We start from the raw sequence: 144,179 nt of genomic DNA, 5'->3' as shown, positions 1-144,179 counted from the left end.
GGGGAGCTACCGGAATCCCACATCTGTAGTCCCAAAATAAATACACAGCAGCAGCGGGAAGATATACAGAAATGGCAAAAATTCATATTAAGGCAATAAGTGATTCTAGCCTAGCATGCTGCACAAAATTCAAGTAAGGCAGGTTAAATCAAATAAATCAATTAAGTCACTTAGACATGCTTTCCTAAGCTAACAACAGACTTAATAGTGCAAGTAATAGAAATAGGAAAGGAAACATACTAGTAAATACTTAAAGAAAATCGGATTTCCAACAATTAGCACAAGTACGCACTCGTCACCTTACGTACAAGGTATTTCAATTACCAAACATACCAATCCTAAGGGGAAGGTCCCCCACACAAGGTTAGACAAGTCACTTACCTCGAACCGGCTCAAAAATCAATCCGAAACCACGTTCTTGCCACAAGTACTCGACTCCAAATATCCCAAATCTATTCAATTCAATTTCATAATGTAAATAACACTTTAAGTAACTGATTCTACAATTAAAGTCTAAGCTAATACGTGAAATTATGAAAAATGACCAAAACGCCCCTCGGACCCACTTCTCGGAATCGGGTAAAATTTATATTTTCAGAAACCTTGTATTCTCATGAGTCTATACATAACAAGAACACTGAAATCGTAGTCCAAATGACCCCTCAAATCCTCATTTAAAAGTCTTTTAAACTCAAGCCCTAATTACCCCTTTTCCAAAAAGTTGTTACAGCTAATTAGGTCTTTAATCACATAAAAATGAGTTATGAAGTCAAAAAAGTTACCTCCAAGTGATTCCCCTTGAATCCCTCTTCAACCCTCTTCAAAAAGCTTCAAAATCGCCTAACAATGGAGGAACCTAGGCTAAAATTCGCGAAATAAACCTTTTAAAATATTTTGCCCAGGCATTTAATTCCTTCTTCGCGAACGCGGCCAAACCCTTGCGTTCGCGAAGCACGAAAATGACGTTGACCAAAAGTCCTCTTATGCGAACGCGACAATCCCTCGCGATCGCGATGCTTTACCCGGCTAACCTCCGCGAACGCGTTCCTCTCATCGCAAACGCGATGAGTAAATTCTACTGGGCCAAATTTCCTCCTTCGCAAATGCGGAGCTCCCATCGCGAACGCGAAGGATTAACATTTGCTTTCCTTAACTGACTCTTCGCGAACGTGAGGGTCCACTCGCGAACGCGAAGGGTAAAATTCCTCTGCAACAGCTGAACAAAATCTGCAACTTTTTAACAACTAAAAATGATCCGTTGAGCATCCGAAACACAACCCGAGGCCCCCGGGACCTCAACCAAAGGCACCAACATATCCTAAAACCTTATTCAAACTTATACAAATCTTCAAAACACCTCAAACGACATCAAATCAACCAAAACACATCGGATTCAAGCCTAAGCTTTCCAAAATCTTCTGAGTTACGTTTTTGATAAAAAACCCAACCAAACCACCTCCGAATGACCTGAAATTTTGCACACACATCCCAAATGACATAACGGAACTACTGCAACTCTCGAAATTCCATTCCGACCCTCGGATCAAAATCTCACTATCGAACCGAAAACTTCCAAAATTCAACTTTCGGCATTTCAAGCCTAAACAAGCTACAGACCTCCAAAACACAATCCGAACATGCTCCTAACCCCGAAATCACCCAACGGAGCTAACGAAACAATTAAATTTCCATTCCGAGGACATCTTCACACTTTTCTGACTACGGTCAACTTTTCAAAACTTAAGCTCTCATTTAGGGACTAAGTGTCCCAAAACTCTCCGAAACTTAAAACCGAACATCCCAGCAAATCAAAATAGCAGAAATAAACTCGAGGGAAGCAGTTAATAGGGGATGAGGGCGTTAATTCTTAAGACGACCGGCCGAGTCATCACATCCTCCTACACTTAAACATTCGTTCGTCCTCGAACGAGCATAAAGACATACCTGAATAGTGAAAAGATGATGGTAACGGTTGTACATATCCTGCTCGGTCTCCCAGGTCGCCTCCTCGACCGGCTGACCCACCCATTGAACCTTCAGTGATGCAATGTTCTTTAACCTCAGCTTTCTAACCTGCCTGTCCAATATTGCCACTGGCTCCTCAATATAGGATAGATCCTTGCCCAACTGGACTGAACTGAAATCCAACACGTGTGACAGGTCGCCGTGATACCTTCGGAGCATCGAAACATGAAATACCGGATGAACTCTGACCAAGCTGGGAGGTAAGGCAAGCTCATAAGCAACCTCCCCAACAAGCCTCAATATCTCAAAAGGGCCAATAAATCTCGGACTCAACTTTTCTTTCTTCCAAAACCTCATAATGCCCTTCATAGGCGAAACCCGAAGCAGAACCCGCTCTCCAACCATATAGGAAATATCACGAACCTTCCGGCCTGCGTAACTCTTTTGTCTGGACTGGGCTGTACAGAGTCTATCCTGAATTACCTTAACCTTCTCCAAAGTATCTTGAACCAAGTCCGTGCCCAATAATTTGGCCTCACCCGGCTCAAACCAACCCACCGGAGATCTACACTGCCTACCATTTAAAGCCTCATACGGTGTCATCTGAATGCTAGACTGATAACTGTTGTTGTAAGCAAACTCTGCCAATGGCAAGAACTGATCCCAAGACCCTCCAAACTCAATCACACATGCACGGAGCATATCCTTAAGAATCTGAATAGTGCGCTCGGACTGTCCGTCCATCTGAGGGTGAAATGCTGTACTCAACTCCACCCAAGTACCCAACTCATGTTGAACGACCCTCTAGAACCGTGATGTAAACTGAGTACCCCTATCTGAGATGATGGACACTGGAATACCATGCAAACGGACAATCTTCCGGATATAAATCCCCGCCAACCGCTCCGAAGAACAAGTAGTACACACAAGAATAAAATGAGCGGACTTGGTCAGCCGATCCACAATCATCCAAATATCATCAAACTTTCTCAAAGTCTGTGGGAGCCCAACTACAAAGTCCATGGTAATCCGCTCCCACTTCCATTCCGAAATCTCTATCTGCTGAAGCAACCCACCTGGTCTCTGGTGCTCATACTTCACCTGCTGACAGTTGAGACACCGAGCTATGAATCCAACTATATCTTTCTTCATCCGCCTCCACCAATAGTGATGTCTCAAATCCTGGTAAATCTTCGCAGCATTCGGATGGATGGAATACCGCGAACTATGGGCCTCCTCTAGAATCAACTCTCGAAGCCTATCAACATTGGGTACACAAATCCGACCCTGCATCCTCAATACCCCATCATCCACCAATAGTCACATCTCTGGCATCACCGTGCTGAACCTTGTCCTTGAGGACAAGCAAATGAGGGTCATCATACTGCCGCTCCCTGATACAATCAAATAAGGAAGACCGAGAAACCATGAAAGCTAGAACCTGACTGGGCTCCGAAAGATCCAATCTCACAAACTGGCTGGCTAAGGCCTGAATATCCATCGCCATAGGCCTCTCTGATGCTGGTAAATAAGCGAAACTCCCCAAACTCTCTGCCTAGTGACTCAAAGCATCGTCCACCACATTGGCCTTGCCCGGGTGATACAAAATAGTGATATCATAGTCCTTCAGCAACTCTAACCACCTCCTCTGGCGCAAATTTAGATCTTTTTGCTTGAACAAGTGCTGCAAGCTCCGATGGTCAGTATAAATCTCACAAGGCACACCGTCTAAGTAATGGCGCCAAATTTTTAGGGCGTGAACAATGGCAGCTAACTCAAGGTCGTGAACATGGTAGTTTTTCTCATGTATCTTCAATTGTCTGGACGCGTAGGCAATCACCCTACCGTCCTGCATCAACACCGCTCCGAGGCCAATCCTTGAGGAATCACAATAGACAGTATAAGAGCCCGAACCTGTAGGCAATATCAAAATCGGGGTTGTGGTCAAAGCTGTCTTGAGCTTCTGAAAGCTCGCCTCACACTCCTCCGTCCATTGGAACAGAGCACCCTTCTGGGCCAACCTGGTCATAGGGGCTGCAATCAATGAGAACCCCTCCACAAAATGATGGTAGTAGCCCGCCAAACCAAGGAAACTGCGGATCTCGGTAGCTGAGGATGGTCTGAGCCAACTCTGCACGGCCTCTATCTTCTTCGGATCCACTTGAATACCCTCACTCGATACCATGTGGCCTAAGAATGCCATTGAATCCAACCAAAACTCACATTTCGAGAATTTAGCATATAACTTCTTCTCTCTCAGAGTTTGAAGCACAACCCTCAGATGCTGCTCATGATCTTCCCGACTCCGGGAATACACCAGAATGTCATCAATAAAGACAATGATGAATGAGTCAAGATATGGCCGGGACACACTGTGCATCAAATGCATAAAGGCTGCCGGGGCATTGGTTAGCCCAAATGACATGACAAGGAACTCGTAATGACCATACCGAGTCCTGAAAGCAGTCTTCGGGATATCTGGCTCTTGAATCTTCAACTGATGGTAACCTGAGCGCAAATCAATCTTAGAAAACACATGTTCGCCCTGAAGTTGGTCAAACAGATCATCAATATGAGGCAAAGGATAACAGTTCTTCACTATCACTTTGTTCAACTGGCGATAATCAATACACCTACGCATAGAACCATCCTTTTTCTTCACAAACAAGACAGGAACACCCCAAGGTGATACACTGGGCCGAATATAACACTTATCAAGCAATTCCTGCAACTGATCCTTCAACTCCTTCAACTCAGGAAGAGCCATACGATACGGAGGAATAGAAATGGGCTGAGTGCCCGACAATATATCAATGCCAAAATCAATATCTCTATCAAGCGGCATGCCCGGAAGATCAGCTGGAAACATATCGGGAAAGTCCCGTACTACTGGGACTGAGTCAACTGAAGGGGTATCAATACTGACGTCTCTCACATAAGCTAAATACGCGTCACACCCCTTCCCAATCATACGCTGAGCTTTCAGAAAAGAAATAACTCTACTGGGAGTGTAATCTAAAGTACCCCTCCACTCAACACGCGGTACACCTGGCATAGCCAGCGTCACGGTTTTGGCGTGACAATCAAGAATAGCATAATGGGACGACAACCAGTCCATGCCCAAGATAATGTCAAAATCTACCATGCTGAGTAACAACAAATAGGTTTTGGTCTCAAAACCACTAAGAGCAACCAAACATTACTGATAAATGCGGTCCACAATAAGAGAATCTCCCACAGGAGTAGAAACATAAACAGGGGAACTCAAAGAATCCCGAGATACACCCAAATGCAGAGCAAAATAAGAAGACACATAAGAGTAAGTAGATCTTGGATCTAAGAGTGAACATACAAGGTCTGAAGAAATACAATACACTAATTCTGAACAAATGGAAATGAAACAGGAAATGGAGATAGAGGGAGACGCCAGGGCCTGCGGATGCCTGCAGGTCTACCTTGGGTCTCCGAGTGGACTGAAGGAAGCCCTCCAACTGCTGTCCAAAAGCTGCTCCTGGATCTGCACACAGTGCAGAGTGTAGTATCAGCACAACCGACCCCATGTGCTGGTAAGTGCCTAGCCTAACCTCGACGAATTAGTGACGAGGCTAGGACCAAACTACCAAATAAACCTGTGCAGTTCATATATATATATATATACAACAGAAAGAAATACATAAATAACTAGTCAATGTGGGAGGGGGAAACATGCCGTAGGGGAGATAATAGATCCAAATAGAAAGGCATCAAGTAAGGAAAGAAAACAACATAACTAGAATATCAACAAGGAAGCAGAATTCAACAATTACACGGCATCATCCTTTGTGCTTTTACTCTCAGCCACACCAAAGCAGTTATATAATAAAAATGTGCACGACATCACCCTTCGTGCTTTTACTCTCATCCTCACCAAAACAATCATATAATCAAAATGTGCACGACATCACCCTTCGTGCTTTTACTCTCTTTCCTCACCATATAATCAATAGAATCGGCACGGAATGGTACGCCGTGCGGCACGACATCACCCTTCGTGCTTTATACTCTTTCCTCACAATAACAAACAATGCACGACATCACCCTTCGTGCTTTAACACTCTTTCTCACCCAAACAACAATCATAAGCAAATGGGTAAGGGAATAAACAAAAAAGTAATAGAGATCCTGGCAAGGGAACAATAGTTAAACAATTAAATCCCAGCAAGGGAACAACAATTAAACAATTAAATCCCGGCAAGTCACTTATACTTTCACAATTTCACTATACAACTTGAGCCAACGCTCCTCAATGTTCATAGATCACAATTCTTTCCACAAACTTTATACAACAAATAGAAATCTTCACCAAGGCATAAATAATACAACGAAATCATGAAAATCACAATATAAGGCCCACAGTCATGCTTGACACTAATGTATAGATACTCGTCACCATGCATATATGTCGTACTCGACAAGAAGCAAATAGCAAATAGGACATAACTCCTAATCCCTCAAGCTAAGGTTAGATCAAACACTTACCTCGATGCAACGAACACAATTCAAGCCTCAACTACTGCTTTACCTCTTGTTTCCACCACCAACTCGCTTGTATCTAATCACAATTTACTTAATTACATCAATAAATGTTAATTGAATCAATTTGAATGCATGAAAATGAGTTTTCCAAAGTTTTACCCAAATATATAATTTGTTTTGAAATCGGACCTCAAATCGAGGTCCAAATCCCCAATTTTTGAAAAACCTAGGTTCTACCAAAAACACCCAATTTCCCCCATGAAATTTTTTGATTTTAAGTTGAAATCATGTTAAAAGATGTTAATGATTGAAGAAAACTAGTGAAAAATGACTTACAATTGATTTGGAGAAGAAAGGTTGTTTAAAAAATCGCCTCTTATATTTTTGGGGTTTTTGAAAAGTGGAAAATAACTTAAAATCTCGTCTATTTATACCCCTCTCAGACCCCCTGTGCGGACCGCACAAAATGGACCGCGGCCGCATAGGCCTTTCTGAAGTGCTGCGGTCCAGTGCCCTGTGCGGACCGCATGAAATGGTCCACGGCCGCACAGGTCTCCACCGCGCTTCGCACAAAACCGACCGCGACCGCACTGGTCCGCTTCCACGGTCGCACACGATTTTGTGCGGACCGCACGGGCGGGTTCAGAGACCTGCAAACTTCTAGTTTTAAGTCTAAAACATCCCGAAACTCACCCGAGCCCTCGAGACTCCAACCCAAGTGTGCATACTAACTCAAAAATATCATATGGACCTGCTCGTGCGATCACATCATCAAAATAACATGTAAAATCATGAATTAAACCTCAAAACTCAACATTTTCATCAAGAACTCTCAAAGTTCATAACTCTTCCACCGGAAGTCCAACTCACGTCAAATAAATTCCGTTTTCCCCCAAATTTCACAGTTACCTTTCAAATACTATAACAAGTTTGTACCAGGCTCCGGAACCAAAATACGGGCCCGATAACAATATTTTCAAACATTAGTTCTTTTCTTTATTCCTTAGATAATTCAGCAAAACAATTTCTTTCAAAAATTGATTTTTAAGGCTTGGGACCTCGGAATTCATTTCCGGGCATACGCCCAAGTCACATATTTTACTGTGGACCTTCCGGGATTGTCGGAACACGAATCCGGGTCCGTTTGCTAAGAATGTTGACCAAAGTCAAACATAATCAAAGTTTTAACTCTAAAATTTCTATTTCTCATATTTTCACATAGAAGGCTTTCCGAATATAGGTCCGGACCATGCACGTAAATCAAGGTGGGGTAAAAGGGAGGTTTTTAGGCCTCAGAACACTGAATGCACTTGCAACATAAGTGATGACCTTTTGGGTCATCACATTCTCCACCTCTAAAACAACCGTTCGTCCTCAAACAGACATAAGAAGGAAGTACCTGAGTCGGGAAAAAGATGGGGATAACGGCTCCACATATCGGACTCAGACTCCCAGGTTGATGCCTTACTAGGTTGACCTCTCCACTAAACACGAACAAAAGGAAAACTCTTCGATCTCAATTGATGAACCTGCCGGTCTAGAATAGCTATGGGCTCCTCCTCGTAAGACAAGTCTTTGTCCAACTGGACAGTGCTGAAATCTAACACGTGGGATGGATCGCCGTGATATTTTCGAAGCATGGACACATGGAACACGGGATGCACGGCTGATAAGCTCGGCGGCAACGCAAGTTTGTAAGCCACCTCTCCCACTCGATCAAGAATCTCAAATGGGCCAATGAACCTAGGGCTAAGCTTTCCCTTCTTCCCAAATCTCATCACGCCCTTCATAGGTGACACTCGAAGCAATACCCACTCACCTACCATGAATGCCAAATCTCGAACCTTGCGGTCGGCATAACTCTTTTTCCTGGACTGAGCTGTACGAAGCCTATCCTGAATAATCTTGACCTTGTCCAAGGCATCCTGAACCAGATCCGTACCCAACAATCTAGCCTTTCCCGGCTCAAACCATCCAACCGGAGATCGACACCGCCTACCATATAAAGCCTCATAAGGAGCCATCTGGATACTCGACTGGTAATTGTTGTTGTAGGCAAACTCTGATAAAGGAAAAACTGATCCCACGAGCCTCCAAAGTCAATAACACAAGCTCGGAGCATATCCTCAAGAATCAGAATAGTCCGCTCAGACTGCTCGTCCGTCTGAGGATGAAATGATGTACTCAACTCAACCTGGGTGCCCAACTCTCGCTAAATTGCTCTCCAAAAATGCAAGGTAAACTGCGTACCTCGGTCCGAATGATAGATACAGGCACACCATGAAGGCGAATAATCTCCCGAATATAGATCACAGCTAACCTCTTGGATGAATAGGAGACTGCCACAGGAATGAAATGCGCTGACTTGGTCAGCCTATCAACAATGACCCATACTGCGTCAAACTTCCTCCGAGTCTGCAGGAGTCCAACATCGAAATCCATAGTGATCCACTCCCACTTCTACTCGGAAAGCTCAATCCTCTGAAATAAACCATCAGGCCTCTGATGCTCGTACTTAACTTGCTGACAATTCAAATACCGAGCTACATATACAACGATATCCTTCTTCATTCTCCGCCCCCAATAATACTGCCGCAAATCCTGATACATCTTCGCGGTGCCCGGATGAATAGAGTACCAGGAGGTATGTGCCTCTTCTAAAATCAACTCTCGGAGCCCATCCACATTAGGCACACAAACTCGACCCTGCAATCTCAAAACTCCATCATCACCTAAGGTAACCTGCTTGGAACCTCCGTGTTGCACCGTGTCTCTAAGGACACACAAATGGGGATCATCATACTGCCAATCACGGATACGCTCCAATAAAGAAGAACGAGCGACCGTGCAGGCCAATACACGACTAGGCTCAGAAATATCCAACCTCACAACATGATTGGACAAAGCCTGGACATTCAAAGCAAGCGGTCTCTCACCGACCAGAATATAAGCAAGACTGCCCATACTGACTGACTTCCTACTCAAAGCATCGTCCACCGCATTAGCCATTCTCGGATGATACAAGATAGTGACATCATAATCTTTCAACAACTCCAACCACCTCCTCTGTCTCAAATTCAACTCCTTTTGCTTGAACAAGTACTGAAGACTCTTGTGATCCATGAACACATCACATGCCACACCATACAGATAATTCCTCCAAATCTTCAATGCATGAATAATGGCTGCCAACTCCGAATCATGAATCAGATAGTTCTTCTCATGAATCTTCAACTGCCGTGAAGCATATGCAATGACTTTGCCATCCTGCATCAACACTGTACCAAGCCCAATACGAGATGCATCACAATAAACTGTATAAGGCCCTGAACCTGTGGGCAAAACCAACACCAGTACCGTAGTCAGAGCTGTCTTGAGCTTCTGAAAGCTCGCCTCACACTCGTTTGACCATCTGAACTAGGCACCCTTCTAGGTCAACCTGGTCATCGGGGCTGCGATAGATGAGAACCCCTCCACGAACCGACAGTAATAGCCTGCCAATCCCAAGAAACTCCGAATCTCTGTAGCTGATGCTGGTCTAGGCCAGTTCTTGACTGCCTCAATTTTCTTCGGATCAACCTGAATACCCTCTGCTGATACAACATGACCCAGAAATGCAACTGAACTCAACCAGAACTCACACTTCGAGAACTTAGCATATAACTGACTATCCCTTAAGGTCTGAAGAACCATTCTAAGATGCTGCTCGTGCTCCTCCCGGCTGCGGGAATATATCAAAATATCATCAATGAAGACTATCACGAACGAGTCCAAATAAGGCCTGAACACTCGGTTCATCAAATCTATAAAAGCTGCTGGGGCATTTGTCAACCCGTATGATATCACCAAGAACTCATAATGCACGTACCGAGTGCAGAAAGCTGCCTTAGAGATATCAGATGCCCTAATCCTCAACTGATGGTAGCCAGATATCAAGTCAATCTTCGAAAATACCTTGGCACCCTGAAGCTGATCAAACAAATTATCAATCCTCAGCAATGGATACTTATTGTTGATTGTAACCTTGTTCAACTGCCGGTAATCAATACACATTCTCATCGATCCGTCCTTCTTCTTAACAAACAACACCGACGCACCCCAAGGCAAAACACTAGGTCTATTGAAACCCTTCTCAAGCAAGTCTTGCAACTGTTCCTTCAACTCTTTCAACTCCAGCGAGGACCATACAATACGACGGAATAGAAATGGGCTGAGTACCCGGAGCCAAATCAATGCGAAAGTCAATATCCCTATCGGGTGGCATACCCTGCAGGTCCGAATGGAAAACATCAGGAAACGCTCAAACAACGGGCATATAATTAATAGAAGGGACCTCAACGCTAGAATCACGAACATATGCCAAATAGGCCAAACACCCCTTCTCGACCATACGCCGAGCCTTCATATACGAGATAACAATGCGGGTAGAATGACCAGGAGTCCCTCTCCACTCTAAACGGGGAAAATCCGGTAAGGCTAAGGTCACAGTCTTGGCATGACAGTCCAAGATAGCGTGGTAAGGTGATAACCAGTCCATCCCCAATATAACATCGAAATCGACCATGTTTAGAAGCAACGAATCCACACGAGTCTCAAAACCCCTAATCACCACAATACAAGATCGATAGACTCAATCTACCATAATAGAATCACCCACCGGTGTAGACACATAGATAGGACTACTCAATGAATCACTAGGCATGACCAGATACAGTGCAAAATAAGATGACACATACGAGTAGGTAGACCCTGGATCAAATAACACTGAAGCATCTCTATCACAAACCAAAATAGTACCTATAATGACTGCATCTGAAGCCTCAGCCTCGGGCCTAGCTGGAAATGCGTAATATCGGGGCTGGGCCCCACCACCCTGAACTACATCTCTAGGACGACCTGCAGCTGGTTGGCCTCCACCTCTAAAGGCCTGAGCTCGACCTCTAGTACCTTTACCTCCACCTCTAGCACCTCTACCCCTACCTCTAGCTGGCTGGGCGAGCTGTGGAACACTTGGTGCCTGTACTATAGCACGAGAACCCTGATGCTGAGAGCTACTCAGTGCTCGAGGGCAAAACCTGGCAATGTGACCCGTATCACCACAAGTGTAACAATCCCTCGGCTGCTGAGACTGCTGGCCTTGGTGACCTGAATGACCACCTCGAAAACTCTGAAGCGGTGGTGCACGGATAGGAGCAGGTGGTGCACTGTAGGATTGCTGATCAAGATACTGCATCTGGGGACCACGACCACTTGGAGTACCGTAAGAAACCTGGAGCACTGACTGAAAGGGCCTAGGAGGATGGCCTCTACCATACGAATCTCGACCTCCGGATGAGGTACCACTGAATCGGCCTGAATGATGGGGCCTCTTGTCTGACCCATGACCGCCTCCCTGTGACAGAACCATCTCAACTGTACAGGCCACATTGGCCACCTCCTGAAAAGTAATCTCACTCCCAGCCTCTCTAGCCATCTGAAGACGAATCAGATGAATAAGACCGTCAATAAACCTCCTCACCCTCTCTTTCTCGGTGGGGAGTATGAGAGAGAATGGCGAGCCAAATCGATGAACCTAGTCTCATACTGGGTAACAGTCATGGAACCTTACTGGAGGCACTCAAACTGCCTCCGTAGGCCTCTCTCTGAGTAACGGGGAGAAACTTCTCCAGAAATAGCTGTGTGAACTGCTCCCAAGTCAAGGCTGGCGATCCGACTGGTCTCGCTAAGCAATAATCCCTCCACCAAGTCTTGGCGGATCCAGACAAGCGAAATGTAGCCAAATCGACTCCATTGGTCTCAACAATGCCCATGTTCCTGAGAACCTTGTAGCAGCTGTCTAGATAATCCTAGGGATCCTCAGTAGATGCACCGCTGAAAGTAGAAGTGAAGAGATTGGTGAACCTATCCAGTCTTCACAAAGCATCGGCGGACATAGCCGCTCCATCACCGGTCTAAGCTACCACACCTGAATGTATTGCTCCAACTGGCTGAACCGCTGGAGTCTAAATCTGAGGAGCTACCTGCTCCGGAGTGCGAGTAGCAGGAGTCTGGGCCCCTTCTCTAGCCTGAGAGACGGCTGGTGCTACAGGAAGCAAGCCTGCCCGGGTGACACTCTCCATGAGGCCCACTAATCGGACCAGAGCATCCTGAAAAACTGGGGTAGAAATAAACCCCTCTGGGACCTGAGCTGGGCCCACCGGAACTGCTGGAGCCGGAACCTCCTCATCAAAATCAACCTAAGGCTCTGTCACTGGGGCTGCTACTCGGGGCTGAGATCTTCCCCTACATCGGCCTCTAACACGGCCTCGGCCTCGCCCTCTGCCCCTCGTGGGAGAGGCTGCTAGGGGCTCGGGCTGCTGAGTGGAAGATGAGGAAGCACGTGTTCTCGCAATCTGAGAAAGAACGGAGTAGAAGTTCAATTAGCATTGAGAAACAAAACCGCACGATAGGAAAGAATAAATGTGAAGTTTTTCCTAACTATGTAGCCTCTGGGGGATAAATACAGACGTCTCCGTACCGATCCCTCAGACTCTACTAAGCTTGTCTGTGAACTGTGAGACCTATGTAACCTAGAGCTTTGATACCAACTTGTCACGACCCGGATTTCCCATCCTCGAGAGTCGTGATGGCGCCTACTAATAGGAGCTAGGCAAGCCAAACCTTAACTACTTGCTACACTTTCATATTGCTTAATTTTAACAAACACAAGGCGATAACATGATAACAGCGGAATTTTAAGTAAATAGGCGAAAGTCAACAATTAAATATCTTAAGTCTACGTCTATTACAACTTTTAAAACCTCAAATACCCAAAACCTGGTGTCATAGTGTCATAGACTATCTAAGAGTTACTATATACAAGGTCTGAAGAAATACAATACACTATTTCTGAACAAATAGAAATGAAATAGGAAATAGAGATAGAGGGAGACGCCAGGGCCTGCGGACGCTTGCAGGTCTACCTTGGGTCTCTGAGTGGACTGAAGGAAGCCCTCCAACTACTGTCCAAAATCTGTTCCTAGATCTGCACACAGTGCAGAGTGTAGTATCAACACAACCGACCCCATGTGTTGGTAAGTGCCTAGCCTAACCTCGGCGAAGTAGTGACGAGGCTAGGACTAGACTACCAAATAAACCTGTGCAGTTCATATATATATACAACGGAAAGAAATATAGAAATAACCAGTCAATGTAGGAGGGGGAAACATGCTGTGGGGGAGATAATAGTTCTGAATAGAAAGACATCAAGTAAGGAAAGAAAACAACATATCTAAAATATCAACAAGGAAGCAGAATTCAACAATTGCACGGCATCACCCTTCGTGCTTTTACTCTCAGCCTTACCAAAGCAGTTATATAATAAAAATGTGCACGACATCACCCTTCGTGCTTTTACTCTCGTCCTCACCAAAACAATCATATAATGAAAATGTGTACGGCATCACCTTTAGTGCTTTTACTCTCTTTCTTCACCATATAATCAATAGAATCGGCACGGAATGGTACGTCGTGCGGCACGACATCACCCTTCGTGCGTTATACTCTTTCCTCACAATAACAAATAATGCATGGCATTACCCTTCGTGCTTTAACACTTTTCCTCACCCAAACAACAATCACAAGCAAAGGGGCAAGGGAATAAACAAAATAGTAATAGAGATCCCGGCAAGGGAACAATAGTTAAACAATTAAATCCTGGCAAGGGAACAACAATTAAACAATTAAATCCCGGCAAGAGAACAACAAATAAATCAACAATAGCCCGGCAAGGGTGACAACATAATGATCTCTTCTCATTCTCAATTTTACTTCACAATCCACTTCACAACTCGAGCCAATGCTCTAGAGGTTCGATTATCACTTATACTCTCACAACTCATTTCACAACTCGAGCCAATGCTCTAAAAGTTCAATTGTCACTTATACTTTCTCAATTTTGCTATACAACTTGAGCCAATGCTCCTCGATGTTCATAGATCACAATTCTTTCCACAAACTTTATACAACAATTAGAAATCTTCACCAAGGCATGAATAATACAATGAAATCATGAAAATCATAATATAAGACCCACAGTCATGCTTGACACCAACGTATAGATACTCGTCACCATGCCTATACGTCGTACTCGACAAGAAGCAAATAGTAAATAGGATACAACTCCTAATCCCTCAAGCTAAGGTTAGACCAAACACTTACCTCGGTGCAACGAACACAATTCAAGCCTCAACTACCGCTTTACCTCTTGTTTCCACCACCAACTCGCTTGTATCTAGCCACAATTTACTTAATTACATCAATAAATGTTAAATGAATCAATTTGAATGCATGAAAATGAGTTTTCCAAAGTTTTACCCAAAAAAAGTCAAAATCACCCCCGGCCCCACGTGGTCAAAACCCGAGGTTCGAACCAAAACCCGATTACTCATTCCTCCATGAACCCAAATATATAATTTGTTTTGAAATCGGACCTCAAATCGAGGTCCAAATCTCCAATTTTTGAAAAACCTAGGTTCTACCCAAAACACCCAATTTTCCCCATGAAAATCTTTGATTTTAAGTTGAAATCATGTTAAAAGATGTTAATGATTGAAGAAAACTAGTGAAAAATGACTTACAATTGATTTGGAGAAGAAAGGTTGTTTGAAAAATCGCCTCTTATGTTTTTGGGGTTTTTGAAAAGTGGAAAATAACTTAAAATCTCGTCTAGTTATACCCCTCTCAGACCCCCTGTGCGGACCGCACGAAATGGATCGCGACCGCATAGACCTTCCTGAAGTGCTGCGGTCCAGTGCCCTGTGCGTACCGCACGAAATGGACCGCGGCCACACAGGTCTCCACCGTGCTCCGCACGAAACTGACCGCGACCGCACTGGTCTGCTTCCACGGTCGCATATGATTTTGTGCGGACCGCACGGGCGGGTTCAGAGACCTGCAAACTTTTGGTTTTAAGTCTAAAACATCCCGAACCTACCCGAAACTCACCCGAGCCCTCGGGACTCCAACCAAAGTGTGCATACTAACTCAAAAATATTTATATGGACCTGCTCGTGCGATCACAACATCAAAATAACATGTAAAATCATGAATTAAACCTCAAAACTCAACATTTTCATCAAGAACTCTCAAAGTTCATAACTCTTCCACCGGAAGTCCAACTCATGCCAAAAAAACTCCGTTTTTTTTACCAAATTTCACAGTTATCTTTCAAATACTATAACAAGTTTGTACCGAGCTCCGGAACCAAAATACGGGCCCGATAACAATGGTTTCAAACATTAGTTCTTTCTTTATTCCTTAGATAATTCAGTAAAACAATTTCTTTCAAAAATTGATTTTTAAGGCTTGGTACCTCGGAATTCATTTCCGGGCATACGCCCAAGTCCCATATTTTACTGCGGACTTCCCGGGATCGTCGGAACACGGATCCGGATCCGTTTGATAAGAATGTTGACCAAAGTCAACCATAATCAAAGTTTTAACTCTAAAATTTCTATTTCTCATATTTTCACATAGAAGGCTTTCCGAATATATATCTGAACCATGCACATAAATCAAGATAGGGTAAAAAGGGAGATTTTTAGGTCTCAGAACACTGAATACACTTGCAACACAAGTGATGACCTTTTGGGTCATTACACAACTAAAATGAGTTTGAATTAAGAATAATATTTTCAATTACAATATTATAAAAAATAATTATTATTGAAAAATAATGTTTAAGAAACTGAAATTTTAAGAAAGACATATTTTTTAAGAGATATCAACACACCAAATAAGAGTTCAAATAGTAGTAAAGAGTTAAGTCTTATCCAAAGAGTCATTCATTGTCTCAACATTTGATTGTTTAACCATAAATATGAGTTATTATTTTGCTTCTTGACTATTTTAGGATCCAATGACACCGGCAAGAATGATATCAAAAAAAATAAATAGAAGAAATGGTTAATTTTTTTCATGTAGTTAATATCCAATGATTATCTATATTTACTGAAAAAGTGTAAATTTTAAGATTATTTACATATAATCCAAATAAGTTAAATATTTAACATGATTAGTGTCCACGCATCCGCACGGGTACTAATACTAGTTTTTATATGAAAGGCAAATGTCTTGTTCTTTATTAATATTGGTGTAAACATCGTTGCGAATAAATTTTTACCATTCTAAGCGTGTGGATGATAGGAATCACGTGGAGGAGGGGAAAATGTACACAAAATAAATGTTTAAAAGCCTCGCGGGAAATACACATAATAGCTACATAAAAGTTCTTGATGAATCAACTAATTAAAAGTCAATTTTGCAAGCTGTTCCTCTTAGACCATTCTCAGCTTTTAGGCTGAGTAATGAAGGAAATGTTTATGTATTAAATTAGAGAAAAACAAATATGTAAAAGCACAATTCGCGACTAATAAAACTAGTACACTATTCTTGAATTTTACTTGAGAGACTCATTTTCAATATGATGATTAATTGAGTGGCTACGGTTAGCACCGACAATTTAGATAAATTTTTTTTTTTTATGCCTTCTCGTTGGGAAATTTATTCTTATTTTCAGATAAACGAATTTAATTTGTTTCGCCTATCTATTACTAATAAGTTCTTCAAGCACGTTGGGAAAACAAAAACCCTTTCTCGATTTTTCAGTATTCTCTTTCATATTGCAAGTGAAATTACAAAGCTCCAAATTAGTACTACTTTTTTGTAGTTTTCTGATACATGCAGAGTAAAGTACTGTAAACCTACTGAAAATTCCAAAGCCTTTTTTCGTAATAAAAGCATCTCTTTCATAATTTACAGAAATTAAGGCCCGTTTGGCCATAAAAAGAATTTCACTTTTTAAAGATTTCTTTTTTTTTTTATTTACTTTTTTCCGGAACTAGTGTTAGGTCATGAAATATTTTAAATTCAATTAACTTCAGAATTTTCCAAAAATTTAAAAGAATTCCAAAAACTATTTCAAAATTCTCACTTCATATCATATTCACAAAAATTCAAAAATATCTCCCAATTGTATTCATACACAACTTTAATTTTCAAATATCATTTTAGCTCGAAGAAGAATTTCACTTTTTCCGGAATTTCAGAATTCTTATGTCCAAACACCCACTAAGTTTGCATGTCAAACAGTACTTGCCAAATAAATTTCTTACATTTAACACATCTTCAAGAGCTATTTTAATCAACTAACGAAGGATTCGTGATTCATAAATACACCTGGAACCCCTTATTAATATGCTAATCCAGCTTCATATTATGGAAAAGATAGTGATAAAAATCATTAACTGATTAAATTTCTATTAATTAGACATAAACCTTATGGTAATAATACCCTATCAATTTAAAATATATTTTACACAAATACATTGGAAGATTAATTTTTGGCGTAATGACTTCCTGGCCACTTAAACTTGTAGGGCTTTTAAAAGCCGATACATGAACTTGCACTTTTTCTATTTGAACACTCCAACTTGATGCAATAGATACTAATAAACACATTTGACCGCTGACTATGTCTATATGGAAGCGATGCAGCTGACATGGCTAAATTGTGTGCAAATCACGCTACAAAGGCGCGCGGATTGTATTATTTTTATTAAAAAAATATGAGAATCAAAATAAAATATAAATGAGACCAAAAAAGAAAAGAAAAAAAGAGACCTTTCCCTTTTCCCTTCTCTTTTCCCCTCCTTCCCAGTGTCTGACGTCTTCCCCACCAAAAAGAAATCGTCCATGCATTTTGTTGCATCCATTTTTGCTCTCTCGTTCTCTACAATACTTCCTTTTTCTCTCTATATATATGTAAATCTGCACCTGTATAATTGTATCTATAAATCTCTGTTCTATTTATCTTTATCGGAACTATAACCCGCCACCGACCACCGCCGTTATTTTTTTTCACAGTGTTACTTTGACCCACTTTTTTTTTTTGGCTTAAGATTCAGTTCAAGATTCTATAATTTTATGCTCATTTGCATGTCTAGTGCTGGAGTTATTTCTTTTTTTTTTTAGTTTCTTGGGGTTTATTTGATCTGGGTCAGTTGATTTGTTAACTGGTTTTTTCTTAGGGTTTTGGTTGATTTAAGAGTTGATTAATAAGATTTGACTGCTAAAAAGTAAAGCAGAGAAAAGAGTTTACAGGAGAGATAGCCGACAGTGATAGAGATGCCGGAGATGGTGGTGAGACGGAGGTAATCGAGGGTGTTGAAATTGGCAACAGTCTTAGTAAAAGGTGGGTTTCGATCTATAACTAGGTATTCCGGCTTTGCCAATGCTGTTATGTTTGTGTTCATCTTCCCTATTAGCAGCTACTCTTTTGGACGGTCGCCGACGACGGGACGCTAGGATGGTTTTTAATCGGAAAATGCAAGTGTCAGTAGTTGTATATGTTATCTTTGCTATAATTGTGGGTGACTGATTAATACAGGTGTCAAAAAAAAGTGAATGAATGGATGATGTGGCTATGCAAAATATTGAATTAAATCCATGTCAGCAGCAACTGAACAACACACATTATTACAAGTATTTATTAGTAGCCATTTTTTCAAGTAAAGGTGTTCAAATGGGAAAGCCAAGAGTTTATATATCGGCTTTACAAACTGATACAAGTTTAAATGGCCAGGAAGCCATTTCGCCTTAATTTTTTGTTTTTGTTGTTGAGAAAAAGGTGTTCACATGCTATAGTACTGGATGATAAAAGACCATGAAAAGATTAAAAGGATTCACGTGCTATAGTTGGTAATCAGAAGACCATGCACATGCACGCATGCAATTTGTTCCTGTACCTTGAGCCTAGGAGGGCCCTCATGATCAATTAAAAAAAATCTTTAATTTAATTCCCCAAGGTTATACTTGTAGGTTCAAATCTTAATATTTTTTTGAATCACCTTATTAAAATTTCTCGCTCGGCCGTGCATGCAACGCCTCAAGTATCAAGAAAAGAAGAGGGTAGAGGTCACTTTCATTTTCAGTAACCTGCTGAATTTACTACTGGCATACTGTAAACAAGGGACGCTTTAAACTTGGTGATGATTTGAGGCTAGTGTATTTCTCGCAAGCAGGTTAATTAAAGTAACAGATAAACAGTATTATAACTATTTGTACTGATGGTTGTGCAGTAAACACTCAATTTATGTCATAAAAAGTGAAATGTGAATCCCAAAGAGTAAAACGAATTAGCTCTTTTCCTTGTTGGAACACTGGATAATCAATGCTTGATTTCATGGTGGTGAGAGGGTTGGGGATGGCAGGTATAGTTGTATTTCATTATTTGGATAATGCAACCATTGTGGAAGTAGGAGGAGATTCAATGTTAACCTTAAACTGACAACAGAAAATACTAAAATTTACAAGGATTCCTTCAATTCTTCTTAATCCCAAGATATAGAAAAACAAATTTTCAAGATATTACTCCCTCCGGTTCATAATAAGTGACCAATTTATTTTTTTATTTTGGTCCAAAATAAGTGTCCATTTATATAATAAAAAAAAAATTATTTTTACAAAATTGCCCTTATGTATACATATCCCTAAAAAGTTTTCTTACTCCTCACATTAAATATTTAATTAAGGGTAGTTTAGTCATATTAGGTATTTTGTATAGAATTTAGTATTTTCTTAATGGGCATGCCTAAAGCAAATTGGTCACTTATCGTGGACCGGAAGGAATAGAGAATAGTACACTTTACTCCCCCCCGGTCCACAATAAGTGACCAATTTATTTTTTTATTTTGGTCCAAAATAAGTGTCCATTTATATAATCAAGAAAAAATTCAATTTGTTTTTCCAAAATTACCCTTATGTACGTATCCCTAAAAAGTCATTTACTCCTCAGATTTGAGAAGAGAAGTAAGTGCTACTATAACTATGGTACAACATTTAATAAAGGGTAGTTTAATCACACTAACTATTTTTGTCTAAAATTTAGTATTACCTTAATGGGTATGCCCAAAGCAAATTGATTAGTTATTGCGGACCGGAAGGAATAATTAGTCTTTTTTTTACGGTTGTAGATTTCAAAATTTAGATAATCCGATTTGTAAGCTGAGACTCGAGAGTATGAGTTTTGAATACATGCTTATACTACAGGAAATAAAGTTTTCAGTATTCTGTGGTGACCTCTAGCTAGTCGCCAACAAAAGTAAGTTTCAACGGCGAACTATATATCGCTACTTCGAGCAGGTACCTACCTAAAATCTATTGTGGCGACTTGGCATTTACATTTGGTGGCGACTAAAAAGGTTGGCACGGAATATTATCATTGAAAACAAGTGTTAACTCTATTTATACTTGGTTTTTTCACCCATATAAAGGTTCTAAACATAAATTGTGAGTTATGTTGAACTTGTTGCACCCATCTGGTTCGCCGATGCTTTTTTCTCTCCCCCATTGCATAGACTCCTCGTTCCTTAGGCAAGCTACTGTGTCTTCGGGGGCGGATTTATAGCCTAATATATGAGGCACGTGAACTCATGGTCTTTTCGCCAAATTGGATATTTTATGTACATATTTTCTAAAATTGATCTAATATATATTATTTGTTAGCATCCATGCTCCAAAGGCCCTAAATTAATGGTGATGTTGAGTTATTTATTAGAGGAGCAGGAATCAATTCCCACTAAATATTTTTTTTCTCCTTTCTTTAGTGGTGCACCCAGGCTATAAAAATTCTAGATCTGTGTCTTAGCAGACTAAGAGGCACGTTAGACCAATAATCATTATCGAAAAATGAACATGTAAGTGATGGTATTTCACGCAATATAGATAAGGAATGTTGTAAATGTTGCGGAAGCCAAATGTATATAGTGTGAATAAGTCACAACTACTATACCAAAAATTATGACAGCCACCAAATAATAAATAAGACAATAAAACAACAATAAAGGGAACACCAGAATTTACGAGGTTCGGCTAATTTTGCCTACTCCTCGGACACAACCAAATATTTTATTCCACTCCAAAAATACAAGTGAAATAATACTAAAGAGAGAAGATACAAATGCCTTAAACAGATGAGAAGGCAAATGAGAGGTGTGTTTCAATCCTAAACATTAGGCCTTCTTTTATAGGGGAAAAATCCCCTCCAAACTTAACTCCCAACCAATGTGGGACTTTGGCATTTTGCCAAACTTCAACAAATCTCCACCTTGGCAAAATTCCACATTTTCAATTCTCTCTCAATAACAAATTTTGGTTGTGTCTTCATCTTCAATCTTCAGTGTTCAACAATGTTGATCAAATCCAAACAATGTTGAAATTTGACCGCAGTCACCACCTTTGTCAGCATATCAGCAGGATTCTCTGTAGTATGAATTTTCTTCACCGTGACTCCACCTTCTTCTATGATTTCTCGTACGAAATGATACCGAACATCAATGTGCTTCGTCCTTGCATGATAAACTTGGTTCTTCGCTAATTGAATAGCACTTTGACTATCACAAAAAATTGTGATACCTTTTTGTTCAACACCAAGCTCCTTTAGCAATCCTTGAAGCCAAATTGCCTCTTTCACAGCATCTGTAATAGCCATGTACTCTGCCTCTGTTGTAGACAAAGCAACTGTTGACTGCAAAGTAGACTTCCAACTAACTGGTGCCTTTGCAAAAGTAAACACATAACCAGTAGTTGATCTTCGTTTGTCCATATCACCCGCAAAATCTGAGTCACAATATCCAACTACAGACTGATTGTCTTCCTGCTCAAAAACTAACCCGACATCTACAGTATTATGAATATACCGTAGAATCCACTTCACAGCTTGCCAATGCTCCTTCCCTGGATTGTGCATATATCTGCTAATAACTCCAACAGCTTGTGAAATGTCAGGCCTTGTGCAAACCATTGCATACATCAAGCTACCAACAACATTTGCGTATGGTACCTTTGACATATACTCTCGTTCAGCTTCATCCATTGGCGACATAGTAGTACTTAGCTTAAAATGGGAAGCAAGTGGAGTACTAACTGGCTTAGTCTTGTCATCTATGCCAAAACGTTGAAGTACTCTCTTCAAATATTCCTTTTGAGATAAACAGAGTTTCTTTGAACGTCTATCTCTAATTATCTCCATGCCAAGAATTTTCTTTGCCTCACCCAAATCCTTCATCTCGAACTCCTTCTTCAGTTGAATCTTCAACTTATCAATTTCTTCCAAATTCTTGGAAGCTATCAACATATCATCAACATATAGGAGAAGATATACAAAGGAACCATCTTTAAGCTTGTGCAAATACACACAATGATCGTATTTGCTTCTCTTGTACCCTTGCCGCAACATAAACTCGTCAAATCGCTTGTACCATTGTCTAGAAGATTGTTTCAATCCGTACAACGATTTTTCAAGTTTGCACACCATATTTTCTTTTCCAGCAACTTTGAATCCTTCTGGCTGAGTCATGTAGATTTCCTCCTCCAAGTTTCCATGTAAAAACGCAGTTTTTACATCCATCTGAACTAGTTCCAAATCCAATTGTGCTACCAAAGCCAACATAATTCTAATGGAGGAATGTTTTACAACTGGAGAAAATACTTCATTGTAATCAATTCCCTCCTTTTGAGCATATCCTTTGGCCACCAATCTTGCTTTGTAGCGAACATCTAATTGGTTAGGAAATCCTTCTTTCTTTGCAAATACCCATTTGCACCCAATTGCTTTCTTTCCCTTCGGGAGATTGGCCAATCTCCATGTATGATTCTGATGAAGGGACTGTATTTCATCATTCATGGAAATCCTCCACTTATCTTCTTCTGAACTTTGGACAGCGTCTTTATAAGTAGTAGGAACATCATCAGCTACAATTGAGGTTGCACAAGCAACCGTCTCTATGAGACGAACAAGTTTCGTTATTGTTCTTTTTGGCCTGCTGGTTGCTATTGATTCAAGTTGTTGTTGAGATTCCTGAGTTGGAATCTCCTCTACTGGCTCTCCTTCCAGAGGGTAATCTTCATTTGTTTCCTCCTCTGCTTCTTGTGTAGGAAAAATAAATTTTCCCTCAAACTCCACCTGCTTAGAAGCACCTTCATTTTGTTTGGTATCTTCTGTTACCTTATTTACCATAGCAAATTCATCAAAGGTAACATCTCTGCTGAATATTACTTTCTTTGTCATAGGACACCATAAGCGATATCCTTTGACTCCAGAAGTAATTCCCATAAAAATAGCCTTCTTTGCCCTTGGATCCAATTTTGACTCCGTCACATGATAATATGCAGTTGAGCCAAACACGTGCAAAGAGTTATAATCTACAGCAGGTTTTCCGTACCATTTTTCAAATGGTGTTTTGCCATCAATAGCAGCAGATGGTAGACGATTAATGAGGTGGCATGCATATGTAATTGCCTCAGCCCAAAATTCTTTGCCCAAGCCAGCATTGGACAACATACACCGTACCTTCTCCAGCAAGGTCCGGTTCATACGTTCTGCCACTCCATTCTGTTGTGGTGTATGTCTAACAGTGAAGTGTCGGATGATGCCATCATTTTCACAGACCTTATTGAAATGATCATTTTTGTATTCACCTCCATTGTCTGTGCGAATACACTTGATTCTCCTGCCTGTCTGATTTTCCACCATCGTCTTCCATTTGAGAAAAATTCCCAACACTTCATCTTTGCTCTTCATTGTATACACTCATACTCTTCGGGAAAAATCATCAACAAAGGTTACAAAATAGTGCTTCCCACCCAATGAAGGTGTTTTGGAAGGACCCCAAACATCAGAGTGTACATAATCCAAAATGCCTTTAGTATTATGGATCGCTGTACCAAATTTAACCCTTGTCTGTTTCCCTTTAACACAATGCTCACAAAACTCCAAGTTGCAAGCCTTTACTCCTTTTAACAATCCTTGATCTGATAGAGTTTTCAAGGATTTTCCTCCAGCATGTCCCAAGCGCATGTGCCATAGCTTGGTTGCTTCTGCCTCTTTGTCGTCACTGGATGTTACTGTCGCTGTCCCAATAACTGTACTGCCACGATAGCGGTACATATTATTATTCTCCCGATTAGCCTTCATTACCACTAGTGCACCGGAGCATACTCTCATCACTCCATTTTCTGCAATGATTTTGAACCCTTTTGATTCTAGGGCTCCCACAGAGATGAGATTCTTCTTCAAATCCGGTACATATCGAACATCTATCAATGTTCTGATCATTCCATCATGGTTCCTTAATCGTATTGAACCAATGCCATATGAGGTAAGAGGGCTGTTATCCGCTGTGTGGATGACTCCATATTCTCCTTCTTGAAATTCCATGAACCAGTCCCTGTTGGGACACATATGATAGCTACAAGCCGAGTCCATCAACCATATGTCTGATGATGTTGATGACTCTGTTGTAACTAATGAGAAGTCTGAATCATCACAATCAGCTACATTTGAATCCATAATGGCCTTTCCATTGTTATGTTTGGCCTTATTCTTCAACTTCGGACAGTCTTTCTTCCAGTGCCCTTTTCTCGACAAAAGGCACATTCATCTTTGCTGGGTCTGGATCTTGACTTGGATCTTCCCTTCTTTGTCCTCGTTTGATTTTGAGGACGACCCCTCACAAATAGTGCTTCTCCTTCTCCGCCCTTCTGTTTTTCTCGCTTTCTTTGTTCATAGCTGTACAAAGCCGAACAAACTTCTCTGAGAGAAACTTCGTCATTTCCATGGAGTAGAGTAGTTTCAAGGTGCTCGTACTCATCAGGAAGTGACGCCAACAACATCAAGGCCAAGTCACCATCATCATAAGTTGTATCCATATTTTGCAAATCTGTAACCAACTTATTGAAACTGGTGATATGTTCATTCATCGTGGTACCAGGAACATAGGTGAAGTGAAACAGTCTCTTCTTCATGTACAATTTATTTTGACTATTTTTCTTCAAAAATTTATCCTCCAGTGCTTTCCATAATTTACTTGCAGAAGTTTCCTTTGTGTATGGATATTTCTGCTCTCTAGCAAGGTAGGATCGAATGGTACCGCAAGCAACACGGTTGATAATTCTCCAATCTTCTTCTCCAATAACATCTGGTTTCTTTTCTTCAATGGCCAGATCTAGCCCTTGTTGAAAAAGGACATCTAGAACCTCGCCTTGCCACATCCCAAAATGTCCGGACCCGTCAAATATTTCGACCGCAAATTTCGCATTTGACACAATTCTTGTCATAAGCGAAGATGCCAATGATGACGTATTGTTGACACTTGATGTAGATTCTTCTTGTTTATTGTCTCCCATCTTTGACACAAATATTATTTAATAGCTGACGACACAAATCAAGATTATTTCCTTTCTGGTGTGGAAGATCAGACTAAGCTGCAACCACAGAGCATACTCAGACAGAACCTTGACTCAGTTACCAAGATAAATCTTTTCTGATGTGGAAGATCAGACTATGCTGCAACCACAGAGCATACTTAGACAGTACCTTGGCTCTGATACCAATTGTTGCGGAAGCCAAATGTATATAGTGTGAATAAGTCACAACTACTATACCAAAAATTATGACAGCCACCAAATAATAAATAAGACAATAAAACAACAATAAAGGGAACACCAGAATTTACGAGGTTCGGCTAATTTTGCCTACTCCTCGGACACAACCAAATATTTTATTCCACTCCAAAAATACAAGTGAAATAATACTAAAGAGAGAAGATACAAATGCCTTAAACAGATGAGAAGGCAAATGAGAGGTGTGTTTCAATCCTAAACATTAGGCCTTCTTTTATAGGGGAAAATCCCCCCCAAACTTAACTCCCAACCAATGTGGGACTTTGGCATTTTGCCAAACTTCAACAAATCTCCACCTTGGCAAAATTGAGTGTTTTTACCAAAAGTGCAACCTTATATTAAAAAAAGTAACGCATCTGTGCTTCAGAATTTACTGAGAACTAACCCTTTCTTTTGCAATGCTATGGGTGCCAAGAAGGAGACAAAGACTTGGGATACTAGTTGAGGGTGTGAAGGAGTAGTAACTGTTCATACTTAGAAATTATTTACGCTCTAATATAATTGGCCAAATACATATACAAGTCATTAAACTTGGCCCAAATTTTTATTTTGCCACTTTTAACGTAGCCTTGTTCCATTTTGACCCTCTAACCCCATTTTTTTTGTTCCACTTTGACACAACTTTCGACGTAATAAATACAGGTTCAACTGAACTCATAACTTTCGACGTAGAGTGAAAATTTGTATGTAAAAATTCATTAAAATTGTAAAAAAAAATAGATATAAACCCGTAACTTTAAAAATATAATGGGTTCAATGTTAAAAACATTAAAATTGAATCCATAGGATTTAAATTCTGGATCCGCCTCTACGTTGGGAGTATGAAATTTGGCTTAAAAAATGGCTCTCACGCGCCTACAAGGGTGAGACAAATCACACATAGAATCTAGTCAACTTTTGTGTCAAAATAGAACAAAAGAAATGGGGTTGGAGGGCCAAAATGGAACAAGGCTGAGTTAAAGTGCCAAAATGAAAAATTGGGCCAAGTTTAATTGGCTGTCTATGTATTTGGCCAATATAATAACAACAACAAACCCAGTAGTTTCTCAAAAGTAAGGTCTGGGAATGGTAAGATATACATAGCCTTACGGTCTAATACAATACATTTCCAAAATCTTGGATCATTTATCCCATACAGAAGATGAAATTATAATCTTATAATCTCGGAATAACCTGTCTTTAACCAAACAAACCCCCTTAACCTTTAGTCTCATGTTTCTGTGAGGAAATTAAAGTTACCAAATTTACTATTGGTATCTTTTCCCTCTTGGGTCTACAAGCATGAATGTAAAATGGTCTCTGTTCACACATACTGAAAAATTTGTTGTTATGTATACTTTATCTAGCATGCATATATGGTAGGGTCATATTTAAGCAAACTGGGGGACGCACCTGAAAGTCCCATGCTCTTCTATACTTGTGTATTTGTGCTTGCTTTTGCTCATTCTATTAAAACATACAAACTGATTTCGCACAATTTTTTAACCTTACAGTTTGCTTATGCAAAGCTATACTCCGTTAGCTAAACCTATTTCCATTTTGGTCCGTTCTAAAAATAGTGAATCCTTTCTAAATTTGGAAACAATTTATCTTAAACTTCCAATTCTACCATTAATGAGAAGCATTTATAACCACACAAATACTTTTGACCCGTTTTTGACTTGTTTAGGATCACAAATTCTAAAAGTCTTCATTTTTTCTTCAACTCCGTAACAAGGGGTTCATATAAATTGGAACGGAGAAGGAGTACTATTTAAGGTCCCAAAGTCACAGTGAGTTTATTATTAAAGCAGTTGGCAAGTGCCTAAAAAAAACTAAAGAATCCAAAAGCTAGAAGAGAGGAAGGAGGAGAATACTTGGAATCTGGATCCTCCAATGAATCACCCGCTTCAAATATCAGAGGAAGAAGATGGATCATCAGAAGAAGAGGAGGAGGAAGAGGAAGTTTTTGAAGAAAATGGCATTGAGAACTTTCATAGTCATTGCCAAAACCAGCACTTACAGCAGCTGCCAATGCCACTCTGCCCAAAACCAACAAAATGGACTAATTTCACAACATATAAAGAAGAACTGAACAAAGTAACAAAATGTATGAAGCCAAAGAGAGCCAAACAAGATGTGATAGAAGTTCACAGAGGCCGAATTATTCGAGCCACGGGAAGAAAAGACAGGCACAGCAAAGTTTCAACTGCAATGGGTCCGAGGGACAGACGGGTTAGGCTTTCACCAAACACTGCAATTCAGTTCTATGATGTGCAAGATAGGCTTGGCTATGACCGTCCAAGTGAGGCCATTGATTGGCTGATTAAAGAAGCTAAAGCTGCAATTGATGCTCTTGGTAAGTTTCCTAAACTTAATGCCAAAATCCAGTATTCATTTGATCAACTTTTAGATGAAGGCTGTATAGAACAGCGTCCAAGATTTGGTCAACAAAATTATGGAATACCAAGTTCTGAATATGGAGTTCAGAACCACCAGCAGGAGGTGAATTATGGCATCCCAATTCAGAATGTGAGCTTGCTTTCATCAGCTGATGGTGCCATTTTCAGTGAGTTCCAGAGCTACCCACATGGCCATTTTCTCAATTTCCAGTCTTTTCAAGAAGACACAATCCTTTCCTCTGGTGGTCATCATGACAGCTTCTTAACCAGTTCATTTCCAATATATACCAATTCCAATTTGGAAATGACTAGATATAAAAGAAGTCTGAATGGGAATGTTGCCAGTTCAAATTCAGGAAATGGAGAGGATTATTCTTCATTCAGTTTATTAGCACATCATTTCCCATCAGTTTTAAGTGAAGACAAGGTCATTTCTCACAGGGAACCCCTTCAGTCCAGCTTTTTTCCTCTAATCAGTGGTGATCCATTGAGCACACAACTTCAGACCCTTTCTTATGATGGTTTGTCAGGGCAGATTTCAAGTGCACCAAGAATTCAAGGGGAAGAGGAGCAGGGCACATTTTCTGCTCTTTGACCCACGGCAACTGCATTACTCATTAAGACTTACTACTTTCCTTTCCAGATTCTTTTTTGACTTTTTTCAGGAGCTGAAATTTCTGCTGAGTGGACCGACGTAATGCAGAATTTCCTATATTATTGTCTTTCCTATATTGGGTACGAGATGTTTATCCAAATTATATAACCCTCTTGTCTCTAATTAAGCTTCTTTTTTATTTTTGTAATTTTACCTCAATTGGATGAGCAGCACCTCATCAAAAGATCCATAATCTCAATTTGGAGGGGGCACAAGAGGCGAAGAGGAAATAATAAAAAATGACAAGGCTTAAATTAAAAGCATGAATAGTTTAGACCTAAGGTAAGAGAAAGAAGAATCCTTGAATTAATGAAAGGAAGACAAAGATGCGAAAAGGGGGTTATGTATTTGGTCTTGTAGTTGTCAAGCAATCAAATCAAAGTGAGCAGTTCATATTGCTACTTAGTTGAGTCCCGAACCTAATTGTGGTTCTTTTGGACTCAAAATACATTAATAGATGAAAAAAAAGTGATATTTTTATATATAGCGCCACAATATCTGGCGCTATACATTAACAATAACGGCACCGTTAATGTATAGCGCCAGATATTGTGGCGCTATACTCCTTTTCCTAGCCCCACCAATAATTCCTGACTTCAATAATTCAAAAGCATATAGTGCCAACTTTTTGGGCGCTATATATATATATATAAAAAAATTCCCGGCTAGCCATTTCCTATATAAAGAGGTTAGGATTATATAGAAATTCATTCAAAAAAAATTTTAACTCTTGTTGAAACGTTTATTGTTGTTAAATTCTCCAATATTTTTTCATTATGTCTAAAAAGCGTAGAATAAGAGTTTCATTATATTGGGGGAGAGTGAGGTTGTGATGGAGAATAACTCCGTGGGCTACAGTTTACATGCTCAGTGTCATGTTAAATTGCCACTTACAATAGAGTACAATAAATTGATATCGTTGTTATGCAAAAAAATGAGTGTGAGGAAACGTTCAGTGATACTTAAAGTAACTGGAAGATATCCGTATTCCGTCACTCCGCAAGGAGTTGCTTTTTACTCGAAGTTTAACATCGACGATGATGAAACTTTGAGTGATTTTCTGAGGACTCCGGACGAATGCCGGGAATTTCTTGTAATCACAATGCTGGAGATGTACGTGAAGGTTGAAGCCGTTCTAAAAAACGAGGTTGTGCGTAGTAGAGATAACCTCCAGTCATTGGGTGGTTATTCTGGAACAGTTTTTGCCGGACAAGTTCCGGATGAAAGAGTTTTCCTTGATTTAAACTTATCACCGCCGGCGAATGAGCAGCGAGAAAATAATTTATACCCTGCTTTCCAATTCACAAGACGAGTGGTAAATTTCAATTTTCATTTGTGTTAATTATGTATATTTTTGGCGTATTGAATTTGTATTAACGCTCATATATTTAATAGGGGGTACCATCCGGATATGAATTTTACAAGTGGCCCATCCGGTAGTCATCACCTAATTGAAAACGTCCATCATGAAATTTCATCACATTACGACTTGTAAGTGAAGTGATATAGCCATATGGAAAGCATTTATTAATTCAGTAGCTTATATTTTTGTTGGTTTTGCAGTGAAAACGAGCAAGTTGAACCACCCGTACTCACTCAATTGACCGAAAACGACGTATTACATCGGGATCTGGCAGATACACAGAGTGAGGAACAGAACAATGTCGATGAATCCGGAGACGAGACACCCTTTTTATCGTGAGGATGGTGATGAGAAGAATGAGGAGGAAGGACCTGATTTGAAGAGAGACCCCCCTAGACGAAGATTTTATGAGTCCGAAGTGTCGTTTCATTCAAGGGAAATTCCTTACATTGATAACTTGCCAACCGTGCCGGATGTGGAAGCTCTCACAAGGGATTTTGATGAAATCCAAACAGCAATGTGGGATGAGTCTAGACCAACGGTACTTGCAAAGGGGATGCTTTTTCCCGATAAAGCACGCTTAAGCAGGGCTTGTAAAATGAACAACGTAAAAGAGTGTCGTGAGATGCAGGTATAGGAGTCAAGTTCGATGGTATACAAGGTTGTTTGCTGCAGGTGGTTTTTGCCATGTAATTGGATGTTGCGTGCGACCAAGAAGAAGACAGGTATGTGGAAAGTGGGTAAATACATTCCCACCCACACATGCGAAATGGACACATTCAACGGGAATCACTTCAACTTGGATATTGACTTGATTTCTCTTGTACTTATTCCGCACCTCGAAGCGTCCATAAGGTATACAATCAAAGAGTGCACTACATCAGCCCACCAGGAATATGGCCATACCATTACAAAAATAAAGTCGGGCGCAAAGGAGTGTTTGAAATTGTGCACGGTAATTGGGATAAGTCATTTGCATCTCTGCCAAAGTACATGGCCGCACTGCAGAACTTTAACCCCGGGACAATTGTTGAATGGAAGCTTGAGCAGAGTTTGGGAACACCAGAATACATATTCAATTACATGTTCTGGGCTTTTAAGCCAGCAATTGATGGTTTTTTGCATTGCCGGCCTGTAATATCCATAGACGGAACTCAAGTCTATGGAAAGTACGATATCAAGCTATTGATAGTCGTGGCAGTGGATGCTAATGGACTGATATTTCCTCTAGCTTTTGCTGTTTGTGCCAATGAAAGCACGAAGACGTGGACGCTATTTTTGAACCACCTGAAAGAGCACGTTGTCAAATAACGTTCAGGTATTTGTCTAATATCTGATCAACACGGTGGTATATTAAGTTCTGTGGAGAACTTGTCTGCATGGCAAGAACCTTATGCATACCACCGTTACTATATGAGGCATTTTAAGGCCAATTTCTAGAAGGCACATCCCAATAAGGATCTACATGATTTGATGTGGATGGAAGCAACAGACCACCAACAGCATAAATTTCGGAGGCATATGGATTCTATCAGGCAAGAAGACGAGGCAGCCTATCGTTGGTTAATGCGACATGACCCTGAAAAGTGGACGTTGCATATGGATGGTGGCAAACGATGGGGAATTTTACTACAAACGTGTCAGAGTCCTTCAACGGGTTATTGAAGTCGGCAAGAGGATTTCCCGTCACAGCCATGGTGCGGATGTCGTTCAAGCAGATGGCGGAGAGGTTTGTTGAATGGTCTGCAGCTACAACGGAATTGATGGAGAGGGGTGTTGAATTTATGCCAGTGCCGATGCAGAGATTTGAGAAATACAGACGGCGAGCACATTGGCATTCATTTTTTGCAGTATGACAACGAAATAGGTATTTTTGAAGTTCGCACCGCTATCCATAATAATCGGGGTAATAATGTACATACCCTAAATGAATCAGCAAGGTTATGCTCCTATGGGAAATGGTCCATCTACCACATGCCTTGCTCACATGCCATCAAGTGTTTTCAACGTGTTGGTTATACGGAGACCAACTATGTTGATCAACAATATATTGTTTCCAAGTACCTAAACACATATAGTGGTCAGTTGCAGCCAGTGGGTGTTGAGTATTATTGGCCTCCGGAACCATTTAAAATGGTGTGTAACAAGTCCTATTTGCGTAAAAGATAGGTGCAAAAGAGAACACGTATACGGAACCAAATGGATGTTAGTGACACTGTTTATGCGCACAAATGTGGTATATGCTCGCAAACATGACACGACCGTCGTAAATGTCCTTCAGCTGGTTTGGGTGGCAAAACTAATCAAGCTCGTGGTGGGTGTTGTTCTAGTGTACCTAACTACCCATGAGTTGATGTTGTAATAATTAGTTGTTATGTCTATGTTGCAAGATTTATGAAATAAAATTATTCTTGTTAACTATGATTTGTACTTTCCCATTTTACCTATTTAAATAATAATTTAATAAAATTATATGTATATTTATTATGTGTGTGTTGTCTTGTCGAACTGAAAAAGCTGACCAGCTGACATAAAGTTGTCTTGTCAACATCATGATATTTAACATGCAAAGTATAGCGCCATTAGATAGTACGTTATGTGTGTGTTGTCTCGCCTATAAATTACGGGCTCATTGTAGCTATTTTGTGTGCTCAAAATTTACTAAAAGCAAATATTTTATTAAAAGTAAGGTGTTTTTTACTAAAAGCAAATATTACACAAATGGCTCAACCGCTTCGTCCACCAAAGTGCAATTGTGGAAAAGCATGCTTGATGCAAAATTGTTGGGACGGTGGTGAAGTTGGACGCCGCTACTAGCACTGTATGAACCAGTTTTATAAGGTTCCCAGCGAACCTATTTGTGATTTTCAGGAATGGGTTGATGAACCATGTTATCAGGAATGTTACAGAGAACAACTGTAGTTTCTTCATAATATGTGTTTAAGACAACGGGAACATGAAAAAGAAAGCAATAGAATTATTGCAGACTTGAGGGCGAACCTGAAGGAGGTGGGAGAAGAAAAATGGAAAACACAATGGAATTGTGAAGCACAAAAGGTTCGTAAAAAAAAAAAATATAAACTGGAATTTGCGGAGGTGAAGGCAAAACTGAAAAAGGTAGAAGAAGAAAAAGAACAACTGGAAGAACGATTTAAGTGGTTGGAGCGGAGAATAAATAGCAACCGGGGCTAAACATTGGCATGTATGTATTTAGTGTATTTTTAATATTTCATGTATTTTTATTATGTTGGCCTGCTATGTTTGTGTTTGTGATTGTGTTTGTGTTGTAGTAATACTTTCCTTGTTTGTTGTACTAAATTTTATTTTAATTGAAGTAGAAGTTAAGTTTAAGTGCTTGTGTTGTACTAAATTTTATTGTAATTGAAGTGAAAGTTAAGTTTAAGTGCTTGTGTTGTACTAAATTTTATTTTATGAAACTATCAAACGAATGGAGAACTAAAAAAAGTAATACGCATATTCGATTAAATATTGTTGTTAATGTATACGAAAATATTATTTACACCATGTTAATGTGTCCCGCATCCGGTGTGTCTCAATGCAGCCGCTGGCCTGAGGCGCATCCCCTCCCGCACGGGTACGCTATCAGGATCATCATCATCAAGTCGTCTCTTTATAGCGGGATGTGGTGCTTGATGACATGTATCGGTGGTGCTGTCAGCTCCAATAGAAGGCTCACTAGGTTCCCCTAAGTGTTCGAGAACCCCCAAATAGAAGGAGCAACAGCAGCCTCGTATATCGCTGTACATCCACCTCCGCTGACTCATCGGTGATAGTATGGTGGATATGCACCAGGTGTTCTCTAATGGGGACCAACTGTATACGACTGGACCCAGACGCTACCGCCTCGTCCTCCGGCATGAAACCCGTGAGCATGTGCAACATATCCCAATATGCCTGTCGCGAATAATATCTCATGGTCGCAAGCAGTAAAACTGGCAAGCCATCAGCGGACAGGCCATATAAAATCTCAGCGTCCTGGAGTGTGATGGTGGCCTCGCCGATAGGCAAATGGAAAGTGTGCGTCTCCGGTCGCCACCGCTCAATCAAGGCCATGAGCAAAGCATAGTCGAGCTATATCCGGCCAATCCTAATAATCCTATATAATTCCATCTCCTCCAGGTAATGGACCACGTGGGGATGTAGAACGCGGGGAGGACTCAAAAACTCCCACAATAGATCCACTCTCCTAGCCTGAAAAGTCTGCGTAAGCAACTGTCCGTCCCATATATACTCGGATCTATGCTGGGGCTGTAGGGCTAATAGATCCAACATCCGAGGGCCGGGATGTATAGTCGCATCCATGTCGTCAACTGTAAATTCAAATTTTTTAAAAACTTAATTGTACAAATTATATATATATATATATATATGGGTTCAGGGATCGATATTTTGAGAACCAATGACACCAAACTATCATTAATAATTATGTATTTTTATTATAATTCCGTAATATCCATAGACGGAACTCATGTCTATGGAAAGTACGATATCAAGCTATTGATAGTCGTGGCAGTGGATGCTAATGGACAGATATTTCCTCTAGCTTTTGTTGTTTGTGCCAATGAAAGCACGGAGACGTGGACGCTGTTTTTGAACCACCTGAAAGAGCACGTTGTCAAACAGCGTTCAGGTATTTGTCTAATATTTGATCGGCACGGTGGTATATTAAGTTTGTAGAGAACTTGCCTGCATGGAAAGAACCTTATGCATACCACCGTTAGTGTGTGAGGTACTTAAAGGCCAATTTCCAGAAGGCACATCCCAACAAGGATCTACATGATTCGATGTGGATGGTAGCAACAGACAACCAACAGCATAAATTCCGGAGGCATATGGATTCTATCAGGCAAGAAGACGAGGCAGCCTATCGTTGGTTAATGCGACATGACCCTGAAAAGTGGACGTTGCATGCGGATGGTGGCAGACGATGGGGAATTCTTACTACAAATGTGTCAGAGTCCTTCAACGGGTTATTGAAGTCGGCAAGAGGATTGCCCGTCACAGCCATGGTGCGGATGTCATTCAAGCAGATGGCGGAGAGGTTTGTTGAACGGTCTGCAGCTGCAACGGAATTGATTGAGAGGGGTGTTGAATTTATGCCAGTGTCGATGCAGAGATTTGAGAAATATAGACGGCGAGCACATTGGCATTCATTTTTGCTGTATGATAACGAAATAGGTGTTTTTGAAGTTCGCACCGCTATCTATAATAATCGGGGTAATAATGTACATACCCTAAATGAATCAGCAAGGTTATGCTCCTGTGGGAAATGGTCCATCTACCACATTCCTTGCTCACATGCCATCAAGTGTTTTCAACGTGTTGGTTATACGGAGACCAACTATGTTGATCAACAATATAGTGTTTCCAAGTACCTAAACACATATAGTGGTCAGTTGCAACCAGTGGGTGCTGAGCATTATTGGCCTTCAGAACCATTTAAAATGGTGTGTAACAAGTCCTATTTGCATAAAAGACAGGTGAAAAAGAGAACATGTATACAGAACCGAATGGATGTTAGTGACACCGTTTATGCGCGCAAATGTGGTATATGCTCGCAAACAGGACACAACCGTCGTAAATGTCCTTCAGCTGGTTTGGGTGGAAAAACTAATCAAGCTCGTTGTGGGTGTTCTTCTAGTGTACCTAACTACCCATGAGTTGATGTTGTAATAATTAATTGTTATGTCTATGTTGCAAGATTTATGAAATAAAATTATGCTTGTTAACTATGATTTGTACTTTCCCATTTTACATTTAAATAATAATTTAATAAAATTATATGTATATTTATTATGTGTGTGTTGTCTTGTCGAACTGAAAAAGCTGACCAGCTGACATAAAGTTGTCTTGTCAACATCATGATATTTAACATGCAAAATATAGCGCCATTAGATAGTACGTTATGTGTTTGTTATCTCGCCTATAAATAACGGGCTCATTGTAGCTATTTTGTGTGCTCAAAATTTACTAAAAGCAAATATTTTATTAAAAGTAAGGTGTTTTTTACTAAAAGCAAATATTACACAAATGGCTCAACCGCTTCGCCCACCAAAGTGCAATTGTGGAAAAGCATGCTTGATGCAAAATTGTTGGGACAGTGGTGAAGTTGGATGCCGCTACTGGCACTGTATGAACCAGTTTTACAAGGTTCCTGGCGAACCTATTTGTGATTTTCAGGAATGGGTTGATGAACCATGTTATCAGGAATGTTACAGAGAACAATTGTAGTTTCTTCATAATATGTGTTTAAGACAACGGGAACATAAAAAACAAAGCAATAGAATTATTGCAGACTTGAGGGCGAACCTGAAGGAGGTGGGAGAAGAAAAATGGAAAACACAATGGAATTGTGAAGCACAAAAGGATCGTAAAAAAAATATAAACTGGAACTTGCGGAGGTGAAGACGAAACTGAAAGAGGTAGAAGAAGAAAAAGAACAACTGGAAGAACGATTTAAGTGGTTGGAGCGGAGAATAAAAATCAACCGGGGCTAAACATTGGCATGTATGTGTTTAGTGTATTTTTCATATTTCATGTATTTTTATTATGTTGCCCTGCTATGTTTGTGTTTGTGCTGTAGTAATGTTTTCCTTGTTTGTTGTACAAATTTTTATTTTAATTGAAGCAGAAGTTAAGTTTAAGTGCTTGTATTGTACTAAATTTTATTGTAATTGAAGTGGAAGTTAAGTTTAAGTGCTTGTGTTGTACTAAATTTTATTTTATGAAACTATCAAACGAATGGAGAACTAAAAAAACGTAATGCGCATATTCGATTAAATATTGTTGTTAATGTATACAAAAATATTATTTATACCATGTCAATGTGTCCCGTATCCGGTGTGTCTCAATGCAGTCGCTGGCCTGAGGTGCATCCCCTCCCGCCCGGGTATGCTATCAGGATCATCATCATCAAGTCGTCTCCTTATAGCCGGATGCGGCGCATGATGACATGTATCAGTGGTGCTGTCAGCTCCAATAGAAGGCTCACTAGGTTCCCCGAAGTGTTCGAGAGCAAGACCCCTCAAATAGAAGGAGCAACAGCAGCCTCGTATATTGCTGTACATCCACCTCCGCTGACTCGTCGGTGATAGTATGGTGGATCTGCACCAGGTCTTCTCTAATGGGAACCAACTGTATACGACTGGACCCAGACGCTACCGCCTCTTCCTCCGGCATGAAACCCGTTAGCATGTGCAGCATATCCTAATATGCCTGCCGCGAATAATATCTCATGGTCGCAGGCAGTAAAACTGGCAAGCCATCAGCGGACAGGCCATATAAAATCTCAGCGTCCTGGAGTGTGATGGTGGCCTCGCCGATGGGCAAATGGAAAGTGTGCGTCTCCGGTCGCCACCGCTCAATCAAGGCCGTGATCAAAGCATAGTCGAGCTGTATCCGACCAATCCTAATAATCCTATATAATCCCATCTCCTCCAGGTAATGGACCACACGGGGATGTAGAACGCGGGGAGGACTCAAAAACTCCCACAATAGATCCACTCTCCTAGCCCGGAAAGTCTACGTAAGCAACTGTCCGTCCCATATATACTCGGATCTATGCTAGGGCTGCAGGGCTAATAGATCCAACGTCTGAGGGCCGGGATGTATAGTCGCGTCCATGTCGTCAACTGTAAATTCAAATTTTTTAATAACTTAATTGTACAAATTATATATATGGGTTCAGGGCTCGATATTTTGAGGACCAGTGACACCAAACTATCATTAATAATTATGTGTTTTTATTATAATTTAAATTCATATTTTTTAATAACTTAATTGTACAAATTATATATATATGGGTTCAGGGCTCGATATTTTGAGGACCAGTGACACCAAACTATCATTAATAATTATGTGTTTTTATTATAATTTAAATTCATATTTTTTAATAACTTAATTGTACAAATTATATATATATATATATATATATATATATATATATATATATATATATATATATATATATATGGATTCAGGGCTCGATATTTTGAGGACTAGTGACACCAAACTATCATTAATAATTATGTGTTTTTATTATAATTTAAATTCATATTTTTTAATAACTTAGTTGTACAAATTATATATATATATATATATATATGTGTGTGTGTGTGTGTGTGTGTGTGTGTTTTTATATATATATATATATGGGTTTTTATACAATTATTAACTTAATTGTACAAAGTTTGCATTTTCAACAACCAGTATAAGATACTTAAACAAAAAGAATTCTAAGCTTAAATACTACACATTACTACGCTACAAGGCTCTAAATTTTACTACGCTAAAAGGGTCTACATTTTACTACGCTAAAAAGGTCTAGATTTTACTACGCTAAAAAATAATCTAAACTAACCATAAACAACAAATAAATTTAATTGCAAATAAAACACAAAACGACATGAAAACACACATATATATAAATCAGGATATTAATAGACAAATTTATTTTACAAATTTATATTTTTTTAGAAAACACTAATATTAAATCCGGATAAATTTAACATGCTAGTTTTGAAAAAAAAACACAAACCGAAATAGAACAGATACAAATCAAATAATATGCATTATTATAAATGTTTCAACTTAAAATAAATCGAAATACCTCGATTTAGAATTTTCGAAAAGCAAAAAGATTGAAATTTTGACTCCGGAAGTGTGAATCAACAATAACACGAAGCTCTACTCGAATGTGGGACCTACGTTCTTCAAGTTTTATGTATCAGGGAGACCCATTTTTTTTTTAAATTGAGGGCAGAAGCGGGTATGGGGTGGGGGACCAAGAAGAGAGGGGAATGTTAAAATAATGGAGGATGAATCGACGAAGAAGACGGAGAGTTTAAAAAATGTATGTATAGCGCCAAAATACCTGGCGCTATACATTAATGATGTATGATGTATGTATAGCGCCAGGTATTGTGGCGCTATACCTGGGCTTGTCAAATTTTACAGTATAGCGCCACAATACCTTGCGCTATACATTAACGGTGCCGTTACTGTTAATGTATAGCGCCAGGTATTGTGGCGCTATACATAAAAATGTAACTTTTTTTTACCACCTATTTATGTACTTTGAGTTCAAAAGAACCACATTTTAGTTCCGGACTCCTACTTAATTACCTTCAATAAACCAACTTTCTGGGGCCTTACTTCTTAGTAACACGGTCATGCTATGTGACTTCTTTTTCTCATCCTTGACTGTCGTTGAAGAAAAGGAAAAGATGGGTTAGAGAGAGATGCTCTACCTTCTCTCTAAAAGATCCCTCATCAAACTCCCCAAACCTACATAGTTTTTTTTCCTCATCTTTTCCCCATCTTTCCCTAATGAACACAAAATAAGTAAACAACAACTTGAACCAAAAAGAATCGACCCTTAATGCCTTAATAGGAGAGAAGACCACCCAAGCATTAACAAATGAGCAAGAAAACCTCATGGTAACGCCAGGCTCTTCCCTCTCCATCTCCCCACCAATAGACATGGAAATCAGTAGAGATCAATCCCCCGGTGAACTAGCAACAGGAGCAAATGACACAACAAACCCTATAAAGAGGATATCCTTCTTGGATACCTTAATTTCAAACAATATCGCTAACATTGAACCAGAGGGTAGCCAAGTTACAGTACAACAAAACATGGACTCCTATGAACCGGAAGATGAAACTGATAACTATCGTTTTTAAAACTGCGTAAAAGTTTTTAAAACTTGTTTACCTTAAAAATGGTATTTACAATTATATTTGATTTGTGGTTTTAAAAATACGTAATTTATCTTAATACTAGTTGTTAGGAGGATAATGCTTGGTGTATATGAGCAAGAAATGGTAAGTAAACCAATATAGTTATAAAGCTGAGGGCCTCGAGCTCTGCTAGGTGGGACCTCAAGGGCAGCCTTTGATAGGTTGATGATGAGCAACAAATGAAGAACAATATATGAAAAAATGATGAACAATAAAATGAACACAATGAATGAGGAGCAATAAAATTATAGAGTAATTGTTGAGCAAGTTTTAGCAATATATGGCTCACTAGGGAATGCTATTGGTACATCTGTATAATGGCTCAGTACTAATTTGTCCTATTCTTCCACCCTGTCAGTTCTGATCACGTGCCCTTGAGAATTTTTCGCTTTTCCATGATGGTTGTCGATTCTCGTGCTGCCTCGAGGTATGCTATGATGAGTATTTGGTATACCTTCTCGAGGCGGGTGCTTCGGGGACGAGCCTTGGATTGTGCTCCGAGCCTATCGAGTTCGGGCTCGAAGTACCATAGAAGCCTCAAAATTGGCCTTCCTTGATTTTGACAGTATACAGATAGTCCCCGCGTTCCTTGGAATGAAATAACAAGGAACGATTTGAATTATTCAACTCTCCAATACCTTTATCATTATGTCAATTATGTCATGTGAGTAGTTAATGTGACAAAAAGGGGACGTTCAAAAGTCATGTTCGTACGGCTCTTGAAAAGCCTCGAATTGATTCTGACGGTCGGCCGTCCTTTGGCTTTCTCCAACGTGCGTTACTAGCTCCTATAAATACTCCAATCATTTTCTCCTTATTCTTCGTCATACCTCCAAACTTTCAACAGATCTTCTCACTTCTTTTTTGTGTTCGTCTCTCATCCAGTTCTTTTCTTTTCCTCGGGGATCTTTCAGTAAAAATAGAGAAGTCATCTAGAACTGTTTCCAAGATGACAAAGCTTCTTCATCTTCACATTCGTCTAAGGATAAGACCATAGTACCTCCTTGCCTTGAAGAGTGCATCCCCAAACCCTGTGAAACATCCTCCGATTTCACGATTGACAAGCCTTCTTCGAAACCGGGGTGATGTGAACCCATGTCCCGGTATATTGGCCCGATAACTGACATTGGGAAGGTGAAAACGGATTGTCGTTGGGGAGAGGCGGTGCAAGTGGAGATTCCTTCTCGGTAGGAAGATGTAACGAAACACAAACCCGGTTTCCTTAGCGTATATACATATCCTTTCACCCTAGGTCCGGTAGAACCATCCTCGCCATCGATAGACCACGTAATCCTTGATTTTTGTGGACAATACCAGGTGACGCTCAGTCAAATTCATCCATCATTCTGGAACGTTGTCTACATGTTTAGGCATTTTGCAAACATGGTCGAGGCGGTACCTTTTACCCTTGACCATCTGATCAGGATGTACAACCCCCAACTTTATCGAGGCGGCCTGATTAAGCTCCAGCATCGGGCTCCGAAGGTTTTATTTGCCTGTACCGACGAAGGCAAGGAAAATGTGTGGATGAGTTTCTTTGTCCGAGTTAGGACTTCGGATCAAATTCCTGTTGAAAAGATGTCATTCCCCGAGGAATGGAACATGAATCGTAAGTGAATATGTCGATTAGATAATTTTTTCTTTCCTTCGGACTATTTTCCCTCTTGAACTAACTTCCTTCGTTGGTGCAGCTGTTGAGTGGTACTCCGGCACGGTTAAGGATCTTTCAGGCTTGGTTCACCAGCTCGATTCGACTTACCCGTATGCTAAGCGTGTATGGCGCGATCTCGACAAGGCCTGATGGGAAGCTAAAAACCATGGTGAGGTTTCCAGTATAAGATACTTAAACAAAAAGAATTCTAAGCTTAAATACTACACATTACTACGCTACAAGGCTCTAAATTTTACTACGCTAAAAGGGTCTACATTTTACTACGCTAAAAAGGTCTAGATTTTACTACGCTAAAAAATAATCTAAACTAACCATAAACAACAAATAAATTTAATTGCAAATAAAACACAAAACGACATGAAAACACACATATATATAAATCAGGATATTAATAGACAAATTTATTTTACAAATTTATATTTTTTTAGAAAACACTAATATTAAATCCGGATAAATTTAACATGCTAGTTTTGAAAAAAAAACACAAACCGAAATAGAACAGATACAAATCAAATAATATGCATTATTATAAATGTTTCAACTTAAAATAAATCGAAATACCTCGATTTAGAATTTTCGAAAAGCAAAAAGATTGAAATTTTGACTCCGGAAGTGTGAATCAACAATAACACGAAGCTCTACTCGAATGTGGGACCTACGTTCTTCAAGTTTTATGTATCAGGGAGACCCATTTTTTTTTTAAATTGAGGGCAGAAGCGGGTATGGGGTGGGGGACCAAGAAGAGAGGGGAATGTTAAAATAATGGAGGATGAATCGACGAAGAAGACGGAGAGTTTAAAAAATGTATGTATAGCGCCAAAATACCTGGCGCTATACATTAATGATGTATGATGTATGTATAGCGCCAGGTATTGTGGCGCTATACCTGGGCTTGTCAAATTTTACAGTATAGCGCCACAATACCTTGCGCTATACATTAACGGTGCCGTTACTGTTAATGTATAGCGCCAGGTATTGTGGCGCTATACATAAAAATGTAACTTTTTTTTACCACCTATTTATGTACTTTGAGTTCAAAAGAACCACATTTTAGTTCCGGACTCCTACTTAATTACCTTCAATAAACCAACTTTCTGGGGCCTTACTTCTTAGTAACACGGTCATGCTATGTGACTTCTTTTTCTCATCCTTGACTGTCGTTGAAGAAAAGGAAAAGATGGGTTAGAGAGAGATGCTCTACCTTCTCTCTAAAAGATCCCTCATCAAACTCCCCAAACCTACATAGTTTTTTTTCCTCATCTTTTCCCCATCTTTCCCTAATGAACACAAAATAAGTAAACAACAACTTGAACCAAAAAGAATCGACCCTTAATGCCTTAATAGGAGAGAAGACCACCCAAGCATTAACAAATGAGCAAGAAAACCTCATGGTAACGCCAGGCTCTTCCCTCTCCATCTCCCCACCAATAGACATGGAAATCAGTAGAGATCAATCCCCCGGTGAACTAGCAACAGGAGCAAATGACACAACAAACCCTATAAAGAGGATATCCTTCTTGGATACCTTAATTTCAAACAATATCGCTAACATTGAACCAGAGGGTAGCCAAGTTACAGTACAACAAAACATGGACTCCTATGAACCGGAAGATGAAACTGATAACTACCCTAACCCAGAGTTTTTCATTCCCATCACCTCGTCGGATAAGGAGCGTATATACAAAAACTGGACCAACGCGCTCATTATCAAAATGTTTGGCAGAAGAGTTGGTTACCAATTCCTCCAAAAAAAAACTACATGCGATATGGAGACCAACTGAAACCCTATCTCTGGTGGACCTAGGGTGCGACTATTACCTAATAAAATTTACTAAGGAAGAGAATTATAATAAGGCTCTTCATGAAGGACCATGGTTCATAGGAAATCAATTCATCATAGTAAGGAAATAGGAGCCCAGATTTGTAGCCTCCAAAGCTGCGCTAACATACTCAACTATATGGGCAAGACTCCCGGAACTACCCACCGAATTCTATGACTACGACATACTCCAAAAAATTGGAGGAAAGTTAGGACAACTAATACGTATTGATGTCTGCACCAAATCCGCACTAAGAGGTAAGTATGCTCGACTATGCATATTAGTACCTATAGAAAAACCACTCAAAACCTATATTGTGATCGGCAAACATATACAACGAATTACCTACGAAGGCTTCAATCTCCTATGCACAAATTGTGGCAGACTTGGGTATAACCTAAGTAGCTGCCCATACCAAAATCCTAAGATGGCTGAACAAGAAGGTACTAATCCCCCCAAGATCCTGCCCAAGCCAAACACGGTGGAAGCTATCACACAAAAGATTGACTAATGGACAATTGTATCCCACCAAAGGAAAAATAAAAAATATTAAAACAACCCCCATAACCTAAACCCTAGTAAAGACCTAGAGAACTCTAAAGGAATGACCACCAAAAAGCCTAGCCAAAGTCCACAACTGTGGCAAAGAGCAGACGTAGCTTCTGCCCAGAAGCAACCACTGAACAATAGCGAAAGCCAAAACCTACTGGATAATACGCAGCCTCTAGTTGGTAATACTGATTTCCCCCCACGTTCCCCTGTAAACCATAGCCAACAAAAGGACAACTCCCTACCCAATGACCTAGGACATCAACATCATCAAGACAAAACAATCCCAAGCCTTTACACAAGGGACCATGTTGTAACCAACCCAGAAATACAGTCATCCCCCATTAATTCGGCCCTTAACTCATATATACCCTTGGGCATTAACTCCTCCCAAACAAAAACCCAAGAAAGCCCTTCAGTAATAGAACCAACGGAGGAAAGCCACAAGGAACAATCAATGGACATAGACCCTACTATACCTACAAATAACCAATTCTCCTCATTAATGCAAAACATTAGTAGCCCACAAATTAGGACTACCAATTCACCCCTGCAAGCCAACAGTCCTTTACAAAACAACCATAATACAAATCAACATCATCCCTTGTCAACCCCAAGTCAAAATCCCATTAATGAACAAGACATCTTGATTCCTAGGATAGACAAAACCTTTTCAACACTTAATGGCCCTACTAACAAGGCAACGGATACAAATCGGCACACATATACTAGTAACGAATCCTTTACTCTACAAGACACAACTCAAAGAAAAAACAAACCACAAGATGCCAAGGCTACCATCCAACAATCATAACATGAGGTTTCCAAGGGCACGAAGGAATGTTTGGACGAGGCCTTAGCTCATAAACCAACCCCAAACCCCTCTGATCTTCACCACAAGAGCCATCCAACCATACCATGCTCCCCAATCTTGGTTGGAATAGGGTTTCATGGGCCATGCTTTTAACATAAGCCTACAACTAGAGGGGAGAGATCTTACAGTCCAAATAGGGGATCCATCCTACCTAGCCCAGATTGTAGCGGAAGGAATGCAGCTGGGCCTAAACAATGCCATGATTCGACCATGGATGAACTCCCACCAGCTTCACCCTATGCCACTGAATCTAGGACCACACCCATCCCCATGGAGTTCCCATGCATGGACCCAACAACCCACGTACAATATATCCAACCCCAACTTACCACTCTACCCGTCCTATGCAAGCCCTCCAACCCTAACTCCAACTTTTCAAACTTCCCTAGCTCAGCCAATCCCACATCAATCCAGACAGAATTCACACCCCAACAGTAGCACTCCCTTAACCCCTCTACCCAGAACAGTCCCTCCTCCATCCCTTCAGAACTCGAGCCAAGCACAGATGGCTCTTCCAACCCTACAAAACTCGAGCCAAGCTTAGATGGAAGAGGAGGAAGAAGAGGAAGAAATTACAACAGAAAGAATAGTGGAGCACGGGTTGTTATGATACCCAAAAACAATGGCATTCCAAGCAAGAAAAGAAAAAAGGTACATCTTAAGTTGCCCGGTGGATTTGAGGAAGTGCTCCATCTCCATCCGGAAAATGAATTCCCCAGGTTTATACCAGTATGTAGTTGTTTTAGTCATGACAATGTTCACTCACTAATGGACACAACGGGAGAGCATGAGGAATAGCCAAAGCCCTACCAGTAACCATAAAACGGGAGCTTCAAACAGAAACACAAGTATGAATATGATCATTTGGAACTGTCGAGGTGCAAATAGCGCAGAATTTAGACGAGATTTTAGATCTATGTTGGACTATCATAGACCTAGCATAGTGGCCTTGCTAGAAACAAAAATGGAAGACCATCATGTTTTAGTACAGGATTTCGGATACTCAAGCCTTATCCAAATGCCTGCTGATGGAAACTCCGGGGGCATTGTGCTTATGTGGAACAATAGAGAAACAATGGTCGACCAAATTGGTGGAACGGATCAAGAGATACACGTCATGGTAAAGGTACGGAATTCAACAAAAAGTTGGTTATGTTCTATTATTTATGCTAGTAACCTCTTGGAAGAATAATTAATTCTAAGGCAAAATCTCAAAATAGTAGCTAGTAACTATAAAGGACCGTGGCTAGTCGCGGGAAACTTCAATGAAGTCACTCGTGCCTCAGAAAAATTTGGAGGTTTACCCATAAATTATAATAGAGTCTCACACTTCCTAGATTGCATGAACCAATGCGGCCTTGTGGACTTAGAGTTTAAGGGCCCAAAGTTTACCTTGACTAACAAGAGAAAGAATTGTAAGAACGTAATTATGGAATGACTTGATAGATGCATTGCAAGCACGTAATGGTTAGAACTATTTCAAGAAGCTAGTGTCAAGCATCTAACTAGAATCCACTCAGACCATTGTCCAATAAAATTAGACCTATTCAAAAGCTTCCCTACTAATAGCAATATCTTTAGAATAGAATCTATGTGGTTATCTCACCCCACCTTTAGAGCCTTGGTTGACAACTCTTGGTCTGACCAACCAAATATTACTATAGCCATAGACAACTTCTGTTCCAAGGCTATCGAATGGAACAAAACTACTTTTAGTAATATTTTCAAACGGAAGAGCAAATTACTAGCTAGATTAAAAGGTATCCAGAACTCCCTAAACTATCCCAGCCAATTCCTCATAAATTTGGAAAATGAACTCCTACATGACTATAATATTGTACTCATGCAAGAGGAGGACTTCTGGAAGCTCAAATCCAGAGTTCAGTGGATCCAGGATGGTGACGCCAACACAAAATTCTTCCATATTACCACAATGCAAAGAAGAAGGAAAAATAGAATTATTTGTCTAAAAGATGAAGCAGGGAATTGACTCCAAGATGAAAAGCCCATCAAAGACCTAATTATTAACTACTACCAAAACCTCTATGCTACGAGTCACAATCAATCACTGCTCAATAATATATTCCTATCCTACAATTCAAAAATTAGTGACCAAGATCATTTATACCTAAGCAGTATTCCCACTACAGAAGAAATAAAAAGGGCGCTAGATTTCTTTAAACCCTACAAAGCTCCGGGGCCGGATGTACTTCACTCTTTCTTTTACCAAAAATACTGGAAGGAGACAAGCAATCATTTCATTAACTTTTGCCAAGAATCATTCCAATCCAAAAGAATGCTTAAGAGAATGAATAACACCTTAGTTTGTCTAATACCCAAATGCCAAAATGCTGAAACTATCAGGTAGTTTAGACCTATAAGCCTATGCAATACGGCTTATAAGGTTGTCACTAAGATTATTGCTAACCGCATTAAATCCTTCCTACCGAATCTCATTCATCCCACACAAACTAGCTTTATTAAGGGCAGAAGGGCTGCTGACAATGCCCTAGTGATAAATGAGGTTCTAGACCACTTCAGGAATATTAAAGGGAAAAAATCTAAAATGATGATTAAAATCGACCTGGAAAAAGCCTTTGATAAAATTGAATGGTATTTTGTCAAATTTTCCCTTAACTCTCTTAACTTCCCTCCTGACCTCATTGATCTTATAATGTCTTACATCTCTACCACCACCACGACTATCCTTATCAATGGATCAAGAACTGAATTTTTTGAACCATCTAGGGGTATTACACAGGGGGACCCCCTCTCCCCGTATATTTTTATCATATGTATGGAAATGCTCTCTAGGTTAATTGACCACGAAATAGATTGTTGTAGATGAACTCCAGTCAAAATAACTCCCAAAAGCCTGGAGTTTTCTCATCTATTCTTTGCAGACGATCTTATCCTCCTAGTTGAAGCCAACCAAAAATGCTATAACTCAATTATAGACAATATTAACAAATTTCGCAATGCTTCGGGGCAATCTATCAATTTTGGAAAATAAAAAATTGTGTTCTCCAGGAATACCCCTACAGATCTAAAAGATCATATTAGCAACTGCTTCTCAATGAAATATACTAATAACTTTGGTAAGTACCTAGGCTTTTCTATGCCCAATGCCAATCCTACAAAAAAATATTTCCAATTCATCTTAGACAGGATGAATAATAGACTAAAAGGCTGGAAAACTAAGTTCCTTAATATGGCCGGTAGGACAACCTCATAAAAGCCACCCTAGCCGCAATCCCGAACTACGTCATGCAGATTTATGATCTCCCCAAAACAACCCTTAACAAGATAGAATCTATCCAAAGAAACTTCCTATGGGATAGCACGGAGGAAAAAAAGAAATGCCACCTTGTTAAATGGAGCATAGTCACGATGCCTAAAAAGCAAGGGGGCTTAGGTATTCCTAACACCCATTGGAAAAATTCCTCTTTCAATGCATCATTAGCTTGGAGATATAGAAAAGAAAAAGAAGCCCTATGGACCAAAACTATATTTAGTAAATATAACCATAGGAAAAGCAAGAATATAGGCTCTCATACTTGGAAGGTCATTAGGAAGGGTTCTGCAATTTGCAATGCCAACACCAAATGGCTAGTAGGAGATGGGACAACCATTAGCCTATGACACAATAAATGGATAAATCAATTAAGAACACTTAGAGACTGCATCCAGGGTCCCATCCCAGCTAGAGAGTTAGACCTAAATCTCTCATGCTTTATTAAAAACAGAATATTCGACCTTAGAGACTTGTCTTTCGAATTGCCCCCCGATATAGTTTCCAAGATAAATTGCACCTACATAAAACAAACTAGGCCCACCACTAACTCATACACTTGAGACTCAAAGGGTCACAACTATTTTTCAGTTAAAGCTGCCTAAGAAGCAGTCTCAGACTTTACTTGCAATGGAAAAGACTACGCTTGGCTGTGGAAAATCAACTCCCTAAACAAATTGAAATATTTCCTTTGGACAATCATTTGGGAGAGGTTACACACTAAGCATATGCTGACCAAAAGAGGGATTTACCACGACGACACTTGTAACATTTGCAACAGGGAAACTGAGAACCTAGAACATATCTTCTTCCGATGCAACTACTCTAGACACATCTGGGAACAAATAAATATAAACCATAATTTCTCTCAGAACTCCTTAGGAAAAGATATCCTATATAATTGGCTTAAAAAACAACTCATATCAAGGAAATCTTTCAACTATCACCTACACTGGTCAGATTTCCTCTCTTTTCTCCTATGGCATATCTGGAACTTCAGAAATGAGATTCTCTTTCAAGGAACTAAATCCCTTATCACCATAAGCCAACCAATTAGCAAATCCATGGAATTCCTTTACATGGCAAAAATTCTTTGCTTAAAACCACCCAAGAAAACTATCCTTGTAAGATGGGAACCGCCCAATCCCAGTTTTTATAAACTAAATATCGATGGCTCATGTGTAGGAAATCCAGGAGTGGGAGGAATAGGAGAGGTGTTTAGGGATGATAGGGGTCAATGGATCTTAGGATTCAATATGGGGTTCGATCATGCTACTAACATATATATATGGAAATTCTAGCCCTACTCCATGGAGCCAAGCTAGCACTAACAAAAAAGCTCTTCCCATTAGTAATAGAGACGGACTGTTTGGAACTAATAAATCTCCTAAAATCTAATAATTATCTCTACCAAAACTTGATTGATGTTTGCAGGTACCTATTGCGGAAGGCGAATGATCCACAGCTGAAGCATGTTTTTAGAGAGGCCAATGGAGAATAGCAGACCTGTTAGCTAAAAATGGTTGTAGCTTGGACACTTTTTGTATTTTGCAAACTTATGTTATTCCGCCTGTTTTTGTTGTTCATGTACTAAAAAGAGACAGTCTAGGCACTATGTTACGTAGACTGAGCTCTAGTTGTAATAACTCTTAGTATGTTGTTGTTTGAACAAATCGTTTATTACCAACAAAAAAATAAAATCAAAGGGACAAAAGAAAGTGAAATTTCAAAGATTTGTCCATTTTCAGTTAATTAGTACCTACTCCCTCTGTTTCAATTTATGTAAAACCTGTTTGACTGGGCATGAAATTTAAGAAAAAATAAAGACTTTTGAAATTTCTGGTCCTAAACAAGTCAAAAGGGGCACAAAGTACTTGTGTGGTGATAAAAGCTTCTCATTAAGGGTAGAATTGTATGTTTAAGCTAAATTGTTACCAAATTTAGAAATGGATCATTCTTTTTGGAACAGACCAAAAAGGAAATAAGTTCACATAAACTGGAATAGAGGGAGTAGTATATAAGAATGGGTCAGGGTACATCAGCAGCAATGGTTGTTTCTTGTAAAAATATCACGGTATACCCAGTTTTCGGACTGGTCATTCAAAAATAGCGCGCGTTTACCAAGTTAATGAAAAATAGCCATTATTTTGCTGCAACAGAGATCGGTCCAGCATAATATACTCGAGTTCGGTGCACATGTGTATGAACTCCAGCATATTATGCTGGACCGGTATACTTTGCTGGCTTCAGTATAATATACTGGAGACTGGAGCACCGGTGCTCCAAACTCCAATATATTATGCTGGACCGGTATACTTGCTGGAACTCCAGTATATTATGCTGGAGTTTCAACATACTTATCCTGGAACTCCAATATAATATGCTGGAGTTCGGTGCACCTGCGTATGAACTTCAGTATAATATACTGACATATTTTCCGGGTTCTGAACAGTGTTTTTGCTCAGATTTATCTTTACATAAAAAATGACTACATTTCGATTACTGTTAAAACTAGGCTATTTTTGAATGACCGGTTATAAATTTGGCTATTTTTGAATTTCTCCCTTGTTTCTTAGGTACATCATTCATACAAAAGTCTCTTGCTAATGAGCACTGATATAGTTGTCAGTTCTAATGCCAAAGGCATTCAATTTAAAAGCAGCACACTACTGATCCACTTAAATGGTGCGTTACAATTGCATGCATTCGTCAAGGTTTTCTTTGTACTAAAGTGTTGATTAACTTTATACAATTAGGAAGGAATAAAGATTCATATGCCATCATTAATTATTATCCCTATACTATAACTTATTGATTTAAATTATGTATATGGAGAGTTTAAAGATTTGTTTACATGATTATAATTAACTTATTATAGTAGGTTAACTTATTAAAGAAAAAGGTATTCACATGCTTATGTAAATATTTCATAAGATTTCGGTTTTTTGAGTTTATCCATGATATAATTTCTATTATAATAATTTTAAAACTCTCTACTAATGTTCAAAAATATCTTATTTTTTTATTATCTTTGAATTTTAAAAAGTAAAGAGTTTTTGCGAAATAATTTGTTTACATTTTTAAAAAAATATTTCACGTCATACCAATTTTTTCTTTATATATACTCTTTGTTATACTTAAACGTCGTTATAGAAACTATCAATTAGAAACCAATTTATCTCTTGTTGAGTTTGAAAAAAAAAACCTTTCACATAATCTAGTGATTCAAAACTAATATTCTTAGGCGAAAAAAATATTATACCCTTGCAATATTGGCTTGACTACAGCTAAATGAAAGGGTTTCAGCTTATACCATTCAATTCCTTGAATGTGCTAAATTGAAATTAATTATAGCAATTGTATAGCCAAAGTTTTGTTATTTGTTTGATGTCCATTTATGCAAATTGACTCTTCAAACAAATATTCTTCAAAAAGAAAAAGGAAACAACTTTTTTTTTTAATATTGACTGATTTTGTGATGTTTCTTCCTCCAACATGTATGTTTATTTTATTATATATGTAAGTAAACTTTTATTTGGTTTTGTAAACTCTTTTTTGTTATTTAGATAAATATAGACGTGTATCATATATATTACATTTATTTTAAAAGAATTTCATTTTATTCAAATCTAGCTACAATGTTTCAAAGAACTATACTTATAGGATTTTAAATGTAAAAGAGTTTTATAGTTATATGGAGTAGTTTTTTTTTCTAGAGGCGAAGTAGTATTTAAATAATTATACAAAATAACAAAAGTTCCCAACATGATTGCATACGATCATTAACCGAATTAAGTATGATAATACGATAAAAAAGATAAATTTTTATTTTTACTTTAAATTCGAATTTTAGAACTTTATCTATAAATTCAAAATTATCTTTTAATTCAAATTATATATATATATATAATTATATTATATTTGTATTTAACTAAAATAGTCAAATATAAAATAAAGTTACCATATACTATTGACATTTATTAGCTTGCCACTTGGCTTAACCATAATATCAATTTTATATGATAATTTTCTTGCTTTAATATATTATAGAATATAGATTTTGGGACTTTTTCTCCTCCTTATAAGTATTTATTGATTATTCTTCCGTTTCAATATCCCCACGTTCCTTTCCCCAGTAAACACCATTACTTCAAATGTATTACTGCATCAAATGTAACGTAAAGTTTATTTCCTATTATAAACCTATGTTCATTCTCCATTAATACGCATTACTTCAATCTAACTTTGTGGGTGAATATATATAATCGTTTTTTTCTTTCTGTTTTATGGCTCAATTCTTAAAGATCTGAATGTTCTTTCACGTCGAAGCACCGGTGATGTAAATTCTCTCTCTTTTTTTGACGCTTCAAAAATATTAAGTTTTATATGATATTAATGTTCTAAATGTTCCATCTATTTTCCTTTTTTCTTTTAGAACTTTACAATTTTTTAGCTTCAATTTGTTTTCTTTTACAGACATTGTCGCCTCTGATTAATAAAGCTAAGGAGGGAGGCCTTGTACAATTGAGACCTATGTTTTTTTCTGGAATGCCATGAATCAGTACATCGTCAGGTTTTTACAATCAAATTTAAGAATTCTGTGAGACTCTTCTAATTTTCTTGAATTTTGTAGCATTTTTTATACTAATATCCTTCCTCAGTATTGCAATTTGTCTCTATTCTTAAATATTCCTCGTGAGTTCTGTTTCTTCATATATATGTATATATATATATATATATATATATATACACACACACACTTCTGGCATTGCAATGGACTTTCCATAACAAATATAGGTTATGGTTGCAAAGTTGATAGAAGAAGCCAGCCAGTCAAGCTACATTTCTAATTCGCCAATGCGCTTATAAAGTGATTATCACGTGAACCTCCAATAGCTTACGGGTAGATATAAGGACAATAACATGATCAACTACAATACTCTATGCTAGGACTGGGAAATGAGGACGTGAAAATCACGGTGGAAGATGAAATTTTAAGGATATGTAAGAGCATAAGGAAAAGTAGAAAGAGGAAAAATGAGATGATGAGTTATGACAAGCAACCAGTTAAAAATCTACTACAAAAATATTGTGCTTCCTGAAAAAGCCAATATTGAAATAAAAAACAAGGTTAAAGACATCAAGTAAACTTAACCCTTAAAGGTTCAAATGTCATCCATGATCAGCAATGTAATATAATTCTAAAATTAGGAGACTTTTATTTTTCATTTTAGATGAAAATAAGCTTGTATCTTTGTTTTTGTTCTTGCTTTTGGTCTTCATCAAGAGGATTAATGTAACTCTTTAATTTTATCATCCAATAGAAGGAAAAAAATATAAAATAAATTCACATATTTAATATATGTTATATTTAAAGAATCATGTATTAAAACCACGTATATACATATATCTATAATTAAAAAAATTCCTTTAAAGCTATTTTTCCTTTTCTTTTTTTAAAGAAAATCTTATAGTAATTCATCTAAGCTCTAATTCAATGAAAAATATTTTTATTTGCGGTGTCTGCCCAAATATAGAATTATTTTGTATGAAAATACATAGAAAAATTATCTCATCTATCTCGATTATATTATTAAAACATTGTTTCAACTTCACTAATGTATTTTATAACCGCGAGAAGTGGGGCTAGTTCCTTAATCAATTTAGAAAACACAGTTTGCTCTATAGAACCTGACCCATATGTAGTGACCCCGTGGAGCTTGGGATTTCATGTGTGTCTTTCCGTTCAGCAATGATGGGTGATAGAAAAGCAACTTCTCATTTATGTGGCTGGCCATTATAGAGAGCATATACCAAAATCATAAGTGTAGTGTAGGATACGTTGGCAAATTATTGACAAGTTTGACACAGACTATCAATATTTGCAATAATATACAAACCTAGCTAGAGCTTTAATTTTCACTTGCTTAGGCATCAGTGATCGTTGCCAAACTAACTATCCATCTATTATTACTAGCATGCTCACATTAAAATTAAGGAAAACATATGCTTCTTTTAGGATGTTTAATTCTCTTTTTAATTGAAGTTTCCTTGTTTTTGATGGAAAGAAAGCATTGCTGGCTGTTTTATTTTGCGATATTTGCCTATTGAACATAAAAAGGGGCCAGCCACGTGAGAAATGGAAAGCGACCAAGATTTTAGGAGGAGGAAAAACAGGTGCAATTATTGAACCCATTTATGCCAATGTCAGGCTTGAAGCAGAAAAATGGTACTACTAACTAGTATTAATGAAGTGGGCAATTGCATTTGTTTCTAAATATCTTTCAGATTGAGTTAATTATTACGAGAAGACTAGGAGGAATTATTAGAGAAAGAATGTTTGAATCCATTAATAAAAAATAAGCGAGTTTGGTGGGTGAGGCTGGAAAACAAAATTTCTATTGCATTATTGTTGGTTGGCTAGTAAAATTCCGATTTAAGAGCTCTTTCTTTTTGTCCTTTTAAATTAAGGTATTGTTATAACATTTTACCTCAAGATCAGATTATGGTTATATAAGGGAAAATCCTTAAATTTCATAGTGTTGAGAAGCTACAGAAGTTGGTTTTTCTTATTTTGTACAAACTGAAACAGGATAGGACATTTATGGTTCATTTTATGGACGATGACAATTCTGGGTTAGAATACAAAAGCATGACATAACTATCTGAGAAAAACATTCAAACTCTTAAGCCTTTTCCCATGGGCAGCTGCTCACCGAAATCCATATTTTTCATCTGGTATATTACTCTGGACAGCGATAACTTGCTACTGAGGATTAGGAGGACGACTATTTGCTGCAGAAACACGTGATCCCCATTCCAGAAGCTCTTTGCTAGTATCATCCTTGTGCACAAAGACTTCTATGAAACACAAGGAGTCTTTGTGTGTGCTTGTTGCTGTTGCTATTGCCTCGGTCAGGTCCTCTTCCGTCTTTACCTGCAATCACTTATCCCATCAATTTCTGAGGTGCATGTCACACAGAGAACTGTTCGAATTGCAATAGTGGAAGATGTTACAATGTGTTCAGAAATACTGACCTTTGCAGTCCAACACTTGCCTTCACCATTGTGGATAGCATTCACAAGACCAGTGTAGTCCCAATTCTTGATCACGTTATATGGGCCATCATGAATCTCTACTTCAATGGTATAACCGCCATTGTTGATGAGAAATATAATGCTCTTTTGTGCACATCTTATCATTGTTGATATATCTTGAGCAGTAACCTATACAGCAGAAAATAGTTGGAGCTTTATCAATTATGTTTCTACAATTCACATCATGAAAACAATAAGAGTCAAATGGAGATCATATAAGAAAAACATAAACTAACATTCTCTCCAGTAAAAGAAACTCTGTGCTAGAAGCTGAAGTAACAATTGTAATTATTTCTCTCTATGTTATGCATGCTACGCATCTTGAGTAGAAGGAAAATGACAACAGTCGAGAATTTGATCTCACAATTAATATGAACACTGACCTGGAAGCTTCCATCACCGATGCACGCAATGATACGTTTGTCTTTAGCAGCTTGAGCATAGCCAAGAGTGGCACCTACTGACCATCCAATGGATCCATATTGCATCTGGAATTCAAACCTGCAAGTATTGAAATAAACTTATCTTAACAAAAAGGGAAGCTTATTACAAAGAAAAGGGACAGGTACAATCAAACTTCATCAACTGTTTTTGAGATTGATATGACACCAAGTTGATCTTATTTTTCCATTAAAAATTTTCAATTTGCTCCCCCACAAGCACAATTTAGAATAAAGTCGAGTCTAGCTTACCCACAGTTTTCAGGAAGATGCAGCTTCTGACAATTAAACCATGAATCCCCTGTTTCTGCAATCACCGCAGTGTTGCCACTAAGCATTTCCTATGAACGAAAAAGCAATGGGAACAAATTAAAACCTCCAGGGAATATAAGGATTCCTCTTTCATTCTATTGTATGTAGCGTCATGAAATCTCTTATACTGTTAATTGATAATGGAATTTACACTTCAGTTCTAAAGTGCTCTGTGTTAATCACAATTCATATTTACCTGAATGTGCTTGAAGAGTATATTGACTCGAAGCGGTTCATCCTTCTCGCGTTTTAAGGCAACACCTGGAGGGACATAAATTCGATGATAATTCTCCAAAGCAGTGCTATTCTTCTTAAGCTTTTTCGCCAATGCACTCAAGAAATCAGTCATGAAAACCCAACCGAAGGAGGGGCCATTTCCAATTGTCACACGATTAGGTTCAACAACGATCAACTTCTCCTTTTTAATCAGCAACGAGTATCCAACAGAGCTGTAATCATTGAAGATGGGGCCAACAAAAACATAAGCATCCGCAGATTCAACAATCTCCCCACAGAAACTAGAGCTCACTGCTCCCCAGTAAGTACCAATGAAATTAGGGTGGTGCTCTGGCACAAGTCCTTTGCCAGATGGCATTACGGCTATTGGATAGCCACAGGCATTAGCAAGTTCCACAAATGCATGCTGTGCCTTTGCCACTCTTACTTTTGGACCTCCGACAATAACTGGTTTTACAGACTTGTTCAAGAACTCAGCTGCTGCTTCGACTGCTGCTTCTAACCCGAGTTGATTGCTGGCCCTGCAAATGCATTTCATCTTAATAAAACAGCGTAATAGACCATCGATTGTTTCGCTAAAAGGGAATAAGAGAGAACATACTTTGGAGCAAGAAAGAATGGAACAGGTTCTCTAGCAAAGGTAGGGTGAGGAACTCCAGGCAAATTGCAGCTTATGCTAATGTAAGCTGGCTTGCTCTCCTTCAAAGCAGTTGAAATTGCAGTATCAATCAATTCATGTGCATCATCCAAGTTATTCACCACTGCCTGTTACGTTATACCAACTTGATCACTTTCAACAAACATCAAATGCAAAATTCAAAACTTAGTCACATAAATCAAATGCATTGGACATCTCCAAATACATATGTTCAACTACTATAGTTAAGCAAAATTACCTAAACCAATGTAGAAGACCTAAACAACTAGTTTTTAGGTGGAAGTGCGAACAACCTCTCTACTCCCTCGGGGTGGGTAAGGTCTACGTACACACTATCCTCCCCAAACCCCACTTGTGGAATTTTACTGGGTTGTTGTTGTGGAAGTGCGAACAGGTGTCTCTACTCAAGGATTAAGGCTATTAAGCACATACTACATGTGATCAGAGTTAAACACTATACATTGAATGTCTTTATTTTTTTTCTTCATATAATTACATATAAAAGTGAAACTAATAACCTGAAAATTTAAAATTAAGGCAAGTAATCTCTATAGGAGGTTAAATTAGGCTGATAGCGTAAAAAGATTTCATCACACAATCAGTGGATATAAGTAAAATTAATGTGATTGAATCTAACTTCTACACACTGATGTGTGCAAACTTTGCAACACAAGGTACAATAGTAAAACGAACATACATGCAGGGAATATACATGAACATACCTGAGTGCAAGTAACAGTTTGAAAACATCTAAGTTCCTGACTAAAATCTGGCACTCCAATAGTATGATGCAAAATCCTGTTGGTCCCATAATCATTGGAATTAGGCCCACCAACAATACAAATGAGAGGCAAATTCTCACTGTAGGCCCCAGCAATAGCATTAAGCACACTCAGTCCCCCTACGGTGAACGTCACCACACACGCTCCCACCCCTTTCGCACGTGCGTATCCGTCCGCAGAGTACCCAGCATTAAGCTCGTTACAGCAGCCGATCAAATTCAGCTCCGGCTCGGCTATCAGATGATCCAACAACGTCAAGTTGAAGTCACCGGGAACTGAAAACACGTCCTTCACGCCGATTTGTACTAGCCGCCGAGCCAAATGCCGGCCCAGTGTTCCAATTCCACACGGTGAGCTCGCTGGAACTGAATTGTTTCCCTCCATTTCTGAATTCTTTTTCAGATTTAAAAAAAAGGATTTATTTTAGCAGCGAAATTGATTTAAAGTTATGGGTTTGAAGATTGTTGTGAATTGTGATGAAGGGTATCGTGGAAGTTTATATATATACTGTACTAGAGTAGTACGCAGTTGCTTCCCATCAGACTGATGGTTTTGAAGACAGTGGGCAAAGAAAAAACTGCTATCTGGACGGACACACTGGAATGGATGAAAAGCACTACAGTATAAGGTTTCTTGGAAAATAATTGATGGATTATTCAAATGATTCTCCCTTTGGAATAAAAAAAGATTTAAATAATCAATTTCTGTACGTACATCTTGGTTTGATAATGGAGAATAGAAAACCAGTTATTTGGAAGAAAAACTGAGGCGGTCTTTGGGTTTATTAATGGTTTTCCTAATAAAGCAATTGTTTAATTTTCAACTTGGACTACCAGTTGAATGTTGAGTGCTTGGTTTTGACCAATGCTTCAGTTATTGATTAATGGTTTTCCTAACATATGTTATTGGGTTAATTAATTATTATTATTATTTTTTATTTTGCTGGTTTTCTTTGTCCCTACTCCCGATTAGTCGAATGGTATGGTAGATGAACAAAAAAGTGTAGCCGTGCTACGGAGAGAGAACAAAAAAGTAAATGAATATCTAATTTGCAAATGCTTTATAACACATACTAATAGAGTTTAGTTTCAGTAAATATAATAAACAAGTGGTTTGCGTAACATTTAAGACTATTAGAAAATCTACATTATAGACTGAAACATCATATGGTTATGAATAGCTAGCTCAAAACACTAATTAAATAATTAAGCGGAGCAATTAAGATTAAAATACTAATTCATTGAGGTAGCTAGGCTGGGCTCAAGGCCGGTCCCAATCTGTGGCTTCTTAATTTTGAGAAAGCTTCTTTCTTAACTTTCTTGAGAAGTTGTTGGAGTTGGGCAATATCTTCTGGACCCCCAAACATGAATAGAGTACCACTCAATAAATCTGCACAATTATCGATCTGGTATATGGCGCTATTCATCTGATTGATGACTTCTTTTAACTGGCCTTGATGATAGTTTTTAATTGCGGCTTCAACAAACACAGAAACTTGATACAATAAGTTAATGGCACACTCTACGTAATCGTTCGGAAATAATTCCTTATGAGCTATATCATTGGCCAACCGAAGAGCCTTTTCAATATCATCTTCACCCAAAGATATTTCAGTAATGAATGTGAATACTATTACGATGATGCATATGGTACCAAAGAGACGCGCCATTTATTTTAGCTTCTCTTTAATTTTTCTCTTTTTGGGTTCTTTATAAGACTTGATCAAGAGTTTTTCTTTATATAGCTAATTCTCTTCCACAATCAAATTGCATTAATTAGGATGTTGATTTAATTCTCTTCATTTATTGTGAAACCCTTGAATAGATGCGGCTTTTAATTATACAAATTCATCTAACCTTAGCTTATAAAGTACTAACTTTTTACGTTACAAAATGTGTCTCCTGATTGAAGTAGGGGGGAGAAGTTTAATTTTAGTTATAAACATTGTCTTTGGCCAATATTGGACACATGCATGTGACCTATATTTTGTTACTGTAATGACCTAACTTTCTCCATATGTTCGTTACATAATTTATGTTGTTAGACGTCTTAAAATTATTTTTATTTTTAAGAGCGGAGTATGTAAAATGAGATTTAAAATAATAATAATTAAGAAATACAAAAGAAGAGTAAGGTGGGAAGTTGAAAGAACTTTTTCAAAAGTTTTGAGTTCGAGTCTCCCAAGAGTAAGGTGGGAAGTTCTTGGAGGGAAGGATACCGAGAGTCTATTTGGAAACAGACTCTCTACCTCAGGGTAGGGGTAAGGTCTGCGTACACACACCCTCCCTAGACCCCAATAAATGAGATTATACTGGATTGTTGTTGTTGAACCACAAAGAGCAAAACTTCTGAATGTTCCGCATGTTTAAGATCACTACAAAAATTATCTAGTGCTACTACTTGTGCTCTCATGAACATGACACGGATTGCAAATTCGATGAAAAAGAAAATTTTAACTGCACTAAAGAATGGGGTTAATTTCACAAATGGTCATATAACTATGACGTTTTTTCACTAAAGTCATATAACTTTGTTTTCTCATACAAAAGTCATATAACTATGACTTTTATTCACTAAAGTCATATAACTTTATTTTTCACACAAAAATCATATAAATATGATTTTTTTCTCACTAAAGTCATATAACTTTGTCTTTTCATAGAAAAATCATGTAACTATAAATTTTTTTAACCAAAATCATTTAACTATGTTTTCTTACAAAAAAATCATAAAACTTTTACTAACTCACAAAAATTATAGTGATTGAAAAATATAATTTTTCGCTAGTATTTTCTTATTTTGTTGATTTTTATTTTCTTATTTTCAGCCTAATAAATAACAATCCAATTAAAATAGGAATGACTCAACCCGACCTGACCCACCCTGACCAAATACTCGTATGTATAAATTCAAAGTTGAGTCATTCCTATTTACTAAAAGTGAATTCTTTCCCCATAAAAAATTCAATTCGGAATACTTGAGATTCTGATAAAGAAAAATAAAGAAATAAAAGGTATAATTAGAGAGCACTTAAAATAAAAATGCTATAAATTTAAATAAAAATCTCGAAAAGAAAAATAAACAATAGAAGTATGATATTTTGAAGGGTGTACTATTCACTTTTAGTATTACTTTAATTTATATATAAGAGTATTGCGTCGGGTGGGCCATGTTGGGTTGAGTCATTCCTATTTTTATTTGATTATTATTTATTAGCATGAATATAAGAAAATAAAATCTACAAAATAAGAAAATACTAGTGAAAATTATATTTTCCGATCACTGTGATTTTTGAGTTAGTAAAAGTTTTATGATTTTTGTGTGAGAAATATAATTATATGATTTTGGTAAAAAAAATTATAGTTATATGATTTTTGTGTGAAAAGACAAAGTTATATGACATTAGTGAAAAAAATCATAGTTATATAATTTTTTTGTGGGTTATTTGACTTTAGAGAAAAAAAATCATAGTTATATGACTTTTGTGTGAGAAAACAAAGTTATATGACTTTAGTGAAAAAACACCATAATTATATGACTATTTGTGAAATTAAAAATAGCACGGGCTAGCGAGTTTTCGAATTAGTAATTGAAAAATAGTCAGCGTTTGCAAAATTATTGAAAAATAACCACTATTTTGCTGCAACACGAAAAGTTCCAGCATAATATACTGGAGATTGGTGCATCCGTATACGAACTTCCAGCATATTATGCTGGAACTCTAACACACGGAAAGTTCCAACATAATATATTGGAGATTGATGCACATGTGTATGAACTTCCAGCATAATATGCTGGAACTCTAACACACAGAAAGTTCCAACATAATATACTGGAGATTGGAACACCTGTGTATAAACTTCCAGTATATTATGCTGGAACTCCAGTATATTATATTGAAATATTTTTCGGATTTTGAACAGTGTTTTCGTTCAGATTTATCTTTACAGAAAAGTGGCTAAATTTCGATTACTTTTAAAATTGTGGCTAGTTTTTAATTACCACTTGTAAATCTGGCTATTTTTTAATTTCACCCCATTATTTTGCCTATTTTTAATATTCAACATATAGTCCTCGATTATGTGTATCTAATTTTAAAGGCTTAGATTGCATTTTTTTTTTCGTCTTTCTTTCATTTTTCTTATTGGCGTAGCTAGTTCTGCAGAGAAACAGAGTATATTTATAATATTGTTTGATCTTGCTTTCCGTGTTCGGGTGAAATATTTTTTTTAAGGCAAGTTCATCTCCAATTAATACTATTATATATGGTACAAGTATGTGTCTGAGCATCCATATATAAAAATCACCCACTTTTAAGAAATTAGAAGAACTAATCTAAATAGCTGTCCACCTAATTTTTTAAGCTGAAAATAGCCGGCGGACGTATAATATATGTATATTTATATATAATCAATATATAATATATGTATATTGAATAGAAAAAGTAAACATAGAATATGAATTGCTATTTCACCTTCACGGCTGAACACCAAAAACACTGACTGTTTACTGGGGACACAAAGATTCCCTTGAAGGTCCAAGATGAAGATTTCGACCTTACTTTAATGCCTTTTGCCATATGGTTTTCATTATTATTATATTACCCTGATCTCATGCGTGATCTTCAATAGACTTTGAATCGTACTATTTGAGTTACTTTTCTTGATATAATTAAACTCTTTACCTAAATGATTTAGGGCACAATCAGGGGCCATTTGTTGATATAGGTCCTAAAATGAGATAACGAAATTAGTGAGATGACGCCGATACGTACATTTCGAAGACATTTTCGGCCACCTTTCATGTATAAACAAGTTGGTGATGATTTGAAACTTCCTTACGGGCTTTTTTCGGATTTCGCGACTGCATAGCTTTTGGAATATTAAAATATTGGTTTCATTTGTAGAGAGCTATCGTTCACAAACTGCGTAAAAGTTTTTAAAACTTGTTTACCTTAAAAATGGTATTTACAATTATATTTGATTTGTGGTTTTAAAAATACGTAATTTATCTTAATACTAGTTGTTAGGAGGATAATGCTTGGTGTATATGAGCAAGAAATGGTAAGTAAACCAATATAGTTATAAAGCTGAGGGCCTCGAGCTCTGCTAGGTGGGACCTCAAGGGTAGCCTTTGATAGGTTGATGATGAGCAACAAATGAAGAACAATATATGAAAAAATGATGAACAATAAAATGAACACAATGAATGAGGAGCAATAAAATTATAGAGTAATTGTTGAGCAAGTTTTAGCAATATATGGCTCACTAGGGAATGCTATTGGTACATCTGTATAATGGCTCAGTACTAATTTGTCCTATTCTTCCACCCTGTCAGTTCTGATCACGTGCCCTTGAGAATTTTTCGCTTTTCCATGATGGTTGTCGATTCTCGTGCTGCCTCGAGGTATGCTATGATGAGTATTTGGTATACCTTCTCGAGGCGGGTGCTTCGGGGACGAGCCTTGGATTGTGCTCCGAGCCTATCGAGTTCGGGCTCGAAGTACCATAGAAGCCTCAAAATTGGCCTTCCTTGATTTTGACAGTATACAGATAGTCCCCGCGTTCCTTGGAATGAAATAACAAGGAACGATTTGAATTATTCAACTCTCCAATACCTTTATCATTATGTCAATTATGTCATGTGAGTAGTTAATGTGACAAAAAGGGGACGTTCAAAAGTCATGTTCGTACGGCTCTTGAAAAGCCTCGAATTGATTCTGACGGTCGGCCGTCCTTTGGCTTTCTCCAACGTGCGTTACTAGCTCCTATAAATACTCCAATCATTTTCTCCTTACTCTTCGTCATACCTCCAAACTTTCAACAGATCTTCTCACTTCTTTTTTGTGTTCGTCTCTCATCCAGTTCTTTTCTTTTCCTCGGGGATCTTTCAGTAAAAATAGAGAAGTCATCTAGAACTGTTTCCAAGATGACAAAGCTTCTTCATCTTCACATTCGTCTAAGGATAAGACCATAGTACCTCCTTGCCTTGAAGAGTGCATCCCCAAACCCTGTGAAACATCCTCCGATTTCACGATTGACAAGCCTTCTTCGAAACCGGGGTGATGTGAACCCATGTCCCGGTATATTGGCCCGATAACTGACATTGGGAAGGTGAAAACGGATTGTCGTTGGGGAGAGGCGGTGCAAGTGGAGATTCCTTCTCGGTAGGAAGATGTAACGAAACACAAACCCGGTTTCCTTAGCGTATATACATATCCTTTCACCCTAGGTCCGGTAGAACCATCCTCGCCATCGATAGACCACGTAATCCTTGATTTTTGTGGACAATACCAGGTGACGCTCAGTCAAATTCATCCATCATTCTGGAACGTTGTCTACATGTTTAGGCATTTTGCAAACATGGTCGAGGCGGTACCTTTTACCCTTGACCATCTGATCAGGATGTACAACCCCCAACTTTATCGAGGCGGCCTGATTAAGCTCCAGCATCGGGCTCCGAAGGTTTTATTTGCCTGTACCGACGAAGGCAAGGAAAATGTGTGGATGAGTTTCTTTGTCCGAGTTAGGACTTCGGATCAAATTCCTGTTGAAAAGATGTCATTCCCCGAGGAATGGAACATGAATCGTAAGTGAATATGTCGATTAGATAATTTTTTCTTTCCTTCGGACTATTTTCCCTCTTGAACTAACTTCCTTCGTTGGTGCAGCTGTTGAGTGGTACTCCGGCACGGTTAAGGATCTTTCAGGCTTGGTTCACCAGCTCGATTCGACTTACCCGTATGCTAAGCGTGTATGGCGCGATCTCGACAAGGCCTGATGGGAAGCTAAAAACCATGGTGATGTTTCTCTTCTGTTGTACTTGAGCTCGGTATAGGAGGTACCCCTTAACCGTATTCTCAACTTTCGTAACTGCCTTTTGCGTTTGTGCAAGCCTGGGAGATGCTTCTTTGATGAGGGAAGACTCCTCCGGGGAGGTGGATACCTCAAGTCTTACCAAGGAGAAGAAGAGAAAGAGAAAATCGCCGACTAAATCCTCGAAACCGAAGAAGGTGAAAGCTCAAAAGCCTAAGGTTGACTCAGCGGCCCTAACTTCCTCTCCTTGCAGGCGCCCCGGGGAAGAGGAAACGCCTTTGCTTCGGATCTTGCTGAGTCGATGGCTATTGAGCCGAAGGCTTCCAAACCGGAAGTCGCTGATGTTGTCCTACCTCGAGTCGAAGAAGCTCTCGAGGGTGATGTCCCTGAGCTGATCGACGGCCAAAACATTTCCTGAGCTGAGGGGCGTTTGGTAGATAAGTTAGGGGGCCCCAGCTTTGAGGCTCCCCGGAGGCAAGAGAAGGCCCTGATTGATCCAATAGGGGTCATTGATGTGGGTGATTCTCCGTCGGGTCTGGCATCCTTTCCGAGGGAGATACAAGATGTCCATAGTAGAGAGACTTCCGATGCGGGGGCGTCCCTCGGGGGGAATGACGTATTTGAAGGATTGTTCACTGGGGTCGAAGAAAACCCCGAGCTTAACACCTCGCTCCTTTTCGAGGAAGCCGAGAGGCTACGTAAACAGGTAATCCTTTGCCGACTCTGCTCTGAGCTTCGACCCCCATTTTCCTGATTTTGTTTTTTCATGCTTTCAGTCTATAGCGCTTTACAATCGGGCCTTAGCTAAGTCCCAAGCTGAGTCGACCCGCTATGAGGAAGAGTGTGAGAGGCTCTCATCAGAGGCCGGCGAGCTCAGAGCTCTTTTTACCAAAAAGGAGGAAGAACTTAATAACTTTGGGGTTCGTTTTGAGACGGTGTCTCGAGAGCGGACCGATCTTGTTGAGCAGGTAATACAGTCTTTGCATGTTTTTATTTCATGCTTGTTTGAATTTAGCATTTAACAACTTTGGGTTGATCTTTGCAGCTTGAGAAGAAAGATGTCTTGATGAAGGAGGGGCTCAGAGCCAGGGATATTGAGATTCTCGGACTTAAGCAGCGTGTGGATGAGATAGACTCCGGGAGAGATACCCTCCAGGGGAAGTTGACTTTGGTTGAGCGTTGTCTTCAGGATGCGAGAGCGGATATCGATAAGTATAAGGATCTCCATGCTGAATCGGTTGTCGTGCTATCTGCAGCCAAGTCCGAAGCCGATGCGCTCATGTCCTCGTATCGAAAAGATACTGCTGCTGCAAATGCTCGAGCCAGGAAGGTCTCTGAAGATGCCGAGTTTGAACTGACCCGAGCCTTGGAGCGTGCCTGGTTGGGATCTTAGAGTCAGGCTCTCGAGGATATATATGCAGGGGGCATTAATTTGTTTGCTGAGATCGAGAGAGTGAAGGCCCTAGAGGAAGAATTAGCAACTCTGCTTTCTTCTGACGATGGTTCAGCCAGCGGGTCTGAGGAAGATGAGGTGAAGTGAAGTCCCCGAGGAGGAGACCGTTGACGTGCCGAGGGTCGAGGGCCAAGCCGTTGAAGGCACAACTTTTGAGGGGGCTCCGTCCAATCAAGTGACCCCGGTGATGCATTAGGCTTTTATTTGTCCCCCTTTAGGCGTGAGCCTTGTAAATACTCTTTTATAAATATAAGAATTTATTTATTTTGACTTTGATTCGTGTTGAATCCAAGTGTATGATTCTAACGATTAGCTCAGGTACCGGACCCGAAACATAATAAACCCTTAGGTTTTTAATTGATTGATATGGCGCTTCTTAAAGTCCTTTGACTAAGCTTCTGATGCGAACTTAGGTCACCAGGACTTCTGAGTCCGAGTCTAGTGAGATCTGGGTCTTGATTTTTGAAATAAAGCTAGCCTTTTTAGGCTTCATTGATAATCCTCGGTGAGAATTTTCTCAAACTCAGGTAGCCTTTGGACTCAGCAACCAGGTGAGCGTTTGCTCGCTTATCTAAGAATAAGGATGGCTTTTAGGCTTTTACCAATAGTCCCCGAGTGAGGACTTATTCGAACTCGGACAACCTTTGGGCTCAATAGTCTAGTGAGTGTTTGCTAAAACTTGGAATAAATATAACCCTGTGGCTTTATTAATAGTCCCCGATTGAGAGCTTGATCGAACTCGGGTAGCCCTTGGGCTCTTACGCATTGGCCCTTAGGCTCTTTAGGCTATCCCTTAGGCTCTTACACATTGGCCCTTAGGCTCTTTAGGCTGACCCTTAGGCTCTTACGCATTGGCCCTTAGGCACTTTTGGCTAGCCTTTAGGCTCTTACGTATTGGCCCTTAGGCTCTTACACATTGGCACTTAGGCTCTTTTTAGGTTGGGTTGATGCGACCTCTAATATGGCTATAGTTTTCCCTCATTTTGGCTAAAGACATTTTGAAGTTTTGATTATGCCTTGGCATGTTTTGTGTTTGTCCGACTCTTCGACGGCTCAAACGAGAACCTCAATTATGAGTCAATATGTGACGATAGCTGAGTAGCTCGGGAGGTTTGTTCGAAGGCTGCGTTCTTGAGGCCTTTTCATTGAAGGCTAAGTTGTCGAAGCCTTTTCATCGAAGGCTGATTGTTTTCAAAGCCTTTTATTTGTTCGGAGCTGATATTATCGAAGCTCCTTTGCTTATGCCGAGGGTAGCCTGATTAACCGGTTCTTTTCAAAATATTTTCAAAGTATATGGAGGCCTTTAGTTTTGTGGCGGCAGTCAGACGTCTCCGAGCCGCGTTAATTCGGCCGTAGCCTTTATGTTTGGCCATAGCCTTTAGTCCGCATATGTGGTGACCTTGGCGTCTATATCGAGGGTATGCCTTTTTAGTGGTCTTATAAGTTCGATATATAGCCTTGTTCTTAATATCGGGGTTATGCCTTTTTAAGGTACTACAAATTTGGTGTTGCCTCACTGAGGGCTTACAAACTCGAAGTTGCCTAATCGAGGTCTTATGAATTTGAGTTTTTGATGGCTCGATGAATTGACTGTTGATGACAGTCCCTGAGTGTTCGAGAGTTTCTGGTCTTTGAGTTGTCTTATGAGAAAGTAGTGAACTTCTTTGAGGCACAAAGTGTTTTGATGAGCAAAAGGGCTTCCTCAATTACTTGATATATGCGTACATGTATTTTTGCCTTTGGAGGCTCGACTATTCTACATAGATACGGTTCATTTGACCGTTTGACCCAATACAACATCCTCCTATCGAGGTCCTCCTAGGCATAGTTCAGTTTCTTTCAATAGATGACCTCCTCCCGGGGTGATGCCCCCCAATATTTGAGGTTTATCGAAGAGAAGCCTTGAATACTTGATGAATTCTCCTTGGGTATCATATGGATGTTGCCTTGTTAAAAACCTCGCCGGTAAAAGCCATTCGGGATAAAATCCGATCTAAGGGAAAAAGAGCGCAATGCGTACTTTAAAACCTAAGGTTTTCGAGTTGAAGGGTGCTTTGGCGTCTTTCGTCGAACACCTGCAAGAAATTAGTATGAGTCATAAAGCGAAAAGTGGAAAAGGTTATACCTTAGCAATAATAGCGTTTGAGCATCGATATGTTCCAATTGCTTGGAAGTTGCTCGCTTTCCATGGTGCCAAGTTTGTAGGACCCCTTGCCTACTATTCCGAGGACGCGGTACGGTCCTTCCTAGATCGGGCCTAACTTCCCTTCATTTGGGTTTCGAGTGTTGAGAGTGACTTTCCTTAGGACTAAGTCACCGACTTCGAAGTATCGGAGGTTTGTTCTCCTGTTATAATATCTCTCGATCCCCTGTTTTTGGGCTACCATTCGGACTAATGTAGCCTCTCACTTTTCATCTAGTAGCTCGGGGGCTATAGTCATGGCCTCACTGTTTGAGTCCTCAGTGGCATGCTAAAATCTGGCGCTTGGCTCTCCGACCTCAACGGGTATCAGAGCCTTAGACCCATATACCAAAGAGAATGGTGTCTCTACTGTGCTTGACTTTGAAGTTGTTAGGTATGCCCATAGTACTTCGGGCAATACCTCTCTCCATATTCCCTTTGCATTTTCTAACCTCTTTTTCAAATTTTGAATAATGGTCTTATTTGTGGATTCGGCTTGTTCGTTCGCAAATGGGTGATAGGGCATTGATAGGATTCTCTTGATCTTATGATCTTCGAGGAATTTCGTCACCTTGCTGCCTATGAACTGCTTCCCATTATCACATGCAATCTCAGAAGGGATCCCGAATCGGCATATGATATGATCCCAGATGAAGTCAGTGACTTCTTTTTCTCTTACCTTCTCGAAGGCCTGTGCTTCCATCTATTCCGAGAAGTAGTCAGTCATAAATAGAATAAACCTGGATTTACCTGGTGCCATTGGTAAGGGGCTGACGATGTCCATCCCCCATTTCATGAACGGCCATGGTGATAAGACTGAATGCAGTTGTTCACCAGGTTGGTGAAACATCAGCGCAAACCTCTGGCATTTGTCACATCTTCGAACGAATTCCTTGGTATCCTTCTCCATGCTATCCCAATAGTAGCCTGCCCTGATCACCTTCGAACTAAAGAATCGGTGACAGAATGATTTCCACAAGTTCCCTCGTGGATTTATCGAAGTACATAATCAGTGTCTCCCGGTCCCAAGCATACTGCTAGAGGTCCGTCGAAGGTCCTTCTATATAGTGTTTCATTCTCGTCGAGTGAAAATCGAGCTGCTTTGGCTCGGAGGGCCCTCGATTCTTTTGGATTCGTGTGCAGCTTCCCATTTTTCAAATAGTCAATATATTTATTCCTCCAATCCCATGTTAGACTTGTCGATTTGATCTCGGTATGGCCCTCTTCGATCACTGATTTGGACAACTGTACAACAACCCCTGTGAGTATATCATCTTCTTCGATGGACGACCCCAGGTTCGCGAGTGCATCGGCCTCACTGTTCTGATCTCGGGGAATGTGGACTGGAGTCCATTCTTTCAAATGATGCAATATGACCTGAAGTTTGCCTAAGTATCTTTGCATTCTGTCTTCTCGAACCTCGAAGCTCCCATTCACTTGGTTAACTACTAGGAGAGAGTCGCATTTTGCTTCGACGACTTCCGCTCCTAGGCTCTTGGACAACTCGATATCTGCAATCATAGCCTCATACTCAGCCTCGTTGTTAGTGAATTTTGGAGTTCTTATAGATTGTCTAATCATGCCACCCATAGGTGGTTTCAAAACGATGCCGAGCCCAGACCCTTTTATGTTCGAGGAACCATCGGTGAATAGGGTCCATACCCCCGATGACGTGCCCATTTCTAGCAAGAGTTATTTTTCTACCTCAGGAACGATGGCAGGCGTACAATCAACCACAAAGTCCGCCAAAATTTGGGACTTGATAGCCGTCCGAGGCTGATACTCGATATCATACCCCCAAGCTCGATAGCCCATTTGGCCAATGTACCCAATAATTCAGGCTTGTGCAAGATGTTTCGAAGAGGGTATATTGTTAAAACATATATACGATGGCATTGAAAATAAGGTTTTAATTTCCGAGATGCAATTATTAATGCAAGAGCTAATTTTTCTAAGTGGGGATACCTGGTTTCAGTATCTCATAGAGTCCGACTTACGTAATAAATAGGGAATTGCATACCTTGTTCTTCTCTAATCAACACACCACTTACCGCTACTTCGGATACGGCCAGATATAAGTACAACGTTTTATCTTCTTTCGGGGTGTGGAGCAAAGGCGAGCTCGAGAGATACCGTTTTAACTCCTATAAAGCACGCTGGCATTATGGAGTCCACTCAAAGCTGTATTTCTTTTTGAGCAAGGAGAAGAAATGATGACTCCGATTTGACGATCTCGAGATGAATCGGCCTAAGGCCGCTATCCGCTCGGTCAGCCATTGTATGGCCTTCACATTGTTCACCACTGTGATTTCTTCAATGGCTTTGATTTTGTCGGGGTTAATCTCGACCCCCTATTCGACACCATGAAGCCTAAAAATTTGCCCAACCCTACTCTGAAGGCACATTTCTCGGGGTTGAGCTTCATGTTGTAACTTCTAAGGATATCGAATGTTTCCTGCAAATTAGTCAAATGGTCCTCTGCATGCAGGGACTTAACTAGCATGTCCTCAATGTAAACTTCCATAGGTTGGCTGATTTTATGTTCGAATATCTTATTAACTAGGCATTGGTACGTATCTCCCGCATTTTTTTTAGCCCGAAGGGCATTACATTATAATAGTATGCACCATACTTTGTGATGAATGAAGTCTTTTCCCTATCCTCCGGGTTCATTTGAATTTGATTATACTCGGAATAGGCGTCGAGAAAAGTTAGGGTCTCATGGCCGGCCGTGGCATCGATCAAGCGATCGATGTTGGGCAATGTGAATGAGTCTTTTGGGCATGCTTTATTCAAGTCTTTATAATCTACACACATTCTTAATTTATTTCCTTTTTTGGGGACCACTACTACATTAGCCAACCATTCGGGGTATTTTACCTCCCTAATTGATCCTATTTTGAGGAGTTTTGTTACCTCGTCTTTGATGAACACATGTTTTACCTCAGATTGAGGCCTCATTTTTTGCTTCACTAGCTTGAACCTGGGATCGACACTTAGTCGATGGGTGGTTATCTCCGGCAGGATCCCTGTTATGTCTAAGTGGGACCAAGCAAAGCAATCAACGTTGTCAACAAGAAATTGGATGAGTTTTTTCCTGAGTTCAGGGGTTAATCCCGTTCCCAGGTATACCTTTCGATCCGGAAGATACTTGATCAAGACGACCTGATCGAGTTCTTTGACCGTTGATTTTGTTGCATCAGATTCCTCGGGGGCAATGAAAGTCCGAGGAGTGAGGAAGTCTTCTTCGTTGTCTTTGTTCAAACGCTCACAACCCACCTGTTCTTTAGGGGTCGGCCTATTTACTTACTAATCCCATACGAGGGGAGTCGATGTTGGTGCCATGTCGTTTATCGCGAACATCTCCTTTGCTGCACGTTGTTCTCCGTACACCATTTTTATACCATTTTTCGTTGCAAACTTCATCATCTGGTGAAGAGTTGATGGTACCGCCCCCATGTTGTGTATCCACGGTCCCAAGTAAGGCATTGTACCTTATGTCACCTTCGATGACATGAAACTTGGTGTCTTGAACTATACCGGACACGCTGACCAGGAGGATGATTTCTTCTCTCGTTGTCTCGCTTGCCAGGTTGAATCCATTGAAGATTCGAGAGGTGGGTATGATCTAACTGAGCAATCCGAGCTGCTCCACCACCTTCGACCTGATTACGTCGGCCAAGCTACCTGGATCCACGAGCACACATTTAATTTGAACGTTATTCAAAAGAAAAGAAATTACCAGTGCATCACTATGTGGTTGGGACGATGCTGCGATATCTTCTTCTCTAAATATAAGAGCGTTCCCAGGTACATAGCTCCGAGTTTGCTTTCCCGTTGTGATGGACACTTTGGCCAGTTCGAACACGGGTCCCTGTGGGATGTCGGTTTCTCCGACGATCATGTGAATGATGTGCTGAGGTTCTTCTGGTTCGTTCTGTCCATGAAGCGCAACACCGTTTTTTTCGTGTGCATTTGTTGGGTTAGATATTTTTTGAGAATCAAAGATCTTTGGACAAGAAAAAGTGTGAAGAATAACTTATGTTTTCAGGAAACTAGCACCAAAATAATCACTATTATTCTTAGCCCCACGGTGAGCGCCAAACTGTTTACCTTGAAAATGGTAGTTACAATTATATTTGATTTGTGGTTCTAAAAATATGTAATTTTTCTAAATACTAGTTATTAGGAGGATAATGCTTGGTGTAAATGAGCAAGAAATGATAAGTAAACCAATGTGGTTATAAAGCTGAGGGCCTCGAGCTCTGCGAGGTGGGACCTCGAGGGCAGCCTTTGATAGGTTGATGATGAGCAACAAATGAAGAACAATATATGAAAAAATGATGAACAATAAAATGAACACAATGAATGAGGAGCAATAAAATTATAGAGTAATTGTTGAGCAAGTTTTAGCAATATATGGCTCACTAGGGAATGCTATTGGTACATCTGTATAATGGCTCAGTACTAATTTGTCCTATTCTTCCACCCTGTCAGTTCTGATCACGTGCCCTTGAGAATTTTTCGCTTTTCCATGATGGTTGTCGATTCTCGTGCTGCCTCGAGGTAAGCTATGATGAGTATTCGGTATACCTTCTCGAGGCGGGTGCTTCGGGGACGAGCCCTGGATTGTGCTCCAAGCCTATCGAGGCCGGGCTCGAAGTACCATAGAAGCATCAAAATCGGCCTTCATTGATTTTGACCCTATACAAAACTCTTTTTAATCATTTAGACGGACCGGTAGTTTGACAATTTAGATTTTCACTTTTCGATGGCTTTCCTTCGAAAACTTATTTTTTTTTCTTTTTTCGTAAATATTTTAGCTTTTGAATGACTTCGTTGTTTATGGAAATCTTTGAGATCTTTTGACGACTTTCTAAGAACCTTAAAAGATCTAGAAATTGCATTTGCATTACCGGGCCCTTTGTATAGTACTTATCACACCAGTTGTCAATTTCAACAAGCAAACAAATCATAAAATACATACATCATTTCACTAAGTACAATCCAAACCTCCAAACATCCAACAAACACAATCTATATATTTTTGTTAGTACGTTGAATGATATTGTAAGAAAAAAATTTGGATATAGTGAAAACAAGATGATGTACGTAATTCAAACAAAATTAAATTTAAAATAGGCAAATGTATTATTTCGGGGGGTTAAACTTGATATAGTTTGGATACACCAAATTTAATAAACCAGAGGTCCGGTTGAAATACGTCAATAAGTGTATGTATAGCTAGCCCAAAACCTGTATTTGCGCATTAAGATTGAAATACACGACGTAGCTCAATACTAAGTTACTGAGCTAGGCTAAGCTGGGCTCAAGGCTGATCCCACTACCTTGCTTCCTAATCTTGAAGCTTCTTTCTTAATTTTCTTGATAAATAATTGGAGATTGGTAATATCTTGTACTATATTGTCGGCAATATACCTACTCACAACATCAGATGATTGTAGACAAATGTTGACGTCGTTTATGGCTTCGTCAATCTGTTTGATAACATCTTTGAATTGATGTTTATGGTACTTGTTAATTGCCAGCTCGAGAGCCCTTCCTGCATCTCCCAAGTTAAATATACAACCCACAGCTTCATCATAACTTAAAACCTGTGATATGAATCCGGCAGTACCTATCGCTGATTTAAGAGAGGGTTCAATATTATCAGCAGCTAAAGGCATTTGAGGAATGAGTGTGAACATTATCAAGGAAGTGCATGTGAGTATGGAACTTATGCTAAATAGAGATGCCATTTTTTAGCTTTTCTTTTTTCACTACTCTTTCTGAGATCTCGCGTATCTATTTATATATACTCTTGCTTTTCATAGTTCATTGAATTTGAGATGTTATATTTATGTCTCGTCTTTAGTTTTTCAATAAATGCGCCTTTTAATTATACATATACATATACATCGAATCCGAGCTTATAAATCGCTTTTTCTGTTACAAACTAATGCTGAAGTAGGAGGACAATTTTGTTTTATTTTTTCTTGGAAATGATAGAAGTGAAACATTCTCTTTGGCCATGTTTTAAAATTCAAAGTCCATAAATTACCACCACCAAAAATTGGTAAAGAGAGGGGAGGACGTTAATCTTGCCTCTGTTGCCTATTTTAAGAGTAGGCATGCCTATCTTTTTAAACCATGTAATTTTTTCTAATTATTGGCAGAATATAAGTTATGAAAGAAAGGACTCGCCTTTTCAATACATTTTCACTACATCTTCACGACTTAGAGCCTGTAGGGAGGCCTCAAAAAAGTTCTTTTAAAAAAATTCAAGTTGTTTGGCCAAGACCTAAAAGTACTTTTGGCCACCAGCAGTAGAAGCAGTTTTTCTATTTTTGGGAAGAAGTAGAAAATTCTAGCTTCTCCCAAAAAGCAGAAGTAAAAGCAAAAAACTAATTTATTCAAGACGAAACTATCCTCACAATAAAATTGTATTTTCTAAATTATCCCTTATTGATTTATCTATTTTTCATTTTTTTTTCTTGTTTTTGCCATTCTTTTAAATTTAAAAATATCATATACATGAATCATATTGTAACTTTTCAAATTCTTTATTGACTTTCTTATTTTTTATTTTTTCTTTGTGTAATCTCTTCTAATTTTCCAAATTATTTTCTTCTTTTTTCACACTAAAACAAATTATCTATATCCTTCTTTGAATTATCAATTCTCTTTTTATAAATAATCATTTATAATTTCTTCTCTTATAGGCTATTAATTCCTGAATTTTTAAAACAGTTATTAAATCTAATTTGTGAAAATTACCTACAAATAGGTAATTAATTTATAATTGCATCGCATAATCTATATATTATCAAAAGAAAAAGAAAAAGCCTCCACATTAAGCCAAGTGACAGCCTCACAATAGGTCACTTGGCAATTCAGGACAAAGTTAGTCATGCTAGATATTAATTAGTTTTTTTTGAATTTAAATTTTAAAAAATTAAAGTATGCATTATGTGTTGTTAATAATTAGTCACTCTTTTTGAATTTGAATTTAAGAATTATTTCTATTTTACGCTCAATGCTATCTTTCACGTTTGACACTTAGAATAATCTTGTTACAACTATCATGGTTATACAAAATTTTATTCGACGACATTCTTCTACCGGTAAGGAATTCAAACTATTATGCTAATGAAGACATTACTGCAGAGATTGAGGAAGGAGATGGTCTTCTGGTATTCCTTTAGAAATATGAGGCAAGTCTTCTACTAATATAGTAGCGTTGTGTGATAGAATTAGAGATGAAATTGTTGAGAAATATTATCATGTGTGAGTGACTTTGCTTATTATTTCATGGTGGATTATCAATATATAATAATTTGTGGAGTAGACTTCTAATTCATATTGAATGATGTATTTTGATTATTCAAATCATCATGTGAACAATAAGTAATTATACTAGATAATATTATATGCTTTGGTATAACTATATATGCGATATTGATTTAAATTTTTAATAAGTATGTTTACTTTATGTTTTATATTTTAATTAAATAAAAAAAAGTACGATAAATATTTAAGTTCATTTTTCTCTTTAAAATAATTACAAAACCTTGGTACTATCCTTTTTAGTAATTTGACACTCAAAAGTACTTTTTAGAAAGATCGGCTAAACATAAGTTATTTACCAAATGTTGCAAAAAGTACTTCTTAAATAAATTGGCCAAACACAAACTGTTTTTTTTAAAAGTACTTTTGAATAAAGCACTTCTGAAAAAAAAATACTTTTTCAGAATAAGCAGTTTTTGACAACTTGGCCAAACGGGCTCTTAGTAGAAAATTACACAACATATGGGTGTGTTAGCATCTGTCTAATCCTAAATTGATCAATTGCCATTTGTCATTCGGCACGCCCTTTAACATCCCTCTACAGCTCCCGATGAGTTAAAAAAAACTGAGTTTTTGATACTATAAGGCTGATACAGATTTGAAATTAAGAAGAAGAAGAAGAAGAAGCTACTGCTAAGAAAAGAAAATAGGCAAAAGATAGGATAATTCTCATTGATTCTGAAAATTGTAAATACAGAGAAGTATATACCCACTCACTCACTACAGACAATGAGGATAACTAATCATGTAGGTCCCATATGACCTAAATATAATATAAATAACTCTTGTGGACTAAAGTGTAATATACTACTTAACTCCATTAACTAATTTAAGCCTTAATATACTCTTCACTCAACTTTCTGTACAATCCTACACTTCACTCGTATCAGTCCTTCCCTGTTAAAGTCTTCCTTGTCCTCAAGGAAGAAAGGTAGGAAATCGAGTCTTCAAAGCTCGATAGTCTTCCCAAGTAGCTAGTTCAGAAGGCAAGTGTTCCCATTGAATCAACACTTGTGCTACATCTTTGTTTCCCTTCTGAACCATCGCATGTCTAAAATCTTGTCAGGTTTTGGACAATATGGACTAGCTAAATCAAGAACTGGTGGATGGTTAATACTCGCAGGTAACTCATAGCAAGCCTTGAGCTGAGATACATGAAAAGTGGGATGTAAGAATTACTGGAAGGGCAGTGCCAACTTATATGCAATATTTCCAGTTTTGTCCAAACACCTGGTAAGGGCCATAGTATCTTGCAGACAACTTGGAGAAATGGCTATTTGACATTGTGAGTTGTCTGTAAGGTTGAATCTTGAGATAAACCCAATCTCCTTCATTAAATTGCCTATCCGACCTGTGCTTATTAGCATGCTCTGTCATTCTCTGTTGTGCTCTTTGCAAATGATACTTAAGCAATTGCAACTTAAATTCTCTGGTGAGCAGACTTCTATCAACTTCTTCTAGTGCAGAATTCCCAGCCATGTAAGGCAAATGGAGGGGTGGTGGTTGACCATACAAGGCTTCATAAGGAGTATACTGAATGAAAGTGTGGAATGCAGTATTGTACCATAACTCAGCTGCAACTAGATAAGGGGACCAGTCTGACTGGGAATCAGAATAGAAGCACCTTAGATTAAGTTTCCAAACACCTATTCACCACCTTAGTTTGTCCATCTGTCTGGGGATGATAGGTTGTGGAAGTGTTGAGTGTTACTCCCAACATAGAGAAGAGTTCCTGCCAAATCTTGCTTGTAAATATAGGATCTCTATCACTTATAATGTCCTCAGGCAACCCATGTAACTTGTAAACTTGTTCCAAGAAGATTTTAGCAAGATCACTGGCAGAATAGGGGTGTGATAAGCCTATGAAGTGGGCATATTGAGTTAACCTGTCTACTACCACCCAAATGACTGTCTTACCTTTGGATTTTGGTAGCCCTTCTATAAAATCCACATTGATGCTATTCCAAGCTGTTACTGGTATCTTGTTAGGTTGTAGTAGTCCTAGATAGGGTGCATTGTCATGCTTATGCCTCTGACATACATCACAAGATTTGACATAAGCTTTTATATCCTCCTTCATCTTTTTCCAATAAAACAAAGTTGCTATCCGTCTGTAGGTATGGTCAATGCCAGAATGACCCCCAACTGATGAACCATGCCATAGTTGCATAATTTCCTTCCTCAATTGAGCATCAGGACCAACCACCAACTTCCCATTCTTTCTTAATTATTCATGAATTAGTGTGAACCCCTTAATCTCAGCATTCCCCTCCTTCAAAGATTGAATCAGGCTTTTTAGATTGGGTCTTTACCCCAACTTTGCATAACCATATCTAACAAATCAGTTCTCACTATAGATAAGGTCATGGTTGCTAATTCAAGCAAGGGTAATCTAGAAAGAGCATCAGCTGACTTGTTCTCTTTGCCTTTTTTATACTCAATTGTGAAGTCATATTGCATGAGCTTGGTGATCCATTTCAATTGAGTCCAAGTATGAAGCTTTTGATCAAGTAGGAATTTGAGTGCCTTTTAGTCTGTTTTAACAATAAAGCTTCTACCAGTCAGATATTGATACCACTTGTTTACAGCCATCTCAAGTGCCAAAAGTTCCTTATCATACACAAATAATGATTGATGCCTTGTAGACAATCCTTTGCTTAGGAAGGCAATGGGATGTCCTTGTTGCATCAAAACTGCTCATATTCCTACATTGCAAGCATCAGTTTCCACTATGAATGTTAGGGAGAAATCTGGTAGACTTAGTGCTGGTGCAATTGTTAGTGCAGTTTTAAGTGTCTCAAAGGCTTCATTAGCCCGATCAGACCATATGAATCCATCTTTCTTGAGGAGGTCAGTCAGTGGTTTGCTGATAATGCCATATCCCTTGATGAATCTTCTGTAATACCCTGCTAACCCCATAAATCCTCTCAGCAACTTGATAAAAGTAGGTAAGGGCCAAGACTGTACTGCTTCTATCTTTTTAGGGTCAGTGAAAACACCTTGTGCTGAGATGTAATGCCCTAAATATTCCACTCTACTAGCAGCAAATACACAGTTACTTCTCTTAGCTAGTAATTGGTGTTGCACCAACAACTCAAAAGCAGTTCTTAAGTGTTGTAGGTCATCTTCCAAGCTTTTGCTGTAAATGAGGACATCATCGAAGAATACCAAGATGAATTTCCTGAGATGCTCCTGGAAGATATGATTCATTAGACTTTGAAAACTAGAGTGTGCATTAGTTAGCCCAAAGGGCATGACTAAGTACTCATAATGGCCAGAATGGGTCTTGAAAGTAGTCTTGTACACATCTGCCGTTGCCATTCTGATTTGGTGGTACCCAGCTCTCAAGTCTGTTTTAGAGTAGACTTTGGAACCCCCCCAGCTCATCTAACAACTCCTCAATGATTGGAATGAGGAATTTATCTTTGATTGTCAGCTTGTTTAGAGCTCTGTAATCTACACATAATCTCCATGAGCCATCTTTCTTTCCCACCAACACTACCAGAGAAGTATATGGGCTTGAGCTGTACTGAATTATGCCCTGACTTCTCATCTCCAGTACCAATTTTTCGATTACATCCTTTTGCACTGGAGAATACCAGTAAGGTCTAGAATTCACTGGTGAACTACCCTCCAATAAGGGAATGTGGTGATCAAAGACTCCCCTAGTTGGAGGTAGCTGATGAGGTTCACCAAAAGTTCCCTTGTATTGCTCTAGCAGATTCTTTACTTCTTCAGGCTCTTACTTCCTCCATTTAAGCTAATTCAGAACTTTCTGCCCCCTTAACCTTAACCATGAAAATTGAGGGCTAGTGACTGACATCTTCTCTAATGATTTAGTACTCACAGCCTTAAAGTCTGGTTCAATTCCTCTCAATGTAATCATCTTCCCTTGGTATTCAAATTCCATCGACAGTTTCCTGAAATTGAACTTGATGTCCTCTAAAGGATACCTCCATTGGATTCCCAGCACCAAGTCTCTCTTCCCTATAGAGAATACTAGGAAATCATCCTTAAACATGGTTCCCTGCATTAGCCATTGGAACCCCTTACACATTTTGTCAGTAGGAATCTCTCTTCCATCAGCTACTTATACCAATTGTGGTTTAATTCTCTGGATTTCACACCCCAATCTCTTGGTTGTTTCTTCATCTATGAAGTTGTGTGTAGACCCATAATCTATGAATACTTCCAAAGGTTTCTTTTCATTAAAGCCTATGAGTCTCAAAGTTCTATATCCCATAGATCCATTCAAAGCTTGTAGGGATATATCACAATTTTCTGGTAAGTCTGCTTCCAACCCTTCAACTTCTTCCTCCAGATCTCCTTATGTTTGATCCTCTTCTTCTATGAAATTCCCTTCACTCACTTCTATGTCTAGTGAGAATTGTTGTCTCTTAGCCATACACTTATGACCTGGTACAAATTTTTCATCACAAAAGAAACATAGTCCCCTAGACCTCCTGTCCTCCATTTCTGCCTGACTCAATCTCCTCCTCTTTGTGTTGTCCATTTTAGCAGTAACATGTTTCCTGTTAGAACTTACAATGTTTCTAGAGGAAGGATTAGGATTGTACCCCATTATACCCTTGTTCTAGGAGGCCCCTACTGTAGCACTCCTGATTGCCTTACTTTGAGCTGCAAAATTGGACTCTTGTAGTCTAGACAAATAGTAAGCTTATGGCATAGTGCATGGGTTTCCAACTCTCAATGCATTACTCAACTCAGGTTTTAGGTTGTTTAAGAAAATGCTAATGGCATGTTCTACTGGTAAATTGAGTCGAGTCAACACACTGTTAAAGGCTTTTTGGTATTGCTTCACACTCCCAGTATGCTTGACATTGACTAACTCAGTCATAGGATCAGAGTATTCTGCCCCAAAAGTGTCACACAGTGCCCACAGGTACTCCTCCCAAGTGGGGAGGGGCATTTGTCCCTTGCTCCTTATATAGCCAAGATGCCATTGTAATGCATCCTCTTCAAAATGCATGGACACTGTTGATACCCAATTGTTTCCTCACATATTTTTATTACATATATATACTTTCAAAATAGTACATATGCAGTTATAAGCATGCATAAGCATTTTTTATAATTTTTTTATAGTTTTAAAGGTTCCAAATCAATTCATTTCTTCTCTTTTATTATATAAATATGCAATAATTATCCTTCTTAGTACTTTTTGTGATGATTTAGTCACCTAAATTCATTATTTATACCAACATAATGTTTAAATATTTTTAGTGTATTTTTTGTAATTACATTTACATTTTTTAAGCTAAATCGCACATTTGATAATTTTGAGTGTTTAATCTTCTGTTTCCTATATATTTTAACCGATTTCGTTAGTTTTCTCTAACCTTAACTCGTTTATACTAAAAGCCCTAATTTTTTGGCATTTTTTGTTTGGTTTCTGAGCTACTTGTGTACTGACTTTGTCCTTGCTTTGGTTATGTGATTTTTCTTTAGCCAATTAGATGTCTTGTGATTTTCTTATCCTAATATACCTCTACTGAGTTTCTTGGTTCAACTTGTCTACTGACTCTATATATTTATGTTCATTCCGACTATTCATGGTAAACCAATATTTTTTCTTCTAAAATCAGGGTTGTTTTGAATTTTGATTTACCAATTTGCTTCGTTAAAAATTATGTGTTGAGCCATGACTATTCCTTCCTTGCCTGTTTGGATTGTCTGCAATATTTGCTTACTCTTTACGTAATTTTCTCTTAAACCCTAGACTATTCTGGAGTTCTTATTTTGGTTTGATTGAAACTCTTTTCCTTAACAAAACCTTTGATTCTTACTGTTCTACTCGGTTTGATTGAACTTCTTGCCTTAATGAATTTTCTCTTGCCTTATTTGTTATTTGCTGATTCTTGTCAATAATTTCCTTAATTGAACTCATGTTCATTCACCCATAATTACCTACTCTATACCCAAGCATTACTTTATTCCCTTCCTTAAATATTATCATGCTTTTACTATTTATTGATTATCCCTTGATTAAGGGGAAGACTTACTGATTTTACGTGTGTGACTAATTCTATGAATTTCCCTAATTGCTACATAGTTGATCCTTTACCTTATTTTGTTTAACTCTTGATTACTATATAAATTCCCTCTTATTTTAACTTCTGGACACGAACAATAGTTCAAAGACTACCACTTTTACACTCTAAAAAGGCTCTCTCTACTCTCTTTGCTACTTTTGATCTCTGTTGTTCTAGCCGGTTGCAAACCAAGGCTGGAAATTGCACAATACCTCGCTCACATCTTGTGTTTTCTTTCTTTAACTAGGTATGCTTCTGATTAATTTTAAGAATCAAAACCTATATGTTTACTTACTACCTTAGTCCATATGGCCTGAGTCCATTCTTGCCCCCGTTTACTTCTTACCCAACATGCCTAATACTGCCTATTCAAATTTGTAATTAGCATGTTTCCACTTTACTTGCATGTTTGCTATTTTGTTTAACATGTCTACATATGAAACTAAGCCTGTTTGATTGACTACTACTTATCTAGCATGCCTAGACTCTGCCTTTGTGTAATTAGCATGCCTTCACCTGTCAATACTTGCCTAGCAAGCCCATCTAAGTCTTTGCCTGTTCTACCTAACTCCTGCTAAGTTAATTACTCTCTCCAGAATGGCTTCAACATGTTTCTGTTGTGGTCTTTGCTGCATGACCTGCATTCTACCTACTAGTTCTATAGAACCCCCTCAAAACTCTATGTATCCTGTTGTTTGTGTGCTTCATTAAGGTGTACTTTCTATTTTCCCAATCCCTCTTCCCTTGTGTGAAGGCTGCTTGCCAAAGTACTCCCTAAAACTGTTTGTTCTATGACTTGTGTTCTGATTGCAAAATTGTTTCTTTACACTTTTCTCAAATTGTTTTATCACTAATGGTTTCAGAAGTTCTTTTCAGTCCTAAGACCTTTCTTTTAAACTCTTTCAAACCATTATGCACTTTCACTTACTCCTAGAATACTAGGTCCCGCCCCTCGGGTATGTGTATTGCTTAGAGACCCTTGAGATCTATTTGAACTCTAGCATATCAGGGCTGACACTTCCACATTGCACAATAATCAGTTGTTATTTATGAAAGGTCTAGGTGTGAGCACTGCTCGAGATCCTTGAGGTCCTTAGGGAACTCTGACACACCTAAACATGAAATTGGCTTTGCAACTTTGGCATTTAAGACTACTGGAGGCTTGGAACTCATTTGGGCCTACCTCAGGCTCCCTATAGATTAATTTCTGTTCTATTTATTTATTTTTATTCAATTCATTGGTTTGTAATAATTATTCTAAATAAATAGTGGGGTGACTAGTAAAAAGGGAAGGTAGTTATATACTGTGGGTAAAATTGAGTAGATACCATGCTTATAGGGTCCATGTTGATTCAAATGTGTTTGTTAAATAACATGCCTATAGGATCTGCTTTGGTTTAAATAAGTTCTGTTTGCTTTATTTCCACACAATTAGAAGCCATGCCTATAGGATCTAAATCAGCTTTTAATAATTAGGTACCATGCCTATAGGAGTTAAAATCAGCTTTAATAGAAATTATGCCTATAGGGGTTTCACTTTGGTCAAATAAATTCTGCTTACTTCACATTATGTTTGATTAGAAATCATGCCTATAGGACTTAAAACCAGTTTGGTTAAAAAATCAGTTTAATTCATGTTTACTTTGAATCGGTTTAGCTAATTAATCTGTCCGCTCCTTTAATAAGTTTTCAACGCTGCCTTAATTAATATTACTAGAAAGCATGTCTATAGGATCTCAAGTGGTCTGCATAAAATCATTTACTGTTTTACTGCATCTTTGATCAATAGTAGAAACCATGCTCATAGGACATCACTGTTATACGCCTAGGCAAGCCTGTAGGGCGATTAAAATTCTGAAAACTATAAAACTGTGCCTTGTTATTTGAGTTGCTTACATTCAACAGGTTTAAAAGAATCAGTAGGCAAGTAGTATTAAGTTCTTTGACACTTTGGTCCTAAATCAATCCTATATACTCTCTGCTCACCTAGATATCATGTTCTCAGTTCTTTTCTCTTAAATCCCTGAAACTGTTGTTTGATATGTGCACTTAATTGTTCTGTTTGCGGAGGTAAAATGTGAGCCTTTAATTGTTCCTTATTTAAATGCAGTCCTAATTGTTTTGATTGACGCTTAAACTTTTATCCTTTAAATACCTTAGGATAGTCTAGAACTACCTAAATTATAGGTCCAAAATACCTCCAGGGGCACAAGGAAGGGACGGGTAGTGCACGCATAAGATATCTCTCAAGGTTGCTAGAACGCTTTAGGCTATGACCAAGGGGAGGGAATTGGGTAGTAAGGATATGATGACTACGCGTTAATGTCATGTGTAGCCCCTCATTGAGGAGTGATTACCGGGCATTGTGCGGGTATGATCCTATAGGCTAACCAACCTAGGACTCCTCTTTCCCAACTCCCATTGTTTAAATAAATTTACCTTTCTTATATATGTGCAACTTGTTCAAGCCTTTTCCCTTGTTTCATTACTTGAATCATACATGTGCTTAGAATGTCAAAACATGCCTTTACTTTCAAGTACGTGTTAAAACAGTTTATTTGTAAAAGGACTAATTCACATCGTTTAAGTTCGGCCGGGACCCACAGTTGTGTACCACGAGGGGTGCCTAACACCTTCCCCTCAAGGTTATTTCGAGCCCTTACCCTAATATCTGGTAATGCAAACTAGTCCATGAGTTAATTGTTCAAGGTGCCCTAACGCACCATAATCCGTTAGGTGGTGACTCTTCAAATACCCAATTCCCCAAAAGGAAATGAGTTATCTCCCCCATGAATGTCGAAACCCAGACTTCCGCGTCAAAAAGGAAAAAAGGGGGCGCGACAGCATGGCGACTCTGCTGGGGATATTTTTAGGCTCTTACCATAACGAACCTATCTTTTATGAATTAGTCCAAGCCTGCTCTATCCCATGTACCCTTTGCCATTATTTGAATTTAACTATCTATTTTCAAGCATTTATGATTCTTTTATTCCTGAAACTGACTTGTCTCTTTGTTTTCATTTTTTAACCATCTTTCAATTATTTAAACACCGCATTTATCATTTCTTACGTGCAAATACTTGACAACATGCTATTTATTGTTGCATAAATCAAGCTCAACATCATACTCCACTCGTGCATAATTAATACTATAGCAACGCTTGATGAGTGTTTGCGCTCTTCCTATATTATCACCCTTTAAATGCGGAAAGGCGTATTTGCAGTAAAACTAGTCGATCAGTGGTGCGTTCGATGGTTCCGTGCCTTTCCCCCTTGAGTTGTCCGCTTGAGGGTCCTAGTCTAGACCTCTATAGCAACCTTACTCTGATTAATTGTACATGCATCATGGTCAAACCTAGCCGAGTTAATATGTTGTCCACATAATGACCCTTTAAGACAAGCCTTGTCCAAACGTCCATCAGGTTTTCCACAATCCCAATGGACGTAACCACGATTATGTGCATTAATTTGGAGAAATAAGTGCCAATATGCTAATCATTACTGTGTAAGTAGATGAACCTGGAGGGGGAAAGGGCCTAACTCTCTTTTATTTTGCAGAAAATGAGGCACGAAGTCCCCAGATTTGGTATGGTTGGTAGCTTACCCTCACTTTTGCTAGATTGGTGGAGGGATCTTCCTTCATGTGATCAAAACCATGTGAAGAGAGTCTTAGGAAACTTGCCCTCTCTGTTGGATCTTCAACCAAACAAGATGCTAATCGAGGGTGGTACTCTTTGGGATAAAGAAAGGGTTGTGTTCCGCTTTGGGAACATAGAAATGACTCCCCTTCTAGAGGAAATAGGAGGATATGCCGGGTTACCTTGGGATAGCCCTAATCTGTTAGCACCTGAAAATCGCACTACTAGGGGGTTCCTGAAGATGATAGGGCTAAAGAAAAATGACAACTTGAAATGCCTAAAGGACTCCTACATACCTTTTGGGTTCCTTTATGAAAGATACGGTCACAACAGCTCTTACCGTATCTTTGACGATGAGTTCTCAATCACCTCCCTGTGTTGGATTCATCGTAGGGTCTTCGTGTTTATTATGTGTTTCTTGGGCATGTTGGTATTCCCGATCCAAGAGGACAGAATTCATACTAGGCTGGCCATGGTAACCAAAACTTTGATGGATGGGATCGAGGGGGAGACATTCACTATCATCCCTATGATCGTTGCAGACAAGTACCAGGCTTTAGAGTGATGTCGGAAGGGGTTCAGGTTCTTCGAGGGTTGCAACTTGCTGCTACAGGTTTGGCTGTTGGAACATCTCCAAAAGGGACAATACCATCAAGAGTTTATGCGAAGGCCGTGGAATGATCACATAGCCTTCCACTATCCCAAAAGACTAAACTACATTTCATATATGTTTGCTCAGCCAGAGGACGCTGTGGGATAGGTACAACTTTTCGAAAAATTGATTGAGGAGTAGGTCCAATAGATGTTTGAGTGGTTCCCTACCAATGCGTTCATCATCAGGTCCGGAGATTTTCCATGCTTGGTGCTGATTGGGTTGAGGGGCACATATCCTTATGCTCCTTTCAGGGTTATGAAGCAAGTAGGCAGGAGACAAATCATACCACGGGTCGCTAAGATGTGTCACTTCAGGGCCAATTTCCAAGGGGACGCCATCCCGTATAAGAATGAAGCACAACATATGTGGACCTTGAAGATTATTGTTGAGAAGGATACCATCGAGTAAGACCGATACCATGCGGGCCACTCATACCTTTACCCTTCATGGTTGGAGGAAAACATAGCTAGGGTCTCTGAGCCAAGGGCTAGGCCAGGAAATCGGGTCATATATGAGGTTGCTGAGGCAGAGGTGAAGTACAACAAGATGCGGAAAAGAGTTTGAGAGTCTGAAGCTGAGCATAAGGCGCGCAGCATAAAGCTGACATGGAGATGATTAACGAGTGGAAGGAGAGAGCTGGTAAATCCAGTGAAAGGCTGGAATATCTGGAGTACAACTTGATGGAGTTGGAGGGGAAGATGAGGAAGAGGGTTAGTGACTGCCAGAACGCTGAAGGAAATGAAAGAGGGCATCTGGAAAGGGCATTCCTGTTGCTGAACCTGTACGAGCTGGGAGAGTTGATCGACAAGAGTGTCCAGTCTGGGGAGGGTCCTTCTAGGACCAAGTAGATTAGATTTACTTGTTTTCCTTTCAAATGTAATAAGGCCAAGTGCCATTAGTGACATTATCTTATTTAGTTTTGTTTTGGGTTGTTTACTTTTACATTAATGAAATAAGGCAATCATTGGCACTAAATTTCTCCAAATTTATTTGTTGCTAGGCCTACCTCGGGTACAATGAGGTTCCCAAATTATGATGTGAATTCACATTCCCGCAATATGTATTTAAATACTGCAAACATTTCAGAATCCTTAGTGACTTGTCTACCTTTTTTATTTTTCTTTATTCTTTATTCCCATCCCCTAAGGTTGGTTCGCTCATACTGGATTCATCAGCGTATCACACCAGATCTAGAGGCCCTCCACATCCTCCTCCTCCTCCAAGTAATACAAAGAGCAAAGGAAAAACAAAAATGAACGACTTAAGTGGTATTCGAAAGGAGAATGCTGAGAACACGAAAACTTCAGATGGTCGGAGTACTCTGGTGCAAAATGATCTAGTCTTGAGGTTGGAACAAAAGATATTGGAGCTACATGGAGAGCTTGAGCAGGTCCGCAACTTGGAAAACCTATACCTCACCCTGAACGTCCCCGACATCAACACAAAGAACCCAGTGCCTACCGAAAACACAATGAACCCTCCTGCACCGCGTCAATATGCAACCCCATCTCAAAATCTCAATCCCTTACCAGTACCAACTTCGCCTCAACATCACCATCAACCAATTCAGTACCCACTAACCGCCACTTATCACACTCCCCAGAACACACCACAACCCATTCCGAATCCTCAAAACTCAACTAATGATTAACACTACACCCAGGCATCTGGAACTCACCAAAACAACCCCATATATGTAGAAACCGTACCTCACTTTATCCAACCAACTTCCTATACACCGGAATCTGCTGAGAAGGAACTACTCATCAAAAACATGGCTGAAGAACTCAAGAAGTTGATGAGTTAAGTTCAGGGTGTCGAAGGCGGCAAAGGAATATAAGGTTTGAACTATGAAGACTTATGCATACAGCCAGATGTAGAACTATCGGAGGGTTACAAACCTCCTAAGTTTGAAATATTTGTCGGTACAGGTGATCCTAGGGTTCATTTAAGGACTTATTGTGACAAGCTTGTTGGGGTCGAAAAAGATGAAAAGATCTGGATGAAACTCTTTATGAGGAGTCGTACTGGAGATACTTTGTCCTGGTACATCAACCAAGATCCCAAGAAATGGTCCAATTGGGTGAGTATGGCATCAGATTTCATGGACAGGTTCAGGTTCAATACAGAGGATGCACTGGATGTTGTCTACATCCAAAATCTTAAGAAGAAGCCCACTGAAACCTTTCGTGAGTATGCTACTCATTGGAGGTCGGAAGCGGCCAAGGTCAGGCCATCTTTGGACAAGGAATAGATGAACAAGTTCTTCGTCAGAGTATAAGATCCACAGTATTATGAAAGATTAATGGTTATTAAAAACCATAAATTCTCTAATATCATGAAGCTTGGGGAAAGAATTGAGGAAGGCATCAAAAGTGGGATGTAATGAATTTTGAGGCATTAAAGGGCACAAATAAAGCATTGCAATCAGGCGGCATATCAAAGAAGAAGGACGTTGGAGTATCGATGGTGGTTCAAGGCCCAAAATCTCCACTCACCTATTAAACACCTCCACCCACCTATCAAGCACCACAGCCCACATACCAAGCACTACCACCTACATATCAACCATCATCTCCTAGATATTTCCAAACAGCCACTGCCTATCATACCTATAATTCCCAACCATCTCATTTCTTGTCACCCCTAACTCGCCAAATTACCCAAGACCACGACCTAATTTTGACCGCAAGCCACCCAGACAGTACACCACTATTGCTAAACCCATCGACCAGCTGTATGAAAGGTTGAAAGCCGCTGGTTATGTCACCCATATTCCTGCTGTGGCATTAGAGAACCCATCCCAATGGGTTAACCCAGACAAAACCTATGCATACCATTTCGGTATGAAAGGGCACACCATTGACGAATGCCGAACATTGAAAGACAAAATCCAGACACTAATTGATAGCAAAGTTATACAGGAGAAAGAAGCCGCACCCAATATCCGCAACAATCCTTTCCCGGACCATAGGGGTGGTGGGATATATGTGATAGAGATGGATGAGGAATGGGATCCTGAGGGGTAAATCGGGCTTATTCGAGAAGGTGATGACTTTAAAATTGCAGTCACATTTACTCATATCGTAGTACAAACTCAATCACCGATTGACGTTGAGATAACTACATCAGTTCCATTTGAGGTAGAGGTAGCTCCACTTGCGGCCACCCCTATTCCATTTGAAGTGGAAGTGTCCACACCTTTCATGGTGATAGTATCAACCACACCTCCTTTTAATTCAAAAGGAATACCTTGGGATTACGTTGTTGAAGCTAGGCAGAAAGGAAAGGCAAAGATGGAGGAATCCGATGTTGCACAAGGAATGACTAGGACTGGAAGGATCTATACACCTGAACACTTGGGAGGACCAAGTAAGGATGCCGCCGCCAAGCAACGTTTCATTGAGATAGGATTGAATGACCTTTGGAGTAAAGTACAGGCAAGGGAGTATTCCGTCATTGATCATTTAACAAAACCCCAGCTCAGATATCCATCCTGTCACTATTGCAAAATTCAGAGGTACATAAGAACACTTTAATAAAGGTGTTGAGCGAAGCCTATGTACCCAACAATATCACCTGTGGAGAGATGGCCAATATGCTAGGGTAGGTGCTGGAAAGTCACAAGATAATCTTCCACGAAGATGATTGCCCCCTGAAGGGTTGAATCACAACAGAGCATTGAATATCGCAGTGCAATTTGAAGACAAGTTCATTGCCAGGGTCTTGATTGATGGAGGTTCAATCCTCAATATTTGTCCATTGGATACTCTAAAAAGGTGGGACAAAGGTTTTCATGAAATACGTGTAGGAAGCATGAATGTGAAAGCTTTCGATGGATCTCAAAGGGCCACGATCGAGGAAATTAACCTTTGCCTGCAGATGGGGCCAACTTGGTTCGACGTCGAATTTCTGGTGCTCGACATACCGACCTCATATAATCTTCTGCTGGGCCGACCATAGATCCATGCCACTGGGGCCGTGGATTCCACACAACATCAAGCCGTGAAATTCGAAAGGAACCATCAGGATGTGATCATTTCACGGAGATGGGAGTAACCCTATTTACACCAGCCAAACTATCCTGGTTATCGGAAACTGAAGAAGGCTAGGAAGGGAAACCTATCATCACATTGAACGCATCAACGCCATTGAGAAAGACAAATGGTGAAGCAACAAAATAGAGAGCATAGTGGCATGGTCTGGGTATGAACCCGACAAAGGGCTTGGAAAGAATCTCCAGGGTATCGCTAAACCGATACAGCTAAAGGGTCATGGTACTACCTATGGGCTCGGATATCAGTACACATGGCAAGAGTATAATGATTGGTCGCCTCTATGGCACAGACCTTATTATCCTCTCAAGAAACCAGTCTCGCATCTGGATTAGACTTTTCACCAAGCTGACACAATATAGGGAACTGCAGGAGAAGAGTTAGCGGCGCTGAGGAATCTTTTCTTGGAGGATGAAAACATGGACTGCAGTGCAATAATTGAGGAGAAGAAGGAAGAAGGCCTCACTATTTAGGCAGTGGAGAAGGGAGCTGTTCTGAGTAACTGGACCGCCACACCATCCCGGGCCTGCCGAGTCCCTTGGTAGCTTGGTAGATTTTATTCCTATAGCCATTCTAGGCATTTAAGATTTTCAGTAATTTGTTTTAAGATTCACTTGTTTCAAAATAAATGCTTGATTCATCAAGCCGTACTCGTTTGGATGTTTTATGTATTAATCAAATGTATTGCTCTTTATTATTTATTATTATCTTTCGTATTTTTCTTTTTACAACGTTATTGTTACTTTTCCTGATGAACCGGTGACTGTGACATGAAATGAGGCCACGCAACATGAGAATAGTGATTCAGATGAAGAAGATGAGATACCTGAGAGAGTTGTCATGGAAGTTGAAAACTTTGAAAACAAGCCTAAGTCCAACCTGGACGAAATCGAAACAGTAAATTTGGGGTACGTCGAGACCATCAAGGAGACTCGCATCAGCATTCGCTTATCACCAACCAAGAAAGAAGAATACATCCGTTTTCTAAAGGAATATGAGGACATTTTTGCATGGTCATATGATGACATGACCGGTTTGAGCACGTCCATAGTGGCTCACAAGTTGCCTACTAATCCCATGTGTCCACCAGTGAAGCAGAAACTCAGAAAATTCAAACCAGATATGAGCCTGAAGATCAAGAAGGAAGTTACTAAGCAGATCAAAGCCAAAGTTCTCAGGGTTGTTGAGTACCCAACTTGGTTAGCCAACATTGTGCCAGTTCCGACGAAAGATGGGAAAGTCAGAGTATGTGTTGACTATCGGGATTTAAACAGAGCTAGTCCCAAGGAAGACTTCCCACTGCCGAATATACACATCCTGATTGGAAATGCACCAAGCATGAACTCCAATCCTTCGTAAATTACTTCGCGGGTTATAACCTGATCTGGATGGACAAAGAATACGCGGAGAAAACTATTTTCATTACACCATGGGGGGTATACTGTTACAAGATGATGCCATTCGGTCTAAAGAATGTTGGGGCTACCTACATGAGAGTCATGCCAACTATCTTCCTTGATATGATACACAAAGAAATAGATGTGTATGTGGACGTCGTCATTATCAAATCTAAGAGGGCCACAGATCACATATCAGACTTGAGAAAGTTCTTTGACAGGCTAAGGAGGTACAACTTGAAGCTGAATCCCACAAAATGTGTATTTAGGGTTCTTGCATGGAAGTTACTGGGATTCATTATCAGTCATTGATGGATCGAGGTAGATCCATCTAAAGTCAACGCTATTCAGGAATTGCCACCACTGAGGAGAATAAAGGATGTGATGAGCTTCCTAAGACGCCTCAACTATATCAGTTGCTTCATAGCATAGTCCACCATTATATGTGAACCTATTTTTAAGATGCTGAGGAAAGATACCGAGATAAGATGGATCGAGGATTGTCAGAAGGCCTTTGACAAGATCAAGGAGTACTTATCCACACCATCAGTTTTGGTCCTGCCAGAGCCGGGGTGGCCTTTGCTGCTCTATCTATCTGTGTTGGATGGAGCCTTCGGATGCGTTCTAGGACAACATGACGAGATAAGAAGAAAAAAGCATGCCATATATTACTTGAGTACGAAATTCACACCTTACGAAGCACGGTACTCTCTGCTAGAGCGCACTTGCTGTGCTTTGACCTGGATGGCCCAGAAGTTGAGGCATTACTTCTCTGCCTATACTACATACCTCATATCTAGGATAGACCCTTTGAAGTACATATTCCAGAAACCCATGTCAACTGGGAAGCTAGCCAAGTGGCAGATACTGTTGAGTGAGTTTGATATCATCTACGTAACTCAAAAGGCGGTCAAAGGGCAAGCATTGGCAGATCATCTTGCTGAAAATCCAGTGGGAGGAGAATACGAACCCTTGAAAATGTATTTTCCTGATGAAGAGGTATCATTCGTAGGAGAGGACATTACCAAAGCGTACGACAATTAGAGGATGTTCTTTGACGGAGCTGCAAATTTCAATGGGGTAGGCATTGGAGCATTTTTTGTATCAAAAACAGGTCAACATTATCCGGTATCTGCTAAACTTAGATTTCCCTGCACCAACAACATGGCAGAATATGAAGCCTGTATACTAGTACTCAACATGACAATTGACATGAATATTCAGGAGCTACTGGTAATCGGTGATTCAGATTTGCTCGTGCACCAGGTACAAAGAGAATGGGCCACGAAAAATTCACGGATATTGCCATATCTGCACCATGTGTAGGAATTGAGAAAAAGGTTCACAAAGATAGAGTTCCGACATGTGCCCAGAATTCAGAATGAGTTTGCCGATGCGTTGGCCACTTTATCATCCATGATACAACATCGAGATAAGAATTATATTGATCCTATTCCGGTGAAAATTCATAATCAGCTGGCATATTGTTCCCATGTTGAAGAAAAAACAAATGGAAAACCTTGGTTCCATGATATCAAGGAGTATTTGGCGAAAGGGGAATATCCAGAGCATGCGAACCACACTCAGAAATGCACACTTCGGAGATTATCCAATCACTTCTTCCACAGTGGAGAAAATTTGTACAGGAGAACTCCCGATTTGGGATTGCTAAGATATGTCGATGCAAAATAGGCTTCTAAATTACTTGAGGACGTACATGCTAGGACTTGTGGCCCTCACATAAATGGTTTTGTCTTGGCTAAGAAGATACTTAGGGCCGGTTACTTTTGGATGACTATGGAGACAGATTGTGTCCAGTATGTCTGAAAATGCTACCAATGTTATGTGCATGCTGATATGATAAAAGTGCCACCTAATGAGCTCAATAAAACAATCTCACCTTGGCCATTCGCCATTCGCCACCTAGAATGGATGTCATCAGCCCGATCGAGCCCTCCACTTTAAACGGGCAAAGGTTCATTCTAATAGCCATCGATTACTTCATAAAATGGGTAGAGACTGCATCTTACAAAGCCGTAACCAAGAAAGTTGTCACAGACTTTGTCAAAGATCGTATTGTTTGCTGGTTCGGAGTTCCCGGGTCTATTGTCATTGATAATGCAGCCAACTTCAACAGTGATCTGATGAAAGCCATGTGTGAAACTTTCAGAATCAAGCACAAGAATTCCACATCCTATAGACCTCAGATGAATGGAGCTATAGAAGCCGCCAACAAAAACATCAGGAAGATACTAAGGAAGATGGTAGAAAACCACAAACAATTGCACGAGAAGCTACCTTTCGCTTTGTTGGGATACCGCACTACAGTTTGCACATCAACCGGGGCAACTCCTTACATGCTGGTTTATGGTACCGAAGCTATCTCGAGGTAGAGATTCCTTCTTTAAAAATCATACATGAAGCTGAACTTAGTGATGCAGAATGGATAAGGTGCCGCTATGAACAATTGGCCCTTATAGATGGGAAAAGGATGGATGCAGTATGCCACTGTCAGCTTTATTAGAATAGAATATCTAGAGCTTTCAACAAAAGGGTCAAACCAAGACAATTTGCACTAGGACAGTTGGTACTGAAGAAGATCTTCCCACATCAAGATGAAGCCAAAGGGAAATACTCTCCCAACTGGCAAGGTCCTTACATGGTTCACAAGGTACTGACAAGAGGAGCACTCATACTTGCAGAAATGGACAGAGAAATTTGGCCAAAACCAATCAATTCAGACACAGTCAAGAGATACTATGCTTAAACTATTTATATTTCCTCATCTGATGTATTTGAACTATGCTTTACCTGATTCCTATTTAAGAGGGGATACGTAGGAAACCCTGTGGGTTCGGTCATATCATAATAAAATTTCCATTCCCTCCAAGATCATAAACTGGGGCAGAATTTTGAGGAGGATCCTCAAAATTCTAGAGTAAGTCTAGCCGACACCATCACATGTTAAAAAGTCAGAAAGTGGTTAAGAAATTGGGGCAGAATTTTGAGAATCTTTCTCAAAATTCTGAAGAAGGTTCAACATGTCTCGTCATTCGCAAACGCCTGAAGGATCATCTACCAAACTGGGACAAAATTTTGAGGAGGACCCTCAAAATTCTAACACGAGAAGCTGCAATGTCTCTGGAACGTGTTACAGTCACTAGTTCATCTAAAATGACTTGATATATCAATATGTTTCTAAAATAACTATATTTTTATCAATAATTGCATATTTTCAAAAACTCTATTTTCGTAACAGTCAGGTGTTACCCAGGGAGACTGGAAAGGGCCTCCAGAATGGAGCAAAGCAAGGCCAACGGACAGAAGCACGAACCAACCTCCCCCTCACAAAACTTACAATTTTTTTTGAACGCAGACACATTTGACGTAGCGATAGCATTCACAAGCATGCATACACAAAGCAAATTCACTATCAATCCAGCCATCAGACACTGAATATATCTCCAGCTAAGAAATATACTACTCTTATCACTACAACAAAAAAGGTCTTTAGCGGCAATTATTTAATGGCAATAACTTAATTGCTGCTAAATTATTTAGCGAAGGAAAAACATTAGCGGCTAATAAATATTTGTCAGCAAAAAGTATATTTTTGTGGTGATTCAAGAGAATTAGTCTGCTAAGCTTTTATTTTTACCTTTTCTTTTCCCTTCAATTTTTTTCCCCTCTAAATCTTCTGCCGCCTAAATATTATATCACTTCTCTGATTTGCCCAAAAAAGGAAAACCTACGCCTCTAAGAATTAGGTCTCATTCTTAAAAAAGCTTTTACAATTTTCCTGGTGTAAGAAAACCTTCGCCTCTAGCAACCAAAATTTTCGCCAATTGAATGGTATGGTTTCTATCTATTTTTCTATACTTTTATATCTTTCTCTTAATTTCTCTTTATACACCTCTATCTCTATATCTATCTTTTAAGATATTCTCAGATTGATTCATGTTCTTGAGGTGAAGGATGAAATTTTTTCTATTGATAATTATAACTTTAATTTGATTTGCACTTTTTTGCTTTCTGAGATATTTATTTTTGTGCTATATCTCTGGATTCTATGGTGCTACTTCTCCCTCCCAATTATTTTATATATATTAACTTCTCAAAAATTCAAATATCAAATTAAACTTCAGGTTGAACACTTTTTTATCATTCTGATGTGTCAATAGTGAAATTTAATGGTGAAAAAAATCTGAAATTTTATTCCATGGAATTCATGTGGCGATTAAAGATTCTTTAAAAAACAGTATTGGGTAGTTAGGTTTTCCACAGTTTGATAGTGTTATTTAGTTTTCATGAATTCGTTTTGTAATGCGGCTTATTAGGTGTTTAATTGGTGTTGATTCATTGAGCAAAATTGCATTATAATGAATTTTAGTTATAGTTTGCGAGCAGTCGTCTTAGGTGCTTCTTAATGATTATACATCTGTGAAGTCGTTTTTGAGCCAGCTGAATATGCACATTAAGAATACAAAAAAAAAAACAACTAGAAACTGGTATTCTAATACCAAATAATAGTTTAATGTGCATTTCTTACTGTTTTTAATTTGTTCCCAATCCTTAATTTTATTATTGAAATGACTTCTTTGAGCTATATAATCATGTTAATATCTCATCTATAACTACATTTTTCTAGAACTACCATTTAGGTTATTTTCTCTTTGTACTAAATTATTTTTAGCTATTATTGTAATTGCAGAAAAGAAAAATAAATCATTGAACAGTCATGGACAAGCCTAGAAGTAAGAAATGGATGTATTATGATAGAGTCAGTAAAGAATATTTGGATGGAGTAGAGAATTTTCTAAACTACGCCTTTCGTGAAAGAGAAACAATTTCATGTCCTTGTTCACAATGTGTGCTATACTATCAAATAAATCGGGCAACTGCATATGATCATCTTGTGGTTAATGGTGTTATGCCATCACATGATACTTTATTTTGTCATGGGGAGTCTCTGAATGAATCAAATAGTACTCATGTAAATAATTACAGACAATTAACTACAAGGGGTGATGATATGAGAGGAATGATACATGATGTTTCTGGAGGCTTTACCCAGTCTATGGATAGTGATATTAGTGAAAGGGGTGAGATGGAGCCAAACTCAGAAGAAAATAATACTAATCCATCTATAAATCAATCTCATCTAGAGGTGAATAAGTTTGAACAACTCTTGAAGGATTCAAATGAAGAACTATATCCTGGATGCAAGAAGTTTAATAAACTGTCATTTCTGTTGCATCTCTACAATATGAAATGGTCGTTCAAATGGACAAATGAATCTTTTAATGCTTTGCTTGGACTATTAAAAGATGCTCTGCCTGAGGGTGAAAAGTAGCCTCCTTCTTTCTATGAGACTAAAAAGATACTTGAAGTACTGGGCTTAAAGTACAAAAAAATTCATGTTTGTCCCAATGATTGCATACTTTTTAGGAATAAATTTGCCAGTAAGGATGTTAATAAATGCTTAATTTGTGAGGCTTCTAGATCGAAAAAAATTGATAGAAAAATCCCAGCCAAAGTTCTAAGGTATTTTCCTTTAAAACCAAGGTTACAAAGATTATTTATGTCTTCAGAAACTTCTAAGCTTATGCGGTGGCATCATGAAGAACGCAACAAAGATGGAGTTTTACGACATCCTGTAGATTCTGAAGCTTGGAAAAGTTTCGATAATAAATATCCAGAATTCGCTAGAGATGCCCGTAATATTCATCTAGGATTAGCTTCTGATGGATTTAATCCATTTGGTACAATGCGAACTGTTCATAGTACATAGCCAGTGATTATAATGCCATATAATTTCCCACCTTGGATGTGCATGAAAGAAGAGTTTTTTATTTTGTCATTACTTATTCCTGGACCAAAATGGCCCGGCAATAACATTGATGTCTTTCTGGAACCTTTAATAGAAGAGTTAATTGAATTATGGGATGTCAGGGTAGAAATATATGATGCCTTTGCTAAGGAGACATTTAAAATGCGAGCAGCTCTCATGTGGACTATAAATGATTTTTCAGCATATGGTAATCTCTTTGGATGGTGCACTTATAGTAAATTTGCATGCCGTTCTTGTAACATAAACACTGAATCTAGAAGACTCAAACATGGAATTTTTTTTTTGTTATATGGGCCATCGACGTTTCTTGAAGCCTGGGCACAAATATTGAAATGATGCAAAGTCGTTTGATGGGACTAAAGAATTAAGACCTGCACCTTATTCAGTATCTGGATCACTAGTTCTAAATCAAGTTAGAGATATAAAGTTCACTCTCGGTCAATCAAGTGAAGATGTAGGCGGGGTTATGAAAAACACATGAAAAAAGAGAAGTAATTTTTTCAATCTTCCTTATTGGGAGTATAACTTGATGCATCATAATCTTGATGTGATGCACATAGAAAAGAATGTGTGTGATAACTTAATTTATACATTATTGGGTCTTGGTAAAAAGTCAAAAGATAACGTAGAAGCTCGATTAGACTTGAAGGAGATGAAAATAAGACCAAGCTTATGGCCTCAAACTCGAGCTAGTGGGAGGACATACCTTCATGCTACTTTTTCACAATGTCTCCAACAGAAAAAGAGTTATTTTATGAAGTACTGCAAAACGCCAAGTTTCCACATGGCCATGCGTCTAATATCTCATGTTGCATTCGCAAACGAAAAATATCGGGGCTAAAAACTCATGATTGCCATGTTATAATGCAAGAATTTCTTCCTTTTGCATTGCGAAGGTCAACATATAAAAGAGTCAGTTCTGTTTTAATTGAACTATGCACATTTTTTCGGGTTCTTTGTAGCAAAGTACTTAAAATAGAAGAGTTAGAGTTACTTGAAGAAAAAATTGCAGTAACATTGTCTAATATGAAAAAACTCTTCCTCCCGTCATTCTTTACTATTATGGTACACTTGGTCATTCACTTGACAACTGAGGCTAAACTTGTGAGGCCAGTGCATTATCATTAGATGTACCCAATTGAGAGGCATGAAGAATATCATTAAATTATTATTGTATATCTTAAGCTTTTATTAACTATAAAAATATTAGATTAATAAATTACTTTATTCTACAGATACTTGTGTACTTAAAATCATATGTTTGTAATCGTGCAAACCCAGAAGGTTCAATAGCAGAAGCATATATCGCAAATGAGTGCATGAATTTTGCTCGCGATATTTGGAGGGTAGACATTTACGGTCTTATTGGTAAAAAAAAAGTGATGTTGAGATTGAGCATGAGACTAATAGAGAAGGATGTCTTTTCCCTACTGTTAGGGAGCTGTATGGTCAAGTAGATGTATTTGAGTTGGATGAGAAAACATGGTTGCAAGCACATCGACATGTGCTTTTCAATTGTGAATCAGATGTGGTTGAGAATTACAAAAAGTGAGTGGTAATCTATTATTAATTAAATATTTATATATTACCTTATTTGATAGCAAAATTAATATATGTGACTTACATAAATACAGAACATATTGCTGAAATCAAGAGATTACATCGTAAGCGTCGTCTTACACAACATCAACTCGATCGGTTGCATTTTGATACATTTCATGAGTGGTTCAAGGAAAAAGTGAGTAGTTAGATTATGTCATTAGCAATTTTAAATTATTGTGCGTGTACTTATATCAATATGCAGTTATGTATTTAAGGTCCTTGCGAAAGGTCCAAGTTGCATTGCAAGAAGATTCAAGGCGTTCAATGTAATTAATGGGTATCGATTTCGAATGAAACAAAGTAAAGAGTTCATGGAGACACAAAATAGTGGTGTTATGGTCGTTCCAAAAACTAAAAGTTATGCAAGTACAAGTGACAAAGCTCCAAAATCTGTAAATATCAACTATTATGGGAGATTAAATGATATTGTGGAGTTAAACTACTATGAAGAATTTAAGGTTGTCTTGTTTAAGTGCGATTGGGTTGATGTAACCAAAGGTATATGAGTTAAGGAGGATGACTTATGTTTTACACTAGTAAACTTCTCACACCTAATAGACTCTGGCGATCGAGAAAGTCATGAGCCTTTTGTCTTTGCAGAACAAGCTCAACAAGTAATATTTGTACAAGATCCTAAGGATCATGAATGGTTTGTCCCTAGGTTAATTAAACCTCGAGATATTTTTGATATGGGAGAGGAAAATAGTATAAAGTTTGAATCATCAATGCAGAGCGATGCCACTGGCTCGACGCTCTTAGAAAATACTATTGATTCAGAATATGAATGTCATGATTAGGTAAGAAGCGGTGTCGATGGGATAGTAATTGATATGAATATACATTCTCGAAATTATCCAAATGAAGGTGAAGCTCATGTTGATGGAGGAACATACATTGAAAATGAAAGTGATTGAGAATAAGATAGATGGTAGTTATTAAATATTTTTTGCTGGTGTTATTAGAGTACTTTTAGGTATTTGATATTTGTTTCCAGTGAATTGAATATGATATTTTTTTTTGTTTTTAATTTAAGTCACATTCCACAGAACATGCATGTTAGTAAGCTATAGATTATCTATTCTTATATTGGTGGATTAACCAATATTTGTGTGAGTTTTCTGTGCTTATTGTTACTTCTTTTGCTGCTATAGCTCTTGGATTATGAGATGCTAAGGTGTTTCTACCACTGGATAATAATATATATTTTCTGGTGCACAAATAGCTCTTAACTCGAGGACTATCTTTGCATTAAGGCTTTGTTTTTGTATATTTTTTGTGCACAAATTGTGGTTTATATATTTTTTTATAACTTGAGATGTGGATGATGCTTATGTGCCGGTAGATCCATTGGAGTTAATCTGGTACTAGTACAACTGAATGTAGTTAGTTAACTACTTTATTTTGGCGAAGGAACTATGCGGACTAGAGGTGGCAAAAGATTGGTAATTGAACAACATGATTATGAAAGTGTACGACCTTATATTGAGCAATTGATGGATGGTCAGAACCACTCTCAGACCCAATCACATGATAATCAATCTACTGAATTGTATAGTTCTTCTGGCACTGAAGTTCAAGAGAATGAAGAATCAGGTAACACTTGTTACTAAATCTTCCAGTTTCTTAATACAAAGATTATTACTCTTTGCTTTATCATTACAAGTTTGTTATAAACTCAATGAAGTTACTCAATGCAGCTCCTTTTAGTTTGCATTATTTTAAAGGAAATTGAAATAGAAATGCCATTTCAAGGGTATAATATTTAGGTATGAAAATGGATATTCTGTATATGAATTTCATGACATTCAATAGTTTTTAATGTTAGGCAATTCAGAAGCTAGGAAGGTTCGTGGGCCTACATTATTAAAATATATTTGGAAATTACCTCCAGGGAAGAAAATTGATGTGCAATTTAATAATCGCAACCAAGCCATCGGAAAAGAGGGTCGAAAGCTTGCTAGCTTTCTAGGCATTATCGCAAGAACTCCAGATCTAACACCTCTACACATAGATGATTGGCGAAGTTTTGATAAAGAAGAAAAGAAGAAATTGCTAGAGTTTGTAAGGGTATGGAGTTGTTATTATTATTATTATTATTATTATTATTATTATTATTATTATTATTATTATTATTATTATTATTATTATTATTATTATTATTATTATTGTTATTGTTGTTGTTGTTGTTGTTGTTGTTGTTGTTGTTATAGTTATTATTGCTATTATTATTATTATTGTTGTTGTTGCTGTTATTCTTGTAAAAATATGTTATTGCTAAATGTTTGCTTTTGGTTTTAGAAAAAGTTCTCTATCCCAACACGTGGAGAAGCATATGTCGTAAAGTCAATTGGAAAAAAATGAAAAGATTACAAATCCGATTTAAAATGTGAATATTTGGAAAAATATAAAACCAAAGATGCTTTGCTGAAGAATAGACCAGCAAGTCGCATACCAAGGGATCAATGGACTGGTCTTGTTTCTTATTGGCTTTCTGATAAAGCTAAGGTATAAACTTTAAATTTTAAAAATGCACAATTAGTTGCTTATTATTATAGTCTTTTGATTATTTTCATTAGTTGCTAATTGTTATATTGTTTTGATTATTTTATGTTGCAATGATAGATGTGTACCCAGGCAAATAGAAATAATAGGGTTAAACAAAATATACCTCACACAGGAGGATCCAAAAGTATTGCCACCTTAATAGATGAGCAGGTACATGTATAATTACAAAATAAAATATTTTAAAACTCTTTTATCGTACAGATTTGACATCAAATTTATTGTAATAGGCCAAGAATGATATAGAGCCTACACGAGCAGAAATATTTATACTGACACACAAAAAACGTAAGGATGGTAGACTATTGGATGAGGAATCTGCAAAGGCAGTTGTAAGATTTCTTCTCTTTATTCCTTATAAAAAAAAGATTTCTTCTCTTTCTTTTATATCTTGAACTAGGAAATAGATTTAAAAAAAAGATAACTTAAAGAGAATAACTGAATTGAAAATTGGATTTTTGGTGTATTAAATTTAATGTATTGTTAACTATGTTATGCCCTTAATTAATCAGGACATGATGAACGAAAGGTTGGGGGATACTGACGGATCAAATGACCAACCTCTCCGCAGTGTTGCTTGGGAAGGAGATGTGTATTCCCAAGTGCTTAGAAATAATAAAAGTGGGTATGTTCGTGGTTTAGGACTTCGTCCAACTCCTTCTATGTTGTGGGGCAGTAGATCTTCCTTAGGAAATATTATTATAGAGGATTCGTCTGATGAGGTTGTACAAAAACTAAAGCACGAGATAACAGAGTTAAAAGAGGTAAATGAATAACAAAATAAAATTGCTCCAAATGAGTTACCTATGCCTCAAAATATCAATGGAGTCTCAACTGGACAAGTAACTCAATTTCAAAAGTTTTTGGCGTATATAGGCTAAGAAATGCTTGTTCCAATTAGTAGCTATATATAGACTTAAGAGTCATGAGGAAAGTTTCACTTCTTGTAACTTTCAAGGTTTGTTATAAAATATGTGTGTGGGTATGTATTTGGTAGTTTTCTTTTTCTTGTTTGTTCACTGTTACAAATACTGTTACTTCTTGTACTCTGTAAACTTTAGTACATACTAAATATACATACAACTAAAATAATTTTACGTCTTAATATTTATCAAGTCGTTGATACCAACCGTGACCATGAGCGAATACCAGAATCACCCAATATGCATAATGTAGTTAGAAATACTCCGTCGTCTTGTGGTACTTTTCTGTGCTTTCACATAAACTCTTTTTTGTTCTATTCATTTTTTCTTTCTATAAGTGAAAAGCATTATGTAAGAAATATATTAATGCAAACCTTAATGGACTGTAGCATAGGATTATTAGTTTGCTGCCCTTGATGTATGCTTAGTTTTAGCCAATAATTTAAATTTCTAGAGTATGTCTAGCAGCAACTAGTTTTTGGATCAAGGAAGGTCAAGAGAATGTGTTTACCAATATTGTTTAACTTTTGCTTAATCTGGCCTGTGGAAAACAATTCCTTCAATACTCAATCCCCTTTGTCCTTCATATCACCCAACAAAGAAATTCCAGTTTCTACTTTGTCACTCTTGCAGAGAGCGTCGATCAAAGTATTGTATATGGCAGTGTTTGGTGGCACATTTGTAGAAGAACACATATTCTGGAATATTTTCATAGCTTCGTCAACATTTCCACCTAAACAATATGCATTAGTGCTCCATATGTAACAACATTAGGAAAATAACCATCATCAATCATCCTCTTCATAACTCTATGGGCAGTTGCAAATTGCTCCTTCTGGCTGAAATATGATATCAAAGTGTTGTAGGTGTAGCGATCAGGTTTCCCATGCTTGCACATTCCATCAAGCAAAGTATTTAGAGAAATCACATTTGGCACTACCCTGCCTTTTTTCATCTGGTCAAAAAGCTCGTATGACCTTCTCAATCTCGCTTGCTTTACAGAAACCATCTATCAAGCAATAAGTAACAGTATTAAGTTCATATCCACTCTCCAGCCTCATCTTTACCATCAACTTAAACCCTTCTTCTTGCCTCCCTACCTTACAAAGCCCATCAATCAATGTATTGTAGAGAACAAGGTCAGGCTTAACAAGAATGCCATCACTTTCACTGCCTCCTATCTTCTCAAACACATGCATTGCCTCATCGACCTTGTAACTTTTGCATAAATGATTGATGAGAATACCAAATGTCACAACATCTGGTTTACATGTATATATTCCTTTGCCTCGCTATTTGTCCAGAATTGGTGTACATGTATATATTCATTTGCCTCTCTATTTGTCCAGAATTGGTGTACATGTATGTGCTTGTATGAGTTATTGTATTTTACATAGGACTATCATCTAAATGATAGAAATAACAAATGAGTAAAAAGAGATTCATTTTTCACATTACTTATTTTGTTATTTCAGGTTAAATAGTACGATGTGAAAGATTTCAGTACGAGGAAGATTTGCAGAATTGTTTGAGGGCTTCTACTCTTTTGTTATTATGAATATTATATAGAATTAGCGATAATAACATTGGTTATTTTGTTTGAACAATATAATTTTATCTTACATGTCGTTGATACATTAGTAAGATTAATACTTTCTTTTGTTTTTCTAGATTGAATGAAATATATTATGTTTTTATGAGTTAAGTAGCGTATTTTATTAGCATTTTTGCAGTTTAAAGATAGTTTGTTTTTTTATTTGCCTCTAAAAGGGTATTTTTAATCGAGAACTAATTTTATTTAGCATTTGTTATAATTGCAGCTACACAATTGCCATTATAGCCTATGACTTTTAGTGGCAATTTAATTCAATTTAATGTGACTTTTCGCGGCAATATAGTTTGATTTACTGGCCAAAATATTAGACATTAAAGTGCAAATTAAGCCTACTATGAAATAGATTTTGCAGCCATTGAATTGCCACTAAATATTTGACATTAAAGCATTCTACTTTTAGCGGCAATATAATTAGATATATCGGCCAAAAATAATGACCATTGAAGCACAATATAAGCCTATTATGAAATGGATTTAGCAGCCATTTAATTGCCACTAAACTGTAGCCATTAAAGCCCGGGACCTTTAGCGGCAATAAAACCTAGATTTACCGGCACTTCATCGGATGACCGCTAAAGGCTTTAGCGATGCCAGCAACCACGGTTAAAAAAGAATAGCTGGTAAATCATTTAGCGGCAATATTTATTGCCGCTAAAAGGTTTTTTTATTGCTTCTAAAGACCTATTTTGTTGTAGTGTATGTGCTACCCGCCTTTTGCATGAGACTAAGCCTTGTCCCACATGAGGCTAATCCCTACCTCCACTACATGCATGAGGCTAATACCTGCCTCCATATTTTGCATGAGGCTAATCCTTGCCTCCAACCTGCTTGAGGTTAACCCTAGCCTCCATATTTGCATGAGTCTAATCCCTGCCTCCATATCTGCATAAGGCTAATCCTTGTCTCATTATATGATTGAGGCTAATCCTTGGCTCCATATTTGCATGAGGCTAATCCTTGCCTCCATACTTGCATGAGGCTAGTCCCTGCCTCCATATCTGCATAAGGCTAATCCTTGCCTCCTTATTTGCTTGAGGCTAATCCTTGCCTCCATATTTGCATGAGGCTAATCCTTACCTCCTTATTTGCATGAGGCTAATCCTTGCCTCCATATCTGCATGAGGCTAATCCCTGCCTCCATATCTGCATGAGACTAATCCCTGCCTCCATATCTACATGAGACTAATCCCTGCCTCCATATCTGCATGAGGCTAATCATTGCCTCCATACTTGCATAAGGCTAATCTTTGCCTCCATATCTGCATGAGGCTAATCCCTGCCTCCATATCTGTATGAGGCTAATACCTTCCTCCATATTTGCATGAGGCTAATACTTGCCTCTATATTTGCATGATTCTAATCCCTGCATGCACATTTGCATGAGGCTAATCCTTGCCTCCACGTTTGCATGAGACTAAGCACTGTCCCCCCTTTACATAAATATTGCTCTATTCTAGTACTATCTACTTGCTTTTCAATCGGGATAAGCTCCGCCCTTCATTTCACAAGACTAAGCCTTGTCTTGTTAACATCATATTACTGCATCTCATGGGCTAAAATATCGCCAATATATCCGAAGGCGTCATAGGCTAAAAGGCATCATCCTCATAACTGGAAGACACTATGCCATGGCCCGAGGATCTCTCAAATTTGCATATCATTATTCAAAGGCATTATGGTTCGGAGGCACCATCTTCATGGCCCGATAATGTCATTTCATGGCCTACGAATCCCTCACTAAATAAACCATGGCCCAGGACATCATGGTCCGAGGACGTCATCCTTAATCGTCCGAAGACAATTTTCATGGTCCAAAGGGAATCTACATCATGTTTAAATTTTCGCACAAATACATGTCTGTAGCATCTCTTTATTTGCAGGTGACTAGAAAGAAACCACTATCCTAGTAGGAGCGACCTCACTCCAGTTCCTCCAAACTCTTTCAAACTTATCCGTTCACCATAACCACTCTTGCATCCATTCCAAAATCTCGCGTCCGTTCTTGTAATGACTTCATCAATATATTCCGTCAATGAACCCAGAACTACACGTGGTCTGATTCCTATAAAATTAGGGATATGTAGGCAGCTCAAAGACCAGAGTCTGGCCTCTGTCTTTCAAAACATCTCATTCAGTCAAAATTGGCCATCATTTCTTTACTAGAAAACTCTTTCATCCTTCCCGAGTAAAGAGGGGCAGCTATTGATACCTAATTTTGCCCTCACATATTTTTAATACATATATATACTTTCAAAATAGTACATATGGAGTTATAAGCATGCATAAGCATTTTTTATAATTTTTCTATAGTTTTAAAGGTTCCAAATCAATTTATTTCTCCTCTTTTATTATATAAATATCCAATAATTATCCTTCATAATACTTTTGTGATGATTTATTGATTATCCCTTGATTAAGGGGAAGACTTACTGATTTTACGTGTGTGACTAATTCTATGAATTTCCCTAATTGCTACATAGTTGATCCCTTACCTTATTTAGTTTAACTCTTGATTACTATATAAATTCCCTCTTATTTTAACTTCTGGACATGAACAATAGTTCAAAGACTACCACTTTTACACTTAAAAAGGCTCTCTCTACTCTCTTTGCTACTTGTGATCTCTGTTGATCTAGCCGGCTGCAAGCTAAGGCTGGAAATTGCACAATACCTCGCTCACATCTTGTGTTTTCTTTCTTTAACTAGGTATGCTTTTGATTAATTTTAAGAATCAAAACCTATGTGTTTACTTACTGTTTTAGTCCATATGGCTTGAGTTCATTCTTGCCCCTTTTTACTGCTTACCCAGCATGCCTAATACTGCCTATTCAAATTTGTATTAGCATGTTTCCACTTTACTTGCTTGTTTGCTATCTTGTTTAACATGTCTACATATGAAACTAAGCCTGTTTGATTGACTACTACTTATCTAGCATGCTTAGACTCTGCCCTTGTGTAATTAGCATGCCTTCACCTGTCAATACTTGCCTAGCATGCCCATCTAAGTCTTTGCTTGTTTTGCCTAACTCCTGCTAAGTTAATTACTCTCCTTAGAATGGGTTAAATATGTTTCTGCTGTGATCTTTGTTGCATGACCTGCATTCTACCTACTAGTTCTATAGAACCCCCTCAAAACTCTATGTATCATGTTGTTTGTGTGCTTCATTAAGGTGTACTCTCTATGTTCCCAATCCCTCTTCCCTTATGTGAAGGCTGCTTGCCAAAGTACTCCCTAAAACTGTTTGTTCTATGACTTGTTTTCTGATTGCAAAATTGTTTCTTTACACATTCCTCAAACTGTTTTATCACTAATGGTGTTCAGAAGTTCTTTTCAGTCCTAAGACCTTTCTTTTAAACTCTTTCAAACCATTATGCACTTTCACTTACTCCTAGAATACTAGGTCCCGCCCCTCTGGTACATGTATTGCTTAGAGACCCTTGATATCTCTTTGAACTCTGGCATATCAGGGTTGGCACTTCCACATTGCACAATAATCAGTTGTTATTTAAGAAAGGTCTAGGTGTGAGCACTTCCCGGGATCCTTGAGGTCCTTAGGGAACTCTGACACACCTAGACATGAAATTGGCTATAGAACTTTGACATTTGAGACTGTGGAGGCTTGAAAATCATTTGGTCCTACCTCAGGCTCCCTATAGATTAATTTCTGTTCTACTTATGTATTTTTATTCAATTCACTGGTCTGTAATAAATTATTGTAAACAAATAGTGGGATGACTAGTAAAAAGGGAGGGTAGTTATATACTGTGGGTAAAATTGAGTAGATACCATGCTTATAGGGTCCAAGTTGATTCAAATGTATTTGTTAAATAACATGCCTATAGGATCTGCTTTGGTTTAAATAAGTTCTGTTTGCTTTATTTCCACACATTTAGAAGCTATGCCTATAGGATCTAAATCAGCTTTTAATAATTAGGTACCATGCATATAAGAGTTAAAATCAGCTTTAATAGAAATCATGTCTATAGGGGTTTCACTTTGGTCAAATGAATTCTGCTTACTTCACATTATGTTTGATTAGAAATAAGTGCTAATATGCTAATCATTACTATGTAAGTAGACAAACCTAGAGGGGGAAAGGGCCTAACTCTCTTTTGTTTTGCAGAAAATTAGGCACGAAGTCCCCAGATTTGGTATGGTCGGTAGCATACCCTCACTTTTGCTAGTTTGGTGGAGGGATCTTCCTTCATGTGATCAAAACCATGTGAAGAGAGTCTTAGGAAACTTGCCATATCTGTTGGATCTTCAACCAAACAGGATGCTAATCAAGGTTGCTACTCTTTTTTGGGATAAGGAAAGGGTTGTGTTTCGCTTTGGGAACATAGAAATGACTCCTCTTCTAGAGGAAATAGGAGGATTTGCCAGGTTACCTTGGGATAGCCCTAATCTGTTATCACCTAAACATCACACTGCTAAGGGCTTCCTACAGAAGATAGGGCTGAAGAAAAATGACAACTTTAAATGCCTAAAGGACTCCTACATACCTTTTGGGTTCCTTTATGAAAGATACGGTCACATCAACTCTTACCGTATCTTTAACGATGAGTTCTCTATCACCTCCCTGGGCTGGATTCATCATAGGGTCTTCGTGTTTATTATGTATTTCTTGGGCATGTTGGTATTCCCGATCCAAGGGGATAGAATTTATACTAGGCTGGCCATGGTAACCAAAACTTTGATGGACGGGATCGAGTGGGAGACATACACTATAATCCCTATGATCGTTGCAGACATGTACTAGGCTTTAGAGCGATGTCAAAAGGGGTTCAGGTTCTTCGAGGGTTGCAACTTGCGGCTACAGGTCTGGCTATTGGAACATCTCCAAAAGGGACAATTCCATCAAGAGTTTTCGCGAAGGACGTGGAATGATCACATAGCCTTCCACCATCCAAAAAGAATGAACTACATTCGAGATATGTTTGCTCAGCCAGAGGACGCTGTGGGATGGGTACAACTTTTCGAAAATTTGACCGAGGAGCAGGTCCAATAGATGTTCGAGTGGTTCCTTACCAATGAGTTCATCATCAGGTCCAGAGATTTTCCACGCTTGGTGCTGATTGGGTTGAGGGGCACATACCCTTACGCTCCTTTTAGGGTTATGAGGCAAGAAGGCAGGAGACAAATCATACCACGGGTCGCTAAGATATGTCACTTCAGGGAAAATTTCCAAGGGGACGTCATCCCATATAAGAATAAAGCACAACATATATGGACCTTGAAGATTATTGTTGAGAAGGACACCATCGAGACAGACCGATACCATGCGGGCCACTCATACCTTTACCCTTCATGGTTGGAGGACAACATAGCTAGGGTCTCTAAGCCAAGGGTTGGGCCAGGAAATCGGGTCATAGACGAGTTTGCTGAGGCAGAGGTGAAGTACAACAAGATGTGGAAAAGAGTTTGAGAGTTTGAAGCTGAACATATGGCGCGCAGCATAAAGCTGACATGGAGATGATTAACGAATGGAAGGAGAGAGCTGGTAAATCCAGTGAAAGGCTAGAATATCTGGAGTACAACTTGATGGAATTGGAGGGGAAGATGAGGAAGAGGGTTAGTGACTGCCAGAACGCTGAAGGAAATGAAAGAGGGCATCTGGAAAGGGCATTCCTGTTGCTGAACCTGCGTGAGCTGGGAGAGTTGATCGACAAAAGTGTCCAGTCTAGGGAGGGTCCTTTTGGGACCAAGTAGATTAGATTTACTTACTTTCCTTTCAAATGTAATAAGGCCAAGTGCCATTAGTAACATTGTCTTATTTAGTTTTGTTTTGGGTTGTTTACTTTTACATTAATGAAATAAGGCAATCATTGGCACTAAATTTCCCCAAATTTATTTGTCGCTACGCCTACCTTGGGCACAATGAGGTTCTCAAATTAGGATGCGAATTCACATTCCTGCAATATGTGTTTAAATACTGCAAACATTTCAGAATCCTTACTGACTTGTCTACCTTTTTATTTTTCTTTATTCTTTATTCCCATCCCCTAAGGTTGGTTCGCTCATACTGGAATCATCAGCGTATCACACCAGATCTAAAGGCCCTCCACATCCTCCTCCTCCAAGTAATACAAAGAGCAAAGGAAAAACAAAAATGGATGACTTAAGTGGTATTCAAAAGGAGAATGTTGAGAACGCGAAAACTTCGGACGGTCGGAGTACTCTGGTGCAAAATGATCTAGTCTTGAGGTTGGAACAAAAGATATTGGAGCTACAGGGAGAGCTTGAGCAGGTCCACAACTTGGAAAACCTATACCTCACCCTGAACGTCCCCGACATCAACACAAAGAACCCAGCATCTCCCGAAAATACACCGAACCCTCCTGCACCGCATCAATATGCAACCCCACCTCAAAATCTCAATCCCTTATCGGTACCAACTTCGCCGCAACATCACCATCAACCAATTCAGTACCCACCAACCGTCACTTATCACACTCCCCAGAACACACCACAACCCATTCCGAATCCTCAAAATTCAACCAATGATTACCACTACACCCAGGCACCTGACACTCACCAAAACAACACCATATATGTAGAAACTGTACCTCACTTTATCCAACCAACTTCCTATACACCAGAATCTGCTGAGAAGTACCTGCTCATCAAAAACATGGTTGAAGAACTCAAGAAGTTGACAAGTCGAGTTCAAGGTGTCGAAGGTGGCAAAGGAATAAAAGGTTTGAACTATGAAGACTTATGCATACAGACAGATGTAGAACTATCGGAGGGTTACAAACCTCCCAAGTTTGAAATATTTGACGGTACAGGTGATCCCAGGGTTCATTTAAGGACTTATTATGACAAGCTTGTTGGGGTCGGAAAAGATGAAAAGATCAAGATGAAACTCTTTATGAGGAGTCTGCTCATCAAAAACATGGTTGAAGAACTCAAGAAGTTGACAAGTCGAGTTTAGGTGTCGAAGGCAGCAAAGGAATAGAAGGTTTGAACTATGAAGACTTATGCATACACCAGATGTAGAACTATCGGAGGGTTACAAACCTCCCAAGTTTGAAATATTTGACGATACAGGTGATCCCAGGGTTCATTTAAGGACTTATTGTGACAAGCTTGTTGGGGTCGGAAAATATGAAAAGATCAAGATGAAACTCTTTATGAGGAGTCTTACTGGAGATACTTTGTCCTGGTACATCAGCCAAGATCCCAAGAAATGGTCCAATTGGGTGAGTATGGCATCGGATTTCATGGACAGGTTCAGGTTCAATATAGAGGATGCACTGGATGTTTTCTACATCCAGAATCTTAAGAAGAAGCCCACTGAAACTTTCTGCGAGTATGCTAATCATTGGAGGTCAGAAGCGGCCAAGGTCAGGCCATCTTTGGACGAGGAAGCGGCCAAGGTCAGGCCGCTGGTTACGTCACCTTTATTCTTGTTGTGGCATTAGAGAACCCATACCAATGGACTAACCCAAACAAAACCTGTACATGTCATTCCGGTATGAAAGGGTACACCATTGACGAATGCCGAACATTGAAAGACAAAATCCAGACACTAATTGACAATAAAGTTATTCTGGCGAAAGAAGTCGCACCCTATATCTGCAATAATCCTTTCCCGGACCATAGGGGTGGTGGGATACATGTGATAGAGATGGATGAAGAATGGGATCCTGAGGGGTCAATCGGGCTTATTCGAGAAGGCGATGACTTTAAAATTGCAGTCACACTTACTCCTATTGTAGTACAAACTCAGTCACCGATTGAAGTCGAGATAACTGCATCAGTTCCATTTGAGGTAGAGGTAGCTCCACTTGCGGCCACCCCTATTCCATTTGAAGTGGAAGTGGCCACACCTTTCACAGTAACAGTATCAACCACACCTCCTTTCAATTCAAAAGCAATACCTTGGGATTACGTTGCTGAAGCTAGGCAGAAAGGAAAGGCAAAGATGGAGGAATCCGATGCTGCACAAGGAATGACTAGGACTGGAAGGATCTATACACATTAACATTTGGGAGGACCAAGTAAGGATGCCGCCGCCAAGCAACCTGTCATTGAGATAGGATCGGATGACCTTTAGAGTAAAGTATAGGCAAAAGAGTATTCCGTCATTGATCATTTAACAAAACCCCAGCTCAGATATCCATCCTGTCACTGTTGCAAAATTCAGAGGCGCATAAGAACACTTTAATGAAGGTGTTGAGCGAAGTCTATGTACCCAACAATATCACTTGCGGAGAGATGGACAATATGGTAGGGCAGGTGCTGGAAAGTCACAAGATAATCTTCCACGAAGATGAGTTGCATATCACAGTGCAATTTCAAGAAAAGTTCATTGCCAGGGTCTTGATTGATGGAGGTTCAATCCTCGATATTTGTCCGTTGTATACTCTAAAAAGGTTGGACAAAGGTTTTCATGAAATATGGGTAAGAAGCATGAATGTGAAAGCTTTTGATGGATCTCAAAGGGCCACGATCGGGGAAATTAACCTTTGCCTACAGATGGGGCCAACTTGGTTCGAAGTCGAATTTCAGGTGCTCGACATACCGGCCTCATACAATCTTCTGCTGGGCCGACCATGGATCTATGATGCTGGGGCCGTGGCTTCCACACAAAATCAAGCTGTGAAATTCGAATGGAATCATCAGGAAGTCATTATTCACGGAGATGGGAGTAACCCTATTTACACCAGCCAAACCATCCTGGTTATCGGAAGCTGAAGAAGGCTAGGAGGGGAAACCTATTATCATATTGAACGTGTCAACACCATTGAGAAAGAAAAATGGTGGAGCAACAAAATAGAGAACATAGTGGCATGGTCTAGGTATGAACCCGACAAAGGGCTTGGAAAGAATCTCCAAGGTATCGCTAAACCGATACGGCTAAAGGGACATGGTACTACCTTTGGGCTCGGATATCAATAATATGGCAAGAGTATAATGATAGGTCGCCTTCATGGCGCGGACCTTATTATCCTCTCAAGAAACCAGTCTAGCATCTGGATTAGACTTTTCACCAAGCTGACACAATATGGGGAACTGCAGAATAAGGAGTGTTAACGGCGCAGAGGAATCTTTTCTTGGAGGATGAAAACATGAACTGCAGTGCAATAATTAAGGAGGAGGAGGAAGAAGGACTAACTATTTAGGCGGTGGAGAAGGGAGCTGTTCTGAGGAACTGGACCGCCACACTATCCCGGGCCCACCAAGTCCCTGGGTAGCTTGGTATATTTTATTTCTATAGTCATTCTAGGCATTTAAGATTTTCAGTAATTTGTTTTAAGATTCACTTGTTTCAAAATAAATGCTCGACTCATCGAGCCGTACTCGTTTGTATGTTTTAAGTATTAATCAAATGCATTGCTCTTTATTATTTATTATTATCTTTCGTATTTTTCTTTCTACAATGTTATTGTTACTTTTCCTGATAAACCGGTGACTGTGACATGTAATGAGGCCACGCAACATGAGAATAGTGATTCGGATGAAGAAGATGAGATACATGAGGAAGTTGTCAGCGAAGTTTAAAACTTTGAAAACAAGCCTAAGTCCATCCTGGACAAAACCAAAGCAGTAAATTTGGGGGACACCGAGACCATCAAGGAGACTCGCATCAGCATTCACTTAACACCAACTGAGAAAGAAGAATACATCCATTTTCTAAAGGAATATAAGGACATTTTCGCATGGTCATATGATGACATGACCGGTTTGAGCACGTCCATAGTGCCTCAGAAGTTGCCTACTAATCCCATGTGTCCGCTAGTGAAGCAGAAACTCAGAAAATTTAAACCAGATATGAGCCTAAAGATCAAGGAGGAAGTTACTAAGCAGATCAAAGCCAAAGTTATTCGGGTTGTTGAGTACCCAACTTGGTTAGCCAACATTGTGCTAGCTCCGAAGAAAGATGGGAAAGTTAGAGTATGTGTTGACTATCGGGATTTAAACAGAGCTATTCCTAAGGTAGATTTTCCACTGCCGAATATACACATCCTGATTGACAATTGAGCCAAGCATGAACTCCAATCCTTCGTAGATTACTTCGCGTGTTATCACCAGATCTGGATGGACACAGAAGACGTGGAGAAAACCGCTTTCATTACACCATGGGGGGAGGGGGGTATACTCCTACAAAATGATGCCATTCGGTCTAAAGAATGTTTGGGAAACCTACATGAGAGCCATGACAACTATCTTCCATAATATGATACACATAGAAATAGAGGTGTAAGTGGACGAAGTCATTATCAAATCCAAGAGGGCCACAGATCACATAGCGGACTTGAGAAAGTTCTTTGACAGGCTAAGGAGGTACAACTTGAAGCTGAACCCCGCAACGTGTGCATTCGGGGTTCCCACAGAGAAGTTACTGGGATTCATTATCAGTCGTCGAGGGATCGAGCTGGATCCATCTAAAGTCAAAGCTATTTAGGAATTGCCACCACCGAGGAGAAAAAAGGACGTGATAAGCTTTCTAGGACGCCTCAACTATATCAGTCGCTTCATAGCACAGTCCATAGTTATATACGAACCTATCTTCAAGATGCTGAGGAAAGATGCCGAGACAAGATGGACCGGGGATTGTCAAAAGGCCTTCGACAAAATCAAGGAGTACCTTTCTACACCACCAGTTTTGGTCCCGCTAGAGCCGGGGCGGCCTTTGCTACTCTATCTATCTGTGTTGGATGGAGCCTTCGGATGCGTTCTGGGACAACATGATGAGACAGGAAGAAAAGAGCAAGCCATATATTACTTGAGTAAGAAATTCACACCTTATGAAGCACGGTACTCTCTGCTAGAGTGCACTTGTTGTGCTTTGACCTGGACGGACCAAAAGTTGAGGCATTGCTTCTATGCCTATTCTACATACATCATATCCAGGATGGACCCTTTAAAGTACATACTCTAAACCCCTTCCAACTGGGAAGCTAGCCAAGTGGCAGATACTGTTGAGTGAGTTTGATATCATCTACGTAACTCAAAAGGCGGTCAAAGGGCAAGCATTGGCAGATCATCTTGCTGAAAATCCAGTGGGAGGAGAATACGAACCCTTGAAAATGTATATTCCTGATGAAGAGGTATCCTTTGTAGGGGAGGAAATTACCGAAGCATACGACGGTTGAAGGATGTTCTTTGACGGAGCTGCAAATTTCAAAGGGGTAGGCATTTGAGCAATTTTGGTATCAGAAACAGGTCAACATTATCCGGTATCTGCTAAAATTAGATTTCCCTGCACCAACAACATGGCGGAATATGAAGCTTGCAAACTAGGACTCAACATGGCAATTGACATGAATATTCATGAGCTGCTGGTAATCAGTGATTCATATTTGCTCGTGTACCAGGTATAAGGAGAATGGGCCACGAAAAATTCCACAATATTGCCATATCTGCACCATGTGTAGGAATTGAGAAAAAGGTTCACAAAGATAGAGTTCCGACATGTGCCCAGAATTCAGAATGAGTTTAACGATGTGTTGGCCACTTTATCATCCATGATACAACATCTAGATAAGAGTTATCTTGATCCTATTCCGGTGAAAATTCATAATCAGCTAGCATATTGTGCCCATGTTGAAGAATAAATAGATGGAAAACCTTGGTTCCATGACATCAAGGAGTATTTGGTGAAAGGGAAATATCCGGAGCATGCGAACCACACTCAGAAACACACACTTCGGAGATTATCCAATCACTTCTTCCATAGCGGAGGAAACTTGTACAGGAGAACTCCCGATTTGGGATTGCTAAGATGTGTCGACGTAAAAGAGGCTTCTAAATTACTTGAGGACGTACATGCTAGGACTTGTGGTCCGCACATAAATGGTTTTGTCTTGGCTAAGAAGATACTTAGGGCCGGTTACTTTTGGATGACTATGGAGATAGATTGTATCTAGTATGTCCACAAATGCAACCAATGTTATGTGCATGCCGATATGATAAAAGTGCCGCCTAATGAGTTCAATGCAACAAGCTCACCTTGGCCATTCGCCATTCGCCACCTGGGGAATGGATGTCATCAGTCCAATCGAGCCCACCGCTTCAAAAAGGCACAGGTTCCTTCTGGTAGCCATTGGTTACTTCACAAAATGGGTAAAGGTTGCATCTTACAAAGCCGTAACCAAGAAAGTCGTCGCAGACTTTGTCAAAGATCGTATTGTTTGTCGGTTCGGAGTTCCCGAGTCTATTTTCATTGATAATGCAACCAACCTCAACAGTGATCTGATGAAAGCCATGTGTGAAACTTTCAGAATCAAGCACAAGAATTCCACAGCTTATAGACCTCAGATGAATGGAGCCATAGAAGCCGCCAATAAAAACATCAAGAAGATACTAAGGAAGATGGTAGAAAACCACAAATAATGGCATGAGAATCTACCTTTCGCTCTGTTGGGATACCGCACTACAGTTCGCACATCAATCGGGGCAACTCCTTACATGCTGGTTTATGGTACCGAAGCTGTCATTCCAGCCGAGGTAGAGATTCCTTCTTTAAGAATCATACAGGAAGCTGAACACTGCGATGCAGAATGGATAAGGAGCCGCTATGAACAATTGGCCCTTATAGATGGGAAAATGATGGATGTAGTATGTCACAGTCAGCTTTATCAGAACAGAATGTCTAGAGCTTTCAACAGAAGGGTCAAACCAAGACAATTTGCACTAGGACAGCTGGTACTGAAGAAGATCTTCCCACATCAAGATGAAGCCAAAGGGAAATTCTCTCCCAACTGGCAAGGTCCTTACATGTTTCACAGGGTGATGATAGGATGAGCACTCATACTTACATAAATGGATGGAGAAATTTGGCCAAAACCAATCAATTCAGGCACAATCAAGAGATACTATGCTTAAACTATTTATATTTCCTTATCCGATGTAATTAAACTACGCTTGACCTGATTCCCGTTTAAGAGGGGATACGTAGGAAACCCTGTGGGTTCGGTCATATCATAATAAAATTTCCATTCCCTCCAAGATCATAAACTGGGGTAGTATTTATAGAAGGATCCTCAAAATTCCGGAGCAAGTCCAGCCGACGCCATCAGATGCCAGAAAGTCAGAAATTGGTTAAGAAACTAGGGCAGAATTTTGAGAAGTATTCTCAAAATTCCGAAGAAGGTTCAACAAGTCTCGTCACTCGCAAATGGCCGAAGGATCATCTACCAAATTGGAGCAGAATTTTGAGGAGGACCTTTAAAATTCTAACATGAGAAGCTGCAATGTCTCTGGAACGTGTTATAGTCACTAGTTCATCTAAAATCACTTGATATATCAATATGTTTCTAAAATGACTATATTTTTATCAATAATTGCATATTTTTTCGAAAACTCTATTTCCGTAACATTCAGGTGTTACCTAGGGAAACTCGAAAGGGCCTCTAGAACAGAGCAAAGCAAGGCCAGCGGATAGAAGCACGAACCAACCTTCCCCTCACAAAACTTACAATTTTTCTTTGAACGCAAGCACATTTGACGTAGCGATAGCATTCGCAAGTATGCATACACAAAGCAAATTCACTATCAATCCGGCCATCAGACACCAAATATATCTTCAGCTAAGAAATATACTACTCTTATGTGCTACCCGCTCTTTTCATGAGACTAAGCCTTGTCCCGCACGAGGCTCATCCCTGCCTCCATACCTGCATGAGGCTAATCCCTGCCTCCATATTATACATGAGGCTAATCCTTGCCTCCATATTTGTATGGGGCTAATCCTTGCCTCCAACTTGCATGAGGCTAATCCTTGCCTCCATATTTGCATGAGGCTAATCACTGCCTCCATACCTGCATGAGACTAATCCTTGCCTCTATATTTGCATGAGGCTAATCCCTACCTCCATATCTGTATAAGGCTAATCCTTGTCTCCTTATTTGCATGAGGCTAATCCTTTCCTCCATATTTTCATGAGGCTAATCCTTGCCTCCATACCTGCATGAGGCTAGTCCTTGCCTCCATATTTACATAAGGCTAATCCTTGTCTCCTTATTCGCATGAGGCTAATCCTTGCCTCTATATTTGCATAAGGCTAATCCTTACCTCCTTATTTGCATGAGGCTAATCCTTGCCTCCATATCTGCATGAGGCTAATCCCTGCCTCCATATCTGCATGAGGCTAATCCCTGCTTCTATATCTACATGAGGCTAATCCTTGACTCCATACTTGCATAAGGCTAATCCTTGCCTCCATATCTGCATGAGGCTAATCCTTGCTTCCATATTTGCATGAGGCTAATACTTGCCTCCATATTTGTATGAGGCTAATCCCTGCCTCCACGTCTGCATGGGACTAAGCACTATCCCCCCTTTACAAAAATATTGCTCTATTCTAGTACCATCTACTTGCTTTTCAATCGGGCTAAGCTCTGCCCTTCATTTCACAAGACTAAGCCTTGTCTTGTTAATATCATATTATTACATCTCATGGGCTAAAATATCGCCAATCTATTCGAAGGCATCATAGTCTAAAAGGCATCATCCTCATAGCCGGAAGACACCATGCCATGGCCTGAGGATATCTCAAATTTGCATATCATTATTCAAAGGCGCCATGGTTCGGAGGCAGCATCTTCATGGCCCGAGAACGTCATATCATGGCCTACGAATCTCTCACTGAACAAATCATGGCCCAGGACATCATGGTCCGAGGATGTCATCCTTAACCATCCGAAGACAACTTTCATGGTCCAAAGGAAATCTACATCATGTTTAAATTTTCGCACAAATACTTGTCCGTAGCATCTCTTTATTTGCAGATGACTAGAAAGTAATCACTATCCTAGCAGGAGCGACCTCACTCCAGTTTCTCCAAACTATTTCAAACTTAACTGTTCACCATAACCACTCTTGCATCCATTCCAAAATCTCGCGTCCGTTCTTGTAATGACTTCATCGGTATATTCCGTCAATGAACCTAAAACTACACGTGGCCTGATTCCTGCAAAACCAGGGGTATGTAGGCATCTCAAAGACTAGAGTCCAGCCTCTGTCTTTCAAAACATCCCATTCGGTCAAAATTGACCATTATTTCTTTACCCGAAAACGATAAAGAGTTTTCGGGTAAAGAGGGGCAGGATTTTTATAATTTTTCTATAGTTTTAAAGGTTCCAAATCAATTCATTTCTCCTCTTTTATTATATAAATATCCAATAATTATCCTTCATACTAATTTTGTGATGATTTAGTCATCTAAATTCATTATTTATGCCAACATAGTATTTAAATATTTTTAGTGCATTTTTTGTAATTACATTTACATTTTTACGCTAAATTGCACATTTTTTGCAAAAATAGCCCATACTAATGTACAATTACATTATTTATGCATAAAATGGTATTTTATATTTTTGAAGTGTTAAATAAATATTTTAAATTATTTTAGTACATAAAGATATTTTTTATATTCATTTATTATTTTATAAATTATTTAGTTATTAAAATTAGCTATTTAAAATCTGGCCCTATTTTCTATTTCAATTCTGATCCAAAATTGACCCAATACCCAGCCCAATTTTTACCTAAACCTACCCAGCCCAAACTTTAATGCCCGGCCCAGGCCCAAACTCATTCAATCTTGACAGTTGATCATAGAGATCAACGGCCACAATTAACCCTTTCCTTTCTTTAGTTCCAAATGACCCCCCCCCCAAACCCTCTCATTTCGCACCAACCGCTGCCCTGAAATCCCTTTCCTCTCCAAAAGCTCTCAAGTCCTAACCCTAATTTACCTATATTGTCGGTCATCTGCTGCCTTTCATGGTGTTTCCACACCACCATCATGCCTCTAATGGCCTCTCTTACGTTGGTATTGCCATTTCTAAGGTCCTCGAGGGACCTGGGTCAGTCCGCTTGCATCTATGGCCCTTTCTCGCCTATTTCAGGTTGTTCCAGTTTGATTCTGAGTAAGATCTTCCTATATCTATGGGTTTCTAAGCTTGCTTCTTCACATCTATGTTGTTCTTCTCGAAACTCTAATTTCTTCCTTCTGAGCTTCTTAGATCAGTACAGATCTGAGATGGTTTTATACCTACATCATATGAGTTTTTTAAGAACCTTTGATTTTCTACAAGAATCGTCTGATTTTCGAATGATTTTTCATTTTCTCCAAAATAGGGTTTCCGGAAATTTCTTTTTCCAAAACATTTGATAATTTTGAGTATTTAATCTTCTGTTTCCTATATGTTTTAACCGATTTCGTTAGGTTTGCTCTAATCTTAACTCATTTATACTAAAAGCCCTAATTTTTCGGCATTTTTTGTTTGGTTTCTGAGCTACTTGTGTACTTAGTTTGTCCTTACTTTGGTTATGCGATTTTTCTTTAGCCAATTAGATGTCTTGTGATTTTCTTATCCTAATATGCCTTCACTGAGTTTCTTGGTTCAACTTGTCTACTGACTCTATATGTCTAAGTTCATTCCGACTATTCATGGTAAACCCATATTTTTTCTCTTAAAATCAGGGTTGTTTTGAATTTTGATTTACCAATTTGCTTCGTTAAAAACTATGTGTTGAGCATGACTATTCCTTCCTTGCCTGTTTAGATTGTCTGCAATATTTGATGACTCTTTACGTGATTTTCTCTTAAACCCTGGACTATTCTGGAGTTCTTATTTTGGTTTGATTGAAACTCTTTTCCTTAACAAAACCTTTGATTCTTACTGCTCTACTCGGTTTGATTGAACTTCTCGCCTTAATTAATTTTCTCTTGCCTTATTTTTTATTTGCTGATTCTTGCCAATAATTTCCTTAATTGAACTCATGTTCATTCAGCCCTAATTACCTACTCTATACCCAAGCCTTACTTGATTCCCTTCCTTAAATATCTGTCATGCTTTTACTATTTATTGATTATCCCTTGATTAAGGGGAAGACTTACTGATTTTACGTGTGTGACTAATTCTATGAATTTCCCTAATTGCTACATAGTTGATCCTTTACCTTATTTTGTTTAACTCTTGATTACTATATAAATTCCCTCTTATTTTAACTTCTGGACACGAACAATAGTTCAAAGACTACCACTTTTACACTCTAAAAAGGCTCTCTCTACTCTCTTTGCTACTTTTGATCTCTGTTGTTCTAGCCGGTTGCAAACCAAGGCTGGAAATTGCACAATACCTCGCTCACATCTTGTGTTTTTTTTTAACTAGGTATGCTTTTGATTAATTTTAAGAATCAAAACCTATGTGTTTACTTACTGCTCTAGTCCATATGGCCTGAGGCCATTCTTGCCCCTGTTTATAGCTTACCCAGCATGTCTAATACTGCATATTCAAATTTGTAATTAGCATGTTTCCACTTTACTTGCTTATTTTCTATCTTGTTTAACATGTCTACATATGAAACTAAGCATGTTTGACTGACTACTGCTTATCTAGCATGCCTAGACTTTGCTTTTGTGTAATTAGCATGCTTTCACCTGTCAATACTTGTCTAGCATGCCCATCTAAGTTTTTGTCTGTTCTGCCTCACTCCTGCTAAGTTAATTACTCTCCTCAGAATGGCTTCAACATGTTTCTGCTGTGATCTTTGCTGTATGACCTGCATTCTGCCTACTAGTTCAATAGAACCTCCTCAAAATTCTATGTATCCTGTTGTTTGTGTGCTCCATTAAGGTGTACTCTCTATGTTCCCAATCCCTCCTCCCTCGTGTGAAGGCTGCTTGCCAAAGTACTCCCTAAAACTATTTGTTCAATGATTGTGTTCTGATTGCAAAATTGTTTCTTTGCACTTTCCTCAAATTGTTTTATCACTAATGGTTTTCAGAAGTTCTTTTTAGTCCTAAGACCTTTCTTTTAAACTCTTTCAAACCATTATGCACTTTCACTTACTCCTAGAATACTAGGTCCTGCCCCTCTGGTATGTGTACTGCTTAGAGACCCTTGAGATCTCTTTGAACTATGGCATATTAGGGCTGGCACTTCCACACTGCACAATAATCAGTTATTATTTGAGAAAGGTCTAGGTGTGAGCACTGTCCGGGATCTTTGAGGTCCTTAGGGAACTCTGACACACCTAGACATGAAATTGGCTATGAAACTTTGGCATTTGAGACTACTGGAGGCTTGGAAATCATTTGGGCCTACCTCAGGCTCCCTATAGATTAATCTCTGTTCTATTTATGTATTTTTATTCAATTCATTGGTCTGTGATAATTATTGTAAACAAACAGTCGGGTGACTAGTAAAAAGGGAGGGTAGTTATATACCGTGGGTAAAATTGGGTAGATACCATACCTATAGGGTTCATGCTGATTCAAATGTATTTGTTAGATAACATGCCTATAGGATCTGCTTTGGTTTAAATAAGTTCTGTTTGTTTTACTTCCACACAATTAGAAGCCATGCCTATAGGATCTATATCAGCTTTTAATAATTAGGTACAATGCCTATAGGAGTTAAGATCAACTTTAATAGAAATCATGCCTATATGGGTTTCACTTTGGTCAAATGAATTCTGCTATGCCTATAGGACTTAAAATCAGTTTGGTTAGAAAATCAGTTTAAATCATGTTTACTCTGAATCGGTTTAGCTAATTAATCTGTCCGCTCCTTTAATAAGTTTTCAACATTGCCTTAATTAATATTAATAGAAAGCATGCCTATAGGATCTCAAGTTGTCCGCTTAAAATCGTTTACTGTTTTACTGCATCCCTGATCAATAATAGAAACCATGCTCATAGGACATCACTGTTATACGCCTAGGCAAGCTTGTAGGGCGATTAAAATTCTACAAACTATTAAATTGTGCCTTGTTATTTTACACTGCTCACATTCAACAGGTTTAAAAGAATCAGTAAGCAAGTAGGATGCAGTTCTTTGACACTTTGGTCCTAATTCAATCATGTATACTCTCTGCTCACCTAGATATCATGTTCTCAGTTTTTTTCTCTTAAATACCTGAAATTGTTATTTGAGACATGCACTTAATTGTTCTGTTTGTGGAGGTAAAATGTGAGCCTTTAATTGTTCCCTCTTTAAATGCAGTCCTAATTGTTTTGATTGACGCTTAAAACTTTTCTCCTTTAAGTATTTTAGGATGGTCTAGAACTACCTAAATTAAAGGTCTTAAATACCTCCAGGGCCACAAGGAAGGGACGGGTAGTGCACGCATAGGATATCTTTCAAGGTTGCTAGAATGCTTTAGGCTATGACCAAAGGGAGGGAATTGGGTAGTAAGGATATGATGACTACGTGCTAATGTCACGTGTAGCCCCTCATTGAGGAGTGATTACCAGGCATTGTGTGGGTATAATCTTGTAGGCTAACCAACCTAGGACCCCTCTTTCCCAACTCTTGTTTAAATAAATTTACCTTTCTTTATATATGTGCAACTTGTTCAAGCCTTTTCCCTTGTTTCATTACTTGAATCATAGATGTGCTTAGAATGTCAAAACATGCCTTTACTTGCAAGTACGTGTTAAAACTATTTATTTGTAAAAGGACTAATTTACATAGTTTAATTTTTACCGGGACCCACCGGTGTAGACCGCGAGGGGTGCCTAACACCTTCCCCTCAAGGTTATTTCGAGCCCTTACCCTAATCTCTGGTAATGCAACTAGTCCTTGAGTTAATTGTTCAAGGTGCCCTAACGCACCATAATCCGTTAGGTGGTGACTCTTTAAATTTCCAATTCCCAAAAAGGAAACGAGTTATCTCCCCTATGAATGTCGAAACCTGGACTTCCCCGTCAAAAAGGGGAAAAAAGGGGCGCGGCAAATGCTAGTTTCATTTTCTGTTGGATGGTGAGGTCTTCTTTAGCAAAAAACTGCTCAACTTTGTATAGCCAAGTTCTTAGATCATCTCCATTGAACTTAGGGAACTCAACTTTAGTGTACTTAGTAAATGGTATGTTAGGCAAATGGGCGTGATTGTTATTTTGTGGTGCCTGGTATACTGTTGTAATGGGGTTGTTTGAGTAAGGTAAGGCAGTGGTTGTTTGTACAAAAGGATATTGGTGGTAAAGTTGAGGTGCAATGTAAGTAGGACAGGTATTGTAAGTAGAGGTGTATTGGCCATAATAATTGTAGCGAATTTGCATACCCAAGGGTATGTTCTGATTGCTATACTGGTTAGCATAATGGTATCTACTAGGATTTGGTAGGAAGGGGCTATTTTATGGCTGAGACATGATGTTACTGGAGTAAGTAAGATGGAAATTTGAGTTGGGTAACTGAGGGTTCAGAATGGGAATATTATATTGGGGTTGAAATTAGAGGCCATAGTTAGGGTTCTGCCCTACTCCTCCTTAACTAGAGTGGGGTTGTGATTGGGGAATTGGGGATGAACAGTTCGGCACCTGTAGTGCATTAGGGTTCACAGCTAATTGGGAATTTGGGGGAGGGTATGTGGTAGGAAGAGGGTTTTGTGATAAATTGCTTCTTTGAGTTTGGGAATTACCATGCAAGCTTGGATGTTGAGTGTTGAGAGAACCACGCAGGTCTGAGCTCGTCGGCAATGGTGAAGTCAAATCCCCAAACATCAGAGGTGTGTCCGACGGTGAGTACAACTCTCCACCACCGATAATGGAATACTTGTCCCTTTCTGATCTTTTTCCTCCATTAACAGCTTATCTAAGCTCCCGCAGAGCTAGGTCTTGATTTCGAAGAGCCTTCTCTGGTCGAGCTTCTGATTGTTCTTGTCTCAAGTTTAACCTCATCATATCAGCAAATATTTTCTGTAAGACATTCATCACCTCCGACATCTCCGTTGTCAAGATTCACAGAGCCAAGATCTTACTCTGATACTACTGATACATATTTGAAATTAAGAAGAAGAAGAAGAAGCTACTGCTAAGAAAAGAAAATAGGCAAAAGATAGGATAATTCTCATTGATTTTGAAAATTGTAAATATAGAGAAGTATATACCCACTCACTCACTACAGACAATGAGGATAACTAATCATGTAGGTCCCATATGACCTAAATATAATATAAATAACTCTTGTGGACTAAAGTGTAATATACTACTTAACTCGATTAACTAATTTAAGCCTTAATGTACTCTTTACTCAACTTCCTGCACAATCCTACACTTCACTCGTATGAAAGGCTGTGATTTGCAAGTGCATTATAACAATGATCAATTGTGGCCCCAGTTTACTCGAAAAGTTTGGTTTTTCTTAATGATCATGATCTTGACCATGTGCTATGGTAAGTTTGTATACTCTCGTTCTCCATCCATATATTGACAAATTAGTTAATTTGGAATTCCATCAAGTTCCCTCGCTAGCATTCTAAGCATTGAGAAATTAGACTAACTTGCATGTATTTTTTACTACTACGTTTATATAAGACTAGTCTTAGAGTACGCGTTATGCGCGTGTATCTTGCTTGAGTAAATATAGATTTAAAGAAAAACACATAAATATTTATATACACGTGTATTTGAGTAATAAAATAATTTTTTGAAAATTATAATTATTGATCATATATAGCTAACTCAATAAAGAAAAACTTCTCATAAAAGTATTCAATTCGTCTAATCTATATTATTAAACTTAAATTTATTCCAGCTTTATTTATTTTAGTATAAATATAGAATATAATCTTTCAGGAATTTGTTATATAATGAATCTTTGTTTTCAATTATGTACAAAGTTCCACCCTCTTTTGTTATTCTTATCTAAGTTACGGTGATTATTTACTTTTTGGCGAAATGTTGCATAGTAATGTTAAATTATAAAAAAATTAGATTACAATTAAAAAATAAAAGTGCTAAACGAATTAAAGGGCAATGTTATAGTACTTTGGATAAAGCATAAGATGAAAAGAAGTTACATAAATATCTCTAAACGAATTTAATTTAAAAGATTACTATTTTACCGAAAAAGTGCTTAACCTTTTTTTAAAACGAATTAATGAGAAAATAGAGGATAATCCTAGTCAAAGATAATTAACTCCAGATCAAAGAATATTGAGCAATAAAATAGGATATAATTAAGCTCACAAACTCTTTAAGATTAAAAAAGGCATCAAATGTAAATGATAGGCTTACATTCTTGGTGTTACTATTCCGTAATGTAAGAATAAAGAAGAAAGAGAAGGAATACCATTAACATCTACGGGATCTATCTTTATTGATTCCATAATGATGATTACAAAGGTTAGAAGCCAAGTTCTAAACCTTCTCTTGGTTTTACTGAGAAATATTCTCTCGTTCCCCTCTCTCTTTTAGAAGAAGCCAAAAGTCCCCTTTCTTTGTTCTCTTACCTAGTATATATATAGTAAGTATTCCCTTTATCTAACGGTCCTTAGCCAGAGTATCCTAACCTTCCGATTGTACTTTAGGTAGTCCCCCCTAAATGCCACGACATATACTTCGTCATGCGGGCCTTCTGATGGTTCGACCTCGGCCATGGCTGAGATACCCGTCGTTATGGTGACTTATGGATACAACCACGGCTTAATCAACCCTTCGACATTGCCTTTTGCACCGATCCTCATATGGTCAGATTTCGTCCCATACAGTTAGTCCTTCCACCTATTGAGGTCATTTTTGGGTGAGTTTGATAGACAGACTTCGTCGATAAAAACACTTGTGAGTTGCATCAGACCGCCACGTTAGTTTAGAATGTCATTAAAGCTCATCATGTGTCATTATGGCGCACGTTTTCTATGTATCACGTCATTTCCCGTTCCATTTCCATTTCTAAAATGGCGGCATTTGGCTTTCCCGCTCAGGGTACTTATACCCCTATAAATAGGGGAAAAATTTTCATTTGAATGTTGTGCTTCCCAATCGCTCAAGAAAGATTTTCATAGCTTTTATTCTTCTTCTTCTTCTTCAGTTTCTCACATTTTCCTATCTATAAAAAATTCTTGTGGCCTTTACTTTTTTCCTTTACTATTCCCGATTTTTGCAATCAACAAAGAGATGGCTAGTGCATCCTCCAACCCTGATAGAGCCGTTGATGCTCCAGTGCCAGAAAAAGATATACCCCTACTCGAAGAGGGAGTGGAAATGGTGGAGGACGAGGGTCTTTCGACGGTAGATGAGGTGGTTCCCCACCTAGGGACAACAAGGACTGACTTCAACAGCCCTGCTGGGGATGAGCCGGAACCTATTTTTTTCTATGATGGATAATGCGACACTCACGGCATTCAAAGCCAAATGGGGGATCCCTGATCATATTGAACTGGTTCCGACGGATCAGGACATAGTGCATATATATAGTCCGGGCTAATGCTCATTTTATGTGTATCCATTTGTCATTGAGTACACGCTTCCCCTTCCCTCCTAAGCGGTGGACTTCTGCCGCTTCTATGAGGTATGCCCGGCTCAACTCTCTCCATACGTGTAGAAGCTCTTCCTCCTTATGCTCATCAAGTATGCGTAGCTGGCCGACCAAGGAATTTCTTTACAACATATGCTTTACCTCTTCGCCCCCCATTTTCTTAGGGGCTCGATGATTCACATGTGTCACCGGGGAACTAAGGGTTTGTTGGTGAAGATAGAAGACAAGGCAAATTGCCACTTTTGGGAGAACATCTTCTATGTCTGAACAGAGCACGTGGTGTTGAACCCAGCAGGGTTTCCTGAGACGTGAAATTTTGCTCGTAGGTCTTTATTTCTTTTTACTTTATACATTTTTTCTTAAGATGGTTGTCGGTCGTCTCCTTTTAATGACCTCGTCGAGCGTCTGCTTTTGTTTTTGCAGCCAAGAGAGTACCTCCTCCACTAGTTGCTAATATTCGCGAGCGGGTGAGCGTGATTCTCTCCCGTACGATGGGGATTGGCGAATGGGCACCTTTCCATGAGAGGTTTGGGCGCAAGTCTCCTGCTGGTGAGTCGGTGCGTTGCGGTCTTTGTCGCTTTGTTATTTGCTCCGTAATTTCTTTTATCTTATCTTTGTTTGGTTGAATCTCTTTTTATTGGCTGGTCGGAGAGGAGTAAGAAGGGCGAGGGCTCCTGTGCTTGGTTTTTAACAACCAACTTCCTCTGCCCGGCCCGCTCCAAGGGCAACTGTGGATGAGGGCATCCAGAGTTTGGTTGTTCGGAGGACCGCGTCCGCAACTGAATCCATTAGTTTGGAGGTTGCTTCTCGGTCGGACATTCCGGTTCCCACAGTCCGTTCAAGGGACGAACCTTCCTGCAATAGTGGTGAAGAACCACCGTCAAAGAGTCGGAGGTTTTCAGAGAGGGCATCTTTGGTTGAGACGTCCTTAAGGGCGACCCTACTTTGGGGATATCTGAAGTTGGTGGTGATACTTGCCGGGGTGCGGAGGCGACGCCTATTTTGGTCGTAAAAGAGACCGTTGTGGCAGGGAGACAGAGTCTGAGGGCAGTCGCGATTGTTCCAAGCGGTCCATCATCTTGGAAGGTCTGCGCCCCCTCTTCGGCTAATGAGAGGTTGAAGGGTGTGGTGGTGGATTATTACGAATTTGATTCCGACATCGATCCTGAGGACATGGGGATGTTCGAGGAAGGCTTTACCAGGGTCGATGTAAGGACAGAAGGTCCTTCTCGTGTGCTCGAGATTCCATCAGATTTTAACCTGTTGGAGGACACGGTGGAGTTGGTGCCTTAATTTGACCTTCTGTGCTCCACCGCCGAAATTGAGTCTCTTCGGGAGGTCAATGATTCCATTTATCACGGGGTGTGGACGGGATGGCCTTGAGGGTGAGTTTCCTTTCGCCATTTTCTTTGTTTTGTACCATTTTGCTTTCGCTGATTCCTCCCCTCTTTTTTTAGACTTACATGTTGGGGATCGAGAGTGCTCGTAGGGCTGAGACAAGGGCTGAAGTCTTTCTGAAAATGGCCATGAAGTATTGCTGGTATCCCAACAGGTGCCATGAGATGCATGCACAACTTAGGTTAGGCGGTAATACTCAATCCATTTAGGGAGAAGTTGGAGAAAATAGGTGAGGAACTGATGCGGTCTATCCGCAGATGCAGTGAGCTCGAGGAGTTACTTAATGCCAAAGATGAGGAGCTCGAGGTGGGCAAAGGGGTTGCAGCGGAGTGCGAGGATCTGCATGTGAAGGTGCTATCTTTGCGAGCTGAACTTGAGCAAAATGCTACCAGAGTCGCCAATCTAAGTGCAGAATGGACAGAGAAAGTGGTTGATCTAGAAAGTAGGTGGTCGAGTTGGAGAGATCCGAGAGGGCCCAAGTGGCAACTTTGGCGAGGGCAGGTGGTGCTGGAAGACACTATCTGCGTCCTCAGGTCTAAGTGGGAAGCCAAGAGGGTGACGACCACACTGAGGGAGGCACGACTCGAGGAGCGGATCAGTGAACTTGATCGAGATGCTTCGATCCTGGGAGATCGAGTTACGGCTCTCGAGGCTGACAAGGAGCAGTTGTTGGCTCAAGCCCGCCCTCAAGAATCTGCCCCTGTTGTTGTCCCCCGCCGCTTGTTGATCGGAGCCAACCCTACACCACTATAAAGTAGCGAGAGTGATCGAAGCAGCTTTTACCCGAGATGGTCAGGATTAACTCCATAGTGAGCTAGAAGTTGGAATTGGATTCTTATCTAAACTAGAGATGTGCAATTGCTCTTAATTACTCTTCCAAATATCATTGGTTTTGATATTACTTCTAATTTAATGCTAATAAGATGCTAAATTAAGCTAAGAGTAGGATACTTGAAAGGTTGTCTAAATGGTTGAGGAGGCAGTAGGGAAATGACTTTCTCCTAGGTGGATACTTGACGAGTTCTCGAGTCGAAGGCAAGATTGTCATGTTGGGGATTACGATATAACCAATGCACAAAACTTCTCACTCTATACCTCTCATTAGTTTGAGTGATTTTGCCTTAATTGACGTTCCCAAGACCAATTGGGTATGATAATTTGTGCAAATTGAGGTTCAAGTCGGATATTGCTATCTTTAGGTTTAACCCTTTAATTTAGGCTATCAATCTCTTGAATACACCCTAATTCCTTGTTGGACTAATTTTCCTAGACTCAAGCTCTCTTTCTCAAGAAGAGCCCAAGTCAAAAAGGCACAAATTAGTGTTTGCAACCACTAACTCAACATGAAAAACACAAATTAGTCCAAATATCAAACACCCATAGACATTCAAGCCTTAAAACTCAAGACCCATCAAATACCCACACTAGGCTTGAGCCACAACCCTAGCTAATGGGTCTATCTACTCATGATAATATAAGAAAATACAGAAATAGATGAAGAAAAATCCATAAGATTTACTTACAAACTAATATAAAGAAACTTCAGTGTTAAAGTAGCTACAAATTACTCAAAATGGTCAAAAACCACTGTTCACGAGCGCAACTCAAAGTTAGATTACAACTGGTGACCTAAAAATGGTAAAAGAAAGTATTTATACTAGGCCGAATTTTCTGGATAAAAATACCCCTGCGGGGGTAGTATGGCCCACACAAAATCGAGTGCGTCCGCGGTAAGGCTTCTTGGCTTTAGATATCTACTCTCTGAACTTGGCCACCACAGGCCGCACAGAATGCACCATGGCCGTAGTGGTTTTTATTACGGTCTGCACAAAAAGGACCGCAGACCGCATTGGCATTAATTCTCCAAAGTCCCAACTCTCTGAACTCCTTCTTTACGGATCGCACAATTTCGATTGCGGCCGCAGTGAGGCCATTGCTGTCCGCACGATATGCTTTGCATCCGCAATGCTTGAGTTTCCAAAATATGCACTCTCTGAATCTCCTCACTGCGGACCGCACCAAATGGAATGCGGCTGCAGTGGAACAGTTGCACTATGCCTGGATTTGTTCTTGGTACTTGTGCATGATTCACTCATTTTTGAGCTGGTTTTGACTAATTTTCACCTTTTTGACCAAACTCTGCAAACAAGTACAACATATAAGCCTTTGGGACTATTTTGTACACATTTTTAATCCAAACTCAAGTAATAAGAAGTGTAAAATGAACTATAATCCCTAGTTATCAACTCCCCCAAACTTAAGGTTTTGCATGTCCTCAAGCAAACAAAATAAGACCCACCTCTTTAAGAGTAAATCCAAGAAAATCCAGCTAACCTAAAGTGACCTCATCTAGCATCAATTGGGACTAACAATTGCCCTCAATTCAAACGAATCATTAACAACATTCGAACTTCTAAGCACCATGTTTTAGTGCGACAAAAGAGTATCAAGAGTTGACTCAACCCATCAAAGAAACTCTTTCTACTACTTTGGTCATTATGGAACCCAAACTCATACTCCTCAACGCTCCCTAAGGAATCCTCACTTTTAGATTGTAGTACTTAGAACGAGGATAGCGGAAACACACTCATATCTCTCAAATAAAGGTCACACGTCTAGCTCTAAGTACCATAAGCTTACCCCTTATGTGAGTCACCACTAATGTAAGCTTCATTCAACTCAATATCATATAGGGCTTTTGTGGAGATATAGTGACGGCTTTTGGTTCAGGTTAAAAGATGTTTGGTCTAAATATGTTCCATCTTCCCTTTAGCACTTCATTTGCTTCATTTTGTCACATATTCTCTTGACTTTTTAAGTCATTTAACTTCTTTCTTAGGGGTTAGAGAGACACACTGTCACTTTTTCTTGTTCATTTTAAACCTTTTTCTCCTTTCTCAACCTTTCACACCTTTCATCTCTTTACTTTTATTGAATCCCTTCATTTTTTTCTACATTGATCATTATTTTTGTCATTTTGATTTTCTTTCCTTTTCATTTCCTTCCCTTTCTTCATTTTGTACCTTTTATCACTTTGTTGCATTCTTCGTCTCTCCCCCCAAACTTATGCTTTTGCCTTGTGCTAAGGAAAGATCGGGTGCCAAGAGAGGGTATTTTTAGAATGAGTAAAGGCTTGTGTCGTGGTTTTTGAAAGAAAAAGGTCTATGGCTCAAAAGGGATGGCTAGGGATATTATCATTGGTAGGCTATGGAAGTGTTCAAGATATCATTCGGATCAAGGAGAACCTATAATCATATCTCAAGTCAAATTACATTTAGGATTTCGCCTAGATAAACATTCAGGGCAAGTTCTAGACTGATGGCTCGGGACTTGTATTTGCAATTCAAATTCTCACCACACAAGCTATGGGATCTCTAAAGAGATAGAGTCGGGGGCCCACAACAATCTTAGCTAAGATTTGAGCAACACAATGGTCCCGAAAAACCACTTGATGATTATCGGCCAACACAAGAGTCTCAAGGTCACAACTTTTACCATCTTATACAGAACAATTTGTTTTTGACCATAGGATCAAAGACAAATGTGTTACGCCCAAGTGAAGCTTTGCCTGAGGCACCATACTCACTAGCTACTATTTACACAAAAAGCAAAAAGAAAACAGACTCAAACCCTTAAGAAGGTTGTAATGCCATCCATCATCGGGAAGAGCCACCCGGTTCACACAAATTCCACCTTTGGAAAGAACCGTGACATTAAGAAAACCAAAGGCTTATTGCACGCAAAAACTCAAAACAAGAAGCTATGAAAATAAAATAAGAAGCTATGAAAGGAAAAATGCAGAAAGTGAAATGAATATATACAAGAGGGGATTTAGTCGAATATACATAAGGGAAAATGAATATATATATTAGAACGTAACTCTATATACAGGCTAAAAGTAAAAAGTATGAAAAGTGCAATAAAATGATAAAATTATATACATACCAAAGGTAAAAATAAAGCATAAAGAAAAAGGTAATGTCATATATACAGTCATCCAAATAGGGTTACCCTCTCAAATGAAAGTTAGCATTGTCCTCAATGCTAACTAACCAAAATAAGCATAAGAAAAGATATAGAGGAAAAAGAAACTCCCTATTGGCCCTCCATCTGCATAGGATCCTGAGTCTGGGTCCCTGGGTCCTCGGTCTGCTCGGGAACCTGTGACTAGCTTCGTGTAATCTGTGTCTCCACTGGGATAGGCCTGTACTGAGTCCTGGGCCTGTACTGGAATCCGGGTCTGGCTAGAGGAACCTCCCTATGGGTCCTCCAAATCTATAACAGCATCATCAGTACAGGGAATCACCCTCTTCCTCTTGGGTGGCCTCTCTGTCTCATGCTCCGGCTCAGGCTGGGCTGCTGGAGCCGGGTCATGCAATAGAAGGTCCAAAGGTAAGTGATCCGCCTTCAATCTCTCCACCTCCACTTTCAACTCTTTCACCGACTCCTTGGATCCCCGAGTTTTCCTTAGTTTTTTTTTTCTTTGGCCAAATCCTTTAATGCTTTTCCGTGTGAACCCACAATGTCCAATATTAATTGTTGGTTCTCTAGGAGCTTCTTCTGGTTCTCCAGAAGCTCCTTGAGAGTGTCCTCCACTGACTGTGGGATCTGTGGCTGAGGAGGTGCAGAATGGGCTACCACCGAAGTAGAAAGTACAAACAACTTGGAAGTGGCTGTCTGCATCCAGTTGTTGATATTGGCAAGGGTCTGGCTCAAGCGGAGGGCAGTCAAAGGATATTCTGCGGATGAGGGGATATCTAGAGTTGTAGAAGTAGAGGGTCCTGGGGCCATGTCTGGTGTGGCTGAAGAAGGTTGAGTAGGAGCCACTACTACTACTGGCTCTTTAGACTGGCCAGTAGAAGTAATGGCTTTGCCCTTAGGGTCCTTGGGGTTGTCAGGACCCTTGGTGCTGTACCAGAAGAACAGTGCCTTGGCTTTCACTTTCACATCAAATCTTCTCTTCTATACATCTAGATCCTCAAAATACATGGTCAGAAAATTTGGAAAGGGGTAGGATCTATCACCTTCGTTCACCACCTGTGTAATCACTCTGGATATCACATTCCCGGTGTTGATCGGGTAGACCGCCATGATCGATGCCAACAATATATCCCGGGAGATAGGAAGAGATTTATCGTAAGTGGTGGGGTCTATCCTGCTACAAACAAATGTCTCCCACCTTTTTGCTTCGAAGTTTAGGGTCCTCCTCGGAATTTTCACTCCCGCGGTCAACCAAGCTGTGGTAGTACCTGGGATTGCCAAGTACTCTGCTAACCAAGGACGAGTAGCCTCATTCTATGCCACCTTTTCTAAGTACAATGTCTCATCCTCCTCCGGGAAGCCCAGGTAGTCATTGATCGTTTTGCCATCAAATTTTACTCTCAATTTCCGCACCTTAGTCAATGTAGTGCCCTTTTTGATATGGGCAACATTGGTGTAGAACTCCTTGACTAAGTGCTCATTGGCATCCTCCACATGGCCTATGAAATAGTCCCAGCCTGCCCTCTCTCTGAACTGCCTCAGCACATTTGGGTTGTGAGGCAAAAGGTCCCGTGTGATGAATTTCTGCTCATGTGTTAACTTCCTCTCGGGCCACCATTCTCTGAACTTGTGGTAGGCCACTTCACTCACGAATCTATCTTGCCATGCTTCTGGATTCCTAGTTCTCTCTACCCCTCCTACTTGGGGCTCACCCCCTCCTTCTTCTCCTTTTTCTTCTACGAAATCCTCACCAGATAGTGAATTTGTAGGTGAGGTAGAATAGGCATTGTCACTGCCCGCAGCTGAGACCTCATACGACTCAGAGGATATATGCACTGATGCTTGGGCAGTAGGAGAGCCCGGAGGTATATCTCTCAATTTGTTCCTCTCCAGCCAGTCAGGAACATATTCTGGCACAGAGTACGAGTCGGACGCCTCCCGGGAGGGCACATACTCACTCCCCAAGTGGTAAATAGCTCTATCAGCAGCCCTTATGATCCTTCTAGTGTTTTTGATGGCTTGCCGGGTTTGCGGGGTCAATCTAATAATGTCTGATCCCCTACCCCAGGAGGACTCTCCTTTCCCTTTCTGTTATCGCCTCTGCCTCGTGATTTCACCATGATCTGCAAAGAGAATACATTCTATTCTTACTAGTATCCCAGTAACAGATGAAATAGTGCAGAATAAAATTGCAGACAGTCAAAATTGCAGACCGCGGACCGTACAAAATGAATTGCGGCTACAAAGAAGCTACTGCGAATCGCAAAAAATGTATCGCGGCCCGCACTGAGGTGGGGATCAGACTACCCACTCTATGATTCTAGGCACCGCGGACCGCACAAAATGTATTGCACTCTGCATTGAGGCACCATAGATAGTACAAAATCCATCACGGCCGCGGTCCTCAGTTATTAGCTTTCAGAAGTTTCACCACCGCAGTTCGCACAAAATACTATTGCCGACCGCACAAAATCCACTGCGGTCCGCGGTAAGCATCCAACAACAATACCAACTTAGGGTTTCAAGTTTTTCACATTTTTGGTCAAATTTTCACCTATTATTTATCACCTAGGTGTTGAATCAGTATCTTTGACCAATTAATCCTAATCTAAACAACTAATGAAACCCTAAGAAAAAAATTAAAGAAAAAGGGGAGAAGGAACATAGAACTAACCAATTAACTATGCAGTGCGCATTGAATTGTTGCCCCCGTACTAAGGCCCTTGTGGCCAGACAAAATGCAATGCGGCCACAATGCAAACTTCAGAGAGTGTGCGTTTTTCCCAACTTGGTCCTGCATTACATCAAAACAATCGTACAACATCTCACAACCAGTCAGTCCAAAAATAAATCCTACACTAAGAAGAGAATCAAAGAAAAACAAAAAGAAAGACACATGTGTTGCCTCCCAAGAAGCGCCTGATTTAACGTCGCGGCATGATGCATGTTACCATCAAATCACTTTAGATGGAGTAGTGCCACCATGTGGCTGTCATCAATCTTGCCCAGGTAGTGCTTGACCTTGTGCCCATTAACTCTGAAAATCTCCCCATTTTTGTTCTTCAAGTCAAGTGCACCAAACGGCATCACAAACACCACTTCAAAAGGTCCACTCCATTTCGACTTAAGCTTTCCCGGAAACAGACGTAACTAAGAGTTGAACAAGAGAACCAAATCACCCACTTTGAACTCCTTGCCATGAGCATATTTATCATGAAGCTAATTCATCTTGTCCTTGTACAAAGACGAACTGGAGTAGGCATGGAATCGGAAATCATCAAGTTCATTAAGCTGCTCCACACGAAGATTTGCTGCCACATCCCATTCAAGATTCAGCTTCCTCAAAGCCCATAAGGCCTTGTGCTCTAACTCAACCGGTAGATGGCAAGCTTTCCTAAACACCAACAGGTACGGAGACATAACAATTGGAGTCTTGTAAGCAATCCTATAAGCCCATAGAGCATCATCCAACTTCTTTGCCCAATCGATCCTATTTGCATAGACCGTCTTTGACAATATACTCTTGATTTCCCTGTTTGAGACTTCAACTTGGCCACTCGCCTGAGGATGATAAGGAGTAGAAACTTTGTGATTGACACCATACTTTGCAAGAAAAGTGTCAAAAGTTCTATTACAAAAATAAGACCCCCCATCACTTATGGTTGCACGAGGAGTGCCAAACCTTGTAAAAATGCTCTTCTTAAGAAACGCAACAACACTCCGGGCCTCATTACTGGGTAAAGTGATGGCTTCAACCCACTTTGAAATATAGTCAACCACCACAAGAATGTATGTGTTCCCATACGAGCTAAAAAACGGGCCCATAAAATCAATGACCCTCACATCAAAAATATCGACTTCTAGAATGGTATTGAGATGCATCTCATCTTTCTTCGAAAATTCCACCTGCTCTTTGACATTCATCGCATCTTTTCACGAGTTCACTTGCATCTTTGTATAATATTGGCTAATAAAACCCAAAACTAAGAGCTTTGGAATCCGTCCTCGCCCCGCCATGATGGCCACCATAGGGAGAGGAATGACAAGCCTCTAAGATACTCAATTGCTCCTCCTCCGGGACACACCTTCGGATCACACCATCCGGGAAAATCTTGAACAAGTACGGCTCATCCCAATAGAAATCCAAACTATCCCGTTTGAACTTCATCCTTTGGTTAGAAGAGAGCTCACACGGGATTATACCAGTCACAAGGAAGTTAGCAACGTCCGCAAACCATGGCATACAATTCACCGACACAGAAAGGAGTTGTTCGTCAGGAAATGAATCATTGATCTCTAGGTCATCACGACGCCTCCCCTCTTCCTCCAAGCGGACAAGTGGTCCGCCACTTGGTTTTCACTACCCTTCAGGTCCACAATCTCCAAATCAAACTCTTGAAGTAACAAGACCCATCACATCAGTCTAGCTTTGGAATCCTTCTTCGTCATCAAGTATCGGAGTGCGGCATGATCGGTATGAACTATGACCTTGACACCCATGAGATATGGCCGAAATTTCTCCATTGCGAACACAATAGCCAAGAGCTCTTTCTCAGTCACCGTATAGTTCACTTGAGCATCATTCATTGTCTTGCTCGCATAGTACAACGGATGAAACATTTTGTTCACTCTTTGACCCAAAACCGCCCCAACTGCAATATCGTTCGCATCATACATGAGCTCAAAAGGCAAGCTCCAATTACGTGCGGTAATAATAGGAGTGGTGGTCAACTTGTGTTTGAGAAGTTCAAAGTCTTGCATACATCTCTCATTGAACACGCACTTGGAATCTTTTTCCAATAACTTGCATAAAGGATTCACTACCTTCGAAAAGTCTTTGATAAATCTCTGGTAGAACCCCGCATGCCCAAGAAAACTTCAAACTCCCTTGACAGAGGTAGGGTGAGGGAGCCTTGAAATCACATCAATTTTTGCTTTGTCCACCTCTATACCATGATTTGAAAATTTATGCCCAAGAGCTATCCCCTCCTCAACCATGAAGTGGCATTTCTCCCAATTAAGAACAATATTGGTTTCTTCACAACGGGCCAACACTCTATCAAGATTTTTCAAACATTCATCAAAGGAATCACCCACAACACTAAAGTCATCCATGAACACCTCCAAAATATCTTCCACCATGTCAGTGAAAATGGCCATCATACACCGCTGGAATATAGCTGGGGCATTACACAACCCAAAAGGCATCCTAGAGAAGGAAAAAGTGCCATATGGACAAGTGAATGTGGTCTTCTTCTGGTCTTCCGAAGCAATCAAGATTTGGTTATATCCAGAATACCCATACAAGAAACAATAGAAGGCATGCCCAGCAAGTCGATCTAACATTCGATCAAGAAAAGGCAATGGAAAGTGATCCTTGCAGGTCACTTTATTCAACTTGTGGTAATCCATGTACACCCTCCAACTGGTGACGGTCCTGGAAGGAATCAACTCATTTTGCGAATTTGCAACCACGGTCATGCCACCCTTCTTCGTCACACATTGCACCGGCGAAGTTCAAGAGCTATCAGAGATGGCGTACACAACCCCGGCATCCAACCACTTGATCACCTCCTTTTTCACAACTTCTTGCATTGCTTCGCTCAACCTCCTTTGATGTTCCAAGGAGGGCTTTGCATCATCTTCTAGAATAATCTTGTGCATATAGAATGTGGGGCTTATCCCCCGAATATCAACTAAGGTCCATCCAATTGCCTTCTTTCGCTTTTGAAGCACCGCCAATGTGGCATCAACCTGCATGTTAGTAAGACAAGAGGAAAGAATAACTGGCAAAGTTGAACTAGGGCCTAAGAATTCATACCTAAGGTGTGGAGGCAGCGACTTCTACTCTAACACTGAATGTTTCTCGATTGAAGGTTTAGTTGGTGGAGTCTTCCTATTTTCAAGATCCAAAGAGAGTTTCCTAGGCTCATAAGAGTAGGAGCCCATTCCATGTAAAGCATTCGCACACTTCACTCGGCTTTCATCGTCATTTACATCAAGATTCAACAATACTGCCTCTAGAGGGTCCTCCACATTGATCATTGCACTAGTATCATCAACTATCACTGTCGTGACAATGTCCACAAAGGAGCACACCTCAGAACTATTGGGCTGCTTCATTGACTTGCACACATGAAAGACCACTTTCTCATCACCCACCCGGAAGGTGAGTTCCCCTGCTTCCACATCAACTAAGTCCTTCCCAAGAAAAGGTCTTCCTAATATGATTGGAACCTCATAATCTACCTCACAATCCAAGATCACAAAATTAGCTGGCAAGATAAATTTGTCCACCCGGACAAGAACATCATTAATAATACCCAATGGTCTCTTCATAGTTCTATCCGCCATTTGCAACCTCATGGAAGTCGGCTTCCGTTTCCCAATACCTAAAGTCTTGAAACTAAGTAGGGCATCAAGTTGATACTTGCCCCCAAATCACAGAGAGCTTTTGCAATGTCTACACTCCCAATGGTGCAAGGAATGGTGAAAGCACCAGGATCTTCTATCTTCGGGGCCATCGAGTGAACTATTGCACTAACTTGGTGGGTCATCTTGATAGTTTCACAATCCATGGAACTTTTCTTCATCACCAAGTCCTTCATGAATTTAGCATAACCCGGAATTTGTTCTAGAGCCTCCACCAAAGGCACATTAATGGATAAGATCTTCATCATGTCAATAAACTTTTTAAACTGAATCTCATATTTCTGCTTCGTGAGCCTTTGAGGATAAAGTGGAGGTGGCATTGGCAAAGGAACCTTTGCTTTAGGCACAACCATTTCCGGCATGTCTATTACGTGTTCCCTAGACGGGTCACGTCAATCTGAGTCTCCACCTCGACATCTTGAATATCAATCCTCACTTCCTCAGTCACGTTATCATCATTCACATTTTCAACCACCAAAGGAATCTCATCTTCTTGCAACTCAACTTCATCACTCAAAATTTGTTTTTGTTTGAAGGCATTCATATCACCGCCTCTTCCACTTCTTGTAGTTACCACCGTAACATGATTGTTCCCACCCTTCGGGTTAACTACCGTATCACTTGGTAGAGCCTCCTTAGGGCGAGTATTTAAGGATTGGGAGATTTGGCCTAATTGAATCTCCAAGTTTCTAATTGAAGTATTGTGGGAAGCCAACTGAGCATCAGAGTCTGTATTCTTTTTTATCATCTGTTCAAACATCATTTCAATTCTCCCCATTTCATTGTTAGAAGAACTCGGACCTTGGGATGTAAATGGGGGTGGATTGTTCGGTTTGTGATACATTTGGGGGCCTTTTTGAAAGCCTTGCCCCCGATTTCCTTTATTGCCATTGTTCCAACCACCCTGATTGTTGTTACCACCCCTGTTGTTGTTGTTGCCATTCCAATTACCCTGATTGTTCTGGTTATTGTTCTAATTGCCCCAATTGGAATTTTGGTTGTTGTTCCCCCAATTACTATTCCCTTGTTTTTGTTGATTGCCCCAATTGCCTTGGGGTCTCCATTATTGTTGGTTGGAAGAATTGCCCCTTTAGCCCTGATAATTGTTCACATATTGCACTTCTTCATTCTGCCCATCATAACCATCATCTTGGAATCCACCACAATCATTGTCAAATTGATATAAACTCTCTTAGTTCTGTTGATCTCTTTGTCTTCTTTTGTTCACTAGCATGTTGACACCCTGCATAGCATTTACTTGGCGCGGATTTTGAACCTGTTGTAACTGTGCCTTTGCTAGCTGGTTCATTGTTGTTGTCAACTCTGCTATAGCCTTCCCGTGATCATGTAGCTCTTTGTGCAAGTGAGTGACCGTGGGGTCACCCTGTGGCACATTGGCTCTACTTTGCCAAATTGGTTCATCATAAGACAGCTTCATGAAATTACCCGTCACTATGCATTAATTTGTTGTGTTAATGCCCCGGTAAAAAGTCTGTTGGATCATTGCCGCAGTTATATCATTGTTGGGACATTCTTTTACCATGGTTCTATATCACTCCCATATCTCATGTAATGGTTCGGTGGGCTCCTGCTTGAAAGCTAAGATATCATCTCTCAATGCTGCCATATGCCTCGGCGAGAAAAACTTTGCAATGAATTTATCCGCCAACTCATCCCAAGTAGTGATGGAATGGTTAGGAAGTCATTCAAGTTAATCCAATGCCTTCCCTCTAAGTTACAAAGGGAATAGTCTTAATCGAAGTGCATCCTCCAATGCATTAGTTTGCTTGTTCCCCCAACAGGTATCCACGAAACCCTTGAGATATTTGTAAGCATTCTGATTGGGAGCTCCCATGAAATACCCTTGCTGCTCCAACAATGTCAGCATCACATTTGTAATTTTAAAATTGCTTGCCCGGACCCAGGGTGGGACAATTGCACTAGCATATCCTTGATTGGTAAGCACTCGAGGAGCCACTCTTGGAGGTGGCGGGGGAGGGTCTGGAATATTATCATGGGCTTGGCGGCCTCTCCTTTGTCCTTGAGGCACAATAGGAACCTCGTCAGCAATATTGTCATCTACCTCCTCCCCCGGCGGAAGATCTCCAAGAGGTGCGTTGTTTGCTTCCATTTTGTACTTGAAGTTGTGACACACACAAATTAGTAACACATAAGGAAAGAAGAACAATACACAAAACAATTTAGATGGATAGCCAAAACCATTAGCTTCCCGGCAACGGCGCCAACAAGTGATCGGAGCCAACCCTACACCACTACAAAGTAGCAAGAGTGGTCGAAGTAGATTTTACCCGAGATGGTCGGGATCGAATCCACAGGGAGCTAGAAGTGGGAATTGGATTCCTATCTAAACTAGAGATGTGCAATTGCTCTTAATTACTCTTCCAAATATCATTGGTTTTGATATTACTTCTAATTTAACGCTAATAAGATATTAAATTAAGCTAAGATTAAGATACTTGAAAGGTTGTCTAAATGGTTGAGGAGGCACTAGGGAAGTGACTTTCTCCTAGGTGGATACTTGACGGGTTCTCGAGTATAAGGAAAGATTGTCATGTTGGGGATTACGATATAACCAACGCACGAAACTTCTCACTCTATACCTCTCGGTAGTTTGAGTGAGTTTTCCCTAATTGACTTTCTCAAGACCAATTGGGTATGATAATTTGTGCAAGCAATTGAGGTTCAAGTCGGGTATTACTATCTCTACGTTTAACTCTTTAATTGAGGTTATCAATCTCTTGAATACACCCCAATTCCTTGTTGAACTAATTTTTCTAGACTCAAGCTCTCTTTCTCAAGAAGAGCCCAAGTCAAAAAGGCACAAATTAGTATTTGCAACCACTAACTCAACATGGAAATCACAAATTAGTCCAAATATCAAACACCCATAGACATTCAAGCCTTAAAACTCAAGACCCATCAAATACCCACACTAGGGTTGAGCCACAACCCTAGATAACGGGTCTAGCTACTCATGATAATAGAAGAAAATAAAGAAATAAATGAATAAAAACCCATAAGATTTAATTACAAACTAAGATAAAGAAACTTCAGTGTTAAAGTAGCTACAAATTACTCAAAATGGTCAAAAACCATTGTTCACGAGCGGAGCTCAAAGTTAGATTACAACTGATGACCTAAAATGGGAAAAGAATGTATTTATACTAGGCCAAATTTTCTGGATAAAAATACTCCTGCGGGGGTAGTGAGGTCCACACAAAATCGAGTGCGGCCGTGGTAAGGCTTCTTGGCTTTAGATCTCTGCTCTCTCAACTTGGCCACCGCAGCCCGCACAAAATGCACTGCGACCGCGATGGTTTCTATTGCGGTTCGCACAAAAGGACCGCGGACTGCATTGGCATTAATTCTCCAAAGTCCCAACTCTCCGAACTCCTTCTTTGTGGACCGCACAATTTTGATTGCGGTCCGCACAAAATGCTTTGCGACCGCAATGCTTGAGTTTCCAAAATATGCTCTCTCTGAATCTCCTCACTGCGGACCGCACCAAATGGAATGCGGTTGTAGTGGACCTGTTGCACTGTGCCTGGACTTGTTCTTTGTACTTGTGTATGTTTCACTCCTTCTTGAGCTAGTTTTGAGTAATTGTCACGTTTTTTACCAAACCCTACAAAAAAGCACAACATGTAACACAATTTTAATAAAAAATCAAGTAAGAAGGGGTGTAAAATGAATAATAATCCCTAGTTATCACTTGTACGAGCTATGGTTTCATGTTGAGGCCTAACGAGATATATATAAGGGCTTGTGGGATGCGGGGAGCGGTTTTGAGGCTGCTTTTGAAAATGCTCGGGCAAAGGCACACGAGGCTCGTCTTGCCTGCAGTTATGACCCTGCGACATCGGAGGTCGGTGAGGGTGCTGAGATTGAAGATAGGCTTCCTTCTGATGATGACGATGATGGGGAGAACGGCGGTGGAGATGATGCTGAGTGAAAATTTTTTGTAGCTTTTGTACTTAGTTCTTTTTGGTTCTTTTATTGTTGTTTGTTTTCGTCTTTTCCTTGGGGGGCCACTTTTGGCCTTTTGTAAGGCGCAGCTATTGCACATGCACATCTTCTGAATAAAATAGTCGTTTTTCCTTTGGTTACATATCTTTTTGACTTTCTTTATCTTCTCTTTTTTATTGAAAAAGATCTTCGGATTTCCCCGTGATGAGTCCCTGATTTTTAATTGGGAATTCGAATGAGGTCGAATTTAGTTCGCTTGATTCGAGTGAGATCGGATCTCTTTTTTTAGTTCGAATGAAGTCACTTTTGATCTATAAATTTGAGGAGGTTGACTTCTGATTTGCCAACTTGGGAAAAGTCAGTTTTGACTTGTAAATTCGAGCGTGATCGAAATCAAACTTGCCGACTTGGGCGAAATAAGTTTTGACTTGTAAATTCGAGCGAGGTCGAATTTAGACTTGCCAACTTGGGCGAAATCAGTTTTGATTTGTAAATTGGAGCGAGGTCGAATTCAAACTTGCCAACTTGGGAGAAATCAGTTTTGACTTGTAAATTCGAGGGAGGTCGAATTCAGACTTGCCAACTTGGGTAAAATCAGTTTTGACTTGTAAATTCGAGCGAGTCGAATTTTATTTCCGTTTGGCGATGGCCGAGGGCTGTAAGGGTGTGAATTCGAGCAAGGTCGAATTATGACCCATTATGAGCTCGACGAGGTCAAACCTTGACTTGAACGAAATTGAATATAACTTTCGCTTGGCGATGGCCGGGGCCGTAAGGGTGTGAATTCAAGTGAGGTCGAATTATGACCCGTTATGAGTTTGACGAGGTCGAACCTTGGCTTGTTAATTCGAACATAATCGAATTTAACTTTCGCTTGGCGATGTGATGGCTCGGTAGAGTGGTAAGAATGTCGCACGCGGCCTGGCTTTTATTGGAGAATGTTACTCGTCGTTGTATCGTTTATGCGTGCGTCGGGATGAGTCCCTGTTTATTTACTCTTGCTTTCGTTTGAGAATATTATGCGTTTTTGCATAGTGTGTATGCATCGGTGGAGTCCCAATTTATCTAGTCCCTTTATTGCTCGGCCTAAAGAGGTTGTTGACGGGACGAGCGATGAACTTATTGCTTGGGATTCTA

General features: G+C 39.4%; 5 protein-coding genes across 20 annotated transcripts; 3 read left to right on the top strand and 2 right to left on the bottom strand.

The window, feature by feature from the left end:
- The first annotated feature begins 27,462 nt into the window (after positions 1–27,462).
- On the top strand, positions 27,463–29,177 carry LOC107805290 (transcription factor PCF7-like). Its single transcript, XM_016629295.2, has one exon. The coding sequence runs from the start codon at positions 27,856–27,858 to the stop codon at positions 28,954–28,956; it is 1,101 nt and encodes a 366-aa protein (XP_016484781.1). The 5' UTR covers positions 27,463–27,855; the 3' UTR covers positions 28,957–29,177.
- A 25,680-nt stretch (positions 29,178–54,857) lies between these two features.
- On the bottom strand, positions 54,858–58,689 carry LOC107779126 (pyruvate decarboxylase 1). Its single transcript, XM_016599474.2, has 7 exons — positions 57,816–58,689; positions 57,037–57,200; positions 56,395–56,956; positions 56,139–56,227; positions 55,830–55,947; positions 55,387–55,575; positions 54,858–55,285 (listed from the first exon to the last, which is right to left on the bottom strand). The coding sequence occupies exons 1-7, from the start codon at positions 58,257–58,259 to the stop codon at positions 55,115–55,117; spliced, it is 1,737 nt and encodes a 578-aa protein (XP_016454960.1). The 5' UTR covers positions 58,260–58,689; the 3' UTR covers positions 54,858–55,114.
- A 19,680-nt stretch (positions 58,690–78,369) lies between these two features.
- On the bottom strand, positions 78,370–78,993 carry LOC142178160 (putative mitochondrial protein AtMg00860). Its single transcript, XM_075247488.1, has one exon. The coding sequence runs from the start codon at positions 78,991–78,993 to the stop codon at positions 78,370–78,372; it is 624 nt and encodes a 207-aa protein (XP_075103589.1).
- A 16,113-nt stretch (positions 78,994–95,106) lies between these two features.
- On the top strand, positions 95,107–104,109 carry LOC107779128 (uncharacterized). 16 transcript variants are annotated; one of them, XR_012708039.1, is made up of 10 exons: positions 95,108–95,322; positions 98,557–98,869; positions 98,956–99,059; positions 100,334–100,516; positions 100,749–100,990; positions 101,222–101,428; positions 101,546–101,638; positions 101,716–101,817; positions 101,998–102,249; positions 103,884–104,109. XR_012708039.1 is itself a non-coding variant. In XM_075250252.1 (8 exons), exons 5-8 carry the CDS (start codon positions 101,546–101,548, stop codon positions 103,890–103,892), a joined length of 456 nt encoding a protein of 151 aa, XP_075106353.1. In that variant the 5' UTR covers positions 95,111–95,322; positions 100,334–100,516; positions 100,815–100,990; positions 101,222–101,428; the 3' UTR covers positions 103,893–104,109. The 16 variants fall into 16 exon arrangements, 6 of the variants coding, with proteins under 6 accessions (XP_075106354.1, XP_075106352.1, XP_075106356.1 ...); XR_012708038.1 differs by having other exon boundaries at positions 98,557–99,059; XR_012708040.1 differs by lacking the exons at positions 98,557–98,869; positions 98,956–99,059 and having other exon boundaries at positions 95,107–95,322; positions 100,266–100,516.
- LOC142178153 (uncharacterized) lies at positions 96,209–97,261 on the top strand. The gene is made up of 2 exons (XM_075247482.1): positions 96,209–96,819; positions 96,919–97,261. The coding sequence occupies exons 1-2, from the start codon at positions 96,209–96,211 to the stop codon at positions 97,259–97,261; spliced, it is 954 nt and encodes a 317-aa protein (XP_075103583.1).
- Positions 104,110–144,179: the final 40,070 nt, after the last annotated feature.

This window comes from Nicotiana tabacum, chromosome 3 (assembly GCF_000715075.1).
Source record: "Nicotiana tabacum cultivar K326 chromosome 3, ASM71507v2, whole genome shotgun sequence".
Taxonomy (NCBI): Eukaryota; Viridiplantae; Streptophyta; class Magnoliopsida; order Solanales; family Solanaceae; genus Nicotiana; species Nicotiana tabacum.
The sequence above is the reverse complement of the archived record's forward strand: the minus strand, read 5'-3'. Positions and strand labels throughout refer to the sequence as shown.

Bases quoted from the DNA above. Each gene is read 5' to 3' on its own strand.
- LOC107779128 (XM_075250251.1), top strand. From the start codon at position 100,421: ATGGTCAGAACCACTCTCAGACCCAATCACATGATAATCAATCTACTG. The intron at 100,517-101,715 runs GTAACACTTGTT...TTATTGTAATAG, and splicing joins TCAAGAGAATGAAGAATCAG to GCCAAGAATGATATAGAGCC. The intron at 101,818-101,997 runs GTAAGATTTCTT...TTAATTAATCAG, and splicing joins AGGAATCTGCAAAGGCAGTT to GACATGATGAACGAAAGGTT.
- LOC142178160 (XM_075247488.1), bottom strand. From the start codon at position 78,993: ATGGCAACGGCAGATGTGTACAAGACTACTTTCAAGACCCATTCTGGC.
- LOC107779126 (XM_016599474.2), bottom strand. From the start codon at position 58,259: ATGGAGGGAAACAATTCAGTTCCAGCGAGCTCACCGTGTGGAATTGGA. The intron at 55,576-55,829 runs GTCAGTGTTCAT...TCTGCTGTATAG, and splicing joins TCGGTGATGGAAGCTTCCAG to GTTACTGCTCAAGATATATC. The intron at 55,286-55,386 runs GTCAGTATTTCT...AAGTGATTGCAG, and splicing joins GCAAGTGTTGGACTGCAAAG to GTAAAGACGGAAGAGGACCT.
- LOC142178153 (XM_075247482.1), top strand. From the start codon at position 96,209: ATGGACAAGCCTAGAAGTAAGAAATGGATGTATTATGATAGAGTCAGT. The intron at 96,820-96,918 runs GTAGCCTCCTTC...CATACTTTTTAG, and splicing joins GCTCTGCCTGAGGGTGAAAA to GAATAAATTTGCCAGTAAGG.
- LOC107805290 (XM_016629295.2), top strand. From the start codon at position 27,856: ATGAATCACCCGCTTCAAATATCAGAGGAAGAAGATGGATCATCAGAA.